This window comes from Onychostruthus taczanowskii, unplaced genomic scaffold (genome assembly GCF_017590055.1).
Source record: "Onychostruthus taczanowskii isolate IOZ18803 unplaced genomic scaffold, ASM1759005v1 scaffold17, whole genome shotgun sequence".
NCBI lineage: Eukaryota > Metazoa > Chordata > Aves > Passeriformes > Passeridae > Onychostruthus > Onychostruthus taczanowskii.
In genome coordinates, this window is record NW_024498906.1 from 1,864,740 (window position 1) to 2,008,918 (window position 144,179).

A 144,179-nucleotide genomic window follows, 5' to 3' on the forward strand; every position below is an offset into this window, starting at 1 on the left:
ACAATTTTTGCAGAGTTGTCCTACTCATGAGTTTTCTCCTTCCATACCAGGCCACAGTGTTGGTCTAATTGTTGGTTGTCTGGGATGGTTGAATTGCTGCCTTCACCTCAGGTAATGCAGTGCCAGTGGTGTCAGCAAGCGATGCTTTTGCTGCAGATGCACCGCTCAGATGCTTTTATTTTTACTTCCTAGCCTGCCCCAAGATACCTGCAAGCTAAAGTGAAAATGTCTTGTGGAAAACGAGTGTGCAAATGGACCCTCTTTTGTCAATTTTATTATCTTTTTTTTTGCCATGTAGCTGCAAGGTTGGGCAGAATTGCTTCTGCTCACAAAAAATATTTTGATTTCTACATGACATATTTTATGTACGTTATAGGGGAAAAAGAAAGATTGCGGTTTTGGATGAACAAAGTAGCAGCAAACGGAGGCTTTTCCTGAGACCATACTTTTTTTTTGCTCTCCTGTATGTAAGATCCTTTGCTGGCAGATGATGAAAGGGGCTCTAGCTTTTCTGACCACTTTGCATTTTCAGGGATGCCACTGACTCGCCTAATTAGAATGGAGTTGTGTCCATAATTGAAAGATGAGGTATATTTGAATGCAATGAATGGCTCTATATGTTCAGAGCAAGGAAGACCACACACATGAAATAAGAATAAGAAAAAATATGGAGATTGTTTCATTTTTGTGTTTTTCCTCAGGATGTTTAAGTAGCATTGCTTTACTTTCACTTTATTTTTCTGTAGGCCTTAGAAGTTATTTCATATCATATCTCATGTAATTTTCTGCCTTTTGCTTGTTTGATTTTAGTTTCTCCTTTTAAAGTTTAGATTGGAAGCTGCTCCTTGCTGTTTTTTCACCCTTTTGTTAGGATGAAGAAGAAAAACATGCTGTCATATTTCTAAATTCTCATGGATTCAATGAATAATTTTTTGGTTTGTCACACTTTTAATCATGTGTGTGCATTTCTGTAGGAAAAAAAGTCAAGGAATTCTAGAAATTGATGTCACAACAACACTAACAATACTTACAGAATCTCAGAATTACAGAATCACAGAATGGTTGGAGCTGTAAGGGACCAAAGTGGGGTCATCTGGTCCAATGCTCCTGCTAAGGCAACTTCACCTAGATCTGGCTGCACAGGATTGTGCCCAGGCAAGTTTCAAAGATGACCAGCGAAGGAGATGTTGCAGTGCTTTGTCACCTTCCAAGTAGAAGTCAAGGTAGACAACATCCACTGCTCTTCCCTCATCTACCTGGCCATTCGTGCCATACAAGGATGTCAGATTGGTCAAGCATGTTTTCCTCTTGATGAATTCACTTTTATAAGTTTTCCTCTAGACATTAATGTCAGTTGTAGAATGTACTTTCTTATAAAAAACCTGAAAACTAATGTTAACATTTAATTTAAATATGAGGTACATGGAAAGGTAATCTCTTCCCACTGAGAATATTTCGCGATTCTCTGATTCTGTAATGTACTAACACAGTAAAACAATGAATAAAATTATTTTCCCATCGAAAACATAAGCATAATTCAAATAAATACCTACAGGAGCAAAAATCAATCTGGCTCTTAAACTGTTATTTTTAAGTGGGACAGTTCATCTGGTCATAGAGGATTGCTGCATAGCATCCTTCAAATTAGGAGTTTTCAAAACAGCTTTCTGGTATAACACCATGCATTTAAAAGACATGTGAAGAACTTTAATTTACATAACCAAAATTTCCATGCTGGGAGGGACTTGGGACTGGGAAGACTGTGGGATCTCATCAATTCCACAGTAGCATCTACAAGGTTCATGCTTAGTCTTGCTTTTAACTCTCCGTATAGTTTGATGAATTCTTCACATAAGCTGCTCTGCATCCTATAAAACAGCTCATACAAGCTCATACTCATAGCTTTCAAAAGGCAAGGACCAATCAAATCTCATGGATGTTTTGTTTGACAAAGAACTGGGTAGACTTTAGATAGAAACCTCAGATTCTGGCCCAGAGAAGGCTCAAGTAAGTAATTCTTTATTGTTACTACTGCCAATTATTGAGCTTGTTAAACAAGCTGAAGGAGATTTCAGCTAAAGAAACAATATCTGGAAAATTAAAAAATATAGAAATAATAAGTAAACAGCAGTAAAAAAATTGGAAATTCTGACTTTTTGATTGATATGTGGTTTTTAAGGTGTTTAAAACCATTATCATTAATACTTTGTCTAACATAATATTATTCTTTTATTTATTTGATGATGTTTACAAAAATTGAAATAACTGGATTGAATGTTATTCCTTCATAAGGATGTGTTCAAATGGAGAGTCTAAAGGCTGAGGGAACATAAAGGGCACCAAAGCCATTTCTGTTTCGTTATCTGCATATGAAATACAATACAATTCAATATAAATACAATGCAATACAATAAAAGTGAAGAAACTATGGAAGGAAAATTCTTATTGCTTTATGCATAGTGTAATTTTGCAATAGAAAACAGAGTAAAGCCCAAGGTTTTGGTAAAGACCAAGTTTTCTAAGGTAATGTCTCAGATCAGACCCTGAGATAAGCTAAGTATTTGTTCCATCCATTGGTCCATCCATCCATCCATCCATCCATCCATCCATCCATCCATCCATCCCAGCAGATCTACCCATTTGTCCTGCTTTTTCTCTCACAGGTTAACCATTTATAACAGCAATATTCAAAACAGTACCTGGGCAGCAGCTGATCTGCATGCTTTATACTTGCCAGCAAAGCAAAAGAAATACAAAACCCAACACAAGTTCAGCGAAAGGTAGTTCAGCTTGACTTTTTAGCTGGAGGAGGAAGCTAATACTGGTGTTAATTACACGCCTTTAAAAATGCAAATCTTCATTACAGCTATTGTTGCCAATTCAAAGTCAGTTAGATTTACTGTCTGTCACAATTCCTATCTGCAACTGCCTCCATACAAAAGACTGCAATCAAGAACTTGCCAAAATTAAATAGATGCAGGCATTGACATGCTTATTATAGCATTTATGATGCATTAAGTGCCAGGTGGATGCATGGACTATGAGAGAATAAAAAATACAGAGCAATCCCAGTTTTATGAATTTGTATTGCTTTGTGAAACATATCTGGGGCTCTATTTTTCAGAGGCATTGAGATCACATACTTTCAAAAAAAACTTCTCTAGGGTGGAGGAGCAGGGTTTATTAAGGTTGAGAAATGTTGGTTCTTCTAGCACATCTGTAGCACATTTTTATGGTAAGGCAACTGAACTTCACTGTCTGAAAATTATAAAGTAGAATGTGGGCATTATCACTGGCAATTTTGTAATATTGAGACATGCACTGCTAACTTTTACCAGTCTTTAAATCACGCCAATAGAAATATGGTACACATGTAGCTTACCTGTAGTTGTATATTGTGTCAGTGGCTGAAGATGAACCTGAAAATGTGAGGAAAAATGTCAGTCACTTGAAATCAAGCTCAGTGTTATATCTGCAGGAGGCTTTCTGCACTGAGACAGTACTCTGTCAAGTGGAGTAGCAAATTAGGATTTTTCTTGTAGACTAGTCTCTCCCAAGATTTTCAAGCCCCTGGACAGCCACTGGCAAGGCCCATGTCTCAGGCTGCTACTCACACACAGACCTTCTCATCACTCTGAATTTTTTTTTGCTAGGGCAAGGCAGATGTGAGAAAGAGAGACCATAGCTGACAGAAGCCTTTTCTCTTGCACAAAATCAGTGTTGTACAAGAAGATTATCCAGACATTATAAGGACTTGCTGGGAATCCTTTAGTGTAGTTCCACACAGCTCTGCCCCTGATTTTGAACTCTTCTTGCCCAGAATGCAAGAGCTGCTTCTCCTTTCTCCTCTCAGCCTCATATGCCATGGCAAGAGATGCTCATCTGCCTTCCAGCCCACCATGTCTTGACGATAGCCTTGGGTGTCTGGACAGACTTCCCAGCAGCCTCAAAGCTGACAGATGAACGAGGGGTCCAACTGCATCAGTGAGAGCTGACCCTCGCTGATAGGAGCAGATTGGTGGCTGCATCTAAATAGGTCAGCAGTATGCTGATCAACCTTCACTCCTTAGGCTGAAATGCCAAACAACAACAACAACACAACCTCAAAACCAAAGAAATTGAAAAAGTGACTCATAGTGTTTCCAAGTGCCAGAATACTTGCAGTGATAAGAACTGGGGGGTTTGTGGTCAGGGCAAAGGATGGGAATGGGCCTGAGAGCAAAATTTGGAGCGACAGCTAAGCAAACCACAACAACCAGGAGTTGCTCAGATAAGCCGATTCAGAGAAAGTCCTGCTTCCCTGGCCTTGGAATGAAGACAGACCTAGTCCTACCTTACCTACCTGCCTATCAAATCAGACATGACTGCTGGGCTCCTGGGTTTTTCATACATGGAAAAGAGTCAATTAATTTCTAACCATGATTTTCTTTTAGACAGCAACAACAGCTTTTACAGAGATAGTGTGGGCTTGTCTCATGTCTGTTCTGGCTCCACCCATTTCAAAAAATGAGAAAAAAGCTGGCAAAAGCTGGCAAAGCTTGTAGTCAAAGGCTACAAGCACTGCTCTAGTCCTGATTGTCCTTCCCATGTGTACTCAGAAATCATCTGAGAAATTATCCTGAAAAAAAGGCCTGTGCTCAGATCATAAAGAAATGCAATAACCATTTTTGTCTTTAATGTTTTTGAGTGAGAACGGCCATGGTAGGGAGTTTCAATTGTTTCTTTGATATCTAGGAGAAAGTGTTTTCCTCAGGAGCTCCCCTTACCCCTCCTGCAGCCATGGCTGGGGCTGTCCCATAGTCTGTGCTGTCTCTGGTTCACCAAACTTTAAAGCTGTCTCAGGTCTTGGTCTGTCCATACAAGTGTTCCAGGAAGATGAGCTGTAGTCCAATCCTTATCTTCTTGCTAATATCCCTTCCAAGCTCTGTTTCTGTGTTCTAGTTCATCCTACTCAATCCCAACTGGTTTCTGTGAAAACACATCTTATGTATCTCTTTGTTGTTGGGTAATTCATGGCTTAGGGTTTCAGTATTTGCATAGAGTAGGTGAACCTGATTGTCAGTGTGGGAACTTTGGTTTTACATGTTTGGTTTGGCCAGGGATGGTGTAAGCTCAAGAGAGAACTGGGAAGATGATGGAGGAAATGAGACTTATAGGGCCAGCATGTGACAAAATGGCCCAAATGTATCAGGCAAGGGCTGAATATTTACATGGGAATGTGGCCCATGTCTCCTGACTCTGTGTGACCTTTGGGTGGAGACATCAAGTTAGTACTAGAAATCTACTGGAGATAGATGGAATGAATCGCAGTGGGACCTGTCTCCGTCTCTCTGGGTGCCTCCCAGTGAACCCCGGCCAGCCCCAGGTCGGCAAACAACGAGGGGGCAGCCCCGAAGTGACCGACAGCGGGGGGACACTCTGACGACTTTGACCAAAAGTTCTAGATAGAAGGGATGGGATGCTGAGTGACTGAGAGAGAGCCAGGGCGGGGATTTGGGGATGATCTCAACACAGGAGAATGGTTACAAAGGTAGAGGGAGGGAGTACAAAAAGGGGTACATCATCTGGGGAAAATAAGGGGATACAAAATCAAAACTATTACAAAGTATTACAAAGTATAAAAGCACACTGCAACAGGGAACCTATCTAAATTGCCTTTGACAGATACTTTAAAGTTGATGAGCCTGACCACTAACATTCAAATAGCTAAAATTGTATGAAACTATTCCTGCAGAAATATTTTAGAGTAAGTGTTGTGAGAATGCCAGGTGGGAATAACAGAGAGGATAAGTGCTATGAGCTGTATTAACTGATCAGAATCAGACTATGAGCTACTAATGAGAAGCTGCCTTGAAGCACAGTGCTTGGATTTGTCAATTGAAGTAATTGTAAGGAAAAAAGAGACGTATTTTATGCAGGTGTAAGTGATTTTGCCAAACTTTATCTGGAGTATTGTGTGCACTTCTGAGCATCAATGACTGAGGGAGAGGAGATTCAGGCTGGAACAGGTGCAGAGAATTGATTACAATAACAGAAAATATTTTGGACTGGAGAGCTTGCTCAGCTTAGAAAAGCAAAAGCTGAAAGAGGACGTGGTTACTGTCTGTGAATGCTAAACTGGTAAAACACCTGGAAGGGAAAGAGCAACTTGTGCTCGAGAACACTACTGGCACAGGAAGTAATAAGTTGTCTGTGAATAAAACTAAATTGAAAGCTAGGATGGTTTATAACTAGCAGAGCAATAAGGCTTTAGTTGCTTTGAAACTACAGTGGAGATAAGGGACAACAGAATCTACATAGTTTTAAACCAGAAGTTGGTCAGGTTATAAACAGGAAGATGCAGGTTGTTTGCCAATAATACCAGATAGGTAGAACTTGATGCACTGGGAACTCCCATCCAGTCCATTGCTTTATACTTGGGCAGATATAGCATAACAGAAAAAAATAAAGCTAAACTAAAATTGAAATATGAGTGGCTTTCTGTGGAAGGGTGAGTGATTATTTAGGACACAATATGCTCCTGTGAGTACTAGAATCAAATTCCTGCTGGCACCATTCAGGTACTTAGTCACGAGTGCCAACATGCAAACCTGATTAGATAAAGACAACTAGGGTAAGATAGGGAATAAGAAATAATGCTTTGTGAACAGAGATTATATTGCAGAGGTGACCTAGCAAACACGATTAACCTAGAACCTTGAAAGCAAAGGAATATGACATTAGGGAAAAAAATATTTTCTTTTCTACATTGTCCTTAAAACTCAAAATACTCAAGGACTGCAGAATTTCACTCTACTGCAGCAAAGGCAACAAAGAACCACACAACGTCTGAGCTCTGAAAGAAAACCTTACTGGTGGCTGATACATATGACAGGAATAAGAAATACTGGACTATATGGGCCAAATTGTCTGTTCCTAAATTTCTGTGACATTTATTCCTGAGAATTATTGGCATTTCTATCAATTTTCAGTATGTTCTTCATCCCACTGAATAAGGACCTCATTTTAGGATCTCTCATGTTAAAATTAGAGTTTCTGGTAATGGCAATCTGTATTGTGAACCTCAAGGATCAAAAAGAATGGCCAAGGAAGAATATAGATGGCAACAATTCAGCCAACACTCTGCACTTTTATTTTCTGGCCCTGCAGACTAAAACTTGCTTAAAACACATGTACCATACTCAGCAGCTCTGACAGAGCTGTTGTCTTTTTCTCCTGTAGAAAGAGAAGTCTTAAAATCTTTCAGATGAGAAAAGTCCCAAAAGTAACCCCTTTTTCATCATGTTTTACATTTTTTGATCTAAATTTCAACACTGAAGATTCCAGATGCTATAAAAACATTATTGAAGTGCAACATGATATTAAGGTCATGTTTCACTGGTGCAGACTGTACTGGTTTAGCCATCCAGCCTGGCAAACTGCTGCCAGTGCCAAACCAATATATATTTTTTTCCCCTATAATTATACCATTTTTATCCTTGGGTGAGATTTTTCAGACAAGCTATTGTTGTCGGGGATATAAGACTCCATTTATCTCTATGCTGCAAACTTTTCCCTGCCCCCACAATGCATTCAAATATATATTTGCTTTTACAAAACAATGGTTTCATAATCACATATTGAGCATAGTATAGTTGTGCTTAATAAAGTACTGAAGTACAGACATGGTCATTTTCTTAATTAACTCTAAAAAAAATCTCTGTACAATACTACTTTGTTTTTTCAACTGTCAGAATCCCCTTCTAAGACTCACATGCTGTATCACAATTTAAAAACAAGAAGTCTTTGACTGGAGCATGGTAAGACCTGTGGTTGTCATGCCAGAAAATAATTAAAAATGAAAACAAACTGGAAAGCTATATTTCACATGAAACAGTTACATCCGTGATTGATAAGCAGTAATTTGAGCTGATATTCCTGTTACTTCCAGAAAGGAGTTCAAAGTCCAGATTTTAAAAGAAATACCATTTTCATTGTATTAAGTATCGTTGTGATTGATGGTCAAGCAGTCACTTATTTAAGAATACAGGACCAGCTCACGTCTTCAAGGCAACTATTATGGAACAGTCTTATGAAGTTTAATAGTGTCTGTGGCTGTACAGACAGACAGCGCTCACCTGTGGCAGAAAGGTGCTTGCTCCTTGGGAACGGGCACAAGCCCCAAACCAGCAGCACCATCCTGCTGGCAGGCTCTCCTCTCAGAGTGATGGTTTGACAGAGCCATCATGATTGACTGAACCTGCTCCTCACAAGCAGGGAAGAGCCGGTGGCAGCTCTGGTCACACAGGGCAGCCCAGGATGCAGCAACACAAGATGCTGGATGTTGGTGAGCAGAGGACCTTGGTCTTTGGGGAAGAAAAGAGGGACTGGTTCAAGGTTTACCTGGCATGATCTCTTATGGAGCTGCTCTGAAGGGGAAGAGTGCCCAGGAAAGCTGGTTTCTGAAGGTGACTTACCGAGAGCTCAGGAATGAATCCCACTATGTGGGAAGACTGAACTTTTGGAGAAGGTCTGCATGGCTAAGTGGGGAGCTTCTCAATGAACTAGCTCATAAAAAGGAAGTGGAGAAGATGTAGAAAGAAGGACAGGCAGTATAGATGGAGCAGTGTTAGAAACTAAGTGTCAAAATTAGGAAGGCCAAAACCCAGCTGGAACTGAAACTACTGAGGAGCATAGACTCTGGGAATGTTCATTTCAAAGTAAATTCAGGACCCAGGGATGGATGGAGAAGAAGCGCTAGTTAAAATGGAGCAAAAATGGATTAAGTATTCAGTGACTTTTTTTGCCTCAGTATTCACAAGGAAAAGCTGATTTGGAACTGGCATGATATGGGATGGAGAAGGACAGCCCTTAGTGGGGGTAGATATCAAACAAGATAGAGACTTGAAAGAAGCTGGATGTACTCAACACCAGGGGATAAGGATTTATCTGAAGGTGCTGAAGAAGCTGGCCTGTGTAATTGTGGGATCAGTATATGGACAAAACATTTTAAATTTTTTTTTTTTTTTTTTTTAATAGCAAAGTTGCTATGAAGAAGAAAATGGAACAGGCATGTGAGCAATTTTAGATGTAGCTGAGCTATATTAGCTGTACTGGTTATTATAATGAAAGAAATTCCCACAACTGACAACTGAATGGGCCATGGGATTCAATTTTCATATCTCTTGTCCTACTTTTATGTTTATAAGACATTACATATAGAAGGTTTCATTAAGGCCTGGGATTTGGTGTTCAATGTTTCTGAAACAGAAATGAAAGAGTTGCTGAATTTATCACGGAGGGAAAAATCTATCACCAGGTGAAATGGTACTTTTAGAAGCTGGACTTGGTATGAGCTTTCACAGCTGGCCTAGGTGAGATAAGCTGGTACCCTGGTGAAATACTCATTTGCCATCTGGGGAGGAAATGATGTGAGGAAGTGAGCTCTTATGGACACTGGGCCAAGTCCCAAAGTTTCTGCTTAGATTTAGCTCAGCCAAATGGTTGTCCAACTCATGTGGATTCCTCTTCAGAACTTAGATATTCCCAAGGACTGCAAGTCGTAATCAAACTGATCCCTCCTCCTCAAAAGAATAAAAATAATAGAGAAAATAACAGAACATCCAGTTTGTGAGTTGTCACTTTTGAATCTTGATTTCCAGTCTGGCATCTGATCTGCCTAAGGCTCCTATCACACTCATCATGACTCATCCTTCTGTGTGTTCTGTAATACCCAGCCATCAGCGGTGCTATCCGTGCTTCCCAAGTACTGCCTTTCCTAGAGGGGTTGCAGCCTGGCAAAATGGCGGGGAGTAACCGTCCCCCTCACACTGCCACCTTTCTCCTAGAGGAATGACTGATCTGGGTGTCTCTTCTCTGCTAATTCCCCAGAAGGCATAGAAATATAAGCTTTTGGAGATCAAGAGCTCTCTCAAATTAACGTACATTAAGCCAGAGTGTTCAAAATTGAAGGTGAGCAGAAAGACAATGTGGTCAGATAATCCCTATCTCCTTCAGAAACCAATATAAATGTATAGTGAATCTAAGAAGGAAGAGAAAAAAGGAAGCTGAGGCTGGGAGTGAAAGATACCATAATGTCTCATTTTCCTTTTCATTTGCGTCATTAGGTTTGAATAGGAACTGAGCTGGACCCTAATTCAGCTATGCATATTTCAAAGAAAAATATTTCATTTGGGCCATAATTAGAAAAGTTGTAATTTAAACAGAGTAAAGAGGAGACAATATAAAAGAATATTTTCTTTTTAAAAAAATTCTATTTGATATTAATATTTAGGCATCTATTGACACACTAATAACTGCTTTAGGAAACAATTAAAGGAAAAACAGCTCCGTTGGAGCTAGGTGGCAATATAAAATAAATTACTTGATACACTGGAATAAGTAGAGAAATTGAGAGAAATGTTTTATTACCAGTTAAGAAACAGTGAAAGGGACTCATTTAAGATTGAATGCATAACATCAACATTACTGTTTTCCATCTTGCTGTGCTTACATGTTCTTTGAATATATTGCTTGTAATGAACATAGGGATGATAAAGTGTTTGTGTATATACTGAGATAAAGTCACTTTCACCTTGGCTATCTGCTGTACATTCTGAATGACTGTAATATCATTATTAAAGACCTTTGGTCTCCTAATATTTAAGTCTAAAATTTTCTTAGATCTTTTCTAGCGACATCATCCATGTTAACAAATTTTCAACCTGCTTCTTCAGATTCAGCACAGAGTGAGCACTGGCTTTGTTAGTCTGACCACACAGTTTCATAACCATTGAGCACTGGGGTTATTTGTCCTTATGCCTTTATTTGGCAGGGTATGAGCTAAGCAGTGGTTAAACATTTAATTTGAGCAACAGCTTAAAGTTATGTGAATTCTGCTGGACAAACATGCCCCTTCTTGGAGTTGTGCCTAGGGATGCCATGATTCATCACACATATTCAGGCACAAGAAAGAAAAGGCAAAGAGAGAAAGGGAGAAGTATTTCTGAGACAAACTCCTCTTCCTAAGACACTGAAAATGGCTCTGGACACCTGCAATGTGCAACCTTCAGATATCTAGAGATTAACTAGGCAGAACTTACTTAGCAACTTAGTTCCTTGAGAAGCCATGGGCTTGTTAAATAACAACCCATGGAATTTTTCTACATCAGGTTTAAAGTGCTGAAATTTGTGGGCAAAAATTAAAACCAAAATCAGACTAGGCCTCTTCTGACAGAAGGTTGTCCACTGACTGACAACCTTCCTCGCTTCTGGTTTATAACTCCTCCTGTATTTTTCCAAAAGTGGATCTTCCATGTTATTCTCTCCAGGTGTATAAGTCAGGGGCTCAGCATCTTCTTATGACATAATTTATTGCTTAGCTATCACTGACCTTGGGTATTCAGAGCTGAAAACTGGTTTGCCCTGGCCAAGAGCCAAGTGTTTCCTAGGGTGGCATGTGAAGTGGCTGGTCAGGCTTCACTGTTCCTGTTCACCCTGTGTTCCATGCAAAACTGGCCCTGTGTCCTCCCATAGGTTCTGTGTCAGCTGGGAGGGCAAACACAGGAAAGGAGGCAAAAGAGACCCATACTCAAATTGTTTTAAGCCTGGCCTCTGTATGCAGATGCCTGATGTGATTTAAAAGCCAAATAAAGACATTTCACTGAGGTCTGCAGTGGCCAGAGCTGGTTGTTGGGCTGCCATACCCCACACAACTTCCAGTCCTAGGCAATAAGCTGTGAAATCAGCTGAAACACAATGTGACTTATAGGAAATATTCACTATATAGGATGAGTAACTGTATATGGTAGAACTTCATAAGCTTACAAAAGCTGATCTTGGTTATGCAGAAAGAGAATGGCTGGGATCTGAAACGGAATCACTAAAAATACCACTTTCTCATCTGATTTATAAATTCCAGTTTTGGGCCGTACTTAGAGCTGTAATCAGTGTTTTGAAAGAAGTTAATCCCAGAGCATGAGGAGTGACTAATACTATTACTCTCCTTTTATATTGCTTGCACAGAGCTTCTCTTTCTGATTAGTAAGAGGAATTCTCTACCCAAAAGTCTCATCTACTTGCAGCCTCTGCTGCTCATAGTCAAGGATTACTTTCATTTAGGAAATTACTTGGATAATTTTCATAATCTGCTCAAAATTTTCCTTTCCTATCTCCTGTTTTTTTTTTTCTCTTGCTTATATTCTCTGTCTTGCACTTCACAGAGGGCTATCCAAAAAAGAGAGAGGTTGCTATGATCTTACCTCTTCTGCTGCAATGGTTTTAGAAGATTTAGTGTGGAGATAGTTTCAAAATTGCCCCACTTGTGAGCTTCCAGCTCCATTTTCCTTCTCTAAAGAAAGAGATAGCCTCTATTAAAGAGGCTATCACCTCTGTAGTCAGCAATTCAAAAGCAAATAGCAAAATCTCAGCTCTTCTGCTGCTCAGGAGTTTTGCATTGGTTTAAACAAAGTTAACAGTCAAAATGATGCACAGGCAGAAATCCTGTGTGATGCACATTCACACATCCAAAACCAGCTTGAGACACCAGTGATTCAGAAAAGGAGAAAGTCCTCCTTGTGCTGCTTCTTTCCAAGACATTACCTTGTCTGCTTTTAATTAGGTCCCTGTTGATTGCAAGGTAATGTTGTTACCAGTGGCTCAAAGCTTTAGCATTTGTTGTTGCTCTTCTACTTCCCAGTTTCAGAAGAGATCACTGCGTTGGGTCGGGACTTCCCTCCCAGATGGTTGTCTCAGTTTCCCAGTAAGTTGCTTTAGTCGTGTCGGGTCTAATAACACTTTCTCTTCCTAAAGACACTTTCACAGAAATCCTCTGGCCTTTGCGGTTCCTTTCTGGGGCTGTTGCAGCCTCTCAGGGGGAGGCAGCATATTTCAGAATGCAAGGGAGTAAAGCTCATCCCCAGAAATGTATCTCAACTCAGATACTAAGTTTCCCAATCCTGATAATTGTTCCTGGAATGGAATATTCCCATCTCTGACCTGTACTTAGTAATCACTGTGAGCTTAATCTTCACTTGCTCTTCATCAATTTTACATAATGAATTTGTTGGGAATTACAAAGGTTTGATGTAAAACATAATTAGCACAGGAGTATTTTTATAGATTTCAAAGAGCTTTTTATTATTTGATAGTTCTCATTCAGTAGGAGGTAGACAGTTCTGGCTCACAAATGGGTAACGTTATTTTGCTTTTCTTTCATAAGTAACACTTAACTACTGTTTCTAATAATATTGCAGCAAAACAGTTTCTAAATATGACAGAGTGTTGAAAACACTGATGTGCAGGGGAAGTTGCATAATTGAAAAAAATCTTCACTTCTTGTGCCCAACACTTTAATCCATCCATTCAAAGCCTAGAGGTTTCTTGGTCTTTCAGCTGCACTTATCTGATAAATGAGCTTTTAAAAATAGAGATAGCAGTAAATTCAAAAGGAGTTTCAAACCTCTAAGTACTGGGAGGGTGTAGATAAACTGAGCTTATATTACAAGCAGCTGCTGTGCTAACCGTCTGCAAAACAGAAAATAGGCCTGAAGTTGAATCATTTATTCAAATATCATAGTATTTGGTTATGGTGTAATCTGGTTCTCCATGTGTTATTCTACCCAACAAAACGTGGTTTCAGTTTAAGATCAGTGTCATTATCTTCTGGAAGGCATATGCTGTTACTGTGCCTGCTGACAGGCTGCACACGTGCTAGGAGCCGGCTGTGGCTTTGACAGCTGGTCCCAACTAATTGCCTCCAGCAAGATAAACATGGTCTGGATTTTGATCAACTACTTTTTAGGATAAGGGACCAATGGAAGGGAGCTCTGCACTGTGGGAATCCAGGAGACTAATGGGGAAAAGATGAACACTGTAAGGATATTGTTTCAAGACAAAAATACACGTATATTTTATGCTTATAAAGGTACGTTCTATACAAGCACTTTAGAACAATCTGTGATTTTACCTTTGCTGCATCCCACGAAGAGTATCTCCTTTCTTGCAGTGCCATTTTATTCAGTAATTGTCCCAAGTCATTAGACTTCCCACACAACAATTCACAGTCAGAAATGTAAGTGTGAAGGGAAATGCATTGCTTCAGTTTGTGGAAGACTATGTACCCCACTTCCACTTGGAAGGAAATACTGATCTGATTTATTTGCAACAACCCAAACAATCTATTTTTATTAATAAGCTTTCCACATGAACTTGTGTCTTGAAGAAAAATTTGCCTAATTGTTTATACTGCTGTTGCACAGGCACAGACTTGATGGATGCACCTCTCCCTTCTCATGCCAAACCCAAGTGTCAAGAGGAATAACATGAAGAATGATGAAATTCGTTTTGAGCTACATCTGGGTTTGTATTTTGTGACATACACTAAACTAATATTCTGTTAAGGCAAAGCAAAAAATTCACTTTTCACTATGGATTTGTTTCAGTCACATGCAAATTTCTGGCTGATGAGGCTGCTATGACTTTTCAACATCTATAATTCTTGTGAATTATCACAAGAAGCAACTTTGAGAAGGAGAAGCTCAGAGAAGCTAGCAAATTTAACTTCAATGTCACCTAAATTTGAGAGAATTAAGGCTCCTGGTTGCCAGCTATCTTGTGGTAGTTCCACTGTTAGCTGCCTTCTGTGAAAACCCAGAATGTTTTCTGCCCAAACCATGTGCTAAACTTCCCTAAGGACAGAGGTGTTAACAAGCAAGATGAAACATCCCTACTGTGGCACAGCACTGAAAGGGTGACACCAGGCACCAATGCCAAGTACGCAAATGCATTCATTGTACAATTACCCTGTTTGTGTGCCAGCTGCAGTAATTGGATAATTGGGTTCACAACTGTCTAACTACATTAGTAACTACTCATTGCTAAATTATATGTAAGCAATGTATAAAAAGCCCCAGTGTCTAAAAGCCTTTGTTGCAGAAACTTTCATTTCATGAAGGCTCATCCTAATTGAGAAAAGCCTGCCTATGCACCATGATCTATCTTTTTGTTCATTCCTTTTGAATCTGGACAGGTCTGAATCTAGGCAGGAAAACAAACACAACTGAAAAGGAAAAGAGGCAGTTGTGAACACAGGCTCTTGTTTTTCTCTCCTGCTGATTCTCAGAGCTTTTCAAGAAGTGCCATGGGAAATTAAATCATGAGGTTTTAAACATTCAGCCTTTAAATAAGCATTCTGACATGGTCTTTAACTGACAGGTTGTTACGACTTTTTTCTCCACTCATGGCCTTTTCACAACTTTCAGTTAATTTTTAAGGGATAAAAAATTACTTCAAAATATCCTGACCTGAAGCAGTTTTGGAGAGCCTTGGCAATTGCAAACCCATGAAAAGTCAAATTGCCCTAAATGGCCACTGCATGGAGAGTTAGCAGAGATTTACCAGCAGGACCATATTTTTCACCTGAGGGCTCTAAATGGAAGCAAATGAACTACTAGTTTAGTGCACAGCCAATTGTTTCTCACCTATAACCAGTAACCTGGATAACAGAGGAAAGGAAATGTAACAAATGATGCTGCCTAATGTTGATTGGAGTTTCAGAGATTTTAGAAGATTACAGACTGGTTTTGTACATTAATAAAAGAGCAGAATTACTCGATATGTAGGCAAATATGCTACATTCAGAATGATTCTTGGTGGTTCTGTAAAGGTAATGAATTTCTCATAAATCTATCCGAGTTCTCTGAAGGAGTGAACAGCCATGCTGGTATGGGAGATACAGCATGGTCTCATATGGTCTCCTTCGATTCCTGAAAGTCACTGGACAAGATCATTCACCAAAGGGTCTTAAAGAAGTTAAGACTGAGATGAGTTGGACAGTGCTGATGTGGATAGGAAAAAAATGAAAAGAAGTTACTTTTCTCAACAGAGGCAGCTTAACACTGTGGTCCCATAGGGGTATATCTGATGAGCCCTGCTCTTCATTACATTCACAAATGAATGGAATATGAAGTGACAAAGTTCAGTGACTGTTCTGAACTTTTCTTTGTGTTAAAACCAAAAGCTAGCAAACTTTGAAGAGCTGCTGTAGCACCTTGTGATACTGAGTAACACGGTAGGGTGGGGAAAGGGAACGTGAAAATGTAAAAAGAGTTTTCAAGAGGAATTCTAATTTAATATATTTGATTGCAGACTCTAAAGAAGCTATTATCAGCTAGTACAGAGATTCTGAAGTTATAATAGCAAATTATGCAGGAACATCAGCATAGTCCTGAATGGCAGCCAGTATGAAGCAAATTACTAGGGAAGGGAGGGAGAATGATGCATAAAACAATATTAAGCTACAGTATCTTAAAGGCTGTGGATATTTTTTAGCCTTCATATCAGTGTATGTGTATATATATATATATATATATATATATATATATATAGATACACACACATACATATATATTTATGTATTTATAAAAGAGTACAGTTGAATGACAAGGAAAACTGTGGGTAAAAAGGCTCAACACAAAAAAAATAAAAAATGGCAGGACTCTCACTTTGAAAAATGTTGACTCAGAGGAAATATGAAAGAGAGCTGTAAAATCATATATGGGATGAAGATCAATAAGGAAGGATAATTTTGCTCTTCTAAAATAAGAGGGAGCATCCAAGGAAATCACTAGGCAGCAGCTCAGCTGTAGAAACCAGACATGGGGATATATGAAGTACTAAAAATTAACTTTGATTGAAAAAGTGATTAAACAAATTCATGAACAAAAAAACCCCAAACCAAAGTAAAACATAAACTTCTATTTCATGCTGAGGTGAAGTAAGAGATATCTCATTAGCAGACTTTGGCAATGCCTCTCCCAGCAGTCCTTTGTGATGACTCTAACTTTTAACAAGTGTTGTACATTGGCAATACTTACCTTTTCTTTGGCACATAGTTGCTATGGAAATAAACAGTAACTTGGCACTGACCTCTCTGAGAAACTCCAGATCAGTGAGTGTCACAGACATTTCATTAATGAATTTAATCTTGCAACCTGCACACACAATTCTTGAGCTGACAGGATAATAGTTTTAGAGTAAATAATACATATCAAAACCAGTCACTGTGTATGGGAGGTTTTACCAGTTTCACTATTGTTGAAAAAAAGCAAGTGTCCCAAAAGGGAACGTAGAGAGAGAGAAAGAAAAAAAAAAAACAAAAAAAAAACAAAAACAAAAAAAAAACACACAAAAAAAAAAAAAAAAAAAAAAAAAAAAAAAAAAGAGAAAAAAAAAGTATGCAGCTTATTTGTAAAATAAAATCACTCCCAAATTTTCCAACTGATGATTCATGAAAGGACTTTTTCTTTTTTATTGTATGCAAGCAAGCAATTTTTTGTCTTCCTTGTTCTGGCTTTTGGATTTTATTTCTGTTTATTTTGAGTTTATATCATAATGCAGTGATATTCTTGATCCAGGTTTCAACAGTCCATTCCTACTTAGCATGTACTTGAAGTACTTAGAGAGGTTCCCTGATTTTTTTTTTTTTTTCAGAATATCTGGAACATTATCCTTGTTCTTTTTCATTCTGAGAGCCCTCAAAGAGTCACATTCACACACTTGTATTGGACGCACTGGCTCAGAGAAATGACAGCTTCCCTTCAGATTGCCATCTCAATGACTCAGCAAGCATCTTAAAGTGTTTAAAATGAGGATGGCACAACCCAAGGTCTGGAAATTTTGCAGACTGTGAAAGTTATTTAGTAAGTTTTAAAACTGGAAACAGGTATGTGATAGCACTGCAGAGTTACTGGTAGATGAAGTTGCTGACAATAAACCCTCAGCCCTGTGGGATTTTGTTTTCCTTGGGGGAATTATCTTTTTTTGTGGATATGCTGCTGAAGGTACTGAAATTCTGTCTAACAGCTCTGGCTTCTGTTCTGCAAGTGCCCTGACCACTCTGTCTGCAAGCCAGCTTGGTGGGTGAGAAAACCACATCTTGCAATGCCTAAAAGCTGGGGTCTTCAGGAGTCAAATACTTCTGTGTTCACCTCTTGAATACACAGCAAATATGTGCAGCTCCCCTTATCAGAGTTCCTGAGGAATCTACCATAGCTTTTGGAAAGTTTTATACACCCAGGGATGTGCTATAGTCACATACCCAGAAAAAGGAAATGAGAATGATAAAAATAAATGCCAAGGAAAGCAAGAGTTCCGTTTCAGATTGAGTTCACAACATATATGGTCACCAGTAGAATTTAAGAACCACCCATACGCAGCTGCAGACATTAAAGACAGTTAACACTAATAGAGAGATTAGAGGGCAAGGGATTAAAATGGCATCTTAAGAGGCCAGTTATGGCCTACCAAGACCGATGCTCCTTGCACCTGTTGCACCCCGAAGATAACTCATATTGCCATTGCTGTTAATGTTAAAGGCATAATGATTATAGTTCAGCATAAGTTGTACCCATGGTCTGGTGAGGAGCAGAGCATGGAATGGAGCCAGTGGTTGGCTGCTGGTGGTTTTGGTGCCCTGGTATGTATCTTCTGTCCTGAAGCCAGTCTTGGACTCCAGCCATCATGGAGATGGCCTAAAATGTCAAAGGAAGTGACCTGACACAAACTACGGCTTTAGGTCAAGCATGACCAAAGGGACCCAACACGTGCATTGGGGTTAGTGTGGGGTGCAGAGTGTTTGCTGCTCTTGGGATGCACTGGCACAGTCAGGCAGCACACTCCTTTTTGTGGCTCTGACTCCAGAACGTCCTCCCCTAGCGCTGTAGCTCCAAACAGTTTCACTTCAGGAAGCCAAGGTTGCGCAGATCAACTTTCGAAAGTAACTCAACAACAAAATATCTTACAGACTCAAACTCTTGTTTTTCTTTTGGTATCCTCATATTTTAAATGTAGAATTTAAAAGTCTTTTTAGTTCTAGGTCTGCGTGTGTGTGCCACTATTCTCAATTTGCTTAAAAATTGCACAGGAAATCATACAGCAAATAACGTAAATATGTCAGCAGCTTCAGGATCATGAAGCAGTATTTGCCAGGTTTGTTTAGCTTAGAATCAGAGTCAAGCAGCATGACTTCTTTTTGCACTTGATAATCTTGGAGAAACAGCCCTGCACAGCAATTAGGCTCATGTACTCAGGTCTCTATCTATGACTAGCATTAGATTCTGCTGAAAATCCATTATGAGCTGAGTTTTCTTCTAACTTTTAAATGCGGGAGAAGGAGTAATTCCTTTCTGGTTTTAATTCATCCAGGCAGCAGTAGTCTCAGCAACAGCAGAGCAGTTATCCAAACAGAAGATCAGTGTTGGCAGATGTCAGACTTGTGGCTTTCATGGATACCATCTCCTCCTATCTGAAGCATTCAGCATGGCACCATAGTGTTCTGTGCCTTGGTGGGGTGGAGTGGAAGTTACTTGGACTAAAAGCCTTTTAACAAAGTCTGTGACCTATAATATTTGTGTGTCATGTGCAATCTCTATGAAAAGCCAAATTAATGGTAAAGATTATTTGATGACACATAGTTAATAAGAGTATGTACAACTAAAATATAATTAGTAGTACATGGGACCAGATTTAGGAATATTGTAATAACCAGGAAATGCTTTAAACACTTGAGATAACTCAACCCAAGATAAGCCATTAATGCTTCACCTGTACATGAACAGGTCTCTAGGAGCTGATCATGATACACACAAGTAATTTTCCATCTCAATGAGGGAACTGGTAGAAGGAACCAGTAACTCAAAGAAGATCAACATGACAAGCAACCTTGAAGTATTAAAAGCAACAGCTTCCAGGTAAAGCCTGAGTACCTCATTTGTACTGAGGAAGGAGTTTTGAAAGAGTGTAGGAGAAGCTGGCATTTAGCTTTTGGGGTGCTGCTGAAGTAGTTGAATTGACTTACCAAGTTCTGACTTAGGAATCATAGATGAAGGACATGAAAATGGTCTTGAAGCAATCTGTTGGTGAGCAGCCTAAGCCAGGCGAGAACCTGTTTAATTACTGTGCTCTGCCTCCAGGAACTTCATCTCTAGTTTTGCAACAAAGACATCAACCTTTGGCTCTTCTAGAATAGCCTCTTCTATTACCATTTGGAAAGAGGCAAGTCCAGAGCAAAACCAGTGGGTTTGGTGTGTCCTCTTTTTCTGGAGGCAGTAAAGCCAAATTAGCCAGTATCCTCTTCCACTGAGATGTGTTTAGTGGAGACTTGTAAAAACAGTAGCACTGGTCTGGGCTGGGAAGGAATTTCAGTGCAGTGAAGAGTGGGTATTTGAAAGACACTTTTCAGTTCCAGGCAGGCTCTAACTCACCACCATGACATCTCTTTTGGATAGAAGGAATAATTACTTTTATCTAAGCATTCAATATTTCTGGTTTTCAATCACAGCCTGAATGCTGTGGGGATCTTTATACAAACTCTATTGCTAACAGTTTATGTGACACTTGCCTAACTGAAAGACCTCATTGATCTGTTAACAGATTATGATCATTGGACAAAGCTGCTGGATCCCTCAGGAAACTCCAGCTCTGTAGCTGTAGCAGAGACAGGCTCCTCTGTGTACAGGAGCTCATTGTCTCAAGGGGTTGGCCACAGGACCCGGGCTCTAACTCTTGACTCCTTCTCTGTAGTTTAAACATTTCCTTTCCCAGAAGAGCAATGGCAACGTGAGCTTCTGGCTTGTAGCTGAAACCCTCAGAAGCCACAAGACAAGATGCAGATATGCTTTGCAGAAAACTTACACTCCTGCTAGTACTGGACCTAAGATGAAACTTGAAGGCTTACAGAAAGCACAGGCTTATTCTCCCCTCGTGGGGCAGCTGAAGAGAGAGTCTTTCCCCATCCCACATAATGAGGTATGATTGCAACTTATTTTCCAGCTAGTATAAATTTCCACAGGAACAGATTGTGTATAATTGCGTGATCTTTCTCTTACTGTACAAATGTGGTTCCCAGAAATGGGTAGATGTAAATTTGTATGTGGTGGTGTTGCAAAATAAATTGCTCATTGCTTTTTAACTTTTGGTGGTTTATTTGTAAATAATTAAATTTTTTTTAGAATCATGTTGATAATTTAGTAGCAAAACTGTAATGTGGTTTGGCTTGTTACTGGCATCTCACTGCTTTTCTAAGAATGGCAACAGCCACAATCAATACCTTAAAGACGAAAACGTGGCCTGTCCTTTGGGTTATGTTCTATCAGTGATGTTACAGTTTCATACCTTTAAACCCCTCTGAATGCTTGATGGAGACGCTCAGTGGACACAGCTCACTGCTACAGTTCTTACTGTAGGTGAGATTCATTCACCCATCCTAAAATAAAGAAATAAAGAAATAAAGCTGATTAATGCTCAGCACAGCTCAGACAGTCCAACTGCAGTGGTTTAACAAAGTGAAGCTCTTGCTGTTCCCTGCAGACTCTATGTTCATGAATGTTTCAGCCTCGCTGAGGGCCAGTCCCTGCTTCAGAGGCATTTCATGAGTATGAATGGATGTGTGCTGAAATCCTCAGGGATTCCTCCCATCTTGGTGCCAGTGGCAAAATTTTAATGAGAGAGGACTCAATCCCAATATGGAGGAACTGGAGCTGTAGTGAATATTAGCTGCTCACAGGTTAACATGAGGGAGTTCTTTCCCACTGTTTAGATTACAGCACAGATTAGCCAAATGTATCAAAATGCTTTAGTTCTGCCTTAGTATAGAAATGGTTTTAGCTCAAAACCTCAGTGTTAATTTCCTTTTATGCAAGTTGAGACACGCTTGGCCCGGATGGCAGAAAAACTGCTGCAATTCAGTTACACTAAAGCTGAGGAGCAATAAAATGCCAAGCATTTCATAAGCCAGGAGACCACACACACACACTCTTCCTGCTCAGCAGAACAAAACCAGCAGAAAATGCCCTTTTTGCTCGTGCCCAGTGAAGCCTCCCAGGTGCAGGGAGAGCAGGGGCAGCCCATCAAGCTGCCAGCCCAGGGTTAGCATGACCTCCCTTAGTCTGGGTAAAATGCACCCCAGCTCCATGCCCGCAGCAGACCTGCCTCCCTGCCTGCACTCTAAGGGAACAGGGCACTTCACTTCTTATTGTACTAATTCCTGCTGCCCTCCTGGGCTCCCTCTTCTCTTGCTAGCCAAGTTACAGTGTTCTTTGTGGGCAGGCCCACAAAGTCTTGGAAAATTTGGCAAGTGACGGGAATAGAGCTTCCCATCAATCACTGCTGGCAGTCCTCCTTGTCCCCGTCACGTCCTACAGTGAAGCCAATAAACTGCAGCTAGGGACCATCACACTCACTGCAAAGTCACAGCAGTGTCATGGAAAGCCTCCCCCCACGTCAGGATTTTCTTAATTTGGTAAATTGAAGAGGGCATATAAGTTGTATACCAGCATTTGGGCTCTAATTACTTCTCCAGTGCCTTATGCCATGACATTAAATCACCCTAAGAAGCTGTTAAGTAGGACAGATATTTTTTTGTAGGTTCATTATAATGGTAAAGGCTGAAAAAGGAACAAAATCACTGTTTCTTATATATATGTTTCCTGTAACATTGTATGCATACTTGTGCAACCTTCTGATGTCTTGGCGTGGAAATTTCAAAGCTGTTTTACCTTAATTCCCTGGCAAGGAGATTTCAGAAGAGTTACAAAGGGAGAACTGCTTCTCTCAGGTCTCTTTCACTAGAGAAGGTCACACAGACCTCTTCTGCAGGTGTCACCATGTTGGTGATGGCATTTGTCAGAAATATACTCTAAAGTCATGGGGCCCCACTGTGGCATATGGACACTTGATTGGTGTAATTGTGACCCAGAAGTGAATTACATGTCAAATTCCATTCAACAGCTAGCTGGTCAAGTGAGGAAAAGAACAGTGCTTCTGGGTGGCAGTTTTATGTTCTTTTGTTCTAAAAGGAAAGCAGATGAAGATTTACATCAGCTTTTTGTTTGAGGAACCGTAACACAGTGGGAGTTACACTCCTCATTGTCAAGCCCATTTAATTTTGAGATGATAGAGGTAATCATGGGAAGCAATTTTCTCTTTGCAATATTGAGTTACTGTTATCTCATATCTGTGTAAATGCCTGCATCAAGCACCTTTTTGAGAAATGATCTGTCAGACAAAGTGTAGGAAATGCATGTGAAACAACTGTCACCAATCCTTTTGTAGATGTAACAATGCATTTTAGCTGTTAAAGCATAGGAAAGCCTGTTATCATGAAAGCAGAGATGAACGTAAGGTTTTATGGTCATGGGGATTAAAGTGCTTCCTGATGTGTAGCATTTGGCAAAGCTTCCTGGTTTTTTTCTCTCGAATAATTATTCATGAGGATATTTCTGGCATGTCACTCTTACTTTGGAAAATGCAAAGTAAGGTGTCCTCTGCTTAGTCCATTGTTGGGAATAATGCTCTCCATATGAAGTGATGAAGGTGGTCACTGAGTTTACCAGAAAATATGGGAATCCTGCAGAAAAGCTCACTTGCACTCATAAAGCTACGCATCCTCCCTTCCGACCCCACAGAGGAGTTTCAATGTTTCCTTTCCCTCCAATCTCTCTCTGTTTACAGGGATGGAAGAATGGTCCTGTGGTGCACCCCGTGCTCTGCTGAAGGTGAGTTCAAACACACCTGGATGGTGCAGGAAGTGAGCCAGGATGCAGCCCAGGCTGCTCCTGCAGGTGCCCACAGGACACCTCGTCAGGGCTGTGCTCTGCTTCTCTGGTGATGTTGTGCTCTACTCATCCTTGCAGCTACAGATTTCTTGGGATGTGTTTAGCCTACACAGGCACATAAATAAGTGGTCAAGGACTTATTAGAAACATGGCCAAGGACACTGAAGGTCCCAGCTGCCACCTCCGCTTCCTGCAGTCTTTGTCTTGAGACAAAATGTACTTATTAGTTTGTGAGAGGGTATACATTCTCTTGTTCTTACGTAAGTCACATTCCTCCTTCTGCCAAAGACAGCAATTGCATTAATGTCCAAAGCACTTGGACATAACAGGCACAATTAATGCCTGCTCTATCTCCTCTTTTATCAGAGCAGACAGAGCAAGGATAAATTTGGCCAGGAGTGAAACCTCCGCTCAGTGTTGTGCTCCTCATGCATGAATGTTATTGTAGCATTTAAGGAACAATCACTTGCTGACAGGCTTACTAGCAATTACAGGGCATATTTCATTAGTGCATCCACACAGGGCATTGGCCAGCTCTAACAGCTGCCAAGGGTTGCGCTTGTGAATGCCAAAGAAAGTTTCTTTTATTTGCCTGCCTGGGTACAGATGTTGGACCTGAATTACCTCTCAGCATGAGGTCCCTCATTGTTTCCCAAAATATCTCCAAGTCACTTAATTCCAGCAGATCACTGTACCTGACCTTTAGCTAGAACATCCCAACCTGCTTTTCCCAGTGGGAAACGAGGACTGTGTCCAAGCTGGCAGTGGGAAGGCAGTGCATGCACACAAGCACAGGGTGCCTGTTTACAAACAGGAAAAAATACAGTGTGAGGGTTGGGAGAACCACAGGAAGGATTATTTGAGCCTGTTTCTTATGTTCATTTGTCACTGGCTGGCTGAGCCATCCTCTGATGGTTCTCTAGGCTGAGTCAAATGGCTGCACCCAAAATGAGACTGTGTCTGAGTGGCTGGGCCCGGCCTAAGTGCCTGAGGACCTGTGGTTGGAGAGGCCCTTGTATGGGTTTCCCCTTTCTGGGTGCTTTGGTTCAACTCTTGGGGGCATGCAATCTTTGAAACAAAGACCTGGAACTTTGACAAAGCAGTTTTTGAACCTCTGTGCTTTTCTCTAGGGCTCTGTGGTTCCTGCTGCAGGCACAGCAGCACTAGCACGCCAGTTTCTTCCTCAGTTTCCTTGCTAAAGCCAGGGATCTTCAGGGCTCTTCAGTAAAGGTTTCTCCATGCCTGCAATCAGGCACAAGTGCATGCCCATTTGATGAGTCATTTTAACCTCCAGTGACTAACCCATCCAACCTTCAGGAGGGAAGGGAATTATAATAGTAATAACAGTTTGTGTTGCCACTGGAAGGTTTCAAAGTGCTTCCTAAGCAATTTTCCTTATCAGGGTTCCTCTGAGAAATGACAAACATGCAACTCATATTTCATGGCCATTTCTATCTATTATCTTTTTAAACTGCTTGTTGCTTTTTGTTGCTGAACACACAGAAACCTGAAACCCTCAGAATTCTGAAACCCTCCTGCAGAATCCCAGAACGGATCAGGTTGGAAGGGACCACAGTGGGGTCATCTGGTCCAACCTCCCAGCTCAAATAGGGCTATCCCAAAACACATGGCACAGGATTGTGTCCAGACAGCTCTGGAATGTCTCCAGTGGGGAAGACTCCACAACCTCTCTGGGCAATCTGTCCCAGTGTTCAGTCACTGCACAGGAACATTCTTCCCCATGGTCAGGTGGAACTTCTGTGCACCAGTTTCTGCCTCTTGTTTTATTGCTCAGCACCACTGACAAGAGCCTGGATCCATCCTCTTGACACGCCCCCTTCAGATACTTACAGACCTTGATGAAGTTCCCTCTCAGTTGTCTTTCCTCCCAATTCCTCATTTTCCCTGGCCATAATCAATTATCATTTCCAGTCTGGAAAATAATATGGTGAATTGCACTGTAGTGAAAGCAAAACAATGCATAAAATATCCATCTGTTTTTTTAACACAACCTGCCAGTTTAAAAAAAAAAACATGAATGGTTGCATGACTGCAAACTAATCAGCTGTGAGGGAAGGCAGAGGAGCCAATTCCACCTATTTAAACCCTTGGGTCTGCTCAGGTACACCTCCAACAGAAAATGAGAGACAGTTCAAGGAGGCAGATATTGCTGTAGGTTTAAATTTTATTAATATTAATTTGAATATTTCTTCAGTCAGTTTTTCTCCTGGCTCTTTAGCTGTTTTCCCCAGTGCCTTGTGTACAGTAAGAATGTATACAGGAGAGTCTAATTGAAAAGTTATACCAATCATAAATAGATTATTGATTGAATTAGGAGACATAGTGGACCGAACTAAAGCTGCTTGGCTGAATGCTTGGGTTTTGTTTCTATTCTGTAAATGCAGAAAAATGGCAAAATGACTGTTCTTCCCGTTCAGAACCTACTTTTCTTGCTGTAGATTGAGTCAGTAACCACTGAGGATTGCACTGAGATCTGTCTGGAGGAGATTTGTCTACTCAGCCCCTTTCTGTCTGTATTTTAACAGCTAATTTTCCTTGGTTGTATCTTCTATTAATTTTTATGAAAGTCACCCAAGTTGCAGAATACACATGAAACAACTTAACATTTTGCTTGCATTAGCAACTTAGTGTGAGTGAGGAATCCAAATTTAGCGAAGCTTGATTGGGATAAACACATGGTTACTGTTCCCTAACTCTTCCCCTGCCCACCAATCCCTAACAAATCAAATTCACAACAGCAAAGAGAACAAATCAACTGTCCATAGTGAAGTATTGTTTAATTAATGACTCAGATAGATTACAGGATACTTTATTTATATAACCATTGAGAAATAAATTTTACAGAAAGCACAGAAATAGTCTGAATTCTGTCTCAGACACTGTAAATGGTTCCTTTCATGGGAAGAAATTAAATAAAATGTGTACAGGTGTCCACATTAGGCAATCACACTCTTTTGTATATAAGAGATATAGATATATTCGCTTTCTTTATTACAGTTATAAAAAAATCCCTACTGTTAATGATGCAATATATGTGCATAGTGTTTGTATGAATATTTCAAGTGTAAGCTGTAGATTTTGCTAAATGTAGGACATATCCCAATGGCAGGGAGCAGTTTCTTCTCTTGAGGGACCATCTACCCATAAATATCTGTAAAATGGCTCTTGTCATTTTTATGGCTTTCATGTTATAAAAAGCTGAAAAAGCACACAGATAATAAGGAGGTATGGATGGCTAATTGATCTGACATTTTTTCCCCAGTAGTATTATCACATGATGTCAGACTTCCATAAAATGTGAGATGTTTTATACTACCTCAGTGATATACAGTTCAGCTGGATGAATTAGAAATTACTGATCCTATTGGGTCATCAGTTTCACCTGCATGCTAATGAAACTCAATCAAACCATTTTTCAGAATTACCAAAAGATGTCTAATGCAAGAAGTTTTTCAAAATTTATTTAGTATGCTTTTTGGACAATGATTTATAAGAATGACAGAATTGACTGTTAGAAATTAGACTTACATTAAATCGAAATATATTTTCTATGTCATATTAGCATGTAAAGTGTATTTCTATGTACTTGTAGCATATCTATTTTCTCTATCTGTAGTGTTCCACTCTATGTTCTCCACAAGTTTATTTTTGCTGCTTATTTTTCCTCTGTTTGACTGCCAGCCTGTCTATATGTCTGTTTTTCATCATATTAGTGGTGTTAACCTGAGCAACAAGGTACCTAAAATTTAATGCCATTTTTTACAACAACTTGATGACACCTGTAGAGTTGCTGTTGCCAACCTGGAGAGCAACATGCAGAGAATATTTGTCTGTTTTACTACTTCCTGGTTTTGCACTCTCAGACATTTTATCCCTTCTGCTAACACACACCAGACACTTTTATTACAGTTGCATTTTAGTGCTGGGATTTAGTTTCAGATGTTACTTTAGGTTTTGAGGGCAGAGCTCAGTGGGACACTCTAAGCTGCACAGTTGCTACAGCAATTTCTCTGTACAGCTATAAATAGGATTAAAATGCATCTAATTTAGTTGTGCCTTCTAGTTTAGCTTGCTGCTTTGCAGAGGAGGAGTTAGGAGCTACAGAAAAGGTGAAGCAGCATAATTGAAGTCCACACCTGATTCCCTTCAGCTAGCTTGCCCAGCTCATTACTGACACACATTCTGAGCTGCTGCTTTCTGCCAATCTCAGGCCCCCACTACTGACACTGACACATCTCATGTCAGAGCAGGGGGCTGCACTCGTCATTGCAGGAATAAAGAGAAAAAAACCTGTGGAAAATGGATGTAAGTGACTGTCCTCAGCAGCACAAATATACTCCTGACAAATACTGAGATATATAGGAACACCAGAAAAACAGTTTAAATCTAATCCTATAATTTGCCTTCCATGCCCCCATTGGATGAACCCCAAATTTGTCAGCTGTTAGCTGTCAGCTGATCAGTCACCTGGTATATTGGCAATAGAATCACTCCAACAGGGGATTTGTGGCATATTGCTAATGTTGAAATATTTTTATGATTGTATATCTGTGTCTATATAGTTCTATTCATCACTGGATTATCAAAGATGAAACGCAATAGAACAAGAGTGTCTAATACATCTTACTTGGCTTCTTCACTGATTCATTTTTAAAATATACCAGCCACTAGGAAAGTACATAAAACTTTCATAATAGCATCACATAGAGTTCAAATTTAAAAACTGACTGCAAGAGGATCTCTCTTCTCCTTAAAGCTATCCTGATCCTATTGTGTGACTCTGCAAAGTAATCAAACTGAGTTTATGTAAGTGCTCTCTTTTATGAGCAAAGCTCACCCATGCTGGAAACAATAGCAAAGTATTCATTAACTTTAATGGAAACAGGGTTTCCTGTTAAACAATATATAAATAAAACATTTTTTATTTGGTTTTGGTTTTTTTATGGACAAACTATTGAAATTATATGAATTGAGTTGGTCATATATACTACTGAATGGTCTATAAAAATAGATAGATACATACCTGTGCACATAGAGTGAAAATAATCACTGACACAAAGAAAATATTGTTGCATTACATTAGAAGCAGTGAATTCAATAAGAGGGTTCTCAATACACAAATAAATTCCTTAGAATAGACAGTCCCCAATGCTGTAGCATACATACAAATGAAGTCTACAAGATTTTAGTGCAGCTTTGCAGGTCTCCCTATGCAATTCTTGGCTTTTTTCCTTTGGGTACTGATTTACTTCCTGTGCTCTAGAATACATTATCTTTTTTTTCTGGAAGAAGAAAATTAGTTTTGCTGACTTTACTTAAACCCTTGTCATTGGATATTTCCCCTCCTAAAAAAAAAAGCACTACCACTTACAGACCACAAAAATATATTCAGTCAGCAATTTTACATGATGCTTCAGTTTTAAAGTTAACAATAATATAATTTCACCTGAACAGAAGTAGATTTCCTGAATCACTATGCATATATGCATTACTTGTAGCAAGTAAAGAAAATATTAGAGATACAGGTTTTGTGATGGAAAGCTGATTGTGATGAAAGGAACATCAGGACAAAATCTCTTAAATAAAGGAAAATGGTACAAGACTATGGGGCATGATATGCAAATGGAAATCCATGTCATATATGTGGTAAAAAGACAGAATTGTCATATTCTAGCCCATGATTCTTAAAGGATTCTGGTAGGATTATCCTCTGAAGATGCAATTTTTCCAGCTCATTGCCAAGTGCCATATTTTTTTCAGATGGGTTTGCATGACTCCATCACGTTGGAGCAGAGCTCAGGGTGTGATGCTTTGGTTCCTGACTGCGTCATGCTGCATAATTGGGTGAAAATAGTTCACACATTTGTCATGACGCAGTCCAGCATCTGTAGCTGCACAACATTCCCCACTTTTGTACTTTAAGTTTAGTGGCTCCATAAACAAATCCATATGACTTATAGTTATAATAAACTAATGCAATTCTTTTCCATAGCATGTATCTTCAGCATGGCCCAAGTACAGACTGCTCCTCTGGCTACTCTCCTCTGTGGAAATGGATTATGCATCCTCTGTGTTTGGTTATTCAGGTCTTTGCAGTTTTAGTTACCAGTTCCACCAGGACTAGCAAAAGGGGATCTTTCACCCAAGAAAAGTACATCAGTGGCAAATAATTAAGAAAACTCATATATGCAAATTAGATTTGAAATAATTTCACCTCTACTTTTAAGGTGTAGTATTTACTGCTGCACTGACAATTATCTTGATAATAGAAGAGGCATTTAGCTTATTTTGTTTTCTCTTTTTGTAAGGTCTAAGTGAGATTGTTCGTTCTAAAGTTTACTGTAGCTTTGCTGCAGCTCATTACTGTGATCCCTTTTCCTGAAAATTGCATCTTCTGAGTCTTTGCCTTAGAAAACCCTTTTTTCTCCACTAACTCCTCAGACTATGAGTATACTTCTTGATTTGAGTTACAGTAGTGTTCACATGCTGAATTTTTCTTCTGTATTTGGACTCTATAGAACAGTCATCAAAATTCCAAGAAAAGAAACTTTTTTTAAAAAAAACTTTTAAATGTTTATCCTCTTAAAATAAAAGAATGATTGCAATGCCTAGCATGGTCACAGTTTAAAATGTTGATGTCTAGCAATTCTCTTTTGAAGCTCTCCTACTGTATATACAAAAACATCCCATTGTTCTTGGGCTTTTGAGAAATACAACCGCTGCTGTAGCCTGTTGTGAAATTAATTCTAGAAATTTGTTTCCTGTTCAAAGGCTGGGTGCTTAAGACAGCAGGGGATGTAATTAAAAACCCTTTAAAAATTCATGGATATAATAAAGCTAACCAAGTAATTTCAGAAGTATGGTTTGTGTAATTGAGAAATAATGAAGTGATGCTTGCGGAGGTCCATGCTGGCATCTGCTCTGAAGAGCAATAGAGCATTTGCAAAGCTTAGAAAGACACAGAAATAGGAGGATCCTTGTATTAAGTCCATCTGATAATTTAACCAAAGTGCATTATGACTTGAAGGGGAGAGTAAAGAATGTTTCACCGGGCATGAAGGAATATAAAACTCACCCACACCCTTTCTTCTGAAAACAATAGCTCAACAGCTACAAGTGCTTGGCAAGTTAAGCCATGTAGGCAGTAGGAGGTACAGAGATTATGTAATTCTTCAACTATCTCCCATTTTCATTAAAATGGGTCAGCACAGCTTGTACATAGAGTCTACTACAGGCCATAGTTTCAATTTATCTCTAATTGCCTTGCCCTGCTATGCTCGGTACTGTGCTCCCACTGTTTTTTATAGACTTAGCTCCCCTTAAGAAAAAGATTGGGAGAGGTTTAATGGCTGTCAGGGTGGCTGAAAATAGTGCTAAAGAGAGTCAGATAAGAAATGGAAACTTGTTGTGAAGAATCAGCTGCTCCTGGACACATCCAAAGGAACTGCAGGCTGAGCAGATTGGTTTTTGGGAATGAGTGAATCATTAGTGTATGGTGGGGAGTGCTGATGGGTTGGTACAACTGCCTGCTTGGCTTTCATGGGCCAGAAGAGCACAGATTATGGGGCTGGCATTTTGCCGCATTTCTATTTTCTCAGGATATGTCATTTTCTGTTCTTTTCAAAGTCAAATTTAAATAGAAGGAGAAGCTACCTTAAAGCCATATTGCCCCCTGCATTTATATTCTAGTATTGCTCTGAGCACAGAGATGAAATAAAACAGGATCAGGCTCATTTTTTCTCTTCTTATCTCCCTTACTTTTTGTATTTCCCAAATAAGTGTTCACCTGTGAACCCCTTTTACAGAGTAATTTCCCAAGGCTTACAAACCAAATTTTAGTCAGCTGACTGTTTTACAAACCTCTTATGTAGTGTTTATTTAGTATGTATAAGGATTCCCTTCATGAAGTTATTTTCCTGCATTCTTTAAAGTCCTTTAAAAGTGTATCCATATGGCAGTTACTCCATTATCTGCCTCCTCCTGATTTTTTAAAAGGACTGGCTGTGTACAATAGCTATCCTCCTGAGATTTCAACTAACTTCTCAATTGCTTATTGACCTTTACCTTTGACATAGACATAATTTTTAAAGGAAATATACTGTTCAAGAATTTCATTCCTTCTGATTATGCCAGCTCTTTCAGAAATGAACAGCTGGTAAATTCGCTGAAGCAGACCTGTGTGGTGCCACATTAATGGAGTGCTTTCCTGGAGCAGAACAATACATTATAGCTTTAGCCACAAAGTGCAATCTAAAAATAATTCTACTCTGCTCCAAACATATGTATGGATTGATTATTTTTCTCCTTTAGAGGTGATTTAGGCTATTAAAATGTAGGATGAGTTCAAGAAAGGGAAATGTGATTAGACCAGATGCATTATATCTTTATCAGCTTCCGTCTTTCTTGTAAGTATTGTTAGTTTTAGCTTTGAAATGGATCACTTATCATTTGCATACTTAAGTACGACTTTACTTTTAGCAAACAGTTAATGCTGAAGTTTTAATGCGGAGGAGTGGAAATGAAAAACGTGATTGTCAGGTAACTTTGCTGAATTTTATTCAAGATAGAGCTGTGTTTAATTCTTAATGTTTAATTGTTCATTGTCTTTGGTATTGAAAATAAAACAGAGTTCACTCAGTCTGCATGACCTAATAAAATGCCTTTAGAACGTGAAGTTTAGTTCCATATTCTGTGCATAGCATGAACTCACAAAGAAACAAAAAGAAGTGGACAGGGTTCCTCCTGAGCTGCTGGACTTCACTAAAGACCAGCATATTCCTGGTAGTGAATCAGACTTTGGTGCTGTTGAGGGGAGGAGAGGGGGCATTGCAGGGTTCTGCTCTCCAGAGCACTGTCTCCCTTGCCAGTCAGTTTGTGAGGTGCCTCAGCCATGCTCCCCTCTGCCCAACCTCTGCCTTCCTGCACACACTTTTTCTGCAGTGTGTTTTTTCCATAAAGGACATGCTGTTAAACTCCTTTTCTGTCCACCTTTGGCAAAGCTTCTTAAATAACTGCTATTTCTTTGCCCTTGCCTCTTCCCAAGTACCCAAGATTGGCAGTGTCTTTGCTGGACTCCTGTCAGGTCCTGGAAGCAAAGGAGATTGTAATTACCTGCACGATCTGTGGAGCAAGAGCTACAGAAATCTGGCAACATTAACCGCATTTTTTTTCTTAAACTCAAAGCAGAAGAATACTGCTACTTGCACAGTGAATACTCGATGGTGGTGAATAGTTCTGTCACGTTGAAGAGTTTAAGAAGTATTTGGAGGGTGCTCTCAGGAACATGGTGTGACTCTTGGGGATGGTCCTGTGCAGGGCTAAGTGCTGGAGTTGATGATCCTTGTGGGGCACTTCCAACTCAGCATGTTCTGGGATTCTGGCATTCTGTGAATACTGAATACATATGGTAGTTTAAAAATACAGTACAGTCTATAATATAAGGGTTTTTAATGCTGCCCCACAACTTGAATCTTTAGTGTCTCTTACATTCCCTCAAAGACAGTCCTAACTCAGTTGATAAAGGTGTAAAAGGTGGATAATAGTTTTAGACAGCTGGCTAGAAAGCATCTAAATTATTGTATATGGGAGGGGTTTTGAAAATGACCAAAACCCCAAATGACTTGCAACTTCATTAGCATCAGTAACCAGAAAATAATAAAAAATTTGCATATGAATTGTCATAATTTAGTATTTCAAAGATGAGTTGGGCACTACAAAGGTGGCAATAAGGATGCTTCAGGCTTCTTGCAGTATGACTTCAAAATATTCTGTGGGTTTGAAGATTTTTTGATAACCACCAAAACTATAAACATGATTATACTATATTTAGGGATTGTGAAATAAATGTGAAATAATTCTTCAGGAGGGATAAGAGGGTGGTAGCAAACCAGGGAATGCAAATGGACTTTTTTCACCAACAGTGCTTCATGTCTGGGATAGACCCAGAGGCTATGTCTAAACCAGAGACCTGGAACCATTGACATACTTATGGGTCAACAAAGTACTGCAGCCAGCTCCAGAGGAGATACCAGTTGCTGGCAGCACTCCCACCCTTTTCCTGCTTCTGCAGAAAATGGGACAGATGATGCACAGTTTCTATAGCCCAGTGTTTAGATGCAGAGTGTGAATAAAATGGTGCCATTCCCAAGGATATCTCTAATTCCTGTAGTTTCATATAACTGCTGAGTTATACTCAGGGATTGAATAAAAATATGTCTGATTTATTGTCCTGGCTGGAAATCAATGGAAGATGATTGGCAGCAGAAATGTCCATTACTATTGGCATGGCATTCATACAAGGAAGCTTCTTGTGCTGCAGGTTTTCCATTTTGAAGAATGACAGAGGTGTTTCAGAAAGATGCTTCTGTACCAGTTGTATATTATTCAGAAAATAGAATTCAAAGGGAGAAAAAGAATCACCAGCTGTCACATTTGTCACTTGAATGGGAGGTTATCCCAAAGGAGACTGGCAACATGAGTTACTAACTCAGCTTCTCTGTTAGGGCTGTTTTTTGAGAAAGGTTATAAATGAAAAATTTGACTAAACTTTTTTTCTTTATGGATAAATGAGACTATTTTATAATGAAGTGCTGATAAGACTGGAAACTACAATGGATGCTTACGCCAAAACCATATTAGACATCAGTATTTTCTTCTATATGGAAGAGGAAGGAACTGATTTTTAAATTTTTTCCCTGCTGTCTGGGATGGGGATTCTGAACTTCTGTATGTTTAAAGAAGGATTTTAACAGACTAAGAATTATTTTACACAACTGGCAAACTGCACATGGTCACACCCCACATTTGGACATGCTTTGGGGAACTTCCTTTGCTCTATTAAATGCTAATTTCTGCATGCATGACAAGTGTAAGGGGCCAGTGAGCAAACTGAGGGGTTTCTGTGAGTTTTATGTTCCTAATCCTAGTTCTAATTGCGGATGGAATTTCCTGTGCAGTTCTCCATGTCCTGAAGTCAAATGCTTGCTTTCACTTTCACTAATTGCTCATGAAGTCACATATTCGATGAAATAATGACTACATGAAGGACACCCACATTTCCAAGGAGACTAGACAGCATTTCATAGCAAGTAAAATGTGCATATATTTGTTTTTCTTTCAAATAAGAATACTTGTGCTTCATGAAGTGTTTTTCAGCAGGGTGAAAATGCGGAGTGCCCACTGTCCCACCAGCATGGCGCCCCAGAAAGACAGGGCTGTATGAGGGGGACTGAGTCCACCACCATCTTTCACCTCACTTTGCTTTTCTGCTTGCCATTAAGCTCAGAGTTCAAGGGCTGGTGGTGCACCTGTTCTTCCTGCTGAGTGAACACAAGATGGCCCAAAAAAGGGGAATCTTTCAGCATAATGACATTATCAGGTAAGGTGATTTACTACTGGGGAATGAGCCCATTGCAGGTTTTCTGATCATGTTTCAAGGTTTTGCCTCTTTTCTCTGCAACCCTCCCAATAATAATGACGTAACATATTAAATTAAGTGGTAACAATCTATGAAGCTGTGGTTATCGTAAAGTATTTATGCTTCTGGAGTGTTGTAAACACGCAGTGCCCTAATTAACCATAGGTAGTCTACAATTATCCCGTGGTAATTGCCCTAATTTGAATTGGCTTATTATGGGAAATGGAATAGAATTTGTTTTCTGCTTGGTACTGAAAAATAGAGTTGGCAATTAAGTAAAAACAGCGGTCACTTCATTCAACTTCAAAAAATTAAATTGCCCTCTTAGAGCTTGTCACAGTTTACACAATTGGAGCAGTTTAACAAACAAAACCAATAATCATATACAGCTTCTAAAGAATACATACTTTCATAACCTTGTCTCTCTGTCAGCGTTGACTGATAGCTGTCATGCACAGAGGTCCATAAAAAAGCCCAAAGGGTTTCCACAGCACCCAGAGGCACACAGATAATTTGCTTTGTGAAGCAATTAGAGGTGTTAAGGGAGCAGTGAGAAAGCACATGCTTTCTTTTGCTCAGGGAATAGTTCAGCTGTTGGCATGGAGAGCAGAGTCTCTTGTTTAAGCACGATGAGCAATATTTCTGACCACTCCTCTCCTCCCTTGGCCACTGGGAAACCTTGCAAGTGTAAGACAGGGAGATCCCAGGCTGTTTGCAAGAGAGCAGCCCTACTCTTGTGGAGCTGTCACAGGCAACTGGATCTCTCCAATAGCCCAGGGAACTTGGCACTCCTTCCAAATGCTCATTCCCAGGCCCCTGCCCACAGGAGAGTGAAACACTCACATGCAGGACATGGCAGGTGTATCCAAATGCTCTTGGGCACCATCCTGAAGCAAAAGAGACTTGGGGTCTCTGGACTAGGCTGATTCCTGCTGGCCAAGGCCATGGCTGGACATGCTGCTCTGCTGCTGCTGCTTAGCTCAGTAAAGGTGGTGTTGCCCCCAAAATCCCATCTCTACCCCTTCTTCCTCACCAGACAGCCCTGATTCCTTACACACCAATGTTGGGAGCTGGGAAAAGCAGGAAGCAGGAATAGCCTTACCTGGAACTGCTGCTGGCAGAAGAGGATCTGTAACTGCAGCATGAGGATTGCAGCATGAGCCACTGTGAGGAATCTCCTGTTTCTAATTTTATTTTCCTATCTGTTCATAAATGTCATGAAAAATTAAAAAAGAAGTGTAGGGTGTTACAAAGTCCTGTCATACAAATGTATCTTCTAAGTCATAAATTAATGATTTGTTTTCTCCATCTGCTTTGCCTGATACAAACAGGAACAATCTGCTTTTGTTGAGAGTGGAAGTGCCTCTGCTGAAATGATCTCGTGGAAATAGGAAGATGCAAGAAGAAAATGTTCAAGTAGCCTGTAAAGCCTGCACACTGCTACAAACAGAAGGAAAGTTCACAAAAGGAAATAAGACTTGCAGGATAGTGATTGATCCATATCATAAGCTATCCTCATGTGGTATGTATGTATCTGTTTTCCACAATTAATGAAAACCCACCTTTTTTTTTTTCTTTTTTTCTTCTCTACTTCTAAAACATGACCTGCCTTTCTTTTTCTTATGTCTGTGACTTTGTGTTGTTGGGACTTAGTTCCATTATTTCCAGTGCTGGTTTTTTTTTTTTTAACAATTACATTAGCAGCCATCTCCAAAGAGTAGTTTTTCCAGTTATAAATTAGGTTAACTGTGAAAAGTAAGAAATGTAAGATGCTGAAGGTGTGCCTGAGCAGTATTACTACAGCACTTCGAAAAGGTAATATAAGCTAATGCTTTGGAGACAGTGAATAATGGCTTCAGAGTAAAGAAGGTAAGTACTGTACTTCTAGTTAAATGAATTTTTTCTTCATAGCAGGAAATGAGAAAAAAAAATCTAAATTTCTCTGTTTTCCAAATATCTTGAAGTTGGAGGCTAGCAACACTTTGTGGGTAGATGCTAGCTATTTGCCTGTGGTTATGCCTGGGACAAGGAGGTATTGCACAGCGAGGTTGTTGGTGAAGTTTTCTGCATTTGCATGGTAAATTTCGGGCGATCTTAGGGATAGAAGGTGGGGAAATACGTTGGTCTCATTGGGAGAATCAGCCCTGAGCTGTACCATGGTCTTTGCTTCTTCTCCAGCCTCTAACCAGGGTATGTTGGGACTTCACTTTGTGGGGCTGAGGCAAGTGGAGGCATAATAGAGCAGGTGAGATTATAGAAAACAGTATTTTTGCTTGTTATCTCAAATCAGGCTCTCAGGAGGAAGAAAGGGCAAATCTCTTTGCGAGGATAGTTTATGGAGTATATTGAAAAATGATGGCTGTCTTTCACAGAAATATTACAAAAATTGTATTTAAAAGTATGCACAAGCAAGTCAATTTTACCTGTTAATTTCTATCCCTTAGCTCATCCACATGTTCCCACCTCTTGTATTTTCCCTTATATAAAGCATCTTCATTCCAACAGTCTTCTCTGTGAAACTCTTCTTTCACTTCTAAGCATTTTCAGCAGAACTCAGCACAGTGTGACTCACATGTGACATCCTGCTCAGCCCCGCCAAGGGATGGAGACCCTGGCCAGGTTGCTTTGTTACCAAGGAGGACTGCAAAGTTATCACTCAAATCAACCCCCTTCCCCACCCTTCCTGTGTTGCCCGAGATGTTGATGATTTTATGGAAGAGCCAGTTCCCTTAGTCCTATTTTCAGGTTTGTGCTAGCAGCCCCTAAGAATTAACATTGAAGATGGAGGTGAAAGGACACCTGTCAAGGTGAAGGTCTGCACAGACAAAACAGAAATTTGGCTTTAAATGGAGTTTACTGTACTGTACAGTACTACCATAGGGACTGCAGACAGAGATTTTTTGAGCAATGCAGATTGTCACAAGAGCCCTAAATATGATCCTTTTCCTACTTGTTTATTTTTGAAGCACCTCAATTTTTTTAACTTAAGCAAGCATCAGTTGCATTTTACAAAGTTGGTCCCCTTCAGTATTGTATCTTATATACAGAGGAATATAATGGCAGAGGGAAACGACACACAGTATCTGGAAAGATTGCTTGAAAACCTCTGCAAACCAGAATGAGGTTTAAGTGAAGTGTCTAAATGAATGTAGCCTCCTTCAGGATTGCAAAGGGCATTGCCATCCAGAAATTTTGACACCACTTGTCTGCGAGCTAATTCTGATTCTAGAAGGGACCTGGCCCTCACAGCATGACTCTGCCTTGGTTCACCATCCTTCATAAGCAGCAGCAGTTTTATTTGCATTAAATGTCTCCTTGCTCCCGTGGCAATACCCTTCTCCATCACTCAGTGTAAGGACATTTTTATATGATACTGCATTGTGCTATACAAACATAACCTTTAAATGTAATGTAATTTTAAAAATAAATTTAACTGCTTAATAATTGCCAGAATGACATTTAGCTTTTGCTTTTTGTTTTGAAATATAAATACTTGTTTCAATTCCACAGTCCAGTAAGAAATACACTATTTTTAATGGGCTCAAACACACCATTAAACTATTTACATGTTGCCACAGTATCCCCATTTTTCTTTAAGTTATTCATTTGTTCCAGCACTCCTTTCTTTGGCAAGAAACTCACTTGCATAAGCTGTGACTGATTTTGAACTCAGTGATTTTTTGCTTCAGCAGAAAGAAGAGCTGAGTAAAAGAGGTTTTAGTTTAGAAATATTTCTTCTCCACCAGGAATTTGGGTGTCTATTAACTCCAGCAAGAATGGAGACTCTTAGCACTTGGCAGGATGGGCTTGCCACCTTATCCAGGTTCCAAGGATCTGTGCTGCTGCAGTCTCATTCCCACTTGTCCTCTGTTTCTCACCCTGTGCTTTTCTGACCTTTTTCTTTAAGTGAAGGCATTGGTTTTCTTGGAAGGATTTGCAAAACCTATCCCTCCCTCTGCCACAAATATCCTGTAAGATGCAATACAGGTAATTTCTTAGAAGTGTGCTTTTTCTTTTTAGTGGGCATGTAAAGTGCTGCTAATCATTAGTGGGTGTTTAAGGCAAATGAAAGCCAAGCTGATGAGTGAGTGATGCCTGGTAGGTAAATCCATTGATTCTCCCAGTTGCTGTTGTTCATTATGTTGCTTGCAGCGACTCCTTCCTTGCTTTGCCTCCATGGAGTCCTTGGGAAACAAGAAAAATATTTATTAAAATTGAAGTGCTCTTGAAAGCTCTCAGTGGTTCCTCTTGTAGGACGTGTTGAATGTAAGGACTGCGATGAGTGACTCACCTTGCTCAGTCTCACAGATACCAAACTGAAATGCACAGCTGGCTCTTTGGAGCTCTGTAACACTTCTGTTCACTGTGGTGGAGCCAGGATCCAAATGGAAAATTTAAATTCTGTGAGAGAGCCCACATGAAAACCTTGTGTGCCTGAAGTCAGGCTGAGTTGCGTGTCCAGATTCTCAGGGGACAGTTCTTTTATGCTTTCATTTTCAGGAGATTTTAGTCTTAAGGTGAACCTGATTCCAGACTTCAGACAACCTTTGCAAGGATACAACCCATGAGGCAGGAGGCTAGATTTGGATTTGATCCACTGTTGGCCAATAGCTCACTGTTGATGGGTGTTGAACACAGTCTGCTGGAGGCAACTCTGTCTCAAGAAGTCCCTATGCTCATGGTCAGTAGGAGCTATGAAGAAAAAAAAGGGAAACACAGCTCAAGGCCCATTACTTACAGCATTGTCCTGAGCCTCTGTTGCTGACAGCCTTCAGCACAGTCTCCTGGAGTAAATGGTTCTTTACTCTAATTCCGTGGGACTGCTCCTGTGTGCTTCCTCAGGTAAATGATTCAACTTCTGTGCACCTTCACTTCCAGATATAGAAAATGGGATAATGCCTCACCTTAACTCTGTGCATATGACAGGTAAATCAGGGTAGTCATCTAAAAATATTCAGGCATCTGAAGATGCAAACTACCACACAATAAGGTTTTCAAAATACCACAGGTTTCTAATTTCTCCTGGAGTGAATCACCTCAAACACTTGCTGCTTATATGGGGCTCAGCTCCCAAAGGCCGTGTGAAAGGAGTTTGCACAAAGCTTTGACCCTTCTTGCAAGCACGAATATGGGGTTTTTTTGTTTTGTTTTTCTTAAAAAATTAGACTACTTTTTTTCAAGTTTTTCACTGAAATGAAGATTTACATGCACAAGCGCAAATAACACCCTTTTTTCACCTGCCTACTGTTGCTCCATACAGCTAGCTGACTTTTCAAGGGGTTTAAAGATTAAAATATACATTAATTTGCACCTCTCCTTCTTTTGTCAAGTCTTGGTCACAAATGCAGCTTTATAAAGGCATCTGGTTGATATGATTCAGAACATATTTTACAAAACCACTAGGCTCTGTGGAGAGGTTTGATTTCTTTGTCAGCGGGAGTGACTGACAACCAAAACCCACATAATCTAAAAGGAGATTCGGAGACAGGATCTGACAGTCCATCAGGACAGACCTGCCGAGCTAGCAGAGCCCCGCGCAGGGATCGCGATGGGGCAGGCATTGATCAGGGGTGAAGGCTGTGATCAGCGCGCCAGACAATGCGCTGGGGCTGGCAGGGGAAGCCTGTGCCGTGGGAGAGGCTGCGAATCGCCTGCTGCCAGAGCAGCTGTGCCTGAGCGCTGCCCGTCCCCGGAGCCAGCCCGGCTGCGGTGCGGCGCCCCCGGCCCGGGCCCAGCGGGCGCAGCTGCTCGGCGGCCCTGCTGGTGGGCGTGAGGGGGAGCACAGGCATGGGTGCATTTGTCATCGTCTGCGCCTCTCGGCGGCTCTGGCACCACCTCAAGCAGATGTTTTTGGCCACTGCTCCAGTAGCTGAGCTGGGAAACAGCACCAAGTTTCGGCCCAGCAAGTCTCTCCGGGCTGTGCTGGTGAGTGTGGCCAAGTGCTGTGGAAGTGGATTCACAGGGCTGAGTCTTTGCTGCGGCCTTCATGCGGGACAGCTGCTCAGAAACCTGTGTTACCATAATCATGTTACCAGTGCCGAGTGCTGAATCGTGCACCTACCAAATCTGTCAGCAAAAAAATTTATAGGTAAAAAATAAGTCAGTACACCTCTTTAAAGTGTTGGCAGCATTTTATCAGGGTAAGTATTTGGATCTTGTAACTGTATGAGCTTTCCAAAATATTAATTTAATTGCACAGCCGCCTTCTTATCTAATTTGCCCCTAGCCAGATTTTAAAATGATTCAAACTTCAAAGACGATAGTAAACCCACATGCACAAAGACACTTGGAAAAACTATTTCTTTGAAATGTGATTACAAACTAGTGTTGATTCCTTGTGCTTTCCTTGCAGCATTAGCTCTTCTGTGGGCATGGAGTGCTCTTGTAATTTGTCAACCGCTACCACCATTTAGGATCAGTTAAGCTTTCTCACATTAATTAAAAACTGTAATTAAATAACCAAAAAGCCCTCACTGTGACTCAGTCTCAGAGTGTGCATCTGGCTCTTGTTTGAGATGGGGGAAAAAAAAGTGAAGTTATGTCAGAAATTTCCGGGATGTTTTCTTTTGATTACCTCCTAAAGGCACTCTGCTGAAATGGTAACGGCTGGGAAATAAAAGAGAGAGAAAGACATCTTTTATTGAGGTGGAAAAGACTGTGGCAAATCCTACTACTTATGTTGCATTTTGATCTCAGAGTGCAGTACAGGACTAAGAGATCAGGAACAGAAGCTGAAAAATAAATATTATTGTCAAATATCTTTTAATATTTAGCCCTGTAACATCTCAGTGAACTTTACTTGAAATTTACTCTTACTCTCCCATATTAACACAAAAGAGGAAGATGAGTGCTAAAGAAGCAGATTTACCCTTGGAAGTGGCTACTACTGTATTTAATAGCTACAATTTATGTATTTTAAAGGATTAGGGTATAGTTTCTGAGTATATTTGGGAAAGAAAGAAAGAACTCTGCATGAGGTTTATCATATTTCACAAGATCTGCCACCACTAATAACATTTTACCCCTTTTGTGTTGTTTTAGTGAGCATATGAAACGGGGAGGGTAGGATACCTCAATATCTGTCTCTTGATGGAGAGGACATACATGTTATAGTTAAAGCTTTCTAATGATTAAACTTCCTGATTGTAAAGGCAATACTTATTTCCTTGTAATTCCCCATCTAGATCTCATGAGAACTGTTAAAAAACATTTGTTGAGCAGTTGTCTCTAGAAGGAAGAGTGCACTAGTGAAATGTATTTCTTAAATAGATACAGATTTTGGTGGATTGCTGTTTGGAATTCTTTTTAAATAAAGATTTCAGAGTGAAAAAAATGTTAATTTCTAAATACACTTATTTTTCTACAAAAAAGGGTTCAAAATTATAGTTATTGAGCAGAAAATTTGGAGTTACACAAAGTAATTTTTTGAAGGTGGGAAGCATGTGTGATAACTGCTGGCTTTATAGCTGAATTTAGTTTAAAAGAAAAAAATATTATCTCTTCCAAGACAGAAATTCCCTTTTTATCAGCTCAAGATTGTTAATTCTATCATGGAAGATGGCAAAAGAGTAATTTCTTTGTTTGTTTGTTTGCTTTTTTTTATTCCTATGTTTAAGTGAAAAACGCATCTTAGGAGACTGTAATGTCACTTGTGAAATCATAGTCATAACACCACATTTGGGTCATCTAACCCATTGGGGCTGGAAATGAGTTGACAGATCAAGTAATCCAGCTCCTCATCTTCCACTGGACCAGAATGCTCTGAGCCCCATTCGCCCTGGCCTTGAACACTTCCAGCAACGGGACATCCACGCTTCTCTGGGCAGCCTGTGCCAGTGTCTCACCACCCTCATTGCAATGAGTCTCTTTCTAATACCTTATCTAAACCTGCCCTCTTTGAGTTCAAAACCATTGCTCCTTCTCCTGTCACTGCAGGCCTTGGTAAAATGTCCCTTTCCAGCTCTCTTGTAAGTCCAGTTTTATATATTGAAAGGCCACAATGAAGTCATCCTGGAACCTTCCCTTCTCCAGGCTGAACAGCCCCAGCTCTCTCAGCCTGTCCTTATGGGAGAGGTGCTCCAGCCCTCTGATCATCTTCATGACCCTCCTGTGGACTTCTGTGCAGCCTGAAGGAAATATATGTCCTGTGCTTTATCTGCTTCCCTCTTCCCATGCAGGTAAATCTTAAGAATTAGAGAAGGGGAAGACCCAAGAAACACTCCTCTGAAATGACAGAGGGACTTGTGTAAGCACAATCTGGACTGCTGTGAGGCTGCTGAATGTGATCTGTTAAAATTTCTATTGCTACCTTTCCATTAATTCTGAAGACAGTAATTGCAAGGTTGAATTTGTTCTAAGCTTGTCAGATGTAGCCGTTTGCCCGCCACTTCTAGCAGGAAGAAATGGCTATCTTGGACAGGAAGGCAAAAGCATGATCCAAAAGCAAAGGAGAGGATTTTGGTAGTATTATGAAGCACTTCTTCAGAATGTGTTTTGCAAGAGAATTATTTTAAGAATTGGGATTTCTGTTTCCAGTTATAAAAACCTTAAGAAGTTATTAGAAAATGCAAATCTGTGTACATCAGCTTCAGAGGCTAATTTCTGTGTGGCTAATTTATGTGTGTGTATGGGAAAAGGTGAGGTGCCTTATCCTTTCTATCTGTATTTTTCTGATGGGACAGTCCTTTCTGCAGGTTCTGGCCCCAGATCCAGCATGTTACTTAATAACCTGAAGATTCCTGGTGGCAGGAGCAAGAGTTAAAGCAAAAACATGCCAGAGGACCTGGATCCTAGTGACACTGCGGTGGCTTGAGAGGTGTCTGCTCAGTGCATGTCTCTGCTTCTGGAAAGGGAGGAGCAGGTGGGCCATGACGTGTCCTCAATGCATGGTTGAGGGTCAAGTTGAGAAACCTGGATCACACTGAAGTGAACAGCTACATCCAAATAATGCAGCACAGTGTTACACAGAGATCATGTTTGGCTTGTGCCAAAACAATTTCCATGTGAAAAGACATCTACTCTCCACAAGGTTGATTAGCTCAAGCACAACACGGGGCAACCTACACCACCAGAGCTATCTCTGTTTATGTTAATTGAGCTAAATCTATCTCTTATGCCTTATTACAGCATGTAGACATATCCTTTCATTTTTTGTGTATATATGATAGCATTCATTAAAACCACCCATGTCTGTCTCCTGGCAAAATTGAGCAGTTTCACATTTTACACATTTTAGATGAAGATCAGAATTCAGGCTGAAAGGAAGCCTGAATTCTGATTTTCTAATGAGGAGCCCATGCAGTCTGTGGACTGCTATGGACTCTTAAGTTTTTCTAGGCATATTTTCAGGTTTTTGATTGCTTGGCTCTCAAAATCCATGTACTAAATTGAAGCAGCTGACTGATATTTCAGTTGTTCAGTGTGTATCTGTGCTCACCAGCTTTGCAGCTAGACTGAGTATTTGCTAAAATCTCCTCATCTGTGTACTGGAAAATGCCTCTTCTGAGAATTGTTCAAAACACCTGGTCAGTCCATGGCCCAATTCTCTTTCTATTTGACATTTTACCAAGAAAATTGTAATTTTAAAGGCCAGTGCGGTATCTTTACAAACAATAGTTCTACTTTTCTCTCAGTGAACAATTAATAGCAGAGGGTTTCAGAAACATATTCTACAGTGGTATAAACCAACATTTCAGTAGACATGACAAAGAAAACAAAGAAAACTTGTCTCTTTCTCTGTAAGTTCTGTAAGAAATAAAATAAAAAGTTCTGTAAGAAAATAAAAGTTCTGTAAGAAAAGTTCTTAAGAAATAAAATATTTTTTTCTGTAAGAAATAAAATAAATATTCTGTAAGAAATAAAATAATTTTTTTCACTCTATAAAAAATTTCCTTGCAAGTAAGACCTCTTACATTTGATCCTCTCAAATATTTGTATGAAAAAAAAGAGTGTCAAATTTTTACCAGAGCTCTGCTTGAAGTTTATTTGGATAACTTGTTAAGTTTGCCTGTTGATGGCTGTGCTATGACTGACTGTCACTGATGTGGCTAAGCAGCCTCATTTTTGGACAGGGAGCTGTGTAGGGAGAGGTAGGGAGAGGACAGTTTGAGAGAGATTCAAAGATTAGATGTCTGCATTTCAGACAAGTGCATCTTGTCTGAAATGTGATATCAGACAAGTGCAAGACCCTTGAGAAGCAGTGGATAGTCTGTGTGATTCACATTAATCAGAGTAAACGAGACTGTGGTCTAGAAACACTTCAGGCTGTGTAGACAGAGGCATCTGCATTTGATAAGTACCAACCTTGGCAATCATGGCAGGAAAGTCACAATAAGACTTTGGTCACATTTTCACTACTGACAGGAAGCAGAAGGAGGGTTTATATAGGAAAAGGTATATTCTGTTTGTTGGTTGTGGTTAGATCTGTATTTGCAGAATGTGTGCTTGGAAGGTGTCAGATATTAATTAAGTACAGAGATTACAAAAGAAAACAATGCATGATGGTTATGCTTCCAGGGTCTGAATTTCAATGAAGGTTTGGGATGAGGCTTTGCCCCAGGCTTGCCACCTCAGTTTTGCAGAAGTGCAAAAGTCCAGTGTAGTTGATTAGCTTTTGTTTTTTGGCTCTTTTTTATTGTAGAACTGGGGAATGCCAAATGTTTTTATCACCCCTCTCCTCCTGAGTGCAGTCAAGTACCTGTGTGAGCTGAGTCTGAGGGGAGGTTGCCCTTACCAATGCATGGCTAAGGCAGGTGCAGGGAAAGGGAGACTCATCTGTAAAAGCTTCCCTTGGGTGTGGAAAGACTGGGGGAGCTACTTTGGCACTCAGGGCATAGTAATGGTTGCCTGCTTGCCAGTGCATGCTCCTTCTTGCCCCAGACCAAGAGCATTTGGCTCCTGGGCTGAGAAGGAGCGTGTAGAATTCTTCTGTTGGTTACTCTGTCCTGAAACTTCTAATGGAGTAATTTTGAGACCAGTTTGGTTTTTTATTAAAAAACCAACCAACCAACCAACCAACCAAAACCACATAAAAACCCCAAAACCCACACAAAACTCACAAAAAACCCTCCCCCCAAAACCCAACACTTTTCTCCAGTTTCTCAGAAAAACAGGAGATGATTTCATCTTATGATAATTGCTGAATTTATTTTTAAGGTGGGAGAGTGTCAAAAGCTGTAATCTTGCACTCCTCCTTTAATATATAACATCTTGATTGTAGTGGCCCAGAAAAATTAACAAGTATTCAAATAACCCTAACTAAAAAGGATGCGGGTCCACCATTTTCCAGACTGCATGACTCATTAAAGGGAAGGGTGAAGAGCACAGCAGAATGGCATTAATCACTCAGTTCTGCTACAGGAAGAAAAGCATTTGTGTGATACTTTATTTACAGCATACCATATGCAGAATTAGCTGATAGTCTCACAAAGACTCTAGAGATGATGATGACAAAGAAACATCCCACTTCTAAATTATTTTGCAAGGCTATTTAGTTCAATTTCATTTTAGACTTTGCATTTTCCTGACAATCATACACAAAAGATAGTAATATTTTTTCCTTTTTGATGAAAAAGAAAAGCTTAATTTCCTGTTTAATTGGCTTCTTCTCTCTTGGATTTTAGAATATGATAAAAACTCACATAAGTCTGAAAATACAATTTCATGACTAGATTTTGTAAGACCAAGAGAGGGAAAAAAACCCCAAACTTATTACAAGGCTGAAGGCATCTTTTTTAGAGTATTTGAATGAGTTTTCTTGAAGATGCTCTCAGAAAAGTCATATGGTATTAGCTGAGTTCTCATACCACAGGCAGCTGTGCTATTAGAAAAAGAAAAATGAATGGGTAAAGTAAAACACTGAATACTTAGACTCTCTGAAGAATACCCAGGATCAGAAAACAGAAAAGAAAAAGCAATCTGAATGGAGAAATGGACCAAAAGGGGTATCAGTAGCGTTGTTTCTGATGACAGGTGGCACTCGTGGTTTTGGTGTATAAATGTTATAAATTACCATTAAAGAAAATGTATCTGGCTCAGAATAAGATTACTGGTGACAGTCATTGTACCTCTCCAAGGATCTCAGAGAAGATGTTAGAGCCCTGGACTGTGTTGTGCAAAGGTTCATGTTGCACAGCACTGTTCATAAATGGGGCAGCAGACAGAGAAAATCTCAGATGTGGTTGATACTACAAAATCCAAATACAGAAGAAAAGAGACTTGGTGCACGAAGAAGTGACAAATTCAAAGTTGATGGTACAACTTTGTTGTATATGGAGCATCATATGCTATGGCAAACACCATAAACTGCAGAATGGGCTGGTATTTGAAAAAAATGTAATATGGTTTGATTATTGTTGTTGTTTTTGACTGGGGAGCTTCTACCAGGAACCAGCTGGGACTGATTACTGTGTGGACCAGGACACACTCAGCAGTGCAGAGCAGCCAGACCCAAACCTCTTGTGCAGCAGACCTCTGCCAGGCTTGGAGTGGCTGCTGCATTTCCTGTGGTAGAGAGCATAGGAGGGTTTCCAGTCTGAAACTGCTGTGTCTTGACTGGAGGGTGTTCAGATTTGTCCACACATCACCATTCTCACCTTCCACAAATCACTCCAAAGAGCTGTTTTAAGATCAGACAGGATTCTTTCGATGTGGTCCATGGGGTTTCTTTTGGTGTTCAACAAGCTTTTCAATTATTGTTAATTCAGGTGGGGAGGGCCTGTGATATCAACAGAAAATTTTTTATTACAGTTTTGATTACAATCATGGCCTTTTAGCTTCTAATGTGCTGCTTTGATTTAAAATTACCTCTCAAACATTTCTGAATTTGATGAAGTAAAAAAAATGCTCTTGGTTTTTACATAGTATTCAAAATTTGCAATACTGCAACACATGGTAAACATATAATTCATCCAGTGATATCAATAGAATGTTCTTATGCTTAGAGATGTACACATCTCCAAGACCTTAATTCTATATTGCCATAACTATGGAATAAGACATAGGTGTGAGCTGGGGCTGATTTCACTAGTAAGTTGAAAATATTTTACTTTGAGTGGTCAGGTTCAAAAATTAATAAAAAATTCACTCATCATCTTTCCTGGGAAACTTAACCAGTTTGAGCCCAGGCTTTGTGTTAAAACTTGATGGCATTTTTCCTCCTTATGGTGGATATATTTGAAAAAATCAACGCTAATGCCTTCCCTTGTAAGGTATTAATTGCCAGGATGAGCTAAACACAGTCAGCCGGTTGTTTCTGACCCACAGGAGACCCTCTGTCTTCACATCACTACCTACCTTTGCTGCCTGCAACTTTTTCTGTCATATCTTAGTACTCAGCAGTCAATTTAAACTCAGAAACTTTTTCTATATTTGTTTACCTTTGCAAAATTCTTCTATTGTTTCAGACCTGTACAAATATTTGTGTGCCTGAAATCTTGTTTTCTCAGTGACATAAACGGTCCTAAGAGATTGCTTGTCTTTGCAAATTGTGTCTTTTCAGCAAGAAAGCCTCTTTAACCAATTCATCTGAACTGATCTGTGTTTTGTAATGTCTTCCAAACTTACATATTTTTAACACAAAAAAAAATCTAGAGTGAATTCTATATGATCATGATAGGGTAACTTTTTTTCCCTGTCATACTGGATTATTGAAGCTCAGAAGTATGTGTGCTCAATACAGCTTATCTTACTTTAGAACTCATAAATTATTTTGGTCAATTTGATTTCTATTTCAAGAAGGTATTTTCAAGTTCATCTTGAGAAGACAATTGTTTTGTTAACAGAATTATTGACTGAAACCCAAGACACTGAATGAAGCATGATATGATAAAACTGACGTCTTGTAAACATTTCTCTGTCCCTGAACACAACCTTAATTAAATCAGAGCTGCAACACTAAAATACTCTATATACAGTAGGTTCATGCTATCTGTGAATTATAAAAACCAGAAAATCATGGATATCTTAATAAGGAGATCTGTTTTTATTTGGTCCCATTTTCTTATAGAAAGCTTCTCTGTCACATTTTCCCTGTTGCATTTTAAATTGCAATATTCCAGCTCTTTCAAGCTCTGTGAAATAAATCACAAGCCAAGAAGTCAAGTATCTGTATTTCCTTCATATTTCCTCTCACAGTCTGTGAGAGCACTCATATAGACTTCCTGCCTTGCCATGGGGAAGCATTTATATTTTGCCTTATTTATTCACGGTACAAACAGGTCTTAGGTAATGAAAACAAGGGCAGTGGGAAATAATGTCAACAAAAAGTACCCCAAAGGTTTACATAAACTGCCATCTGCACTTCTGTAACATGCAGATGTAACTGCTGGGAATAACAGAAATACCTGTCATTTCAGCTGTCAGCATACCTTGGCAATTTCACCGAGTTGCCCTTTGGGTGCTCCATTTGCTGCAGTTCTTTGACTGGTCTTGCCTTACTACCTTTCGCAGGCAAAGTTAATGGCTCTGATCATTCCTTTCTACTCACTTCACACATTCATTCTGACTCAACTTTTTCTCTGACTCACAATCTGTTTCTATTTCCATTACCATGAGTGCATGTGAAACATGCTGGGCTAATGCGGAATGGCACAGGCATCGCAATGCGTTATTCATACCTGTGTGAGTAACAGCCACTCACTCCTTGGAACATGTGTATTGACTCCAGAGCAGCTTCACTTCCTGCCTTCTCCCACTTATTCAATCCCTTGGTAAACCTTCTTCTGCAGTGCAGGGGATAAATCCTCTTGTTCTTGTGTCAGAATGGAACTGCCTCAACAAAACATGATTACACATTCAGCCAACTTTAAAAGAATTATCAAGAAAAGAGAAAAAAAAGAGGAAAAAAAAGTTTAGAAGTTCTGATGGACCTGCTATGCTCTTATTAAATCAAGATCAGTAGCTGACCTGTAGGTATTGCCACTGCTTCAAATATTGGGATTTTCTAGTGGAAAGCCCACTGTACATGCAAATTCTACTGGGTAGATTCTCCTCATGGATGTACCTTATTATGTGCTATGTAAGATGCAAAATTGCAGGGAAATTTTGAGCAAACAGTGTGAAACTCCTGACGTCTCTCCAAAGTCCACAAAACAAACAGAAACTATTAGCAGAAGGAATATCCTTTTCTATACTAACATCTGTGAGCAAAGGAAGCCAGGAAAGAGAAGAGATCTACAAAATAATCACAGCATTATCTATTACTTTAAACATGACATTAAGGTAACAAATTGCCTGGTTTTGGTTGGGTTTTTGGTGTTTTTTTTTTTTTTTTTTAGATTTTGTTTTTGTTTTGGGCTTGTTTTTTACTTTTTTAAATACTGAAACATTATTACATACAAATGTGAAAAACCTGGAGGTGTCAATTTATCAGAATACTCTACTAATCCTACTTTTAGACATAGATTAATAATTGACAATTTTCACCTTTAGATACCTTCTAACCGGTCGTGGACTCACTGATTACTATAGAACAGCAGAGATAAATTTTCTAGGAGCTCCTGCTGGCTATCCAGAAATGTGGCAACAGCTCTAGTTCAATTGCTTGATGGTTAAAGAATATTGGTAATATGTGCTGTGTAATCTACAATGTCAATACACATGAAGTAACTTCATTACATGCAGTAAGTCAGGTTCTTACCAGTGAAGACATCCAGGTGTAACAAAGAAATTCTGACATGCATAGAAGATATGATGTTCAGTCTGCCTTGCAAATGGCATAGTCTGTCTCTCAGAAACTTCTGATGGACAGGAAAGTAAATCTTAAAATGCAGTTTTAAATACCCAGTTAGTCAGAATTAGAGGAAAAACTGAAGCTGGGTGGCATAAGTGCAGAGGTTTTATTATTTCAATGTTTTTGCTCTGCACAATGTTGCCAGGGACAAACACATCATATGTTCTGAAGAGGCTTCCCTGTAGTCACTGCAGCATCATACTGAGCACAGGCTCCAAAAGCCTTGCTCCTAGGAGGATTGAGTCCATTTGGAAACGTTGGAGATGACACATCTGGTAAATAGGTGTGATGCTCTGGTTTTACAGCTCCAAGTGGGTGGATCACTGGGTGTCACTCTTGGGTATAGTGGTGGAGGCAGGGAAGGTAGGCCAAAAAGAACTTGATTGGGCCAGGGGGAAACCTCATTTATTCACTGTAACATTGAAAAAGTGATATCACAGAGCAAATATTATAGTAAAACATGATTTTGGCTTGCTTATTTCCACCCTCCCTTGTTTTACTGCAAAACACTTACTTTCTGGAAGTTTTGAATGTTTGATTTATTTGTTTGGGTTTTTTTTTTTTTTTTTTGCTTGGTTTAATGTATTTTTTCCTTAGCCACTATAGTGCTATAACAGCAATTAACATCCAGTGCAGTACAGTATTTTGTCTGGCTCAAAATTATTACTAAACAAGAATTGATCAGATTTTTTTCATCTTCAGTTTTCTCTAATAGCATGATCCTTCCCATTTGCCATTTGCTGAACTTACTCTCTTTACAATAGCAACACAATCTTTACACACAGAAATTTTTGTCTTGCGATTGCTGTTATTTTAAGCTGGCCATGCACTAATAACTGGTAGCAGCTTGGTTTTTCAGGAAATGTTTTAAAAAACAAGCATCAGTGAACATAGATGCAATTAGCATTTCACTACAACGAGCTCTTACCACCCTTCTGAGTACTTTTCTGCATTATCTGAACAACCTGGAGATCAAAGTTTGAAATTTGCTGTTTTTCATGCAGGATATTGCATTTTGTAGGAGAACAAGATATGAGTTGCTTATGCTGGTAACTAAAGACATATGAAGCACTTGGATACTCCAATTATCTTCTGACTCATTGAAATTTGTAAACTCTCTGTGGACCTCCTAAACACTCCAGTGAAAAGAGTAGAGGTTACAGATATCTGGGTAATTGAACTGAACTCAAATACTTCATCTGGTTTCAGCAAAATTTCTTGCATTTCTTACTCTGGAGTTCTGATTTCTTATTGTGAAATCAGCTTTCTGGGGAAAAAAAAAAATCAAAACCAAACCAACAACAACAAACCCCCACAACACCCAAAACCAACTGCAAGAACCAGATTAAACAAATTCTCCAAATTGCATTTTTTGCTATGTATTAAAGTTGGTATTTGAGTGCACAGAGCAAAATTAACTGGAGGGAAATGCCAGTGCATCTCCTCACACCCTTTCCTTGGGAAACCCCAGGGACCTCTGGTGTTGGCAGGTGTTGGCATCTGCTCTTCCACCCATGGTCTTGGTGACACTGGTCTTTGGCCACCCTCCATGTCACTGGCCTATGGCCTCTCCTTGTGCACACTCCTGAGGTCCAGGGCTGCTCCTGGGAGTTGCCAGTGCTCACCCTGTGGGGAACTTCCATCTCTGCTGCCTGGCATGAAGCTTTCAATCCCACCAGGACTGCTTGTTTACACATCCCTTTTAGGAGGCAGGTGCAAGAGACTGGCAGTCCTCCTGAGGGGTTTTTATGTAACATCTAGTGTGGGGTTTATACTCCTGCAATCTTCTTTGGGACTCTGGGGTACAGGGATCTTCATACAATAAGTGTGAACTGATGCTCTGTGCTCATGTGGAGTGAAACCTGTCTCCAGGCAGAAGCTCTGCTGGAGCTCTGGTAGTGGGAAGTGAGCTGTCTCCCAACATTAACCAGGATATTGGTAATTTCTCCCTGTTTCAATATTTTCTTTAATGTTGGGTAACATTAAATAGAGTGCAGAAGATACTTAAGTGGTGCAAGGGACTTTGCAGGTGAGTCTTGTAGCCAATTCTCAGAGGGAATCAATCACTGCTCTTTACTCAGCAATGATGACCAAGTTACAGTGACTGCAAGGGGTGTAAATTTAAACCCCAGTGTCCTCTTACTGCAGTTTCAATATCTTTATTCTTTCTGGCTTGAAGATGAAACTTCATATGGAGAAGTTCACTGAGAAATTCACGGTTTTAAAAGAGCATAAGTAATGCTATTTGCTATGAACTTGTTATTAAACTGTGACATCAGTATTTGGGAGGATACTGATTATAGAAGGACTCAGTGAGAAGTCATCTCAGTCAATGGAAAACAGCTCAGAAAATGAGCAGAAATTTCTTGTCTTTAAAACAAAACTCGAATCTGTGTCAGTTTATAAAGGTACAGAAAGGCTGCCAGTGGCAGAAGTTGTACATTGAAACAAAAAAATTCTGTGGAACTCTTCTCAAAAATGTTTGTTGTAGTACTGAAATTCCTAGCATGCTGGGAAGTGCTAAGGAAGATTGCTGGACATAGCTCAAGCCTTTGCAGGTAGATACTATCAGTCATTAAAGAAAAACATAGCTGCTTGGAAAGAAGAGAATGACTTTTTGATTGAAAATCAAAATTACAGTAGAAGCTTGCATGGCTTCCATCCCCCTTTGCTCAGCATTCATTGAGGTCATGCATTTATATATATGTTGCTTTAGAAACTAGAAACAGAGTATAAGGTACATTACAGCTTTTCTGCTCAAATGAACCAATTGAAAACTACATTTCATCTCCTGAAAACAGTTGTCTCACGCTATCATTGACTACATTTGGCAATAGGTTTTGAAAGATGCTCTCTGACTATCCTGTTATGTGGGTTCCTAAAGCTCAGAACATGTTTGTCACTACACATCTCTGTCTCAGGGACACAGTGGCTTGTTTCTCATAATTTTGCTTTTATTTGTTGCATTCTTAACCCTTCCAAAACAACAATTAATCAAGTGAAGAGAGAGTGAATTAGTCTTGGAATTAATTTATGGATAAGCATGTTCTTGAAAGCTCTTAAATTTCTCAGTGTAGTAGACTGACAAGAAAACACACAGAAGCAAGAAATCAGAGACCTGCCATAGTGCATCTCTGATTACAGTTGTAATCTCCTCATTTGAGAGAGCATGTGAGAGATGCATGATTTACAAATAGTACCCTTATAAACCTGACCAGTCCTTTAGACTATGGATTTCTGATTGTACAGCTCATGCATTCCAGTGAAGCATTTGTATTCCAGGTACACTGCTTCTTTTTAAAATTCTTCTAAATTCTTCTTCCCATTTCACTTCACCTCTGCCCATCTCACCTAAGGCAGCAGCAGTCATCATGGATGCATGTATTCCTCTACTACACTCTTTCTTTCATGGCACACATTCAGTCTCAGGAGATTTGCTTTCACTGCTTCTGTATTTTGAACAGCTTGAAAGAAGAGATGGCTGAAAGAAGGGTCAACAAGGTAGCTTTAAAATGATAAACAGACTGGTTGCTGGCATGCCCGAGCATTTTTGGGGCATATTTTATATTTTCTTCTCATTGGTGCTTCTTAATTTCATACAGAAGCTTGAAAGGACCTCTAGTATTAATGAAGATCATGTAGAGAATATATTTGGCAAAACTACAGTGTGATCATGCTGCATTTGTCATCTGAAGTAAAAACTGAGGTCAGAATTGGAATAAAGAGTATATGAATATTTTTGTATTTACAGAATAGCACATGTCAGTTTTCAGTGCAACTGCATCAAAATCACTGCTACTGCCTACGCTGACTATGTCAGACTGCATGGTCTTCTCTCTCTGCTAGGCTGGTAGGGTCCATGGAAAGCAACTGCCAGCCAATACAGAAAACTAAGAATTGCCTCCTAATTTTGATGACGATGTAGGCTTGGTACAAAATAATTGGCTTTGTCTATGCTGAAGTAGGAAAAAAGAAGAAATCAATACAAAAGATTATTGAAGTAGCAGGATAATTTGTCTGCTAATATTTGGTGTCAAGCACAGGAACTTTCACGGTGATTTTCAAAGGAGGAAGAGAACTATCAACCAGACAGTCATAAGAAGGAAGACTACTGAACTGGAAAAGAAAACAGTTTGAATGGAAAGGGTGTGAGTTGAGGCACAGGCTTTCCTCAATCTGTAGTCTGCAATGAATTTTCTGTAGAAATCACATCCAGATGGAAGGCCCAGTTTCTCATTAAGCAAAACCTTTAAAAAAATGAAGCAAAGAACAACTGCCCACTCTGGAGATGCTCTTGGTGAGCTCTTATTTTCAGATAAGAACATCACTACCCATACTCAGTTTACTGCCTGGTTTTGATATTTGAATGTTGGAGAACAAGAGCTGGAAAGAAATTATCCCTGGCTATGAAATCACATTAGCCTTAGCAATGTATTTGAAAGCTGTAAATGAAAATTTTCCTCTGACCAATGTAGAAAAGCCATTGCTCAAAATGTCTGACCAAAGTATTAGTATTTTTCAATGAACCTAGCTCAGAACTATAAATGTATCTTGCACATGACAAGGTAGACTGTTGAATAGTTTCACTTCTCTAGTAAAGAAGCAAGAAAAGGAGAGGTATTTCTCCTAGGATACACTCTAGCTATTTTGTCCAATCAAATATTTCCCAAGGCTTTTGAAAAATGGACAGAGGAGGATCATTGCTTTGCCTCAATTACAAATGCAACAGAGAACTGACTTCCTGAAGTGAAGGGAAGTCTCCAGGGTAGTTGTCTTGAAATCAGCTGCCAGACTCTTAAGATTCTAGTTTATAAGAGCCTGCCCATACAATGAGAAAGAATTCTGTGTTACTCTGATCATCTGATCTGTTACCAGCAGAGCTTAGGATGAATTCAGCAGTCTTGATGGGACTTGTACTAATGACAAGTATGAAAGAAGTATGCTATAGTCCAAATGTTTTGATTTTTTTTTAGTTGATAAGTAATCTCTCAAGAGTTCTGTTATTCATTAATGTGTTGTTCCCCAAACCAAACTTTCCTATGAATGTTTGTGTATTTTATAATGATTATACTGTCTATATTCTACCTTGACTACTATCTTGAGACTACAAAAGTGTTATGCCAATGAGACAGATCCTTTTTTAATATGTCAGCTTTTAAAGCGCACTAAAAAGCCAGAAGAATGCCAACAGAATTTTCAGCTTGTTGAGATTTGAAGTTCTCCTGGAATTGTACCCTCTCACTGACAGGCAGCTGCATTGTGTAGCCCTTGTTTGGAAGTTTCTCCAAGCTCTGTGCCAAATATGACACTGTGATTTAATTTTAAAGCCAGAAATGCAAATCTCAGTATGCAGACACTCAGATAACAGCAGAGTCCTCAGCAATCTGAGTCACTACGGCTATTTCCAAGAGTATAGAACACATATTTTGAAAAAGTGAACCTGTAGAACTGGGATGAAGAGCACAGGAAACCTCTCCATGTAGGCAGTGAGGATCCAGTCAATTCTCTCCCACAGCACTGGCTTCTCTCTCCCAGCTGCCACCTCTGCCTTGGCTTATTAACTTTCCTTTGAGGCTGTTGTGCAGGGATTTGGAAAGCAGTAGTACTTTCTTTCAGAAAAAAAAAAAATCTTTTGTGCCACCATGAAGACACCTTGTCTTTCCTCAGGGGCTTTGTGTTTGAAATAAGCAGAAGGGTTGGCAAAACCAGGGAATACTGTATTTGCTGCTGGGTAATTGCTTGGTTTCCTTAACAATCTTGGTCTGGGAGTCACCTGGATGGACAAATTATTGTGTCCATGCAGGGCTTGGTTTGAGGCAAAAGGAAACCTGGGAAGACAGAAGATAAAAGAATATGAGCTAAGGAAATTGGTGTCCTATTTATGATTGTGGTAAAAGAGGTCAGAATTTACCACATCTCCCACTTAAAGGAAAAGATTCTGCAGCATCACAGTGAGGGCCAGAAGCAACAAACAGGAAAAACACAGTAAATAAAAGCAGAATACGTGTTCTCAGCCATGTCTTACTTGTACTGCTATGGATATAATTACAGTAAACATGTTGATATGTATTGCAAATAGAACCTCATTACTGTGAAAGGAGACAGTGGGAAAAAAAATTAGTCAGAGGAGCCTAATACTGAAAAACAGAGCTAAAACCACCCCTACAGACTAACTGTAAAGGTGTAAGGGTAGATAAATTCTCCACAGTTCTTCAGTAAATGGAGGGAAAGTGTGTGTCAAAAATAATTAAACCAGCCAATATTTCACAGTCACAGTGTCTGAGTTACTCTTTTTTTTTCTGTATCTAAATTTCAAAGCAGCAGCCTCCTTTCCTTGCCTGCACAGCACGCTGCTTCCAGATGGGTGACTTATGTAAGTCTGTAAGAGACATCAAGTCGAGGTCTGAGGCATGCAGAGGAAACACAAGAAGAGAATGACCGAGAGAAGAGAGGAGAGGAAGTGTCAGGGTAGCCAAGAACATCGCTCTTGCTGCAATCCTCAGCCCCTCATTCCTTTCTGACCCCTATAAGGACTGACAGGGCTGGGATACAGGAAAGTTTGATGGACTCCATCAGTCACACATTTCTAACTGCTTAAGAAAAGTTTCTCTTCTTTCTATGCTAATATCACTGTAACAGTGCAACTCTTCTAGAATATGAGGTATCCTTAATCCTGTTTCTTATTTTCTTTCCTCGGATTCCTGCGCTTTTGTATCCTTTGTGATGTAAGACTCCAGAGTCCTCCCTCTGTTTCTATCTCCTACTCCTTTGTCTCTGTTGGAAGATTTCAGTGCAGGGATGGAAGAATGTAAATATACTGTTGCAAATGCAGCTTCTTATCTTCATTTTTCTCCCTTGCTCTAATGATGGTTATTACTGGGAGCTGCCCAGCTGTGGTACTTTTCTTGCCTTCTCCATTCAAGAAGGCAATAACGTGTGCACCTCCTGCATCTCTGTTTCCTACAGGATGCACAGTACTTTAATGCCTGTGATAGGAAATAAGGGAATCCTACAGAGTGACAATTTCCTTCAGTCTCCAGTTCCTTGCTGACATTTTATCAGTTCACAACAAGCAAAACTGGAACTTATCACTTACACTGAGAGAGACAAGAAAATACATTTTCTGCATCTTGAATCTTTCATTGAGCTCTATCCTGTCTGTCAATGTTTCTTTGATGTGCGGATATAAGCATTTGAAATTCCCTTGATCTCAAACAATGATAATACTCACTGTCTTAGCTATAGCAATAGAAATTCCTCTTTGCTGATACAAGGCAACACACATTTAGCAGATTACATGTTGGGACCTCTACAATACTTATAGCAACCATACTTTCCAAGATCTCAGTCTATGTCTCAGAATCCACACTCACTGTTTATGACTGTGATAAAACATATGCTTGTTCAAACAAGTTTATCCCATCTGTCTATTCAAGGTCTGCAGAGACACACTAGTTTGTGCAATTGCGGTATTACAGCATTATTTACCACTATTTATATGAAAATACTTATATTGTCAACACTTACTTTATGTACTTTGTCTAGATTTGCAAGACAATGAATCTTTGTACCCACTAAAATAATCTATTTGTCTATTTCCTGTGCCCCTGTCAATATAATCATCAACTTTTAATTCCCTTAATATGACACATTTTACTGGAATTCCAGTCACATGAAATGGAGTGTATAGTCAGGGGTGAGCTGCCAACTTTCTATAATTTACCTTTTGAGATAAATAAAAGCTTTGTCTTCCAAAACAATCAATCCTGTACCACTGGGCTTTGTCCCATCATCTGGCACCATCATCACTCTCTACCTTTGACATGAAATAATTTTGCATTTGCAAGTCAGTAAAAGGACAGGAGGAAATCTTTGTCTCAAATTCCTATATTTATTCTAGAGCAACTTGCCCAGATGAGGACAAGCACTCATCACTCATGTAACCAGTTCCTTTCAAATCAGTCTGACACCAAGGAAAACAAGAAGCTTTGGGAGGATGTCATAGGCTGCGGTCAGCAGTAATAGCAGCTTGCTTATTTATAGTACTTTTCATCCAGAAGAACTCTGAATGCAAACATGAAGGCAAAATTAAGAAAGTACAAAGTAAGAGCAAAGCATTGATTGAGTATTGGAGACGCCAGCCTGTGTCTAAGGAATGAGGGGCAGCACTAATTATAAACGTATTTGCTTTTATTGTCGTGTTTTAGAACTTTAATGGTCATCTAATGTATTTTTTATGAGATGAAGATACTTCTTTCAAAACCTCAGGAACATGTGCAACTGCTTTTAATTTCAGTGGGACTTGTAAAAGCTCATTAGCCTCTCAATTTGTCCTTCAAATGTATTTAATTAAATATATAAAGAAGATAACCAGAAAGCCTGAAGAGGCTGAGACACAGTAAGCACCAAACCATCTTTCCTGCTCTCTTTATCCTAGGAATAGTCATGAGCTGGTCAATTATCACTTTGAATTAAACTAATTGCACAACTTCCTGGGTTGAAGTGGGCTGCAGATCGTGTGTCCCACTTTGGCATCTCCTGTGCTGATCCTTTGCCTACACAGTAGTGGAACAGAAGCGGCACTGCCGCAGATATTTCAGTGTTAGCTCAGAACAGACAAATGGTAACAGAATGTTTGTGGCAGCTTCACGATTTCTTTGAACTACCTTTATCCCAGAACATGAAAATAACCCAAATTTTCAGCTGACAGACAAAGTACTAATCCATTCCGTGCCTCACATTTTACAGACGTTGCATAATTTTCTGGCACCCAGCCACAAAAATTCTCATTTGAAGGAATGCTTTGTGGAATGACAACATCCAGAAGTAGGGCTTGCAGGACTTGAAGTGACCAGCCTCTCTGGAGCCCCCTAACCTTGTCCCAACTAAACATGCTGGGAAAATTGTTATTTTATAGTCATGGAGAACTTATTAAGCTTTCTGTAATGGAAATGGAAACACAGTGTCCCTGCCCTAAATAACTCACTTCAGTTGCAATGCCATGAATGAGGATGGGTAACAAACCAGAATAGAACAAGGAGTTTTTGGGAGGAAGCACACACTAGCTTTGACAAAGTTATGCCTAAACTGAGGAAGTATAAAGCCATATTCAGAAGAACATCAGTCACTTACCAAAGGCCTTGCACAGCAGGGGACAGACAGAAGTAAAAGATTTTTAGGAAAACTGTAAAAGCAGATTTTTTTTCCCCCTCGCAAATTCCTTGGGAGCTTGAAATAAAAGTGGATCAATATGGAAACAGCATGACAGAATGGAGCAGCACACTGCCTTACACAGGATGTTCTGAGCACGGAGGAAACAGGCTGGTGGGGGAGCTGCAGCTGCAGGTATGTGCCAGGGTCTTGCTAGTGCTGCAGCAGGCCTGCCTGGGGAGGGCATTTACAGCTCCCAGGGTTTCCAGGAATATCAGGAAGAGGTGAAATGGCACAGCACGACAAAGAGGTCCTGGGGGTTATTAAAATGAGGTGCTGGAAGTGGTCACAAGACATAAGACATGAAGAACATTGGGGAGGGCAGAGAAAATAAAGATTTCACTGTAGCATGTCACTGATAACATGGCATCTTCCAACCTATTTGGGCATCTGGACCTAGCTGTCCAAACCTGCTCCTATTTTTCTTCATATACTTATTTTTGTTCTTGTGGAATTTGCTTTCATTCTCTTCTTTACCATCACCTTTAAAGTACCTTCAAAGTACTTCTGCAAGGATGTTTTCCTTCTGCATGTGCTGTGAGATAAGGATTTTTTTTCCTGATTTTTAATCTGCTGTCAGCAAGCCTCACCAGAAAAATTCTCTCTCAGTTCTTTACTTCACCTCTTAGTTTTATTCTTTTAATTTTATTGATATTATTTTTCTCTCAAGCTCACTGAAAACCATTTCCAGGAGACAATACAGAAAATTTAGCATTTTGTTTCATCAGGGATTTATTCAATGGATTCTGGTTTCCCTTTGCTGGGAAACAGCTGTTTCAGAAGACTGCTGCTTAATATGAAACAGTCAAGAAACACAAAAATAAAATAAAATAAATATTTGGAGTAAGTAAAATAAAAATATGCATCATATTCAGAATAGGTAGAAAGCTTCCTACTTGTTTGCCCCATGCATAGGGGAAAAATGCAGGAGTTATTTCCTGGGAGATCACCATGAACTGTGCAAGTAACAACACTGTTTTGTGCATTGTAAGGTAGCTTTCAGGATGGAAATACCAGACAGAAATAATTTTCTAAGAGTGCTGTGGTTGATGGTAGATAAACAGGAGACACTCAGAGCTGAACTAGCAATGAACTCTTCTACAGGATGGCAGGGTTGGCAAGATGTCAAAGCCCATTATCTCCTCTGGAAAAGCAGAGGGAGATACCAAAGCAGACAGACGCTCTCCTAATGCCTTGTCTAAACTACATTATTGATCTCTGTCAAGATCCTCTGCCTCCCTCTGTGTCTGGCCTGCATGAGGCAAAGCTGAAATGAGCAATCAAAACCACTCAAATTACAAGAAGAGCTGTATTGTTAAAAAAGCCATTTTTGGCTTTTTACCTTAGCTGTAACTGGGATAGAAATCTCCTGGGTTAGGCTTTGCAGCCCAGTGGGCAGATCATGAGTAGATCATTGAATGTGATAAATTCCTACATGTGCAGGCAAATTTTCAAAAGCTTGAACTGAGATGCCTTTGCTTTTGCTCAGCCCGAGGTTCCTATATCTAGACCCAGATTTTTTGCTTCTCTGAGCACTTGAGACTTCCACTGATCTCTCTCAGAGCCAGGAACCAGCAGTTGTTCTGAAAATCTAGCCTGAGGTGAAATTTGGACCTCCTGTAGTTGAAAGGAGTTTTCCAAGATTTCATCTGATGTAACTAATTCTGAACACTCAAGAACTAAGTGCTTAAAATGAGATGAATGCATTTCCTGCTAGACAAAATGGAGAAAACTTTTTGCTACTTCTGTAAACTGTATTACAATATCTGAAAAGCAGCATCTGTGTGATCAGGAAAAAAACCCCAGTATCACTGAAATCTTCAAAAACTCAAAAGAAGGATTCCTAAAAGTTGTCTTATATGCCTTTAATTTAGATTTCAGTTGCCTCCCTTGAAACAAGGAAAATGTTAACTTTTTTTGTTTTGAATTTACATAAATTAAAGTTGTTAATACTGACTGTGAAGCCTGGCCCTTGGGGCACATGGCACATTGTGGGCTGCCAAAAGGGCCAGGCCTCAGACTGCTGAAACAGCCTCTAACGAGGGAGAGTATTTATAATATATATTTTATTCTAGATATGACATATAAAATATACATAATGCCAAAATTCAAGTTTGTAACTGCATGTCTGTTAACTTCCTAAGATAAAAAATAATTATGGGGGAAGAAGAAGCTCTGTGAATAACTCTGGGAAGAAGAAGCCCTATGGAAAACACTTCTATGTAGCAGAGAGGAATCCATTTCAGACAAGCATAAGAGTGCTCCATTAGCATTTGTGCAGGTCCTAAGCAGTTACACAAGAATGCAGCTCAATGAGATTTTCTGAATGAGTAGATAAATAATAAGGCTCTTGAGACACATCATTTGCATTCAATAATAGCTAGAAAATGCCTTAATAAAAATGAGCAGTAGGAATATAGGGATGGTAGCCTGCTCACAAGACAGGATTCTGCATGTGGGGTTTCCACAGCTGCGTCCTAATTTAAGGGTCTAATTTAAGAAAAAATTAGTTATACCCCAGAATATCTGGTTTTTCTCCACTGACTATATGAGGTGAGCACCCATCTGGGACTTCCACACTGTACCACTGGGCACTTTACCTTCCTTCATACAGTAACAGTTTATTACAGCAATCATGATTTTTCTTTATACACCTCATTGTATTAGCTTAGCCTCCATACCCCTGTCATAGTTTTTTAAAGTTTTAGTTATTAGGCATTTGGTAGGGTTTTGCATTGAATTCCAATGCTTTCTATCTCTTTGCTCTGATGGTTTCTGGGAGTATATAAGTGATTTTGAAAAGTCTCTCCCATTAGTCATGTAGAAAAACATACAGGATGTCTGTGTTAAATATTAGATTAAAAATTAAGTAATTAGATTAATGATATTCTGTCCCTTTCATCATGGACTAGTCTTAAAAAATCCTTTGCTGTCTCCTCTCTTAGGTCAAGTTTTTTTTTTTGGGGAGAATAGCTGCTCTGTGCCATTCCTGGGCTGGCATTACTCACCAGTCTCTGGGCAAGAAGCCAAACACCATGTCCAGTGGTTTCTGTCTGGAGAGGATATGGGTCTTCCACATTCAGCTGCAGTGAAGAAGATTATAATAAAATAAAAAGAAAAGATTGTGTTGTTACCATCTTCAATATTTCTGTTTCTCCTGAGGTAAGCAGTAGTATTGTCTGTCTACTATACTTTATCTTATTGCTTCATTGCTCTTATCTCAGACAGCATTTAATCCAAGCTAGGGTCAGAAGATTGCCTTGTAGTCTAATTGGGGATAAAAGAAATAATTCTAATTTTAAAGCCTTTTTATAGGCTGCGTTTTGTGAATATTTCCTTGACAGAGGAACAAGTATTTTTATAAGCTATGTTTTCAGAGTAGTTCAGTTGCTTGAGGGTATTAGCCAGTGCAGTAACATTTTAAAGCTTTAGAACAAGATTCTCCCTGGATACTTGTGTCCTGGTGAATATTGCATAAAGGAAAAGGAATAAGATTTTTTTTCCTTTGTATTATTGTCTGTAAAACAGATCTCAGAGGTAACTTTACCAAGTGTCTCAGGATTATATTAGCTCCCTCAGTGGACTGTTGTGGGAACATTGCTTTTTTAGAAATGTGGCTTTTACCATTAACTTCTGAAGGGAACAAGCTGAAAGCTGCAAGTGAATGATGCCAGGAATGACTCTTGATGGCTGTGACAGGTGATTTGGAATGGAAAGGAGAGTAAGATGAGGCAGAGAAGCTGAAGCACACATATCCATTGTAAGCTTGTTCTTTCTGTAGAAGACGCGACGCTACAGAAATGATGCAATGATGCAAATCATGTTTCCAAAGAAAAAGCAGAAAACCAAAGCATTCTGATAATAACTGTTGTGACATTATGGTATTCTGGAGCCAGGATAATGCAGGAATGGGAGGCAGGGCATGTGAAATATGGCCTGTGCACAGCTATGCCCTCTCTGTTCTGGGAAGCCTGCGTCCAGCTGGAACAGCTCCTGGCTGCACGTGGGCCCCTTGCCACGTGGCACACAGGGCAAAGGGAGTTGCATTTTCCCTGTATGGGAAATCATGAAGATGCTGCCCTGTAGACTTCTGGTAAGCCCAGTCCTCCCCTATTCCACCTCTGAGGTCTTTAAAGAATGTGATTCTTGGATTTTTAGTCCATCAGAAAAATTATGTGGCTGCAGTTCAGTTGAGATCTGCGTGGGAAAAGCAGGATTCTTCTCACCTAATTTATGATGTCTCTGCCTCTGACGTAGATAATCTGCATCTGTTCCACTCACTGTAGACTCCCTTGGAGTCAATGAGGAGGAATAAACACTTTTAGGACATGAATCATCTGATGCATTTTAGACATTTACATTAGAGCTGGATCACTTCCACTGTAGCACTGCCTATTTCCTCTCTATTTGATTATAGAGAGAACTTGGCTCAGAAATAGATGTCACCATCTAAAGTTAGGTGGGATGGATCCCACACAGACAGCCTGTTGTAGATGTGCTAACTGAATGGGAGACTCAGGAGCATCTTTTCTTCATGGTGTTCTGAGAAGGAAGCCTAGAAAAGGACTGAGAAGGGGGCGATGACCATGTTCTAGAAAAATCTGCGTGTGGTGCAGAGAATAGAAAGTATGAGTGCTGGAAAGAAATGGAAAAGGGGACAAATACTGCATTGAGATGATTGCAGCTGATAACAAATTATTCAGAACAGTCTAATCTAAAGATTCTAAATCTTAACTTTAAAGATCTAAATCTTAACTTTGACTGCAGAAAGATGTGGCAGAATCTTTTAATACTGTGTAACTAGATAATAAAATGACAAATGAAAATTAATGCTCATAACTGCAAAGTAATGCAAATGGAATAAAAATAACTCAAACTATTCATACATATTAGCAGGCTCTAAATTAGCTATTACCAGTCAGGAAATAAATTTTGGAGTGACTGTGAACAGATTTCTGTAAACATCTGATCCATGCCCATGAGAGGTCAAAAGAACAGATGAAATAATATGAATTTTTAAGAAAGGGATGGAGTAAAACCAGGCAATGTTCTTATGTCACTGCATAAATTCACAGTGCTTCCACAGCTTAAAGGAGTGTACAGTCCTTCCCCAGCAGCCTCAAGGCAGGTATAAGAAAGCTGGAGGTGAGATAGAGAAGGGCTGCAAGGTGATCAAAGAAACACAAAAGCAAAGACAGACTTCAGCTTCCCAGTCTGAACAAGAGATGGATGAGAAGGTAATATTATAAAAGCCTGTAGCATTATAAATGGTTGAGGGGAGCTGAATTGGGAATTCTTACATGCAATTTTTTTGTCCTTGGGGTTGAGGAGATATCCAATGATATTATCAACAGTGAATTAAAGAAAAAAAAACAAACCCACAAAAGGAAGTATTTTTACAATATTCAAAATTAAGTCATAGCACTTTTATCAAGAAGAGGCCAAAAGGATTAAAAAGCAGATATTAGGTGATATAAAAACTACCAACTTTCAGAATATTAAACATTGTGGTCCAGTAAAAGTTCCCAAATATCAGCTCCTAAACAGCTAATTGCTGGAAAGCTGCATTTATTTTATCGCTGTACTTCTATTATATCATGGGATACCTCTGTTTCCTGAAATACTGGCTAATAAGTGCTGTTGAGTTCATGTTCTGGGCTAAAGTGGCATTTAACCTGATGCAGTGTGGCGGTTTTTGTGTTTCTAAGTGCAACAAGAGACTGAGAAATAGCCAAAAATAAACACGTTGGAGGAGGTCAGCACCATGGGGGATGTTTGTACCATGGGCTAGGAAGCCTGAGCTGAGTAGAGAACAGTTGTTGATTTCCTTGGATATAAGCCTGGCATAAGAGATGGTAAAGAACTCCACTGAAAGGCCACCAAGATGTAGCAACATAGATCTCTATCATGGGACAGCCATTTGACTTGGGGCAGCAGGTGCAATTTATTGTTCTTTTTAGTTCAACATTACTGTGGAGGCAGAGATCTTAGCCTTAGCTGAGGTGGGTTCTGGGTTAGCAGCCCTACTTGAGTGCCATATCAAAACTACTGTACTTGCTTGAAAGAGGCTGCACTTTGGGCACAAAGAGCCCAGAGCCACATGGACAGCTGGGGCTGTACTGCAAGGCAACTGGAGGATTGCTTCCCAAGGACTGCAGGATGGGCCTTTCCCTCTCCCTCCTCCCACAGTCACTATGCACAGTCCTGGACATTTAAAGGCTGAAGTAAATAAACAGACTCAGATGTATTCCTTTCCTAAAGTATAGTCTGTTAAAAACTAAGGTAAGAAACTCTAGAAACCTGAGGGCAGAAATGCAGTTTTCTTATCGGATAACTGGGTATCTTCAGGGGAGTTAGATCATAAGTGTAACTTTTCTCCCTGACTGTGACTGGAGACAGTGGAAAGGCTTCAGCTCTGACTGTGTCCTGAATTGCTTATTCCATAAATGTTGTTTACATTATAATGATATAATTAGGATGGCTTAATGATGTAATTAAAAAACCCCTCAATTTTTATTGTTTACATTTTTGTCTGCAGACATGGATTTTTCATTGCCTGGTATTAGCATGCAGAGTTGGAGCTAAGTCTTAACCTCTTGTTATTGCATTCAGGAAATCAATTTGTTTTGCTAAAATGAAATGGACATATGGTCTCAAGGAACTCCATTTGAGTGTGACTAGAGATACTCATGACTTCACCAAGGTGTCAAGAAGTGTTCTTACTGCCTGCATTCTTCTGAAGGGAATAAAGTAATTTAGGAATTGTCATATTGAGTCTACTGAATTGATGGCAGTATTCAGCAGGGTTTGGGATTGCACCCAAAGGGTCATTCTGTGTTGCACAGTAAGATGAAAAAAAAAAAAAGAGAAAATGCACCCTGATATTTAATCAAAATCCATTTATCTCTCAGAATCACATCTGCAGCTTCCAGTGATTATCATCCTACCCATCCTTCCCCTCACTCCATTAACATTTAACAGAGGAAGGATGGGTGTCCTTTCTGCATTATCTAGTACCTACAGCCCTGTTCACTTGATTCCTATTCCAAACCTTTCAAAACCTCTCTTCCTGGTGATGCTGCCAACCACATAGGCTTTTAAATTCCTGGTGAATTTGTGAGGACTGGCATAAACCAATTTGAATTTATAATTTCTTTCAAACTAGGGCAGATTTGGCTTGGCAGCCTGTGGGATGTGATAAACATGGAATTCCAGCAGCACTAAGTGTCGTTTCAAGAAGCAGACAAATAATGTAAAGCTAACCTTTTATTTCACAGCTTTGTTTATCACAATCAAATTATAATAATTGTAGGTATAGACTATAATGGAGCTCTGCTTACAGTGAATGAAAATCAAAGCCATGTAACATGGTAGTTTTTGCAACCCTAATCTAAGAAAAGTGACAGGTGCTCATGGAGTCTTACTTCTGCACTGCAGCTAGAGCCATGACACACATCATTGGAGCAGGAGTTGAGTGCAATCCATCATCTAGGCAGGAGTGGTGGGATGAAGGATATGGAATAAAAAGTGACAAACATCATTTGGGTGCAAAATCTTCGTGGGAACCAGTTTGTTGTCACTTCATCCCTTCCAGTGTACCATGAGCAAATCTGTATCTGTTATGCAAGCATTTTATCAGCAGAATCTTAGCATACAGTATACATCAAGAAAATGTTGAAAAAATAAGAACTTTTTATTGGAGAGATCAGGGGAGTTTGTTAGAAGCAACAGAGTTTTACAGCTGCCTTGCCAGACTTGATCTTGAGAAAAGTGAATTTCTACACTTAAGCCAAAACACTATGATGCCTGTCTTCTGCTCTTGATTCAACAATCTTTATATATAAAATATTCTGCTGTTGTCAGGATTTTCTTTTCAAGGCTGAAGTAACATTTGAGAAAGCTCAGAAACATCCCACTGAGTTCAGGAGGTATTTCACGGGCATTTCAGATGCTCAGGTTAATGCACCTAAAATCAGTTTCATTGTTTCCAAAAAGTGCTACATATAAGTACAACATTATAAATGCCCATAACTGTAAATTATTTTCATCTTTAATGGTTCAACAGTACTACTAACACAGATATTCTCTGATTCCTAAAAAATGCTTTCATGATCTATAGTCTGCTTTTAATGAAAACCTTGAGATTGCAGTCTATGATCTCCTTCCTTGTTTTCCAGTAGCTTTACTTTTCAAGAATGATATTGAATTAAACCTCTTATTTAGGTGCTTTTTCTTCTATTTTCCTTATGTGATATTTCTCTCAGTCTGTGTGATTTGGATGCTTTTCAGGTGTGATTTTAGTGTAGGCAATTTTTTTGAGAGAGCGTCAACACTGCATTCTACAGAGGATATGTACAGCATTTTCCAAGGTGCTTAGCTTCATATATAGATCAGAGTTGATGTGGTAAAAACTTTGAAGTCATTACTAGAACCCTCATCTCCTTCCACTTGCCTCCCAAGAAGTAATTTCATTTCATTCCATGGTTTCTCCTCCCTGACTGCCAGGCACAGAGCAAATGGTTAATGCTTTTAAAATAGGAAAGCTTAAACTGGCTGGACTTGAAGAGGTTGCAGCCTGGACAAATTCCTTTACCACCTGCCAGGTCAAATCAATACCCTCCTTTCCTTTAATATGGTTCAAACTAAAAAACAACCACCACCACCATAAACAGCACTCAAGGGTTTCACTTATCAAGAAAGGCATTTATATTATCCAGACACAGTATGTAGTGATTAACCCTCTGGACAGAAATTAGTAACTCCAGATGAAGGCATATTTTTTTCCTATGAGACATCTTTAAATGACATGTACTTCAAATTCACATTTTCCTTTGAATGGTACCTTCTGTCATTGATGACAATTCCTGTGTGTCCTGAGACACTCCTATCAGGGCTCCCTGCAGCTCCTGGGACATCCGACTTGCAGTTATCTAGGGAGGAGTGTTTGCTCTAAATACAAAGCAGAAATGCAGAAACTGACAGGAAAAAACCTCTGGGCACTTGCAGCCACCCTGTACCAAGACTGGCAGCACTGACAGTACTGCTGCATTACAGCCAGTTGCTCTGCCACTACCTGCAGCTGTCAGCTTCCAGGAAATGCCAAGTGTCATCATCTTGTACTTGGACCTTAAATACATAATGCCTCCCAGCACAATTCATAGCTAAACTGAACATAACTGCAGGGCTCCAGCCATGCTCTGTTCAACTCTGGTGGCTGATCCATTTTGCCAACTGGTTTGGATTTCACAGCAGAGTTGAAAAAAATATGAACCATAGTTAGTTAATTTTTGAGGCTGCTGTGTCTTCTTCTTGCCTAGACTGGGGCCTTTCTATTTGCAGACTATCAAAAAATAAGTAAAGTTCCAATTTGAGGGCCACTTTCTGCTGCATGTTTTATTAACACCAGCAATCAGGGGTTCACCTGGAACACAGACAAGTTAATTCAGTATGGCCAACTGCTTTACCTCCCCTTCTCATCATCTGAAGTGTCGAGAGTGAAATTTAGAAGTTCGTTATATAGAACACAACCCACTGTGTGGGCACATCAGTGTCTGCTGCTGCTACCTGCTGAATTAATTGCTTATCTAGGGAAAACTGGCAATCCTGTGGGACTTGTGCTTTTAGCACAGAAGGACCTGGTTTTGCTCCGTTCAGGCAATAGAGTTAGTGCCCTGGGAATTGTTACACAATTAGAGTTACACTTCAAAACAGACATTCTAATCCATTACAGAAAAGTGCCAAGGCATTCTGAAATCCTTATTTATGAATAGGTATTTTCTATCTCTGTATTGCCCAAATTGCAGTACGCAGTCCTAATTGGCCTGAGCTCTTCAAGAGAGACAGCTTTCTGAAAGCTTAATGCTTTCTGAAAATTGTAATGCTTCCTGAGAAAGGAAGAAGGACTCTACAGATGAAACTTGATGTACATTTCAGGAACTCAGCATGAAAGCAAGCAGGTTTTACCTGCCACCCACTCACTGTTCCCATGGCTAATTGCTTCAACATTACCTCCTCTCTCTTTTATTGCCCATGTAGGTGAGCAATGAGTTACGTAAGAGACCAGGTACAAAATAGCCACATTTTGGCTAGGTTATTTTTCAGACAGGACAGTTGTCTGTTAGAATTTGGGACAAAACCACTTGCATTGCACAATGATGAAGAGGGTGTGAAGAAAGAGGCCTGGGATTTTTTAAACTGCTATAACTGACACAGTTGAATGAGAAACTATGGCTGAAAATCAGTTCCATGTTTTTTCTCTCCTTCCCAGCAAATGAACATTGTGATTGTTTCTCTGCTCCAATCTCCCACAGAAGCAAACTGGAGAGCAGAGGACTCTAAAAAGGAAGTGATTCATCTCAGCTTCCTGTGAAGATCAATGTTTTTCTGGATGATCTTCTGCTTAGTGTGAGCTTTGTGTGCTGCAACTGCAGGACTGTCTAAGAGCTGCTCTAGCAAGGACACGCTGGTATCAGCAGTTATCAGTGGGGAACAGTATTTGATGGCAGGGTCATGTTCTGCCATCTGCTTGTTCATCTTTCCCATGTGGAAACCTGTGAAAATTAGTCCTTCTTGTTTCTGCTAGGAAACAGTTGGCCACAACTGTGGAGTGGACCACAGGAAAGATGGAGCTTGGATCTGGGGGGTGTTTTTGGTTAGTCTTAATTTTTTTTTTTTCCCCAGAAACCCCCATGCAAACACTGAAGGTATGTAATTGTTCACGACTCTTTTGCAAGGAAGTTGCTTCAGCCACCTTTGGAAGCAGCAGGTCAAATTAGGGAAATTTCTTCTTCAGACTGAAGAAATTTCAGGGTTTTTTAAGTATTGAGCACTCAAATTCAGGCAACATAAGAATAAGTGTGAAAGGCTTAAAAATACAGAAGATTTTCTAAGGGAGATTTGTTAAATGGTAACTGAGAGAGATTATCTTGTTTTAATGTTTATCTATTACCAGTGTAACTTCACATAATTCTACAGTTTTTTCTCTTGTTTTTGTTGTATCTGATTTGCATCTTTATGAAAGAGAGTGAGATCAAAGGAATGATGAAACCACTAAGAGTCACTTTGTCATTTATTCTTCTCACTGTCACTAAAGCAGGACAGTTTCATAATCAACACAGTTCTCTTTATGAGCTTTTCCTTTATCCAGGAAAGCATTAAAGGGCCAGCCCAAGTCTACTGCTGTTCAGGAGGACATGTCTTGGGCTGATGTATATTACTGAGCAGAGATCCCTTCCCTTCACTGTATTTCATTTTCTGTGCAGATGTTTATTATGTGGGTATTCTGGAGATATACCTATGGAAAGAATAATTCTATTGAGCAGGACATATAAACATGTAACTAATACACTTCTTGCAATATAGCTTTTATCTTGGCATTTTGTTGATGCTTGTTTAGCTAATTATTTTACTCATTGGTCACATCAAAGTTCCTGCTGAATTTACTTCAACAATTTCACAGAATCAGATTAGAGGAGTTTTTATTTTAAGAGTCAAATACAAAATATAATAAAAGGCAAAAATGAGAAAAAATGTCACTGTAGTACATTTAATTAAACATAATGTAAAAAAATAAGAAAGAAGGACATAGGTGAAGCAATTAATATACAAGTTACAGTTGAGAAAAAACAGCAGCCACATAAAGGAGAATAGTTTGATGGAATGGTAGTAAGGTTATTTGAGCTTTTTGTCAGTTTATGTGATACTTCATTCACTTGCAGTCAACCTTCCTTACATTTCTTAAATGGTTATACTTACATAAGATTGCAAAAAGAAAACTGCACTTATCTTATTAACTTTTTCAGCACAGTATAGGTAAACCAGCCACAAGATGGCAATACACCATGCTGTGAAAAGAATTACTACATTTTGTCTGATTTTAACCCCTCCACAAATGGCTGAAATGCGCTGCCTTTTTAGCTTTGGAAAATTTAATATGGACTTTGGGAAACTTAATGAGGAATAGTCACAAAGTCATAACTCTAAGAACATCCCCCCCCCCCCCCCCCCCCCCCCCCCCCCCCCCCCCCAACAAATTTCTCTCTTTTTTTTTCACTCTTCTGTTGTTTCTCTCCGTTACTATTGCTTGCAGGGAGCTATTGTTTGAAGGACTGAGAAAGCTATGGGACACAATATCCATTAGCATCCCTGCAGAAAGGGACAGGTCTGTGCTTTTGGAGGCCACAGACACTAAAGCTGATTGCTCCTGACAGTCAAAGCATGGCTCCATCAGTTGTGAGAAAGAAACAGATGCCTTTCTCCCCTGGAATAATAAAAACAGAGACAGCTTAATGTTATGAAAAGGATAGAAGTGTGAGGGTGCATTGTTCAAAGACATGTTCTTAGGGACTTCAAATGGAATGTTCTGCAGTAAACTTTAGATCATAATAGGAAAAGGTGGCAAAAAGACACTTGAAGGTTTTGTCTGACCATAAAATAGCACTGAGTCACTAGTATGAGGTATTTGCAAGGAAGGTTAATGTAATTACAGGAGTTAGCAGGTGAAGCCTCAGATGTTCTGGAAGGATGTGGCATTGCTGTTTGTTTGCATTCCATTTGCACCACAGTGATCTGGTATGTCAGGGCACAGCTGGCAGGGCAAGGAGACATTCTCCTCCTTTTCCCTGGAAATGTAAGTCAGCTTTCTGATGTGGTTGCAAGACAGGATGCCAGGAAGTTTCTGGCTGACGTTCTGCATTTGTAGAGTCAGGATTAAATTAATCACTAGATCTGAAGGCAGGAGGAAGTTTTCCCAGGTCAGAAGGTTAGGGATTGTTCAATGTGGTTTATGTTTTCCTGGGTAACAGAAGGGTGTCACGTACATCCTAAGGCAACCTTCGAATTTCATCATTTTCTTCTTGTGAAGTGTTGCAGGTGACTTTTGATCTTCTGCTACCGCCTTCAGCTTGTGTCATGTTGTGCAGAACAGGTAGATCTCTAGGCTGTCTTGAGTAAATGCTTGTTACACCATGCACTACAACAGAAGGGATCTGGACTAAAACATCTAAACATCTCTTTGTTATACGACCCAATAGCAGAACACTTCATCAGTCCTTGTCTCTAAATGCTTGGGTTAGAAAATGCTAAGGAATCACTGATGTAGCTTTAGATTTAGACATGAATAAGCAAAATATGGAACACAGAAACATTAAATCATTTTGGTTGAAAAATAAAATCATGGAGTTCAACCATTAATCAACAATGCCAAGTCCACCACAAAACCCCAAGTGCCACAACTACACATCTTTTCAAATACCTTCAGCAGGAGGACTCAACTACTTCCCTTGGAAGCCTGTTCCAGTGTTTGACAACTATTTCAGCAAAGAAGTTTTTCCTCACATGAAGTCTAATAAACCTACCCTGGTACAATTTTTAGGACATTTCCTATTGTCCTATCTCTTGTTGCTTATAAATGTATCTGAGAGACTGACCCTCACCTTGCTGCAACCACCTTAGTGGTTGAGAGCAATAGGGTCCGGCCCCCGCCCCTCCCAGACTCCTTTTCCACAGGTTAGACAACCCCAGCTCGCTCAGCCACTCCTCATAAGACTTGTGCTCCTGACTTTTCCCCAGTTTCATTGCCCTTGGAAATATTCCGGCACTTCAGTGTCAAAACACACTGTAGTGAGGGGCCCCAAAACTGACCTAGCCAGTGCTGAGTACGTGGAGACAATCACTGCCCTGGTCCCGATGGCCACACTACTGCTGATCCAGGCCAGGATGTTATTGGCCTTTGTGGTCAGCTGGGCACACCCTGGCTCATGTTCTGCTGCTGTCAACCAGCACTCCCAGGTCCTTTTCCCACCAGGCTGCTTTCCAGCCACTTTTCCCCAAGTCTGTAGTGATGCCTGGGGTTGTTGTGACCCAAGTACAGGACCTGGCACTTGGCCTTGCTGCGCCTCATACAATTGGCATCAGCCCATTAGTCCACGCTGTCCAGATCCCTCTGCAGAGCCTTTTAACCCTCCAGCAGATCAACACTCCCTGCCAGCTTGGGGTCATCTGCAAACTGACTGAGAGTGCCTCCAGTCCCCCCATGCAGATTCTCAACAAAAATATTGAACAGGCTCCAGTACTGAGCCTTGGGGAACACCACTTGTGACTGGCCACCAGTTGGGTTTCGCTCCATTGATCACCATTCTCTGGGCTTGGCCATCCAGCCAGGTTTTTACCCAGCAAAGAGCACACACATCCAGGCCATGAACAGCCAGTTCCTCCAGGGAAATGTGGTGGGAAATAGTGTCAAAGGCTTTACTGAAGTCTATGTAGACAACACACAGCCTTTCTCTCATCCACTAAAGGGGCCATCTTCCCACAGAAGAAGACCAAGTTAGACAACACATTTATTCCACTTCTGTCATTTTGAGTAGTTTATTCCCTATCCTGCTGGCTTTGAATTGCCATCCTGCTACTATGTTCTCAGACCGCCTGCTGCTCAAAAAGATCAAAATAAGCAATCTGTTGAATTGTTGACCATTTCTGATGACCTCCAGAAAGATCACATTTTATGCTTTTCTATCCTCTAAAGAAAATCTGACAAGGCAAACTGAAATCCTTCCTGCCTCTTGTAGACAACTGGGCTACAGTTTGTGACTGGAGTTTCAATTGCTAATAAAATCTTGACTACAACTCCCTGTATTTCATGTATGTTTAAAAATTTAACAAGGAATTATATGCATCAACCTAGGAATTTTTTCTTAGTTTGCTCTGCATGTTTCTATATTACATCCACTAAAGGGTTGATGCACACCCTAATTAACCACTTTGATTCTTTTTATTGTAAATTGCATTTCAGCTACTGTCTGCTCCTTGCTGATGAACACTCACAATGAAGATAAACGTTTTTCTTGGCGGAATGTCATTATTACAATGTGAAATAGATTGAGAGTAGTTCAATTAGTAGTCCAGTGTCTTCTTCTGAATACTGTTTATTCTGGGTACACCAGAACAAAGACATCATGATGCTCATGGAACTGTTTTATGAGACTATAATCCACACATGGAATACACTCAATCTGTAGGGTAATATATTGATTGTTCACATCTAAACTAAGAAGGACAGAGATGACTGGCATTTATAGGGTTTGTGTCTCTCAAGTACTAGATGGTTCCAGCTGAGTTTTTTACTTTGGCTCCAGGTTTTTGTTTTTTCTTACCATAATCACTAATCTGTAGCAATCTGTGTTGTAGTTGTTATCAAAGTTGCATTAACTTTTTATTCAAATTAATTTCATTGATGCCAGATTTGGAAGGAAAAAAAAGAGTAAATTCCACCTCTTTTTCCTCTCTTTCATGTGTCTGAATGTCCAGAAATGCCTTCACAACATCTATTATACAAGAAATGCATCGTGGTTAAAAGGGGAGAGAACACCCATAGAAAAAATGTCTGTCTACTGGTTTATAACAGCTCTTTACTATAGTCTGAGATGTGGAAGAGGTTATTAGAATGCTATGCGTGCTTCAGAATTTTCAGTGGCTCTTTTTCTCACTCAACAATCTTCTTTTTTTTCAGAAAAAGCCTGTTTGTGGGAAAGTTTTAGTTTCATTTTTTATGAGACATCTTTCTTAGTCTTCTGAAAAAAAATAAACAAATCAGTTTCTTTTTGACAACTAATTTTTCCTTTATAAAAAATGACCTTCATAATGATCAAAACAGAATCTCTTTGTCTAGACAGGATTTTTTGCATTTGCTTAACTTGTGAATGCATTTTAGATTTTTGACTTATGGTGATTTAATATGGGAAACTGAAAAATCTTAGGAATTTTCATAGAAGCAGAACTGGTTTTTTATGCAGCTTTACTGATTGTGTGTCTCTCTGATAATTTTCTTTTATTAGCTCCACAGTCTATCTCCTACATGTGGAAAAATATTTTCCTTCTATTCCTGTGCTCCTGGTCATAGGTCCTGTATCTTTCTGATTTAAAAGAAAAGGACTCCAAGAGGTATCAGTTTGGTTTCCTCCTTATTCATGGTCTCCTTGTTGATACTTTCAATTTGTTCCTTGCTGGATGTGGTATATGTCTCTATAGATTTTTGTGACCACTTCATTCTGTGTAAAATGATGGCTACATGCTGCTACTGGCACCTGCAGATGGGGAATTCTGACTGGATGCTGATTTTGCACACTTTATCTGAAATGCATAGGAATGTTATAAAGAGAAGTCTTAGATGCATGTTACTGCTGCAATGCATGTAAAACTTCAAGGGTTAAAAATCTGGCTGCAGTTATGTAGGAAGGAACAGAAAAAAACAGGAATCAGGGCCATTCTCAGTGAATTTAGCTAAAAACCATGAACAGCTGTTTTTCTAGGTGCTATACTATATCAAGGAACTTACGTGTTTTGTGGAGCTATTTTATGTTTGCTTGTTTGTTTCCCCCCCATTTATCCAAACAAAGTAATTTAGGAGTGACTCAAGGAAAATAGAATCACTTCTTTCCATCCAGTTAAAAACACAGGTACCAAATTTTTCAGCTCTAAGTGCACCACTGCTGTGCATTTAAATGGGTAAGTACACATTAAGATTACTGTAATCCTTTCAGCCAAACTTTTCCCATCTCTTTGTTCTCTCACTCTTTTCAGCCATATAGATTTTCCTGTTATCCTTCCTTTCCTTTTCTTTGCTCTGACTCATTGATTACACTTACTAATGGGTTTTTCTGTGTTTCAGTTTCTCCCTTGGTGAAATAAGGAACATCTATTTTTGCTGTTGTGTCAAGGTCATAGATTTATTAGGAATACTTCAGCTAGTCATTGATATGTTCCCATTAGGAGGCAGCTCCTTAAATCAAGCCACTGAGGTTCTACTTCTCTACAGTACTCTGAGGTACTGTAATTTGAGGTATTCAAGTATTGCTCATATTCTAAGCTATCTTGAAAGAAAGGGAAAATACTACCTTACATTAGAGTAGTAAAGTATTCCTGGGGAGAAGGTGGCTGGCTTGTTTGTAAATGGGATAAAATATGCAAAATTTAGAATATCTTGTGATAGTGATTTCTATCAGAAAGTAAAATGTAACAGTATCAGTTTTGTTTTTTTCTTAATGTGTGTGTTTCTGTGTGTGTGTGTGCATGCTTGCTCTGATTACTGCTTTCAGTAACTTATGAGAATTATAAAACCAATGGAGAAATAGGCACTGGATTTGGGTGCTTTAGTAAAAGCATTGCCAGCAGGTCGAGGGAGGTGATCCTTCCCTTCTATTCAGCTCTGGTGAGGCTGCATCTGGAGCGCTGTGTCCAGTTCTGGACTCCTCAGGACAAGAGGGACATGGACATCCTGGAGTGGAATCAATGGTTGATTAAGGAACTGGTGCATGTCTCTTCTAAGCAAAGGCTGAAGGAGCTGTGCCTGTTCAGCCTCGAGAAGAGATGACTGATATCAGAACTCAGCAGTGAATGTAAGAATATCGGGTTTGCATGGCCAGGTTCTGTAGCAGGGGGGCTACAGGTGGCTTCTGTGAGAAGATGCTGGAAGCTTCCTTCATGTCTGGCAGAAGCAATCCCTTGTGGCTCAAAGACAGACTGCTGGAAAAGTGCTGGGCCAATTAGAAATTATGGTAATACCTCTACGACAACATTCTTAAGAAGAAGAATTAAAAAATAATATTGTGCAGGTGTAATTGCAGAGCAGGGGAAGGACTTTTCTCCCTGAGCAGTGCTAGAAACAACATGTGATGAACTGACCTTAACACTCATTCCCTGTCTCTCTGAGTTGCTGCAGGGGAGGAGGTAGAGCTGGGAAGGAGGGAGAGGTGGGGGGAAGTTTTTTTTTAAGATCTTATTTTATTTCTCATCGTCCTGCTCTGATTTTGTTAGCAACAAATTCGTTTAATATCTCTAGTTCAAGCCTGTTTTGTCCATAATGGTATTTGGTGAGTGATCTTTCCCAGTCCTTATCTCAACTCATGAGCCCTTTGTTATATTTTCTCTCCCCTGTCTAGCTGTGGAGGGGAGTGAGAGAATGGCTTTGGTGAGTGTCTGGTACCCAGCCAGTGCCAGCCCACTACAACAAGTACCAGAAGGGAGCGTGTCAACAGGACAGAGCCAGAATCTTTTTGGTGGTGCCAAGCAATAGGACAAGAGGCAACAGGCAGAAACTGATGCACAGGAATATGAGGAAGAATTTCTTTCCCATGTAGGTGATCAAGCACAGGAACATATTTTCCAGAGAGAGTGTGAAGTCTCCCTCACTGGAACTACTCAAGAGCTATCTGGACATAACCCTGTGTCATGTGCTCTGGGATGACCCTGTTTGTGCAGGGAGGTTGGACCAGATGATTCACTGTGGTTCCCTCCAACCTGACCCAGTATGTGATTCTGTAATTGGTGCATGAGGTATAGAATAATGGTCGAGGTTGGAAGGCACAACTGGAAGTCATCTAGTTCAAGGTCTCTTTTCAGATAGGGTCACCTAGAGCTGTTGCCCATCCAAGTATGGGCAGGCTACATAGGTAGTGTGCACTCAGATGCTTGCTCCACGTATGGAATATGAGTCTGCTCTTGAGGGCAACCTTGGCAAAGCTCAAAAAGTCAATGCTGTTCAGGCCTAACCTTGAAGAATGAGCCAAAAACCTCAGCAGACATGCTATGAACTAAGCCTCATCCTCTCAAAAGCAGAGGGAGCTAATCTGGCATCTTAATTTATCATGACTATTTATGGTCCATGGCCATGATATGGCCGCCTTCCTGTACAAACAGAGAGAAAGAAATTCTCAGTTAACTCCTGCTTCATGAAACATTTGGACTTGCTCATTTGGCCAAAGCTATGTGGAGAATCTCTCAAGGAGAGTGTTCTTCCCCTCCTGTCTCCCTCCTGCAACTGCCTAAAGCCTTGAAGCACAGTGAGTGCCTCATCTCCTGTGTTAACTGCCTTCAGACTGCTTGTTAGACAGCACTATTCACAGCTGAGCCTGGCTGTTCACCAGGAAACTCATGTTATCCAAATTTCAGTTCAAAATAGAATGAATTAAAGGCATTTAATCTCAATTTCAGTCTTTGCTTGTTTTTCTCCAAGCTGCATAATTGAGCTGCCATTTCTAAATCATTGTTCCCAGCTTCTTGTCACTTAACATCTCCAGCATTTCAAGCAGATTAATCTTGAATCCTTTATTGTGTAATCACATTTCAACTAGAAATAGCAGCAAATCCTAGACATTCTGAATCTTTGCATCATATGTAGCAAGAGGTATCACTGCAAAGTAAAAATCAAGCAAGGATGTGTGTAGTGCTCCCTTGCACTGAGTGGATAAAGAGGGGAAGGAGTCTCCTCTGCACACGCAGAGAAGTGGGACAGCACACTGTTAACAATCTGCTCTGTGTGGCACTGGCTGGGTTTCCTTCTGGGAGCTTAAGGGGACTTCCAGATCTCTAACTTTATCAAAGTCGATACCTTACTTCATGTTATTAAATATATATAACTCTATATGTTATTAAAATTAATCTCATTTGCATGGGAGGCTATATTAGTGCAGAAATAGCAGAAATAGGATTAGTTATGGTAAAATTGTGAAACAGCAAGGAGGAATGTGGGAGAAACAGGTACTGTGATCCCCACCAACAGGTACAAAACACGTTACGTCAGTATCAAACAGTGGACTTTATTTCCTTTTATAGCTTCAGTTTAATTTTTTCTTTAACTGTTCTTCCACTGTCTCCTATCTCTTGTTGCAAACAGGGCTGTTGAAAAAAACCCAAAACCCAACAACCCAGTATGACAAGGACAGTTTAACAGTAGACCTGTATTACTTGGGAACTGTGCTGAAGTCACGAAGGTGCAGAGACTCAAGAGGCTTAGAATCATCCCACAGGATCACTGCATTTAAGGTATGAAAAGCACCTGGCAAAAAATGGGATAAAAGGCTGAATTTTATGATTTGTCTTCTTTGAGCAGGGGGAACTATCTGTTGATAGTCCCATATGTGTAAGATAGTATGTATCAACCACTTGCAAAAACAGCAAGGTCAGGTAAAAGGCACACATGCTCCCCCTTAGCTGTGAATCCTTAAAGCCAACACTGAAAATTCAAAATCCCTTTGGTTTAGAAAGCATTTTGACAAGATTGTGTTCCTATCTTTTGTGCAATGCGGCCTGTGAAGAAATCAGTTCAGGAGTGAAAAGGCACACCAAGCTGGCTTCTGATGGAAAATATATGAGGAAGTTATGTGGAACTGAATAGAGGACCTGGAAATTCAGTTCACTGTTGTGATGGAATGGGAACATTCTCTAGGAGGAGGTGATTATCTCTAAAATGAGATTTGGGGGTTAGGATGGTAAAGAACTATGGGGATTTAGAAGAGTTTCAGTTTCAGGTTGATGAGGGTTTGGATTTCATCTGTGTAAGGAAATGGTACCTAGAAAAAGACTGTCTGTGGGGTTTTCTCTTCCCTGTCCGCCCTTGCAATCTTCCCTGCGGGACTGACAATCTCTGCCTCCTATTGTCACAACCTCCCTGCACACACGGTCACCTGTGCCCTCCCCATCCCAGCTGTCCCTGCAGACGCTCGCTTTTACCCCGTCATTGTCCACATCATTCCCTGCTCAGCCTCCCACAAGTTCTCACCACAAACGGGGCGGGGGTGGGAGAAAAAAAAAGACGTATGAAAGGAGAATGGCAGCAACGCGCGCTGGAGATAAGGGCTGAGTCCTTCGGCAGCACTGCCGAGAAAGGCACCGTACACCGTACTGCATCTGGCTCTGCTGCTGGCACCAGCCCTTCTGCAGCGGCCCGGGCGCTCGGAGTGCGGGACGGGCAGCGGACCTGGGATCTATGGCGGCGCTCGGCGGCCTTTTCTGCACAAGGCGGCGCGGACTGCCCACAACCTCCGCCCGGGGCCTCCCCCCAGCCCCAGCCGCCCTCAGCGCCAAGAGCCGGACCCGCTGGCAGGTGGCGCTGCCCGTGCCGGCTGGCGGGCGCGGCCGCCATTTGTCCGTTTAGTTTCGTCGCACCGTGAAAAGGTGAGGGAGAGAAAAAGGCTATAGATGGAGTTGAGAAAATGAAAGTTCAAAACAAACAGGGTGGCAATGAGAACAGCGCCAGGAAGTTCCTCCCTCTTCTTCGTAACGCCCCCCGCCCGTCTTCCGCAGAATGTAGAGTCGCAGCACGTTAAGGATTGGAAGGGGCCTCAGAGACCAACGCCCGACGTCGTCCCAACGCCCCTGCCCTGGCAGGGACACTTCCCACCAGAGCAGGTTGCTCAAGGCCTTATCCAGCCTGGCCTTGAACACTGCCAGGGCTGGGGCACCCACAGCTTCTCTGGGCAGCCTGTTCCATTATCTCACCACCCTCACACTAAAGAATTTGTTCGTAATATGTAACTGAAATTTCCCCTCTTTCAGTTTGTTCTCACTAACCCTTGTAATTCCAAGACATCACTATCACAGCAGTTCCTGACAAGAACTTTATGTCATTTGTGGGTGTTTATCTGTGTTAGGACTGGTTTCAACTGGGAATATGCTTTCACAATGCCAAGGAAGCAGAAAACAAGTCCCGTGACGTTGGCCTGGGTGCTCAATAAAACTGTAGTGGATTCAGTGTGCAGATGAGCTTGTGGAAGGGGCCCTGCCAGAGCTGCCCACCTCCACTGGCCTTGGATTAATCTGGGGATGCTTTAATGTGTATTTTGCTGGTGCTTGGACTGCTTGGTGCTGAGCTTTCCAGCTGGCACCAGCTGTGTGCCAGACTGGACTTGGTGTGTTCTTACACTGACATTTTGAGACTTCATCTGGAAGCTGGTCTGAGGAAGCTGAGTTCTGCCACTGATAGTGCTGCAGTCAGATTCTACTGACTCTGACTGGAAACTAGCAAGGAGTTCAGGTTACCACCCCAAGGCTTTGCAGCAGGTAACCTGCTGATATCTGTTTGTCTGTTGGTTTCCCTGTCCTCTCAGAACTGGAGTTCAGCCATGTTGTCCTTGTCAAACACTAATAGTGTTTGTGACATTTCTACTGGTTTTTCATAACTTTTCAGCAGACCTGAAATTGGCTAACCGTGTTAGATAAGAGGAAAAAAAGAGATTTATGTTTTCCTGGTTCTGCATAAAAATCTTTAAAATGTCAGCCAGCTTGGTAAGGAGAGTGAGACTTTTCACTTTAAGAGATAAACTTTCAGAGTAAAGGTTTGTTTCTATGACACAGCTAAAAGGGAATTAACAGTAGGGAATTAATCTTTTAAGAGTAGCCCAAAGTATCAGGAGGGAGGGAATTTAAATAAGGGTAACATTTTAATTGGCTCTAATTTTCCAGAGTTTCATCTGTTTTGCATAAATCTGACTAGAAAATAGCTGCTCTAAAACGACTTGTGTTTCATGTGTATACACTATTCCATGTGCTTGAATAATATGTTTAAAAGGACACAACATGAGAAAAATAAAATGGCCAGATTTACCAATATAGATTTCAGCAAAGTCAGATAAGTGATTTCTGTTTTCAGCTGTCTGTAAAAACATGTGGTAATCTGCATTACTTTTTCTTTTGTGTTTTAGCTTATTCTTCATATGACAGTTCAAAAAATACAGTATTAGCAAAAGGGAAAAAAAAGCTGGCTGTTATGGCTACATTATAAAATTATTAATAAGGATCCTTAAACATAAACTTGGTAAGATTACTTTAGACTTCTCAGCTGACAGTGATTATAGTAAATTACAGTATTGACCATGGAGTTTAGAGGATGCCCACCTTTCTGCAGGCCTAAAGCTGTCTGAGGAAAGATGCAAGAATTTAGCTCCAATGCATGATCAGCTCTTACACAATCAGAAATACATTTTTTACCATGGTAGAGGTTGTGGTCTTAGAATTAAAAAATTTATGCAGCTTCAGGATGCTCCTTTCATCCCATTCAGGTGAGCCTGCCTTACAATGCTATGTCCTAGACTCAAATGGGGAATTTCAGCTCGGTTTTCAGGAGCAGCTGCAACAAGAAGGCATCTTTTTAGCTGCAGTGCAGCACAGGTGTACATTAACTCTAAAGTCCCATGGTGGCAATAAGATCATTAGCAAATTGACTCATGTAGTTTCAAGACTTTCTTCCCATTTTTACCCACTGAAAAATGCTCCTGTTTGAAAAGTCTTTCCCTGTCACTAGAGGACACTATTGAACAGAAAATGATGCACTTGAGCAGTCAGGTGAGACATTGCCTGTTCCCAAGTGCCAGAAACTCGGAGAGAAATTCAGTTTTCAGCACTGATTTTAACTCAACTTCTCAGGTTTTTTTTTTTTTTTTTTTTTTTTTTTTTTTTTTTTTTTTTTTTTTTTTTTTTTTTTTTTTTTTTCCTACCTGTACTGTCACTTTACTATCCTTACTCTTCTCCTCTGGGAAAAACCCACTGGAATCATGTCAGCGAAGTATCAGACCTGTTTCACTGTTTCCCTCACTGTTTCATGCACTTAAACTATGGTATGTCAGGCTGAAGTAACAGTGGTTGTGCCTAAAGACATGGAGTAAACAGAGTACTGGGTAAAGGGAATTTCCTCCATGAATATGAGGATGGCTCTCTTGTTTTATTTGTGAATGTTACTGCTGTCTTTCTTCAATCCTGTTTCTTATCCTTCATTTCAAGATCCAGAGAAAATTAGCAAGAGGCTTTCAAAGTTTCATCTTGAAAAAAACTTGTGTCTTTCCTATGGAAAAAAACAACAACATTTAGCATATGACAAATAGCAGACACAAGAAATGTCTGTCTAAACAGAATGAGAGCTGCTGAGTAAAAGTCTGAAGAAACTGAGTTTTGACATATTTACAGCAGACTACTCCATCCCACTAGTATTAGCTTGCAGTATGAAACACCTTTATTTTGGAAACCATTTTGTGGTTTGATGTAACTGTCTGCTTATAGAATCTGGGAAAAATTCCACATGCTACACCCTGCAGACCTTTTCTAAGAAATGTAATAATGTTTCCTCATATAGGGAGGAAGAGATGTGATGACCTAAGGCATGTATTGTTGAAAACAAGGATGTGGTTTTTCCACTACTGTCCATCTGGTGTCTTTCATAACGCAGTGTTAATATAACTAAGTTTGTAGAAGACCAGAAGCAAAAGCAACTGCTTCAGGAGCTGCAATAATGAAAACCTTTAACCAGTTTTGTTCTGAACACAGTAAGATTTTAATAGATGGCTGATAGCCAACACTCAGCAGTGTCAAAAAAAGCAAACAGATGATGAAAATAAATAGATGGAGAAAAATGTTTATGCTGAGTTCAAAACATTGAGACTGAAGAAGACGTAGATCAAAAGACTACAGAGAGCTGCACAAGCCTATGCTTTGAAAATCATCTTGCAAACCACTTGTAAAAAAATACATTTTGTAGTAATCTGGCTTTCAGTAAAAAGATGGAATAAATTACTTTGCCTATATTTTGGTAGTTTAAAAACTGTATGCTATATATGCAACAGACTTTTGGAAGTGACTGCTTATGCACAAGCACTGATTTTCCTGGAGAGTTATGGGTTAATTGTTTGTTGAGTGAGGTGGAGTGCCTAGAAAAGGTTTTTGATTCCTTCTTCAATCACAGGACTGGCTAGTTTCTATGTCCTTTTCCTCTCCTTACAGAGAGAGGCCCTGTAGAGTAACAGTCTTGTGAAGCATGTATTAGCTTCAAAACTTACAAAGCAGCTCAAACCCACAGCAAATTGAAATACTGTGTGAGCTGGCACAGGCAGGCCACAGGAAGAAACACAAAACCATGTATGACAACCAGGGAATTCCCAAGCAGCACCTGGCCAGAGGGACACAGGCAAGGATGCACTATGGATCGCTGTCCATGCTGGAAGGTGGATTCCTGGATTCCTGAAGGTATAATTTACCACTGTGCTTTGGTCTTTCCCACACCAAGGCTGGAATCTCAAGCAAGTTTGACTGGGTGCCTCTGGGTCTATCACAGGTCTGTGTTACCCAAACACAGATATTCTTGTGTCCAACACGCAAGACCAAAGAACAATTAGTATGATATATGTGGTTTTGGCACCCCAGCTGCAAGTTCTTGAGTGTATTTAGAATCCTCCTCAGTAATCTTCCATTATTTTCCTATAAATACTGAAACTGAGGCTAAGGAGGAGAGTGTAGCTGGATGTTCCCAGAGTATGTTGTGACTCCATGTTGTGGCCTGCACAGCTGCCGGGGGAGAGGACAGTCTGTGCAAAGGTGCTCAGGTCTGCTCAGTTCTACACTGCAAAGCATGGTGAGAATCTGCTCAAGTATAGTTTTTTCTCTTGGCCCAGTTATGTATTGGGCTAAGAGGATCCTGAAACCTCCCAGCTGGTATTTGTAGGGTAATTTACTGAAAATTGGTATCCAGACCCTTTAGCTTCCCAACAGATCTCAGCTGGCTAATTTGTTTGAACTTCTTCTTCTGTTTTTCTTAGTAGTGTCTGAATTTAGGGTTCAGAGAAAGAAAGTAAAAAATAACTGAGAGGAAAAAATAGGAGTACAAAATCAGGGAGTTCATAAGACCCTTTATAAGTCAGCCACTGGATTACAGAAATGCCACAAGTGCATGGTATATTACCTGCGTCTCTTTCTCACTTTATATACAAGGTTGTTCAAACAATAAACTACAGTGCCTGATTCTCTCTGTATATAAGCACTATATATAAGAGTGCTCTGGTTTGACCTGTGCATTTTCTGTGCTTCTTTTGCTCAGTTTAGTGGGTGAAATCTGGGCAATGTCCCACTGAATAATACATGTGTCTTTTAATAGCATTCATGTGTTGCTTTGTGTAGGCACTGCCAGAAGCCAGTGCTGATGCAAGGCCTGCACACTTGTGACACTGAGTAGAGACAAGTATGTGGGACTGCTGTATGCAAGGCTTTGTTAAACCTCTTGTGTGAAGTTGTTCTGGTTTAGGGCAAATTTGGGAGGAAACCTCTGAAGGCGTCCCTCTAGAAAGCAAATTGAAGCAGCCCCTCTCCCTACCAATTCAGGAGACATAAACCTCCTTCGAGAGAAGTGGAAAAAGCTATTTAACAAGCAGAGTACTCACAAACATGAAAAAATGAATAATATTATACAATGGAACCTCTCATTGTTCTGAAGAGATGGAAAATTCAGAAGGTCCTTCTGTGCATTGGAGAGATTCCTTTTCGTGGCTCTGTCCTCGGCTTTCTCTCGGTCTCTCCGGGGCTCGGGTCCGGTGTCCCGGCCGCAGTGCAGCTTGGGGGACCCCGGACAATAGTCCTGGTGTTCCTGGGCTGAACAACAGCTGAACAGTTCCAAACACCTTCTGGCCTCAGCTAACTAAAAGAATCTAACTAAGAGCAAAGGAGAGCTCTCTCCTGCTGTCTGTGCTGCAGACAACACACCAAGAGAGAGCTGAAGCTCTTATCTCTATGTTTGAGAATACAGCCACGAAAAATTCCACCACTTTTCCTTCTCCCCCACTTCACCCTCAGACCTAGTTTTAAAAGCACAAAACTTATTTCTGGACCAAACAGATGAATGGGGGTACAATTCAGCATCATAAAGTCACCCCAGGACAGAAGTGCATATGACACAGCCTTTTATGGAGTCAGCAATTAGAGAATAACCTCTTCTGTGCCTTCATTTAGATGAGCAGCTAACATGTGTGTTTATCAAACGCTGCCAAAATAGCAACAAAATAAGGTATTGAGGTCATCAGTGTGTTTGGTTTCTATCTATTTTACAGGCACTGGAATTAATTTTCATAGCTGGTGTCAGTTGCATATTTCCTTTCCAGGCTCTTCACTTCTGAGTTTGGTCGGGGTTTTTTGTTTGTTTGTTTTGTTCTTTTCTTTTTGTTATTGCTGTTATTTGATTGTGTGTTTTTAAAATTTTCTTACTCTTGGGTCATAATTTATTTGTTAGAAGAGTGTTTGGAGATGTTTATGTTTTCTTCTCTTGAAATACCCCTGCCTTGTAATGACATTAGCTGCAGAGAGGTGTTAACCTTTGGTTAACAGCTAAATATTTTCAAAAGGCATGCTCTTCTGTAATCTCAAAGCCGTGCCAGCTCATTTAATTGTGCAGTAGACCCCATCCCTCACTTGTGCTTGTATATGAGAAAAGAAGGAGAGGGATCATCCTCTATTACAGATTTAGCAGCGGGATGAGGAGCAGAGAGGAGAAAAACTTAGATGCCAGATTTATATAACTGGATGCATGCCACTGCAGTCTCTGCAGCACAGGCCACATGCCAGATCTCTTTCGTAGCCTCGTAAGGCAATTGATTAAAAAATCAAGTTAGCTACTGTATGATTCTAAACTTATCTTCTTGCTGTCTCCTTTTTATCTAATTTTCTTCCTTCCAGAAGATGCTGCTACAGCTACTCATTGCATTGCTGACTGTGAAAGTTACAAAACAGTGGGGTTTTTTGTTAGTTGGAGCAATATGACAGTAAAGAATATCTGCCTAGGACATACTGTCCTGATAAAAATTCCATACAGTTACTGCAGGTTGTGTCCTCGCACTTGTATTTCCTGACTGGTGTTTAGTGAGGCTCTGTCCTGATCTGAATGGCTGGTAGAGCAGGTGAGATGCCCATGTGGTTGTGCAGCACCACAGGCAGTGCTGTTGAAAGAACTGAAATTCTCCTAGCCTTTTGGTAGTGCCATGTCTGATGTAACTGGAGTAGTTGACCAGTTCTCCAGAACTCTGAGGTGGATTTGCTTAAAACCCTTTCTTACATTGAACTCTCAAGGTTGCACAAGACTTTAAATTAAAGAGACGTGAGATTTTATGAGAGTATACATTAGAATACTTAGCATATTTTTTCCTTAAATAATGAAAGCTGAAGGTGACTAGAGATGGAATGAAGACCCATAATTGCATCTCCTTCTGTCACTGTCAGTGCAGTTATATTCTTTTTTCCTTCATGTTTCAGACAGCTCAGTGGCTTCCTGGATTGCAGCAACTCTGTGAAGTCCTCTGATCCATGGAAAGTTTTTCTCCCATTACTTCAGAGCTTGGAGCATCAGCTCCCCTGCTTTTCCCAACAGTCTCTTTTCTTGTGCTGCAGGCCCTCAGTTCTTTGCTGAGCCTCTTCTCCTGCTGTAGCACCTTGTAGACTCTGGAGTTTTCTCACACTTACAGTTTGGTGACAAGGTAATAGCATAGACATGGTAATAAGTGGAAATATGTTAAAATGGATTAATTCTGGATAAAAATTATCTGAATTTTTGAAGAACACCCACTCTGAAATGAAATGAGGTCACTCCTGACTGGTGATAGCTCCCATGGTTACATTAAATCTTCTTCGTCTTACACAGGAAGTCTTAGCATTCTTCCAGGTCAATATCCCAAAATCTGTGGTAGATGGCCCCCACAAGTCCCATGACAAGATTTTTTTAACCTTACTCTTTCTGTGTAGGAGTATTTACGAGTAATTTTTATGATTATTTGATTTTCATTTCCTCTCCATTTGAAACTTCTCCTGATGCTTTTCTTCAGCTAGAGGAAGTTGTCCATCATTTTTCCATTCTTCTCTGTGGTTATAGTTACTCCTGCTGCGTAGCTCAATGCTTGCTATGAAATGTTAACTAAGAGTGACATTTTTAGTGGTTGCATGTGGCCCACCTACTGCTGTTTTGAGTCCCTAAATCTGTTGCAGAAAAGTCTTGGTATTGATTGGAACAATACTAAGAAGAAATTTATTGCTGATGGGAAAACTTACAATAGGGCTTTTTTTAAAAATGTGTTTTTTACAGGGAAGAAAATGGCAAACCCAAAATTCTTTTCAGAAAGGGTATGCATTTCAAACATGGACTTGTAAACACAATAAAATATAATTTATTCTTTAATCTTGATATTCTGAACACAGGAGTTTTCAAATGTGTTTCTGGGGCAGTAAACTCAATCTTCTGTCTTGTCCTTGGGAAAAATAATTTGTGTTGCCAAATACAGTTTTCAAATTCTCCCAAATGAAAATTTCTATTATTGAAATTGAGCATTGAGGTTGAATTTGAGGAATAGAAAACCAGAATGGAAATTTACCAGCTGATCAATAACCACTGGACTGGATTTGCTGGTACAGATATTCAAAAGTTGCCTGGACACAAGCGCACCATGTACTGTAGGGAACCCTGCTTGAGCAGGGAGGTTGGACCAGATGATTTCCAGTGATCCCTCCCGACATTACCCATTATGTGCTTCTGTGAATTCTATGAATTCTTCATTCATGACTTCAGCATTTCTGTGGCAGTACAAGCGAGATAACTTCTTATTTTTTCTGTTCTTTATAGAGGAGATGGTTGACCAGTCTAAAATTCACCCTGGAATTGGTACTCAGTTGGGGATCTTGTGTTGGCCCACTCAAGGAATAAATCATCATGCCAACTTGGAGATGTAAGGCCAAATTTTAATGTAACAGTATTCTTAAAAAAATGCTGAGACAAAAACTTACTATAAAACCAGACCATGATATGGGTTCTGTATTTATCTGAACCCCCCAAAGTTACCCACATATTCTTTCACATTTCTTAAGGGAACTTTCATGTTAAAAATAATCTCAAAGTTTAATGAGCTTGAGAAAAATGTGATTATGAATATTTCAGCATTACCTGAATCTTGTTCTCTAACTGAAAATAGAGAATAATGACTTAGAAGTTGTTTCAAATATACCAAAGTATACTGTTTCACATAGCTGCATCCTTTCAGTGATTTATTTAAAATTAGCAATGATCAGTCTGAAATAGATAAGCCTTTTGAGGGAATTTATAGTTTTTGTTTTGTTTGCAGAGTACATTTGCCAGCCTTCCTTTAGACCATCTTTAATTGTTTGGTGTTTTTTTTTTTTTAACAGCTTATAATATAAAATCAGAGAACAAAAATCATTTTTGTATGTAACTTAATGTATTTTGCATTTTATTTTTCACTTGCATGTTGAAATTGCAGAAGTGTTCAGTGTCACAAAACAGTTCAAAGTTAATGCCAAATATAAGAACCTCAAATTATTTTCCTAAGCACTGATTAAAAAAAAAAAAAGTCTGACTGTCAAAGGTGATGAGCACCAGTTATAGCAGATAACTGGTCATCCACTGATTTTGTCATCCATATTATTTAAGACACTCCATGAAGGAGGACCTGCAGTAGCAGGTGTGGATTGGTCTTGTGGAGAGGTCTGGGTCTTTGCCTTCAGTTCTCAGGTAGAACCCATCAGCACTCTCCATCTGTGGCTCATGAATTGGCTGAAGCTTAGCTTGCAATGAACTTCTTAACCTTTTACCTTCAAAAGTCCTATTTGAGGATTTTTATAAACAGTTTTAGGGTTGTGTGATTTAGCTTGTATCTGTACCATGCCCTGTCACTTAATTTTGTTAAGATGGACAGTGCTGTCAGAAATCTTGTGACTCAGATTTGGAGATTGATCTCACCTAGAGCTTCTGTTTGGCTGCTAAGTAATAACCTGTCTCTCATTTGAGATGGAGGTTTTGATCAGTTCCTTTCGTTCTGTTCCTTTCTGCATCTACACGCACACATATATATACTTAAGCTAACCCCAGTAATTATCTCTCTTGGCTGATTATTTTGGACGTGATGATGTGAGAGTCATAAGCATTCATTTCTGTAGCGTTATCCTACTCCACCTCCTCACCATGTGTTGAATTGCTATGGTATTTTTGTTCGTCTCTTGTCTAGTCCTCTCCAGCCTTCTCTTTTCTCAACATGGATTTACAAGCTCATAAGAACTGAACCTTTGTTATTTTCTCCTTTCTGCCTCCCCTTTTTTTTCTTCTCTCTTCTAACTGAATGTGTGTTAGTGAAATCAGGGAAGAAGAAAATTGGGCTGCTTGCTTTGCGTTGGTGTTTACTATGAGTCATAACAACAGCTTGGTGCTCTTGAAAACTTTTGTGGTGGGAGAATAAACAGCATGGATGCAGTAAGAGAAACGACAGAATGTACTGTACATGCAGTTCTCTGACTCAAGGACATAATTGTGGATGATGGGAATGCATTTTGATAGAGGTTTGCACTTACTCATGCCATGGATATATAAAATTTCTGCTAAGGAAGCAAATCTGATTGCTCAAAGTTTGCCCTGGTTGCATTGAAACTGGACTTACTGGGAAGGATTTTGGCAGCAGCTGACTTTTCATGGAGCTACCTAAAATAGGCTTGGTGTGAGAACTGAGTTTATGATGATAATTTTGACACTGACAACACTCAGAAGTTTAACATGAGATGACGTATTCATCATACCGCTCTCTAGTTATCTGCCTGGAGCTACCCACATTCAGAGTTTAAGAACTATTTCATTCTTATGCCTGGAATTACCTTGTTCCCAGACTGCTGACAATTTCTTGCAGTGATGTTAGAGACAAGGGTTTGTTCTCCATTGGTACAGAACTGAGTATATATTAGGATCCTAAATGACTAGTCACACACCACATGAAATGTATACTGAATTGATTTCTAGTTGAACAATCAGCTATAAAACACTCTATCCCCTAGTAAGTGACTGAAACAAACAGTAAAAGATGGAACTCAGCCCTGTGCTGAAAGTCTGTTTATCATGGTGATAAACAAGACTTAAGATCACTTTACTGATGCAAAGTCTGGACAATAATTTTTTGACTTCTCTGTGTTCAGAGAACTTAATGCTGTTACAGGCAGCTTCCAAGATTGGTTCCAATTCCAACATTTGTTGCAGAACACTGGGAAAACAATGAATACTTAGACATAATGTTAGGCTGTTAGGGTAATGAACTTAATAGAGTACATGTGAACTGGGACAAGAGAAAAATATCAGAATAAAGTAGAAGGATACAGCCCAGTGATTTAAATTCATAGTGTCCTTTAAAATTTTTTAAACTATTTGAACAAAAATTGCCCACATGCAGTAGGAAAAAAACCTGCTCACTAGACAAAGAGTTCCAATGTTCAGCTCTGCTGGATTATTTGCTAGCTCCCCAAGCCATACCATTTTACTGACCGTAATTTTACAAGTGAATAATGGTGTTGGTTGCTGGTCAATCTCAGCTGTCCTCCTTATCTACCAGTGGATGGACTAGACTATAAAGGAATAAGATGAGGGCTACAGTTGTCATTAAAAAAATCCTTTCAAATTGATGGCCATGCAACTCTGTCTTCATACAGAAAACATTCACCAGGAATACCAAGGAGCTGTTGCTTTTATAAAATAATAATGTTCATGCATTGGAGAACTGCAAAATTCCACAATTTTCACAGAGTACATGAGAAATGGCTGCCTGGCTTATCATGATATTCATGCTGCTTATGGATGCAAAAGGCAAATAACGACACCAATTTGCCTTCTGAAAAATATATAGCAAATGATTTGAATCACTACCAGCAGAATTGTTATGGGTACTTGGCATTGCCAGTTATAAGCAAGAAGTAGGCTGGAGTATTGGCCTAGAACATGCTGTATTAGAATCTGTTTTCATTAGTAAAACTAAAGAGAGAGAGAAATATAAATGTCATTGACCAATTAAAACTCAGTGGGCTGTTTATATTTCATACCTGGGCATCACTTCAGAAAAAAAGTAAAGTAGTCTGAGAGCTGAGATAAGTATAGTATCAAGTTCTGAGAATAAAGGCAATTATATGAATGCCAGAGTCACACCTGAGTGTGACTGCTGTGAACTGCTTATAGCTGCTGGGCGGAATCAGGGTGCATGCAAGGTCAGTGACTGTGCTGAACCTGCTTTTAGATGTTTCAGTGTTGGCTAAACTTTAAACAGAAGAAAATAAATGTAAAAGCATGACTTCTGTCAAAATGGTTCACGTCCTGTGAACAGAAGATATCACATAGTTTCTTGACTCAGGAGAAAGATTGGTCTGGGGATAAATTTTTAGACAGTGGTAAACTGTATTCTACCAAAAATCTGAAGTTTCAGTTTAGATTCACAGGTGTTTAGCAGCAGGAGGGATCATGTACCTTTGCCTTTTCCATGATCCGGGATGCAAAACCTCATGCAAGTCCAGCATCAAGGCTGTGGTTTTTTATTTCATGATAAAGAATGTCTTAATTTACATAAAGTGGATAGTTCCAGGCATCTCTAGTAACCTGTCCTCAGAAGATATTTGCCCTTATAATTGCAGTGGTATGCTTTGTTTTTAGTCCAGATTTCTCTAATATTCATTATGCTGAGATTTCTGTGAAAAGTATCTTTCTAATGGTGGTGTCTCTATACTCTGATCAAGGGGGCTAATTAAACATTCTCTTGGATAGATTAAGTCACTTAGTCATAGTCACATATTTTATGAACATGTGTAGTTCTTGCAGTTTTTCCTAAGGCACTTCCAATTCTTCACTTGCAATGTGGACACCTATATTTGTCACAGCCTTGCATTTCAGTCTTCAGTTCAGTCAGTAATTTAGCCATGAACCCCAGCATCCTTCTAAATTTGAGATTAGAGTCCTCCATCCATTTTGTGCATCAGCATATGTTCTTTTTCATTAGATTTGTGTTTGGCTGTATTCAAATTGATGTTATGTAAATGAAACTATGTCACCAAATAGTTTCACCATTCAATCTGATCTGTTGCCACAATTAATTTGCACTCTGTTGCCCTTTTGTAATCTACAAATGTTGGACTCCTGGGTTATTCATGAAGAGAAGGGTTTGCATGAGGACTCATGATCAATTTAGAAGTAACCCCTGCCAGTCTTGGCAAAAAAATGGTCACAGCAGAGCAGTCTGACATTTATAGTTATTGTTGAAACCATCTATCAACCAATCCTCAATCTGTTTAGTTTATTCCTTTATTATGTGACAAAACTAAATTGTTTATCACAATGTTTTTATCACAAAGTTTTATTAACATTCTTGCCATTAACTGAAGCACAAATTAACCAAATACGTAGTCCCATCAACATTTAGGACCTATTTTCCATAAAACAGTGATTATCATTATATTGTGGCTGTATTCTGAATCATTCTCTTTACTGCTTTCCCTATGATGATAGTGCACTAATTGATATGCAGTTAACCAGGTTATTGTCTTTATCATTTTTATATTGCTAGCTTACATTTAGGTTTTTTTTCTCCAATAATTGGAATAATTACTATTTTTAGTAACAAATATTTTCATTGTAGTACATAAAAACCAATAAAAGATGACAATTGTGCCAGGCAGTGAAGAAATATGAAACAGCACAAAATCTTTTTCTGGTAATGCCGTGCAGGATGGGTTCTTCTTGTTATGCTGTTGTTTAAAGATAATTGCACATTAATGGGAATGTAAATCAGGAGAAAGCAAGACAAAATGATCCTCTTCCAGGTGACTGTTTCCTTAATTCTCAGGTTTTTAATGTTTGTAGTGCTGGTTTGGTCACATCCTGCCTCAGATCATCAGCCACGTGATTTGAAACATTCCAAAATTGGTGGTCTGGAATTGGTCTAATAGATTTATGTATTTGTATGCCAAATAAAGTATAAAATAAAGTAATCGCTGAGGATTGGAACAATTACTGTAGGCTGCTAACCATATGTGAGAACAAAGTGCGTGACTTTCATATGATTAGAATGAATCAGAGGTAGCCCACTCTGTATTGCAGTGACACTTCTATTTAATGAATTCATAAAATGAGTATTTGGAGTGCTTTAGATGGTATTAACCATAGATCTTTTAGATTGAGAGTTGTTTCTGTTTACATCATCTTATTTAATGTGTAGTGTTTGGTTTGTACCTTCAGATTCTTACTGATTGCTGCATTTGAATGAGGCCATAAAGGAAAAAAAAAGCAAGATACAGGTGCTTTCCAAGTATATGGATGTCAAATGGAGATGAAGTCACTAAAAGTGGCATTTCATTATATCCACTGGCTTACAACATAAGAATCTAAATATAGAAATAATTAAAGGCTTGCTTGTAATTTCATAATCATAACTGCCAAGGTTCCTCTAGTGTCTAATGGGATTTAGATCAGACCCTTATTGTCGTCAGTCACTGTTAATTGATATAAAAAAAAATTGTTAAGGAATTAGGAGATTTGGGCTTTTGCCATTTTTAATTCTGTGAATTTTTTTACTATTGTTGTATAAGGTATATTTTAAAGCCCTGTGTTGTATAAGCCCCGTGTCTCATAATGCAGCAAACATCTGCCAGAGTTTGGAGGACAAAGTGTTTTGCAAATAGACTGGTCTAGGAATTAATAAACATGCAGAAATTTATTGGATTTCTAAGTATTAAATGAGCTGCATTTTTTTTCCTTTTATAAAAAGCAAGCACAGTTTATTTTCATAAAAGCAAGTAATTGGTATGTAGCAACCCACCTCCTCATGAATAGTAGTTTTAAAAAAAGACCTGCCTGTCAAAAAAGAGGTCTCAAACCTCTCTTTGTTCCCTGCTAAATAAAAAAATCTGTTTTTAGCTATCCAACCAATATAATCTTAATTTAATGTTTAGCTTGGGCCTAATACTCTGTGTACATTTGTATAGGGAAAACTACCCCAGCTCATGTGTTGCCCAGGTCTTGACATTTTTTTTCAGATCAGTAGTTAGAAGAGTCTGGACTGAATTTATTCCTATCTTTGTGTTCAAGGAATTAGGTGGCAAGTAGGGGATAAATGATACATATGTATCATTTATAAACCAGCTGGAAGTCAGTGAGGTGTCGCCCTTGTTTTCAGCTGGAGCAGCCCTGGCAAGCGTTTTGCAGTGCACAGTCCCTGTGCAGGAATGCAGCACTGGATAATCTGTCTCCACTTGTGTGAAGAAGCATTAATCACTTGGCTCACATTTCATATGTTCCCAAGGTTAATATGGAATACATCCCTGTTGGGTCCACATGTTCTATGTTTTATGTCTTTATGAGGAACATAATTGCAGCAGACAAGTGTTTGGTTAATCACACTGATTTCTGTGTGTGCAGTTTGCACCTTTATAAAGAAATAGTGCTTGGAAATGCATCCCTTAGGTGATGGGAGTCAGAGGGAATCTGTCTTCGGAAGAGGAATAAGGCTATGGGGACATAGGAGGGGGAAGATAGGAGGAAGACTGGTCTTTTGGGTAACCTTTATATCAATTACACACACTGGCAATCCATGCTGGTAAATGTTTAGTTTTTCACAGATAGCTTGTTGGAGATACATGTGAAAATGTGATGTTTTTAAATACAACCTTGCATTGAAAGCACTCTACAAAGTTTGGAGGATAAAGGTAGAGGGTGAGGAAACATAAGACTGCTACACCATTCCGGTCTCATTTAACAATTTATAGCAAGAGTAATAGGTCTTAAATATCCTGAGTTTTTTTTCAGGTGCCTAATCCACTAGATGCCATTTATTTAATAAATAGTGGTATTAATAATAATTATTTAATAAAGTAGTCTTGACACATTTAATATGGACTGATTTATCAGCTTCTTCTGTTGTCCTTTTGTGTCTGACACATTTACTCATGCTTATTCTGAGTGTGAATTTTTCGGCTTCAGACCAAGCTGGATATTGCTGAAGTAAGTACTTGAGAAAGGTCTCTCTATATTTGTATTGTGGACATTGGACAGCTCTGAGTCTTGTCAGCATATTTAATGTACTCACTTCTAGGTTAAGAAATGAACTGTGTTTGAAGGATAGTTCTAGGTGTAATTTTCAAAGTTGGTCTGACAGCAAATTTTTCTGCTTAAATTTTTTTTTACCTCTGTCTGGCCTCATATAGTGATGAATCAAGTGATGTGTCAGATTATTTCCCAATGGATAGTTTAAACTGAGAAGGATTTGCCTAAAATAATCAGCATCCTAATTTTTTTTTTTTTTTTTCTTTTTGTGCAAGTTATGGTATAGAAGTGTGTCTACAGGAAGCAATTAACAGAAATTGGATATACCATTCTTGCCAAGATGAAATGAGAAACAGCATAGATTGTTTGTGGAAGATACTCCTTTGGAAATCATAATTCCATAATGTTCTTGTTGAGCAGGAAGATTGCCTGTAATCTTGCTTGAAATGTGCTTGTAAATTTTATCCATTGGTAGCAAAGGCATCCCAGTGTTAATGGCAAGAGAAAGCAGCTGGACAGTGAAACAATGGCTGCCAAGAACACAGTAGAAGGCACTTCAGACTGTGCCTGAAAGAATTAAAACAAAAAATAAATGTAGTGTGGGAGGAAGATATTAAACTCACTGAGGAAGCAGTGGCTTAAGTCTTCACCCAAAGAAAACAGCCTTTTTTATTCTCCTCGAGGTCTGTGGGGTCAATCTGTGTCTTTGCTTGTCAGTGTATAGTTCTTACAGTTTGCATGTCTATGAATAAAATATTTTGGAGTCCCTGTGTGAAAACTGTTGCCTGGGGTAGGTATAGTGGAATTTCAGGGAGAGACATTATAAGGATTGCTGATGTTTATATCCATTGGGCCTTTAGATAAACTTCAAAGATAACATATGGAACATTGGTTTTCGAATTCAACAGATACAGATGTACTCTTAACGCCTGGGTTTAGTAGCAGCTTCCCAGGAGGGAATAATCTCTCTGATGTCTGGTTCACTTGGAGGCTTAAGGAAAGAAATTTCTTGTTTCAAACTTCACAGAAGCAGACATGAATTAAGGAATTTTTTGACCCAAAGCACTCTCCATCCAACCTGTTTTATGATGTATATTAATCAAAGTAGCTCAGGGATCCCCATCTTTTAACAGTGATTTAAAAATACAGAAATCACCATTTGTAGAAAACTCTGTATCTAGAAATCTGTGTAGAAAAAAATTTTTTTTCAGTGCTGGAAAAAATAATCTAATCATACTGACCTTTGATTGAATTATTTTCTACCCTGCAACTAGTAACAGTATTCGCAAACTACACTTGTATCTCATAGTATGAAAAATTATTATTATTATTAACAGTACAGCCAGAGTCTGGTTATCAGTGTCATCTGTTGAATTTTTGGGGAAAAAGCCTTGCTTTATTTGTAGATTGATATATTTCAAGGCTGATTAGATCTCCAAAGTGTAAGGCCAAAAAATAAAATTATGTTTAAAGCTATGTGTTATTTCCAAGCCCCATTTGGAAATTAAAGAGATAAAATTGTCTAGTATTTCGGGTAGTTCCTGAATTATATATAATGTACTCTGAGTACAGTAGTGCACTACAGTGCTTAGAGCTGATGGCTATTTTGTCTGGAGTATTTAATTTTAAATGCAGACCTAAAGGATAAGGAAAGAAGAAAAAGCTAAGAAAAGCAAAGAGAAAAAAAAATGAAGCAAATTTTGCATCAGATAAAATTTGTTTTTCCAGTAATTATTTAGATAGGTCTGTAGTTAGGCTTTGTCTTTTCTGTCTCAAAAGGAAAGTAGCATGTAAGCAAGAAGTTTCACTTCAGGGAGAGTTAATTATTGAACTGATTAATATGACTGTCTGGATACCAGGTAGCCACCAAAGCTGCCCTGTCACTCCCCTCCTCAACTGGACAGAGAAGAGGAAATATAATGAAAAACTTGTGAGTTGAGACAAGGATGGGGAGAGATCACTCACCAGTTACAGTCATGGACAAAACAGATTCAACTTGAAAAAATTAATCAGTTGAATTTATTACCAATGAGAAAATAAAAACAAATCTTAAAAACACCTTCCTTCCACCTCTCCCTTTTCTTGTGCTCAACTTTACTCTTGATTTCTCTGCCTCCTCCTCTACAGACTTAGAGGGCTGGGGAATTTGGACTTGGTCAGTTCATCACATGTCTCTGCTGTTCCTTTCTCCTCAGAGGAAGAAGTCCTCGCTCTTCCCCTGCTCTGTCATGGAGTCTCTTCAATAGGAGACAGTCCAACATCAACTATCTAACGTGAGTTCTTCCCATGGCCTGCAGTTCTTCACAAACTGCTCCAGCATAGGTCCTTTCCATGGGGGCAGTCCTTCAGGAGCAGGCTCCTCCATTGTGGATCCCCCATGGGGTAACAGGTCCTGCCAACAAACCTGCTCCAGTGTGAGCTTTTCTCTCCATGGGGCCATGATTCTGCCCTGCTCCAGCATGACCTATGAAGTCACAGCCTCCTTTGGACATCCCAGCATGGGGTCTTCCACACAAGGGAGGTTCATATTGGCTGCAGTGTGGAACTCCATGGGCTGCAGTGGCACATCCTTCCTCACCATGGTCTTCACCACAGAGTGCAGGGGAAGCTCATCTCTGGCACCTGGAGCCCCTCCTGCCCCTCCTGCACGGACCTTGGTGTCTGCAGGGCTGTCACTCTCATGTGTTCTCATTCCTCTCTTCTGGGGTTGCAGTTGCTCCTGTGCAGTGACTTTCTTCCCTTCTTCACCCAGTTATCCCAGAGGTGTTGGCACTATTGCTGATGGGCTCAATCTTGGCCAGCAGTGGGTCCATCTTGGAGCCAGCTTGGATTGGGTCTGTGGGACATGGAGGAAGCTTCCAGCAGATTCTCACAGAAGCCACCCCTGCAGTCCCACTGCTATCAAAACGTGGCCAAGAAAACCCAACAGAGCAACCAGTCATTGGACTGAGGCCACAGCTTCCAGCATAAGCTGAAACTTGGATCTTTGGGCACAATAAAATAAAGAGTGCCAGAGGGGAAAAAAACCACCATAGCTCTGAAAGATGTACCACCTTCTTTCAAGTCATATAAATCAAAGAAACTGCAGTCATGTTGCTCTGGAAAACACTGCCATTGCCCTATTCTTTGGATCCTTTGTAGGTGTATTTTACTGTCAAAGTTATCCATAGGCCAAAGCATTCAGGTTGATCTAGATTGAAGGTACTTTGTTGTTCTTTGTACATAGATAACAGCGAGGATAAATGTGGTATGAGAATAGCTGCAAAGGAAATTGGGGCTCATTCAGTGTGTCTTTGGCACTTTATGGCATGCACTCGAAGCTTTTTGAATTTTAACTCCTGTCATCTTAACATAGCCTGTAATTATTCCTCAGGGTATGTCAATTATTCAAAGCTTTTTTAAAGCATCTAATAAGCCATCATTGACAATTTTATGATTTGAGTTCTATCAGCATTAAAGTTACTGATTTTTTCCTCTTCAATGAATATTTCCCAATAACTTGATGAGTTAATTTATTATTTGTATACTTGTGCTTTACTAGAAAAAATATTATCTACAAAACCGTACATAAATTTGGTACACATTAAACTGAAAATTAGACAAGTTGTGCTTCTTTATTTTGGCTTAAGTGCCATTGTTTGTATTCTTGAGGTAGTGGAAGGCACTGTGTTGCAATTTAATATGATCACAAGCTGCAAATTATTGATTAGAAATGTTTTACTGCATTGAAAGCTTATTCTTAAGACAGATACACTTGGTGGCATGTGGATATTGTTGAGTAAGTAGCACTCTGCTACACTCTTGCAGAGCAATGGCTGCTCTGTTTCCTATAACTGGAATTGGGAAAACCCCCTTATGGGAGAGCTAAAATTGCTTACAGGTGTATGTGCTTGTGTACTATACATCACATGTTTTGCATGAACTCTCTCCTCCTCTCCATTCCCTAAAGTAGGTCTTTGAACTTTCATCAGCCTAGGACAGAACTAGTGATAGTCGAAATGTGTGGGCTTGGCTGATGGGCACTGGTAAATGTGGTGAAGAATCATATAACTCTGCTAAGAGCTCTCGGAGGAAATCCAGGCATCTTGTCCCTTTTGGATTATTTTATCGCCTGTGCTGGGGTGGCCAGTGAGGGGTGCTGCTGGTTGAGACCCAGTGGTGACTCACTTTCCACTCACTTTTCTTTGCTATTCTTATTCTCATAAAAATGCCAAATCTTGTGATACCTGTTGTTCATCAGAAGATGTTTTGAAAATAGCTGTCTTCATTTCTGGAAAGTGTGTAAAGTATTATCCTTCATTCCCTTCTTTCCTGCCTTCCTGAAATGGAATAAATGAAAATCTAGAGGCTGTGACAGTAGAAAAAAAGGTTTGATTTTGAAAATACCATGTAATGCTGTGCTGGTGTGTCAGTAACTGACTGGTGGCACTTTCTCCTTTTTGAGCTGACAGGAGGGTATGAAACTGGTGGTGGCAGGGTTTAAGCAGCACAGAAGTTGGAGTATCTGCAGGAATAATTCTGTGTCCTGGGATGGACTTAGTTGGCCAAGTCATTTAATATTGTTTTAGTGCTTTGGGACACCAGTGACTACCTGTAGGAACTGTGAGAACTGTTTCCAAGCAAGCACAGTCCTTGTACAAACCTACAGCACTGTTCTTGTGAAAGGAGATTGAAAGAGATGGACTTTCAGCGCAGTGGTCACTGAGGAAGGGAGGAGGAGGAGGAACTGCTTGGGAGCAGGCTTAAAAAGAAAGATGTAGATCAGAAAGAAGGAGCTTAAAAAGAATGGTGTAGATCAGAAATAAGTAGCTTATAAGAGGAAAGAGAAAACATTTGGAAGGCTCCCTTACGAAGAAATTACATCTAGAATAGGAAAAGCAAGGAGCAAAACAATGCATCTGAGGTTTAAAATTTCCATTGTAGCTTTTAGAGCAGTGTTTAGTTGTCTCCAGACCAAAGCATCCTTTCAATCATAATAATTTCCTAAGCAAGAAGCCAGTGAGGTAGATAAGCATCACCTGTAATGTTACTTGTGCTGACAAAGAGACAGAAACTTTCATGTATTTCTAATTTTCTGGAACTATAGCAGAGCTGATCTAAGAATTACAAAGGGAAAAAAAAAAAACTTCCCCCCACCTTTGCCTGCAGAGATCAAATCTAAGTTGTAATCAGCAACACAGTTTCCTCTGTTTGTGAAAATTTAACTGTCCATCCATTTAAGTTTTATTTTTCTTGTGGGGAAGATCAATAGCTGAATAATTGATTGGCTGACTAATTGAACAGCTGAATTATTGAAGATTTTAAATCTGGATTTCATGATGTGAGATTATTAGAGACCAGGGCAGGTGCCAGGGGAAATTTTAAGGAAATGAATTAAAGTAGCAAAGGTAGAGTAATTCAAGACCCTTTACTGAAGTTAAGGGTATGCCTGTCAATTTTTGTTCTGTCTATCCTCAGCTTGTCCTTTCCATAAGTAATAAACCTTTTCTCTCCAGACTCTGGGGTCCCAGCTTTCCAGTAAGTCATACTGCCAGCACTTCTCAGCAAACACAAATTTACACAATGTCAGGATTTAATTCAAAATTATGAAATGTGTCATGGCCTGATTTTGCAAAACTTTGCTTTTTTTTTTTTACCCAACTGAATATTTCCTGAAATAAACAGGATTGGAATAGAAGCAGACTGCTCCTGCTGTTGGTTGGAGAAGCTCTAAGTGTAGTGTTACCATACTTTTGTCACTTTCATTTTCCTAACCATTGAATTAGTTATATATGTCAAAGTTAGTATCTTGGTGTTTGGCTATGTTTTTAAGATCCAGCCTGCTGTTAGGAGCATCCCAAGACTTGGAATGGACATACTGGCATTTTTGTCTTAAACAATTTCGTCGAATCATCAGGTTGAAACAGATTTTTAAGATCACGAAGACCAATCTGACTTGGCATTTTTGTGACTGTCTTAAACAATTTCGTAGAATCATCAGGTTGAAACAGATTTTTAAGATCACGAAGACCAATCTTAAAAGTTTGTACCCAAAGGTCTGACCAGCATTCTCGGCTGGTATGCACACTTGTGAATCATAGCAGAGGGTGAAAGCAAGGGCCTATGGCTGAAAGCATATGGTTATTTCTTCTCAGGAATATTTATGCAAGATTTTCAAAATTCTCTCATGAGCATACATTAATGACTCTGACTTACCCATATGAATTGGAGGAAAACTTTATGGTTTCCCATGTATTTAAGTCAGCTTGTGCTTTCTACTATAAAAGCAATGTTTTATTTGAGAAGTCTCAAAGTTGTCAGTTTATAGCTCATCTCTGATGATAATCAGAGAGATTTTTCTGTTTTAAAGCTTATTATTTCTGGCTTATTTCAGAAAATATTTGTAGCTAGAGAAAATAATAGAATATTGCAGCAGAAATGCTCTACTACAAACACCACAAAGGTGTTAAACCCAAAACCCCTGAATTTCAAGCAAATTCTTGAAATTTCCTGCAGTAGGCAGGAAATGCTGTATTTATGTTGTATCAAACAGTGCATCAAGAAAGGGCAGACTCATGGGAGGTCAGTTGTTATTTAATTGTTTAAAATTCCATACTTTTTTTTTCTTCAGTTTAACAACTTTAAGGTTCCTGGAACATACATATTTACAGTACCTTGCAAAAAATACTGTTTAAAATTGCCTTGTTTGTGCTGTGGTCACAAAGGGCAGACAGAAATTCTCAAATGAGAATTCAGGAGACAAAGCTATGGTACAAAGGTAATACAAAGTGATGAACTTGCAAAGGAATGCAGTTTTCCTGTTTTTAGCTAGTGGTGTAGGCACTTCTGTGCTTATTAGTAACAGGTTATTAACAAGTTTTTGAATTAAAGTAAGGGGAAAAAAGAATAATTTTATAAAATCCACTTATCTATTGTGCTGGTTGCCCATCTAGGGGCTGTCTAGTTAGAGGTTTAGAGTCTAAAGGAAGAGTAATTGAGAACTGAATTGTGTTGACAAATGTAGCAGGGAGCCATAGTTTATTCTGGCATGGCCTTAAATGGAAATTTAGTTATATTAGATAAGGGATCACAAAATCCCTGTTTAATATCATGTAAGGTAATCTAACATTTTATCAAATGTATAGTAGCTTTCAACGTAGAAATGTTGCTGTGTTGACTGTGTTTTAAAGCTTACTGTTCTTTGGACTAAAGACTTGTATTTCTTTCTCCTTCTCAGAGTCTGGAGTGCTGGGTGTCAGTGAGTGATGAAGGAAAGGAGAGGGGTGTTCTCCTGTGTCGGGGTCCGCTGTTATGCGTCTCTGCCCCGACACGGGGAAAGGTGGTTCTGGGCGGCCGCGGTTGCGAAGGATGAGTCTGGCCTCTTAGATTTTCGGTCTTCAGTTCTGTTTATTATCTCTTATCTACAAAGTTTTCTCTCTGCCCAGCCGAGGTCCGCTCAGCAGGACAGTCGAGTGCACTCTCCCCCGCCCACAGGGCGGCTGTGTCTTTTATAGTAAAAATTACGTGTGACATATTTACCTTCATTTCCCAATACTATTCATCCTTATAGACAAGTATACCTTCACCATGAACCAATCCCCAAGTGCCAACATCACCACACAAAATGGAAGACATGAAGAAGAAAGAAGAACACAGGACCACGCCCTGAATCCTCCATCTTGCCTTCATGACCCCCCTGTACCTAATTTTCTAAAATTTATATTTCCTTCCATAAATGTACCATTCACACCCAAGAAGCTCTCATTTCCTCTTTCACAGGTTCTTCTCCTTTTGATGGATCGAAATCCAACCACCAAACCCTTTTGGCAGCATTCCAGGGTTTCCGAGCCCCCCAGGGGCTCCCCTGGTGTCTCTGCACATCCACAGTGGTGTGCTGAGATCCCACACTCCTGAGTGCTCTGGTGTATCCTGATTTTTGAGTAGTGTGGGATAGCACTTGTCTGTAATCTTGTGGATCTCCAGCTGCATGTGTATTTATTATGCAGGACATGCTGTAAATCAAGAGTGTTCCACAATCCTGCTCTGAAAACAGAGGAGAAAATGTCCTCTGGGAAATGACATGAAAAGGACACTTTTAAGCTAGAAGTGGAAGCTTTGTGGGGCTCTTTTCCTTACCCTGTATTGATATGGTGCACAGCACAGCAAGCAAATGGTGATGCTGCTGCTCATGACAGCAAAAACCCAAGAGTGAATTGAAGCTGGAATTTGTGCTCACTCTTTCTGTCACAGTGTGTTCTTGAACAGCCAGCTGCTTTCCTAGAGGAGTTATATATGAAGTATAGTGGATTCCAGCTTATCTTTTCTTTGGTTTTCTCCCTTATCAGCCCTCTAGAAGGCATCTCAAAAGCTGCACAAACACTTAACAAACACTGATATTTTAACAGAAAGTTTGAATTGCACAGTGCTATGACTTCCTTTGCAGTTTCTGTTTGGGAAAATCATTGGCTTGCCTCCATGGAATATTGAACAAACAAAGTAAAATAAGAGTGAAAGATGAGAAATCATTTCTTTGTGCTAACCTATGCTAGGGCTGCCCTTACTGTACAGGAGACACATTTTTTAAAAAGCATGTTATTTAATTCAAATTGTGCAATTCAGTTTGGCTTTTCAGGCATTTCAGAGCAGAAGAAGGGCATTCATTGTAGAAAGAAGAACAAAACAAATTACTTTGTTGAATTTCTATATTTCCCAGCTAGAAAACTGTTCTGAAGGTAAAACTCTCAAAGGTGACTTAAGTGAATATGTTATTTATCTTGTATATATTTATCTTCTCGCTATAGAACTCTCACTATCTCTGGTTTTAATAAAAAGAATAGAACATTAAATAGTTGCAATGCCTTTCATGGCTAATGAATGAAGGAGGGTCTGATAATAAGCTATGCATAGGTTTATGTTTCATTCCAATACTGGTTGAATAGTCCTTTAAGTAAGTAGGTCATGCCAAATTAAATATGGAAGCCTTATCTTGTATTAAGATAACTCCATTCATAAACTTAAAAACCAAAAGCTGTTGGTGAAGCCCACGCTATTGGTATGAAGGATGCAATTTGTAAGATCTGCTTCCTTAGTAATGGTTTTCTTGCTTTTTAAAATTGCAGTTGGTCCCACACCCTTACATAGGAAAAAAAAATTAGACATCACAGACACCCATTAATTCCCATGTATCGTAAGACTTCACAGTTCCTATTTTATCTGTGTTGTTGTAGATCCTGAGACATAAATGAGTGTTAGGATTTTCATCAGCAGAAATCATTAAAAACTCTTTAATTTAGGATTTCAGAGAACAGCATTCCTTCTGCTCATCTCCACACAGACACTTCTCAAAGCCTTTTTCTAGAATGTATGAAAATAGACCAAAAACCATTCTTGTATGTGCTCAGTCATGGGTAAAAATTCTGTCCTTTGTCACTGGCCTCAAATTAAAAGAGCTGATCTTTGCCATAGAGCTGTCCAGGGGGCAAGAATTCAATCTAAATGACTTTCAAGAGTTTGTATTTTGTTTTAATTTCAATGCATGTTGTAATTAGTGCATAACTAAAGCCCTCAAAGTGCTGTGTAAGAACAGAATTCTGATTTTGCATTTTGGTTTAAAGCCAGGACCATTTAATGGAGTAATTCCTTCATTTAATGGAGGATTGTTTCTTACATTTCACTAGTTGCTCTCTCTTGGTCCACACTGGATTCAAACCCCTTTCCTAATGACACTTTCATATGCCTGTAAAGCAAATAATTTTCAACAAGGCCACCAAATAGTTCTGCTCTTTACAATCCAGGCCCTTGGAACAGGATGAATTGTTATCTTGAAAAAATAAGTTCATGGAGATGAGAAGAATTTTGGATTATTTTGCTGTGTTTTTAAGATGCAGAAGAAATTATTTTCAGAACCCTCCATAATGAAAAATAGATGTGTTTCTGAGAGGATAAATACTCCTCATTAAGGTGGAACATGTGTGGAGAATAAAAGTTACAGAATAAAAGAAGGGTGAGAAAGAACTGGATGAAAACTACTTTGTTACTGCTACTTTGAATGCTCAGTTTCTAGAAACTTTCCAGAAGTGCTAATTAATCTTTAAATGCAAGTCCAAGTACAGGTTTGTTACTTGGAACATATAATTATCTGTATTACTAGTGTACCTAATTGGCAACTAATAATTTGTAATATGTATAGGTAGATCATTTAGTTAAAATATATTACCTCTCAGATTTGCAGTGAAAAAGCTTTGACATTCTGCTGTGCAAATCCAGGGCTATGTTACAGAATAATATATTTGGATTAGAAACAATGCTTTTTCAGTAGTTTTATAAGGATTTAAAAAAACAATTAAAGTATGTTTCCATATTTCACGGAGGGCCCATGTAAAGGTAATTTAGTTACGGAAGAGGGTGTCCCAGAATTATTTGTTGAATCAGGCACAAAAATATTTATTACATCTTAATATCTACCTGAGAGCATCTCCCACCTGGTGTAGAATTATTACTTACTAAGTATTCTTCATGGTTTTGCTCATTGTTTAAATGTCACAGGATTCCCCCACTCCTTTGGTGTGACAAAGCTTTAATTCTGCAGGCAGAGCTGTGAGTGGGAATCTAGTAAAAACAGAGTTATGCTAGTTTTGAACAAGATGGCTCAGGCACTGGTAGCTGTCTGACTATAGCTTAGAGGAAGGTAAGTACCAGGGGAGCCAGGTTGTGCCTTGTGCTGCCACAGGAGTTCACATCTGGAATGCTGCTGTAGGGCTGTTGCAGAGCTAAGGGCAAGAGGTCCCTATCTGGGGCTGTCTGCACTTCTTGATTGTCACAACAGGGATTACAGCCGGGTTCTGTAGTTTAGGAACTGATAGTTTGGGCTAAACTTTGACTAACCTAGCTTGAAGAATTCCATTTAGCCTTCCTCTGTATGTTGTAATCCTTTGAGCACACCAGTTTTATCCACACTGTGCCCAGATATTGGGAATTCAGTGAATTTTTCAGGTACATGAGAAACTGTGGTAAGGTTTTTATTTTCAGTGTTATTGTCTGCAAATCAGAGGATTGAGCAGGATCTCTGGGACAGTCCTGACTATGGGTAAAGACATTTCCCTTTCACAGTCAAGGAAGGAAGGAGGAAATGAGTGCCATGAGGAAATGCAAAGCAAATTAGATGTGGTGCTTAAAACTGCTTAGACACCAGTAACTGGAGTGATATATTTGTGCTTATTTTTGTGTGCTTAATCCACAAGGCATGGGATGCTGTAATTAAATTGTGACTACCATTGACAGAGGACTTGCATTCTCTTTCTGTGTCGCTCTTAAGAGAAAGGCTTTCTATTCTTAGTATTCAAGAATGCTGCAGTTTTTTTTCTAACATCTAATAGCTACATCCCAGTTTTCTTCTTAAAGTTAAAAGTTCCCCTTGGCTTTCCTTACAGTCTTTTCTGTCTCTGGAGAGACACTGCCTGTGCTGCAGCCTTTGGACAGAAGTGATATTGTTATGTTTACTTAACACTTGGCCTATTGTCAAAGAGGATGATTGTCTCTCTGCAGCACATGCTGGGATGGAGTGCCCGGGTCACACCAAGAGCAGAGTAATACATGTTAAGATGGTCTGGTGAAGTGGGTATACACATACATATATAGGCAACAATGGGGATCTGTGTGAGAGGAGTATTCAAGAATGAATCACTTAAGAGAAAGCGATTTATCCTGGCTCCACTGAACAGAGGACTCTTTATGACTCCTGCTTCCCTAAAGCTACTCCTGCAACACTTCCCTTGAAAAAGTGCAGTGAATTGATAGCATCTGTCAGAATGAATCAGCAGGTATAGTCAGATGTTCCCTGAACGGCTTGTGCATTAGAAATCATAGTAACAAGAGAGCTTGGTTGAAGGTCCCTAGCTCACATAGGAGGTCTTTTCTGTGCTGTGTCCCTTACTGGGAATAAAAAAAAATGAACAGTATCATGCTAAAGGTAAAGTTGAAATGGTAGCTCTGTTAGTCAGAGCCATATGTACTACCCACAGAAGTGTCTATTAACATTGCTGGCACTCAGAGTGATCAAGGGTGACACAGATTTTCACGCTCTGCAGTACTTTGCAATTTTTCTGAGAACAAGATCTTCTGGGGTGCAGTCCTCAGGTTAGGCTAAGATGTGTGTCAGAAAGCTTTTAAAATTTTTTTGTGGAATGGTATCTTTTCAAATAGTATTGGAAAAGATCTTCTCTACTGACATCAGCCTTCTGTGGTGCTTGGTGACAGGACTTGAGGGAATGGCCTGAAGTTATGTCAGGGGAGGTTTAGTTTGGATATTACTAAGAGGTTCTTCACCCAGAGGGTGGTTGGACACTGGAACAGGCCCTACGGCAAAATGGTCACAGCACCAAGTCTGACAGAGTTCGAGAAGGGTTTGGACAATGCTGTCAGGCACATGGCATGATAATCAGGGATGTCTTGTGCAGGGCTAAGAGTTGGACTCTATGATCCTTGTAAGTCCCTTCCAACTCAGCATTTTCTGGGATTCCGGGATTCTGTGATGTTGCCACAAAAAGTGCCAGTGTGAAAATATGTGTCCATGCACATATTTTCTACTAAATTATGCTTATTTAGTGTCCTAACTACTACTAAAAATGGAGTTCATTTAAGTAGATAAAATTATCCTTTGTGCTTTGCTCTTGAATTTCTTCTTTAACTTTGTAACTTTATAAATAAATTTCATGTCTCAGATTATCTTTCAGACATCAAGTGGTGTGAATTCATTGTACTTAACCTTGGACATCTATAACATTAAACTTTGCCTTGAGCTAAATCACTCTGAGCTGTCTGCAGTCAGTGCCAATGAGCAGGCAGTTTGAGGGCAGGGTTCTGGTCGTTTATTACATATCCATCTTGTGTTGAAGGGAATTGTGTTCCAGAAATTCCTCTCTCCATAGGATGAAAGAAGATTAGATTATTCCTTCAGATACAAATATCTAATCCTGGTCACATCAGTGCTGTCTCTGTGAACTCACACCTTAACATGCCTAGTACATATGCCTATAGGTAGTTTTATGACTGGATTTATATCCATGTTATGGGTTGGAAGTATTTAGTTAGCTTGGCCCAGTTACACTTCACAAGATACCAGTTCACTTCCCAAAGTAGAAGGGAAATCCACTTGAGGTTTCTCACATTTATTTAGCTGAAGTTTATGTGCTTTCAAGAGGAGGAAACATTTCCATGGATGTAATTTGTATCCAGGAAGGGTGCCCTGAACTTCGTGTGCTGTATGGCATACATACAGCTCATAGACAAACCATATAACAAGATCTGTAAGCTTCATAGCTAAAAACTGATTAATTTCCCATCACACTGCTGTTCACAGTGTATTGGCTCTCCTTCACACTGTGGGGACACTGTGTGGAATTGCACTGTTGTTTCTGTTGGCCCTGCTCCTTTCCTCCAAGAAGCCAGGTCTTGAAGGATTAACAAAGAGCTTTTATCCTAAAACTAGAGCAGATTTTTAATGTGCATCTTTGTCATTAAATATTGATCAAATCCAATGATGTCTTTAAAAACAAAACAAAAGTAAACAAAATTATTTCTCAAAATAATCTGTCAAGGAAGAGCTGACAGATCTAACTGATCCTCATCAGAATGAAGTGTCAGCATATGTTTAGTGAAGGATGATAGTTTTTGTTTGGAGATAGAAAGTATAATCTCTAAATTTAAACTACAGAAACTGAAGGAGGAAAGATGACTAAATGAAACTATTTTCGAGCTAGAAAAACTTTATTGTTACCTGAAATACTATGCAATGTTATCACATTTATTTTTTTTCATGTTAGCTTTGTTGGTTTGGAAAACACAATTAATGATATGTACTATTTTACATTTTTGTTAAAATTCTGATCACATGAGCTGTAGATTACTTGTTCCTCAGTGTCTATGATTTTTAGTCTCATCCACTTTTCATTGAAATAGGTGGTATTATAAGGAAACAGAATTTTATTGCAGTTGTTTTATTTTCTGTAAATTTGGTAGAAGTAGAAAGCTGCTCTTTATGGATACAGAGAACAGTGAATCTTTCGTCTTCAGTTGAAGCTTGAAGAACCTGAAGATACTCAGTTCCTCTTCAAATTAGGTTAAAGGTAAATAACTTTCTTTTTATTCATAAAGTGTATGAATCTGAATTTGTTAGTTGTCCTTAATCCATACCTCTTCCAACCCAAAGTGTAAATGGCAATACAGACAAGTTCTGGTTTGGACCATCTTACCTAGAACTATTTCCTCATTTTATTTGTCTTCTTATTGCACTTTGAAAGATGTATTTGGGTAAACAATTTTCCAGTTCCAGAAAGAGGCCGTCCTGAGCTCCCCTCAATAGTGAAGAACACCATCTCTCTTTTTGCGTGCTGGAAATCAAAAGCTTGAATATGCAGATGGTTTGCCTATAGGAGTTCCTTCTGGGTTGAAGCCTGACATACACAATCTTCATAAAATAAGCCTCTGCCTTGTCTATTATTGTATAACAGCCAACAGATGGGGGGGGGGGGGGGGGGGGGGGGGGGAAATGAAAAATAAAAGAAGAAAATGATTAGGACAGAAAAATAATAGATCTGGATAATTTTCTGATATCCTGTCAGTGAGTTGTCTCATATACAGAATAGATTATTAATAAATCTGCTCAAAGTAAATGCATTGTGAAAATCTAGTAATTTACAATTATTAGGTATTTCATATACAAAGATAACAGCATATTTCACTGAAGACAATGAGGATATATTACAAAGTCTTATAGCAAAGATTAATTCTAGTTGTTATTCTAAAGGATATATTTCACCTGTTGCTATCTCCTTTCTTCTATGTGAATTAGAGTGTCTTTTAAATATGATAATGCCTGGTTTTATTATTCCTGTGTTTTCCTTAGAAAGCTGTAGCTGAGATCTTGTGATAGTGGAAACACAAAATTAGTCTGCTTCTTTTTTTTTCCCATTAAAAAAAAACCTTAATTTTTTATAATAGAAGTTTTTAAAGACAAAGTTATAAAAACTGCAATTATGCAGTAGTATGAATCAAGAGAGTATTTGGCTGAGGTCTCCCCCTCTTCTGGTTGACAGTGTCATTAGAACTAGATAAGTGGCTGTATCTTTAAAATAACTTTTAGGGCTTGAGATATTTTTTTCAGATAATGTGTAGTGGCTTGGTTGAAAATGTAGTGATGGGATTAATTAGGCAGTTGACAAAACTCTACAAATGTATAGCCCAAAGCTGCCTTCTGACTTTTTATGCTTCTGTTGTAAGAGACCCTGTTGCATTATGCTAGATATAACATTTTAAGTTGTATTGAGTATTCATTTTGGTAGTTTTTAAGAAATATTGATCACCCATAATTTTGTGTGAGGGTTGCAGCTCCTGTAATTGTGGGAGTGCAGCATGTTCTCAGAAAGGAAACTCACTGAAGAAAGGAAACAAGCTGTTCTCTACCAGAAAACTGCACAGCATGTTGAAACCTCATGCAAACACAAGTTAACTGCAAATTGAGGGACAAATAGGCTTGGCAGCCTGTCCCTAAAGTGTCATTCAGAGAAAAAAATAAACTTCACATGGAGTACATTTGAAGGGGGTTGGGAGATTATTTGAGATTTCATGTCAAGTATATTTGTTTCTACAAAATGGAAAACTTCATGCTGCATTTCTTTATTTTTTTTTGTCAATGGGTTGAAATGTTCTTGAACTGCTCCAGGTAGCACTGAACATAAAGTTTTCCTTCTCCTTCATTTTACTTAACAAGAAGTAGGATCCACACATCATACCTGTGGTTTTCTTCAACTGACCTGAAGGCAGAGCAACTACTTAAGAAGAAATTAGTGTTCAAAGAGCCATTAATCAGCTCTGGCTGTTATCTTGTATATCTGCCACTCAGTCATGTCTGTGCCAGGCATCTACCTGACCAACCCAGGACACAGGAATAGTCTAGAAAATGTTATTTTTTTATTCTTGTAGTTAACCTTATGTGGTGGGTTGCTATGCACCAAGTTGCTCTAGCAATCATTATCTTCTGTAGCTCCCCTCTGCTACCAAAACTTTGCCGTGTAAACCAATATGCATTAACTTTCATTCCATCCATGTTGATGCTGTCCACAGTCTATGGGAAAATGCCTGTAAGAATATCTGGCAGATATCAAGATAGAGCAAAAGCATCATACTTTAAGTGCTGTGCATGTGGAATGTGGTATTATACAACCGCTATGCTTAGCTGGTGTTTAAAAAGCAGTGTACCGCAAAAATGCAAAAATAAATCTATTAGTGTGCATGTTGTAATGAAACCAGCAACACCTTTAAAATTAAGAATACAATAAATTCAGACAAAGTCCAGGTAAATAAATAGAAAAAAATACCTACTGCAAAAATATAAAACCAACCAACTAACGAAAACCCAAAACAAAATCCAACAGATAGAAGTAACAAAGGGAATTTTACTTTGCATTTTTAGGAATCAGAGCTGACTGCTGTAGGGTGATTTCAGCACACAGCTAGTAAAAGGCAACTAGTTATTAACCGTACCTTTTTGTTGCAAAGGAGCTGGCTATGGGGCTTTGCAGGAAAGAAGGGTAGACTCTCACCTTGTCCTTCCACTTTCCTTTGAAAGCTGTAAACTTCCCACCTCATATCGTGTTCCACCTCTTAGGAGATATCATCCATCTTGCATTTCAGCCAAAAGTCTCAGCACTGCTCACTGTCCTGTAGTCTTCCATTTGTGACACTTGGTGGTTTTCGTTTTGTAGAACTGACAGTGGAAATTAGGAGCCATGCAGGTCACTGGAGGCCTTGCTCAACGGTGACCCTTGGTTTCATCAGTTTCTCATCTAACAAAAGCTGGGGGCCAGGACTTGTTCATATTCTCATATTCTACTTAAACATTTTTTAAGCACTCGCTCAATAATTGCTGTGATTACTGATAGACCTGACTTGATATTTAGACTGAGGAATGCAAACAAAATATGTAGCCTATGAACTACTAAAAACATATTAATTTACTTGAACAGCAAACACACCTGGTTCTTCCTCAGATCCTCAGATCCCTGTAGTTCATCATTTTGGGACAGCAGAAAAATTTTGTTTTGGGTAGATGAAGTCCTAAAAATCTGCTTGAATATGCAATAAAAGGCTAGACTGTAGTTCATCATTTGGGACTGACAGAGCAGTGTCCAACAGAAAAATTTTGTTTTGGGTATATGAAGTCCTAAAAATCTGCTTGAATATGCAATAAAAGGCTAGAGAAGGAAGAGTGACTCAAAACTGTTTCTAAAAAATATTCTTCTTCTGTAATGAAAATTCATTGAATATCCTGATATCTGAACTGCTTTCCACTAGTGTCCCAATAGACCATGGTCTTTCAAATGAAGTTTAAAAAGTGAAGTAGAAACTATTTTACTTTTCTGAACTAAGAAGCTGTGTTTGATGGAGTGATAACAGTGGACTTCCAGTGGGGTAAGTAAAGTGGTGGTGTCCAGTGGCAAGCATTTGTTCCAGCTTCCTGTAATTATTAGTACTGAATCAGTTGTCTTCTCCATGCATGATCAAGTTTATTAATTTGAGGTTCCTTTTCAAACATGATTGTATTTCATTCAATTTCAGTATTAACTTTGAGATTTATACCTGTCAGTTTGTACCAACAGTTATATGGATTATGTAATGTTGTGATTTCCAGATTAAAATGGTAGGAATCTTTGTTAGTTAATGTTTAACATTGTACTACATTTACATTTGATGAATTTCAAAGAATATTTTCAGCTTCAAAAATACATTTTTGAAAAGGCAAATATTTTCTCCAATAAGTTTTTGGTGTCCAGAGTTTAAATGTCCTGATTTAGAGCAGCACAGTTTTTATTTTTGGAAGTGGAGTTATATTTAAATAAAAATGATCTGTCTTCTATAGAAGCACGAAGACATAGTCAGTTTTCCATTCGTATGACATCTGAAGTGATTTAGTCAAGTGCATTTTTCATTTTAACAATACTGAATAGGGAAGAGAGTGAGGTTATTTGTCTTGCAAAAAAAAAAGAAAAAAAAAAAAGAGAGGACTGTCTTTCAAATATCTTGTAGTTTTATGAAGAAGACTTTTTATCTTATCAGGTCACATCCCTTTTCTGAAAACCTGAATAAACTTTACATAGTCACAAAATTTGAAGTAAGATGGAGAATCATGGGTGCAATTTATTCCACTCTTCCACATTTTTAAAAACAGTTTGTTTTACCCTATTTTAAAAAGTTTATTTTGTCTGTGTTCTATACAATGAGGTAATTTGTGTTAAAAATAAATATTTTTGCTATTGGACATCAACCATCACAGTCCAAAGTTGCTGGCCTTATCTGTGAGCTGCAAACATACCTTTTATAGTCAACCACAACTATTTTCTTACAAGCTGTTTTTCAGAAACCTCCTTTTATCTCTTGGAAAACCATCCTATTCTTCTCTGAAAGCATAATACCTCTCCAAATGCCTTAACTTTTTTCATTAACAGATTGATCTCCTACTGTAAAAAAGCTACTCACACAGTGAACTATATTGATTCATTAAATTGGTAATGTGAGTGCAATTGACAAACTAGAGATGTGGAAAATTGCAGGGAAAGAAAGGAGAATGTTATACTTTCTCTCCGTGGTTAACTGTTCACCTTTGATAGCAAACAGGTCAAACATCTGTTCAATAACCTTTCTTCAAAGAATCTTTCTTAGAGAAGCCAGGCTGATGCAAATAGTCCCTTACCTTTGAGCTCTCCTACTAGGTTTGGATCAGACCTAATGTCCAGGGTGATGCAGAACAGGGAGAATGAAATAAATTCCTTCTACTATGCACTAAAAAAGTAAAAGGAGAAAAAACTCAGTGGGTAACCAGACATATTTTAACAATCTCCCACACCAGACATACATATTTTCATCTCTACCCTTCACAATCCAAATGCCTTCTCTCTCAGTAATGCAACAGGTATCTTAGTCCAGCATAAGTGGGCTACACAGCTGCATGCTTACAATCCTTCTGTGCTTTCCAAATTCCTTTTAAAGAGTGGAGGAACAGGTGCCACTGATGCCAAGGGCAGCAATGCCTTGCCCTGTCTTAAGATGGAGCTTGGTTAATTTACAGCTGAGATTATACGGCACAGTTGTTGTAACAGCCAGAGAGAGGCAGATAACAATTTCACACTAGTTATCTGTGATCTTTGAGAAATCTGTCTGAAGGTGGTTTCAGAGAGTGGTGACTGTTAGCACAGATTTTTTGTCTCATCCTTGTTGCTGCCCTATAGTTACACCTATAGAAGGAAATAATATGGTGAAGGTAGTGTTAGTGAAGCCAAAGCAAAATATCTTTATTTGAAAAATACCTGAAGTTTTTAGCCAAACTCTTTGAAAAGACACTTTGTACCAGAAGAGGAGAGATGGTGATTGTTAGAACTTCTGTCTTTGTGATTTTTCACCCAAAAGAAGACCCTGAAAAGTGTGTTTTACTTAATTCAAAGCATCAGCATTGGATCCGTGGTATGACAAGTCAGAGAAATGATGTTTGTAAATTTTTTTCATTTTAACACAAATTATTACAGATACACATTTCCCTGTAGTTATGTGGTATGGCTTTTAGGTGAGAATGGTTTATCCCATTGTCAGTTCCTAGAGATTACATTAAAGTGGTTTCATGGAGGACACATGGATCAGGAGGGAACCCTGAATTTCTAAATACAATTTTCTAGAAGTTTCAAGTTCCTCAAAACCCAGTCTAGGTGACAGTTCATCTCCAAAAAGCTGCACTTTAAATAAAGCTGCCTGGCTTTTGGCTCCTCTTGTATAGCTTATAAATATTGATTTGATATGAAGAACAGAAAACCCATTGCAAACTTAAGCATCTTAAAAAAGAAGAGTAATACCAACTGAATAAAAGATTGTTTTTTCCTTAACCTCTTGCTAAAAAAATATGCAAGGCAAATATGCAAATATCTAAATGTGCAAGGGCAGTATATGAACTGTGTAAGTAATATATGGCCTTTAATTTTGTGAAGAAATTATTTTATATTGAGGGATTAGCATATACATTTGATGGCATTTTATAAGAAAGAAAACAAGTGATGCCCTTTCTCTGAGTAATTTTATTTATTAATAAATTCCTGTCATGCTCTTGTTGGTTGGTATATTTGGAATTTATATGGATTATACACAGAGGAAATCCAAGGCAACCAGCCATAATTTTGATGTGACCTTGACTTGTCTTGTGCTAGTAAAATGGTAGTAAAAATGATTGAAAGGATGGGCAAGAAGTAGGACTATGGAATCTATATCCAAATGATTTACTGCTACATACACTGTAAATATCTCCAGAATCCATGCTTTCATTTACCTGTAAATGGAGGTGTATTCTTCAGTTCTAGACACCGTAGCCCTTCCAAGGAAATCGCAAAGAAAGGTGGAAGGCAATGAGAATGTGGTAGGTAGCTGTCTTGTCTGAGCTGAAGGAGACTGCTTTTGTTGTGGACAATTTCACTTACACCAGTCATGAGCTGGGCTATACCAGCTTGCAAGGGAATGGTGCTTACCACTCTCAAATCTGGAATATTTTTTGCTACTCTCAAGTGGGTAAACAAAAAAACCTCAAGGAATTCAAAATAATCAGTTTAAGAAAAAGTGTGACCTTGACTTGTTGGGTTGAAGTTGTTCATGTGTGCACAAGGGTTACTCTTGTACTTCCCTTTTTTCCACAGACAGTGCCATGGTGAGAACACTGAAGAACATGAAGGCCCTGGGGATACAATGGGAATGTGACCTAGATTAATATAACGAAAGTTAATGTTTTAGCTTTGTGATCACTCTGTACTGGTGTCATACACTCTAATTCTCTAGGAATTACTAGAAGAAATTTTCAGGTTTTATCAGAAACCTGTCTTTTGAAAAAGAAGAATTTTAAGATTTTTTTTAAACTGTACTGTTTCCCAGTGCAAAGTATTCATCAAAATACAGAGTCTGTGCATAGATCAGCTTTTGGCACCTACAGTACTGCAGTTTCTGTAGCCAGAGAAATCAAAAGCTCTAGCTTTTTGCTCTCACTATCCCACGCAGCCAGTAATGATGATCACAAATAGGAATATTTCTCAGAGTATCATCTCTCTGATAATATGACCAGTAAGCTTGCAGGTGAAAAACCCATCCATTTTCTTATCCTTTCACATGCTGAGACAGTAGCAATTGCTGATTTGAAACAGAAATTAATGTCACAATATACTCATGCAAAAATAAGTGGCTCTGCTCAAGAATTTTGTATTCCCTATTTTCAGTATGGGCAGTGTTTTGCAAAATGTAGCAGGTTTCAGAATGGAAGAAACTTTCCGGAATCTCTTGTAGCTGTAAACTGACATGTTGAATTTGTTACTCAGAGTGAATGGCAACTGATATAAGATAACCAAGCAAATAATATTAACAGTTTTTTTAAAGATTTGACCCTAAGAATACTTCCTGTCTTTGACTGCAGCCTCATGTGATTTGAGCTCATCAGTTTTATATTACAGCCCTAATTTTCATAGACACTGACTCTTCTGAGCTTTTGAAATATGCACACTTCTGAGCAGTAAAAGCCTCAGACCTAGGCTGCATTTTCAAGTCATCACTTCTCCTGAACAGGAACAGAAAATTACTTCCACATAATTTTTAATGTAACTTTATGTAATTTTACTAGAAATTTGATAATATTGGTGGAAAGCCTGAATGGATTAGTATTAACAGTCTAATAAGAATGGTGAGTAAGTTAAAAAAATTAACTCTCTGACAATTGTGGTGAACTAGATTTTATTTTTCTCAGTGCTAGTTAGAGAATAAGAAAGTCAAGGTAAAGTGTCTTACAAAACGGTACATGAAAGCAGCATTGTGCTTGCTGCAGGTTGTAGTTCATACTATGATCTTATTTAAATTGTTGCATGAGTAGTTCATACTTTTCAATATTCTCTCTTTAATGTACCTGGCTGTATATAGGAATTTCCTCCATGTAGTTACATCCAGGCCTCTAGCATACACAGAGGGAAACGATAATATTTAGGAGGTCTTTCCCATAACCATTTCAGGCAGCCGGCCTATTTGCTGGGGGTCTGGGGAGCTTGGAATTGCTGAATCTGTCGTAACCTGAGTGGAAACCTAGCAATGCAAAGTTTAATTAAATTAAAACTACGCTAAAAAAAAACAAACCCAAAACCAACAAGAACAAAAAACCAAAACCAACCAACCAACCAACCAAAAGCAAGGCAAGAGAAAGAGAGAGCAAATGTGTTGTTGTGTATCTTAGTCATTGTTCGCAGTGGTTTCAGATCTCTCAATGTCTCAGTGATCAGGATGCCCACCACAGAGTACAAGATGTGCCCAAAGCACACTGACCAATCTGTACAGATGTTCTGCACTCACTTTTGCACAGCTGTGGGCTACTCTGTGTGAGGGCCAGTGCACTCCGGAGTCAGGCTGCGTTCTACAGTGCAATTGGACTTTATACACGTGTGGGTTTTAGGCTGAAAAAGAAGCTTTGGTTCTTTGATTTTTCTTTTTAGGACTGTCTAGTGAAGGAATTAATGCAATTTTTTTCAACATTGCAATGAAAAGTGATGATTTTTCCCATGGAATTTTGTGAAGCAGAATCATTCCTAACAGCTTCATGATGGGAGACCTCAAGTAAACCTGTGAACCGTAAGGGGATCAGCGGGTTCATCCTGAGCAATGTGGCAGTCAGAGCTGAGAGGTGTAAAAGCTAGTGACTGGCTTTTTAGGGTGCTTAAAAACTTTGTGGAGCTTTACATAGGGTTGGAATGGTAAACCCAGTATTGTGACCTACAACATAAACAATTATTTAGCAACTGCTTTAGTTTCTCTTGGGGTAGTTTTTCCCCACTCTCTGTCCTGACCTGTTCTGTACTGTTGTTAGGTACTCTTAAGTGCTTCTTATGTTTCAGCCCAGTGGGGAACTGGGGACGTGATAATTGCAGAACAGTGGAGGTGGCTAATAAAACCATAGTTCCAAAATCAGCCCTGCTTTTGCTAGCTTATTATTTTTTCAGGAATTCTTCCTTTGGGATAAAAATCTGTTGAGTCAGAAAGGGATAAGGATAAGTGATGCAGGTTTAGATACTAAATGAGTGTGTTCACGGGATATTACCTACCAAAGAAGTAACTCCCTCCCTAATTCGTGGTTTAGCAAGATGTCATGCCTGTCTTTTTTGTTTAGCTGGAGTGAGGTGCACAAATGCAAAAAATATTTAGGATTCAATATGGACAAATGCCCCTGACATTAACAGTGTGAAATAATAAAATTAATACCTTACAAAAATGTCTATTTTTAAAATTATTGCAGAATCTTCAGAATTTCTCTTTTACATGAGTTTAATTCTTAAAGGTAGGTGTCATTGAGCACTGAGAGAATCATAAATACAAATTAAAATGCTTCATATAAATGCCTGCAATTTCTGCATACAAACCAGTATCTTGATGTTATTAGCCCTACCAAAGGGCTAATGCTGAAGATGTCTTGGACTTGTTGTTATGAAGAATCATGGCCAAGTTAATAGGAATAAGAAGCAGCCAGCTAGATACGAAAAAGATCTTAAAAAATGGGGGCCCTTCCTTTCACTGTCGACAAGAGAAGGCCAGACAGCAGCTGAAAAGAAAAGCACTTAAAAGGGAAAAATCAAAGAGAAAGGTAATTTCTATAAGTTACAAAAAATGAGATGAAAAGATGTGAATTTATATTAAAAATTATTATAAAAGTTTCTTGAAAAATCACACACCAAATTACTTCCACTATAATTTGGAAAGAGAATTTATATTTTGGTAGCACTGAAAATGAAGGACTGCTCATCTTGGGAGAGTTTACAGCTTTGATTTTTGTATGTCTTGGATGCTGAGAAATTATAGCTCAGGAAATTATGGGCCTCAGGCCACTCAGTAATACTCTTGGCAGCCAGCTAAAACATGGTTACAAACACCTGTGTGTAGAGCAGCCACTGCCACAAATTGGTTTGAGTGGGGTCCCACTGGTGACAAGGTGTGTGTGTATCTTGACGTCTTGTATTAAAATTCTTAGTAGCTGTGCTTGTATAACTGGAGGAAAGTACAGCTGTTTTAATTCATAAATATGGCTGAAACTCCCTGGCATTTTTTTGTGTAGACAGGTTGGTTTTGATTGTGAAAGACTCAAAGACTTTGCAGAAAGACTAAACAATGAGCCAGGAAAACATTGTAGAGCATTTGCTGGTAATCCCAGGGGAATCCTGGAGGGCTTAGACATAGAGCCACCAGACAGACACAAGTCAATGGGAAAGACTGATCTGAAAAGACCCATATAGCAGGTGCTCTGTATGGATACACACTAGTGCATTAAACTATTTTAATAATTAATGGTGACCATAAAGCCCAATATGGCCCTATCACAGCAGAAAAAAAGTAATTACAGAAAAAAGTATTTATAAAGGTTCTGCAGCAGAATATTGATTCATTTATTTCATGTACAATTTGGGCATTTTCCTTGAGAACCATTTTATGTGGATGTATTTCAAAATAGAGTAATGTTTATACTTTTGCCCACCATAGGATTTATAAATTACTTAGCTTTTCATACCAACAAAATCCAGTACTGCAAGAGAACAAGGATTTAAAATGAGAATGGATGATAAAAAGGTGCAAAGACCTCAAAAAACTGACGTTTGATGAAAATGCCAGATAGAGTTTATGGTCATTGCTTAACCTTACCCCTGACCAGTCTGCATGGTCTGCATGCCCCGTGCTGCTTCCCCTGGCCCAGTCCTATTAATTGAACAAACAAATTTTTGAATTTGGGATAAAAAAAAAATTCTTCTAAGTGCCTATCCTTTTTCCCCCTCTGTGTCATTTGCAGACATGCTTCTTAGTACCTGTCAATATATATTCTTTCTTTCCTTATGAGTGAAGTCTAGAAATTAACTTTGAAGTCCCTGGAATAGTGTCTGCAGATCATTATCTATGTACGTCCCATTTAGTTTAATTGAGCTCCATTTACTTAAATATGTTGTCTTGAAAACCATTTTCCAGAACAGTCCTCAGAGTATCTTGGAAAGAATTCCATATTTGGAAAAAATCAGTTCAGTGTTCCTAAACCTCTGCCTGTGGGAAGTTAACATGATCTTTAATCATTTTACAGGCATTCTCTCCACTACTTTTAATACATTTTTAGGGAGCTCATTTTGTTAAGAGCATCCCAGCACTCATAATGAGTATGAGTAATACTCTAGTTTGTTTGCCTCAAACTGGAACAGAGTTAAAACACAGTCTGCTTCAAGGAGCCAGCTGGTTTTGCATTCTCTTTAAACAAAGAGAGAGAATAAAGGTTGTTCTGCCTAGGAACTGTGTGCACTGTAGCCTTCACTGTGTACACAGTTCATGAACATTCCTGAGCTCACACTGACCTAAGCAAACCCTGGTTCTGCCAGAATGACAGGGACTGGCTGCAGATTCCCAAGGAGGGGAGGCTGTGAGTTAATACTGTGCTGACCCCATGACAGTGACCACACCTCACTAAGATCTAAGAGGGGAGCTTGGAATTGTCCCCTGGAGATGTTGGCATGGTTGTGACCATGCAAGATTCCATTCACAGTTTGTGTTGTGGGTTTAAATGGAGTTTCAGGATGTAGATCCAGAGCTATCTTCTACCCTTGATGAAACCTTCAGTGCTTGTATCTTCAAAGAGGTGAATAAGGCCAGTCCAACCTCTCTTTTCAGTACAGAAGTAAACTGTTTGTAAGAGGAATACCTTATGTCACAACAGAAAATGAAAAGAAAGAAAGAAGCTGCATGAAACTGCATCTGTTTCTTGGATGGGCCCAGAGGCATTTCTTTTAGAGAGGCAAGTTCTCCCCAGGGATTTTGCTGGGAACATCTTGAAATGTAGCGTGGTGCTGCACTCCTTCCCACTTCCACTTCCCACTTCCATGCCTTCCTTTGCATGGAAAACAAAGCATGAGATAAAGAACAAAATGGCCAATGTGCAGTCAGCCCTACTCCCACCATGAGATAACCAAAGTGTATGAGTTGCCCCTAAAAACTGGGAAGCAGACCTTTGTCTAGTAATGTAGACTATCTTAGTGGTACAGAACATAGCAACAGATTCCTTTGGTTTCCTTTGTCACTGATGTGAAAAACAGGCAGGTTTGAGGAGCTCCTGTGAAATACCCTTTTGGAGCTGCCTGTCTCTTTCAGTGGGTATAAAAGGAGTTCAGGCAGTTCAACTCTCATTGTAGTAACCAAAGTCTGATAGAATGATCTGAGGCCAGAGAGTCCTTCAGAAGGGCCTGAGCAAGGGCTCTGTCATTTGAGTGTCTCAGGAATCTGAGGACTCAAAGTGATGCACAAAGTCTAGATCCTGGGAAAGATCCCAGCATACATGAGAATTAAGAAGAATGGTTCACTCATTAGTTTTTTGAACAGAAGAGAGAAAGGGAAACAGAGGCAGTCCACACTGAAATTGCATGTAAATTCTATTTTCTAGTGACTAAATAAATTCTAGTGACTAAATAATCTTCTACCTTGCTAGTGGTGTGATGCTATGCAATCTTTTGTGATCTAAGGTTTCAGCCAGAGAGGGCAGGAAATTAATCAATTCTAGCATATAAGTGTCAGTAATTGTTTTTCCTAATATGAATTTGAAATGAAATGTATATTGCAAAGAATGTTTCAGTTCTGGGAAAGATCAATCCACTCCCGAGGCCCCTATCCTTGTTAATAAGTTACTTCCTTGCAAATAGAAACTCAGTGATCCTTAAAATATCCAGAGGCTTGTATTTTAAAAACATTTATGCTGCTGCAGGCAAGGTGATTGCAGCCATTAGTTCCTCTTTATGTCAGAGGAAGATCTGGCATCAAAACCCCAGAGGATTCCTAAACTGTCTCACCAATGCCTTAAAAACGGAAAGTCCTTATTGCATTCACAGTAGGAAAATCACTAAAGTGAGAAACTTCCCCTTCACTAGTGTCTCTGATGAACTGGAAAAATCAAAGCAATTGTAAATGAGAAATACTGCCTAGTTTTCTTATTAAGTGTTTTTTACCCTGCATGTTTGGTTCAGGTTTCATATATTCTCCCTAGTAGCCATGAAGAATGAACTGGGAGACTGCTAAACTGGGATCACACAACTTTATGGTTACTTATTTAGTAATCTGATGTTTTATGTGGTGTCAAAGATGTTTATAAAATAGATGTCTATCCTTTCTGAAGCACAGCCAACCTTTTCAAACCAAACAGATGTGCTACTAGTACTAACCACAATTATTAAATAGTAATTGTATTGCCTTAATCTTTAGTAATGTCTAAAACAAAAATTGTCAGAAAAACTACTGCAAATAAAAATTCTCGTATACCTAAATAGTCTTTAAAGCTGAAGTTACAACACAGAAAGCAATACCCCCAGCTAATCCACACTAAAGGTAGCAAAAAGATGGACAGCAGCTTTTTTGCTAATTTGTTCTAGCCTATTTAAGCTAACACAATGGATAAGGTCATTCAGGCAAATTCAGAACCTGTCATCTGCTTTACCTGTCTGAAAGTAACTCTTGAGAGAAAACCTCATCAGAGAGGTGGAAGAGAATTGAAATTAGCATGAAATACAGCATGTGTTGCTCACCGCTCCTGATGTTTGTCTAAGAACCAACATGCAGGAAAATTGCTAAAGCTGGAGAAGTTGGTAAAGAATAAGAATTCTTCCTTTGCAAAGAAGAATGTGTTTCAGAGCAACTCCAGTTCAATGACCTTCTGGTGAATTTGGAGGGGAATTCTGGATAGCTCTGAGGTTCTTGTTGAATCTGCCTGGATCTTGAAGAACTGGATAACTGGATTTTCCCAGCCCTGTATCTCTGGGGGCTGTTCATGTGGCAGGAGAATGCAGAGGCTGAAGATCCCATACACTTACAGCAATGTGTGTTGCAGGTGGTGATGAAACTGACTGCCAAAACTGTTTGCTATTTAACATTACTGGCTTTAACAGATTTTAAGTGTTTTCTTCCAGAAGTGCAGTGAGAGACTAGGATGATGAGGCTATACCTCTGTTTTCTGTTCTGCTTTGCCTCCCTCCTCCCCTGTCTCTCTACAGACTTTATTACTTAGAGAAGGCAGTGTCTTTCTTTTTGACCCTTCTGGTTCTCTTCTAGTTTATTAGAGTCATGAGCTGCCCCTCTAGCTGATGGATGTTGGTAATAGGGGTTATAAGTGGCTGGAGAAAGTGTCAAGAGCCACGGATGGGGAGGAGGTAGGTGGCGGTGGTAGAGAAGACAACAACAGCTGCTTTTTAGTGATTCTTCATTCTGGTGGAGAATCCCTTCTCCTCTAGGAGAGGGACATCTTGCCACTGAATTACACATGGAAATATTTAACTAAACTGTGAAATTTATTTCTTTATTTCTTTTTTTTTGTTTGTTTGAAAAAATTCCTCAGGGAGAATATACTTTGTGTCCCCACTTTTTGTGAAACAAAAATACGAATGAGCCAGGTTCCTTTTGTCCAAAGATGATCCAAAGCTCTTAAGTATTAAGCATCGTAGAGCAAACTTTAACAAAGGTTGCCTTATCCTTACTTACAATGGGTTTTCATTCCTTGTCTCAGTTTTATGTGGGAATGAGTGAAGACTGTGCCAAATATATTTAGTTTTTAAATAACCCAATAGAGTTGTGCTTAGGACATGATTAAAGAAGGTATGTCATCTGAACTGAGCATGTGTGTTAGTAGAAATGACAAACTGTTACTTAGGGCTTCAGACAGAGTTATTGATGCCAGGCTGAGCAGGTGTATTGATGAGGAAAGTTCCATCTCAATAAATATGTAAATGTGTGTGTGTAGTTGAAGAAGATGGGCAGAGACAGTCTCTGAGCTAATGGATGGTTGATTTTTACAGACAACAGTTCCAACTCAAGCATAACATTTCCCTTTTGTCTAGAATGCTGGAGCTTGCGTGCTCTGACCTTTACCTGTTATGACTGTGCATCTCCCACTGGTGTTGGTGGGAAGAAACACTGTTCATGGTCTCTGTCAGTGTGTTTGCACTGCAGAGACAGCCAAGATAGCTGTAATTAAGACAGAGTAGCAGCAGCAGTCTAGCTGTGGTCATAAAGAAACCCCAAGCCTTTGTGGGAATAGTGCTTCCACCAGGCTGTCTTGCTCGTTTAGAAATAGCTGTAAGGCTTTGCTCCAGCAATGCTTCCTACCCCATGACCTAAAGATGCTCCTTGAGACATAGACTGTGCTCCATGAAATGACTGGAGTTGCTTTATTTTCTTCACATAAAAGTTCATTTCTTTTCAAAGCAGTGATAAAAATTAAAAAGGAATGAATGAACACTCATATTTTGCTCTATTTTTTGCTTACTTATAAAGGAACAATTGCAACAATGTAGTGAGTTGTAGTGGCACAAAATGGGCAGTGATTTCTCAGGTAAAAGGAGGCTGAGAAACTGTTCAAATCCATGCTGTTCTATTGCAAATGGCTTGTATCATATATCCCCCCCAGAAGGAAAATGTATTTTGATGCCTAGCTATGAGAGAGGAGGAATGACTGCCTAGTGCAAAACACCTCTTTGCACAGTTTATAACATGGAAAGGCACTACTTGGAAAACTTTTCAGAGGTTCTATTTTTGTGTTAAGGACAATGCAAATATAAATGCAGAGTGGCAGGTTAGAGCAGGAACAACAACACTTTGTGAGCCATTTCTGGCTGTCCTTAGTTCTCTTATCATTCTCCACTGAGCTGTCACCTCCTGCGGCATTGAACTATCATTTCAGGAACTTCTGATTTGGTGGAAGGGTAGCCTTTCCTTTGAAGGAGAGTAGGATTTATTTCTACTTTATTCAGTAGTTCAGAAAAGACCACAGAAAATTGCTGCTTGCCTCAATCTAATTTGCTTCCAGGGCTTTTCCCCTTAGCTATTTTTTAATGGGGTGTGTGATTAGTGGGGAAGCAAAGTTGACTTACATTTACAGATTGCATCATCTCTGCTGAATACCAGGAATCCCCAAGGCTCTGGCACTGCTCTCAGTAAAACAGCAGGCTTTTCTGAATGGCTTGCATTTCTCCTGCCATTAATTCTCCTTTGGCTTTTTCCGCTTGTCACTTTCCCCTTGCTCGTCTAGTAAACTAAACTAACCTTATTTACCTCCCTCAGGTTTTTAGATTTTTTTCCCTGCGATTAGTCATCTGTCAAGAGAAAAGTGAAGCAGGTTTACAGTATTGCCAGTGCAAAGGTTGCTCACATGAAAAAGAAAGACCTAGCTTCCAGGTTCATTGACAGAATTACGGAAATTTGCCTGTTGAGTAGATGACTTGCAAAGCTTTTTGCTGTATTGCTCTCTCTTTGCACCTTCTCTCTTGGCCTTAATCTGAGTATATCTTCTGCTGCTGTATTGTGTGGGTTATTGCTGCTAATTGCAAAATATGTCACAGATTAAATCCAGAACACAGTGATATTTGGGCACACTTGTGCAGATCCTGAAGAAGTATAAGCAGTCTAAGCAGCTTAGTGCTTTTAATTTTAAAACAGTAAATGGAATTTCTATTTGTTGTTTATCCATTACAAAATTTTAAAGGCAGAGAAGTTCTCCACTGAATGTAAAGTAGTCAATTATTTGAGACTAAAATATAAGATTTTCCGTGGTGGATTAAGCTATTTTGTCATTATCTGTAGTATCCTGGTACTGTCTGTGACAAGTAGCAGAAAAGAAGGAACATGACTTCTTTTAGAGTAACATTTTAAAGAAACTTTATGGTGGCTTGCACAAAACAATCTTGGCCCATGCTTGGGGCTTCCAGGTATTATAATAACAGCAGCTTTTAAGGATAACAAGATTTGTTTTTTATTGCTAAAATTCCAATGTATGAAAAATTTCCCCTTTGTCACTATCAATGCCATTAATAATACAGCCAGTCTGGAGTTACTGTCATTACCATCTATATCTTTGGATAGAGGTTATAAAGGTTATGGTGGTAGGCTGAATGACTTCTGCTTACATTTGGCACACAACAAAGTCACTCACTATACAGCTGATAAGAAAGCTTAGTCCAAATCAGAGTATTTGAGTGCCTAATAACTGCCATGTATCCTTTATGATGTTAAAAATAGGTTAATGCAGGTCATGTTTTATACACCTGGCAAAGAGTCCCCGCCCTTACTGTGTTCAGGCTTTCCATTCTCTCCCTGATTCTACCCCCAGGAGTAGGAAGGAGCTGTTGGAAATGTCCTGCAGAGCCTCATGGCCTTATGGAGGATCTGGGCCCTGTAAAGCCACACATATGGGTATTTTTTGTGTCTTCTCTTTTGACTTTTTTTTTTCCCCTGCATATTCTTCAAGAGAGATTCAGTGGGTTTCCTCTGCACAATCTTGTTAGCTAAAAGTCTGGAACGGAAGGTCTTGAGGAAGCATTTTTTCAAGACACTGGCAATGAAAAAGTCATGGGTGACCAGCAATACTGTGTTCACAATCTTAGCTGGAGGGGTAGACATGACCACAAATGGATGATGGGAAGGATGAGTGACAGGAAGAGATTCTGCAGGGCACAGGACCTCAGCAGAGCATCTACCTCTTTGTATAGGCTTCATTTTCCACCTTTTAACCTCTTTGCTGCTATTACATGCTTGAAGACAGCTGGCCCATCCCTGTAAATTTGCTTGTTGGCTCCTAATCCTGGGAAAGCACTGTTGATTTTTAAATAAATACAAGTTACTACTATTTGAATAACTTTTTAGTTCATATGTAAAACTTTTAGTGTACTGTGCAAGCTATTCTATCACTTCATAATTAATTAAAGTTGTCAGATTCCATGCCTTAAAATGAGAAACCTATGCTGCACAATGTCAGTGTAATAAATCACATAATATTTTGTGCCAAAGTTTCTACTTTGACTATATTCCTCTGTCTTCTGATGTGCAGGATGGAATGTCAGTTTGGAATAAGGAGATAGCACAAAATATATGGGAATTGGAGGAGGTGATGGGTCCAAAAGCATGACAGCATTCTATTTCTGTACCTACTGAAAAAGGACGTAAGCAAACCAACCCCAAAGTCCTTAGTGTTTGAAGGGAGAACGCCACAATTTGCACAGCTTGGCAAACTTTTACTGCCCTAGTGATTCTCAGGGGAGGCACCACCAAATGCAGAAGGAAATAAGAAGCCCACAGCAGGTGCTGGAGTCCTATGTACTGCTCTCTTGCTGAGGTTGGTGAGTTGTGGGACGGCAACTGAGATTTCCTGCAGGATGGTTCTACTTCTGGCTGCAGCTGGCAATGTCGTAGTGCCAAAGATAATAGAAGATTTAATCTAGAGGGCACGATGGTTGCAAAAGTGTCCCTGAATAAATTGATATGGAAAAAGGTTCTAACCATTATGGTGTAAGGTTCTGGAGCAGGTCTCAAGGAGAGGCATTGAGGAAAGGGAAAGAGGATATCAGTGGTTCTGAGAGGGGTGTTGCTGCTGTTAGATGGATTCCAGTGGGTATTTACAACCTGGTTTGCAAGGGACAGAGCTCTGAGGCAGGGGCTCAAGTCCCAAGCTGTCTCTCATGTTCTTACTAGGTTTTGTTGTTGTTGTTGTTGTGGTTTTGTTTTTTTTTTTTTTTTTGACTCTGACCCCTTCCCAGTCAGGATCGAAAATAATGATCAGTACATTCTAATTTTTAACACGGCAAGAATTGTGCAGGAGCCTTGGTCTTAGACATCCAATGGTGTAACACCAGAATTCCAAGACACCTTAATCAGCCCATTTTACTGTCTGACCCTGAATCATGATGTTCAGTTCTGTTTAATAAATGTTGGAACAGCACCACTTCCTTTCTGTCTGCTTACCCAGCTTTCCTGAGAGGCAGGAAGAACAGGTTTAACTGACCAAAAAAGTGTCTGACATTAATTGTGATAAAATGTGACTTTCTGAAACTGCCCTTCAGATCATGTAGAAATGCAAAATTATCTGGTTCTGGCTGCTCTGGAGACTCAAGTAAATATTCCTCTACTTAAGATGGGATGTTAACAGCATCTGAAAAATTCAGGAGGAAAAACACTGCAGTTTTGGCCATGATTTCATATGCTTTGACTTTCTGAAATACTTATTTTTCAGTTGTAGAACTAAAACACACCTGTATTCTTTGTCTCTTCTCAGAAAACTAGATGTTCCAATCATTTAAATCAACTTTGTGTAAGTCAGGGAGACTTTAGTGGCATACAGGATGGCCTTCAAATGCTGTTTTTCAGATAAAGAGCAAGACTCCTATCAACTCACTAAAAGTCAGTACTTAACAATAGTTTTTTCGGAACCCCAATGAAAGATGCCTACTGTGTCTAAAAAATGGGTTATTTTAGCTCTAAATTGCCACTTACCTCCTACTCAGTATTCTGACACTTGGGACTATTTCTGCTCCATCCTTGAAAGCTTTCCCAGTACATATTATCAAGCTGAAACTCATAAGCAAAGTCCTGTCCTTGCATGACTTTTTCCTCTAATTTAAATAAATTTTTAATAAGCCAAAAAAAAAAAAAAAACCCACCAAAAAACCAAAAAAAAACCAAACAAACAAAAAAACCCAAAAAACAAACAAACAAAAAAACTACCAAAACCAAGCACAAACCAATTAAAAAAAAAAATTCCTCTTTCCTGATGAAGATCTATGTAGCTAGCTCCAGCATGAGTCAACAGATTTCTCAGCTGATAACTTGTCTATTAGATTTTTCTGTCCCCACCTTTGTTATGCATGAAGTATAAGTGATCTATGTGGGAAGATTAAACATTTTCTTTTCAATTTATGCCATTTCATAGGGTAAGCCAGGTCATCTTAATACCAGGTACTTTATAAAGTCAAACTGCCTTAATGCATGTACATCTGTCAGCATTATGGTAAATCAATTTGTTGTTCAGGCAATGTGCCATATAATATCTTTTAAAAAATCTCTAGGTTTCTGCCCTTACCTAGACTTTTCTCCTCCAGTTTAAAACTTGATTTTACCTTTCACCTCTTGGTGACCTTCCAGGCAGAGTTTCCAGAGCCCTAATTGTGTCAACTCTTTAGGTCTGGTGCCTCAAGCCAAAGAAAATGTTAATATTTCCCATATAAGAACAGAGATGGGAGGATTGTACACATCAGAGCAAAACCACATTTTATTTGTTGTGTAGTATGCCCATTTGTTTTTAAGGGTCCCTGTAGCTGACTACTCTGCTATCCGGATTAAAACCTTTACTGTGGCTCTGAATTCTGAGAAGCTTAGACATATGTGAAGAATTTAATTTACAATCATATTAAAAAACTTAAAAACTAATGATTTTTTGGAAGTGCTGTTTAGTTTGCTCTTAGACAGTGCTGCTATTCTACAGCAGAAAACAGAAGAAGACTGTCTGAGTTTAACAGAAGAGAAAAGGTCTTCCCAAAAACCCCTCAATATTAGAACATGAAGAAAATATTTTGAAATAGCTATACCGCTATTTTTCATGCTGCCCTCTCAAAATATGAGTTAAATAGTCTTGTGTGCATTAATATGCAGTCTCAGCCTGATACAACTGGGGAGAGATGAAGAGGAGTGAACAGTCCTTATCCTGGCATTACAGAATTAAAGACATCTTCTTAGCCTTAGATAAAAATAGATACCGTTAGGTAATGTTTGGGAATTTCTTTTTTTCAGATTGGACTTCCAGTAGAGTTTAAGAAAGATAGGGAGCCACCTCTCACTGAAAATCAGTGTGAACTGACACCACCATACTTTTTAACATCTTCTGAAAAGCCCAGCATGCAATATTCCCTTCCCTTCCCTTCCCTTCCCTTCCCTTCCCTTCCCTTCACTTCTTTTTATTGTTTCATTCAGAAAGTCAAAATAATTATTGCCTTCATTCTACTACACCCTCCTACTTCTTTTGAAGAGACTGATTTGTAGTCATGGAAGTGCTACGTTTTTGTGAGTTGTGTTCTCTTGGTGTGCAAATGTGTGGAAAGGATGGAAGATCATTTGGGAGGATGTATGACTTGTTTTCTAACAGTTGTTGCAGTTTCCTTTCTCAAAACTCTTTGCTTGGGCTGCCCTTTCTTACTGTGTGTTTATCATTCAAATTAAATTTTAAACCAACCACTAAAATAAAGATTCTGAAGAAATGTGCTGAAGTTTAACATAATTTCTTTCTTGATGCTTAAATAACACAACTGAGGAAACCACCCAGGAAGCATCTGTATTTGATTGAGAGACTGGGGTTTTTTTCTGATCCCCATCTTTCATTTCAAGGAGAAGAAGTCTCCCTATAAGCAGACTACAAGAGCCAATATTCCTTATAGTAGAGACAGACAACTTCATATATTTTGATAATTCAGGTTTCTTAGCTGACCGCTAATTTCCTCTCCCACACTCCATCTAAATAAAGAACGAAAAGAAAATTAAATTAATGGAATCCCTCTCTTATTGGAAGGCCATTGTAAAGCTCCCATTGCCTTTATCTGGGTTAAGACACTTCTGGAAGTAGTTTTTAGTATTTACTCTGTTTATGATGTTTTCAAGCAAGTGAATATAACAGTCCTTATAAACATCCCACAAGACTGGGAAATTATCTGGGAGCAATCTGATCCAAGAGAGGCAAGTGTTGATGATCCAACCCTACCAGAAGTAGATTCTGAGAGGGCTTTTTAACCCATATTTATTCTGCTTTGCAGCCTGTTGTGAGCAATAGTTGTATTAATAGTAATTTGTCTCTTAAAAAATATGAGTTCAATTGAAACAATGATATATGACAGCTAACAACATGTACAAAGGTTTATGGTACTCTGCTATAGTCACCTACTCTTATATGGCATGGGAGTCTGGTTTCCTCTGCCACGAGATGATGGCATTAGGACCAGCCATGTGATGTGACTTGGGGTTCAGTAGAGCAATCTTCCTTAACGGCGCTACTGCCTTGTTCTTTGCAGATCCTTCTGCTACAGTCTAGTGGGGGTTTGGAGGGAAGGTCTGAATAATGCTTAGTCACAAGGTGATGTCCCGGTCCTGCAGCAAAGATGTTTGGCAAGTAAAGAGGGCTGCTGTGGGTGACACATTCTGGAGATCAGGCTCTGAGAATAAAACACTGAATCCTGTTGTAGCCTAAAAATATCCAGCCAGTGCCTGTAGTTGTTATTTCCCAAGGGCCCTGGCGATACTTGCCCTCTATGAGCAGGGTTCAAATTAACAAAAAATGAACACAGGTAGTGAAAAAATTCTAGTGTGGGTGGAAACTATAGTGTACCTTTTGGAGTCATATTGAATTTTTTTCTTAATTAACAGAAGAATAGTATGAGTAGTATGTTAGTTTCAGGGACCAACAAATTGATTTTCTGGAAGAATAAAATATGCTTTCTGCTTTAAACAACTGAATCCTCACTAAAGAGGTAAGAGGCTTGTTGCAGAGAACTGGAATTGTGGCATGTGCTTTGCTGTGCTCATAAAGTCAAACCAGAAAAAGGGAGCTGATTCTATTAATACGGCTCTTAAGCATTGAATGAACCAAAAGTCTGTGTATGCTTCACATGCTGCTCTTCATGGCCAGAAGGAGAGTAAGCAGTAGACGTCAGGGAGTTCAGTCAGTAATTCCTCTGGGATAGTGAAACTCATTTAGCTTAAAAAGAGAAAGGGAGTTCCAGGCACGACAGTTTCTGACAGTCCCACTCGTGTTTGTTACTTCAAGAACACTTCATGTTGAACTTTCAATAGCAGCTAATTCAGTGCTGAATCAGTCTCTAAAGCCTTCGGAGGAGTTGTGCCTTTGGAAAGAAAGAATCTGAGGAGAGAAGAATCCTGAAAAATGAAATGAAGGAGGATGGAATTGTCAGTGTCTAGGCCCTGACAGAATAAAAATTTCCCTATGTGTTTCACAGTCTGAAATGAAGTAGACGAAAATGTCTCATTTTCTTGAAAACTCCTTACAGTGAATCCCAACTATGTGCTTAAGACTTACTGTTCTCACTGGAAATGAAGCATCAGAAACGTAAAAAAATCTACTTGCATAGAAGTGCTCTAATTTGTCCCTTTCTTCATCTCCATAGCTCCACTCTTGCAACGACATTGACGCAGGAGTCAGTTCTGTCCAGCAGTATTTTGAGCTATCTGCTTTCATATGGCTGGTTCCGCTTCACTTATTTTGACTCCTCTGAATTCCATCTGAGTTCCAAATTTGTATTTGGCTCTGCCTACCCAAGTGCATGTCTAGACATGTGAGTGTGCTCTGCTAATGACGCGTTCCTTCCCTTGATGATGATGTAATTTTCCCCATCAATCCTAGTTTTGGTGAAGAATTTAGTAATAGCGATCATCCAGATGAAACATCAATAACATCTGCTCACCCTCTTTTTTTTTCCTAGGCTTGTTTCTCTTTGAAAGGACCATCTGTTTCAGAGTACTTGCACTCTTCTGAAACGCCCCTTTTCCTTTTGCTTTTTTGTCTCATAGTTTTATTCCTGTCTTTCCATCAAGCTCTGTAAAACTCTACCTTCTTCTCATTCTGATAACTGTCTATAAGATTTGGATCTTTCCAACATGTCATGTTCTCATGACTCTGTTGTACCTTAATTTTCTTTCAGTGCCCTGCCTCTGTTTAGACCTTCTTCCTTTGCTCCCAGAAACTCTTAAGTGACCATAATGATTTGGTCTAACTGTGACACTTATGAAGTTACTGTGCTGACAGATTTTCCTGTAGTAAAATAGAAACTATATATGCTGTTTCATTCAGTGTACTAAGTGTTGTCTCTTTTTCCCAACTCCATCTTAAACTAAACATATCTTTGTCTAAACACTACTACTAAATGAATTAGTGCCATTCCATATGGCACAGAGGCTTTTTGGAAAAAAAATACAAAAAATAATCTCTTCTTCACAAATATTTTCAGAACTGCCAAAATGACTATTGAAATTTACTAGACATATTCTCCTAACATAGCCTTGGTTAAGCCAAAGCATGATGTTTAAAATATTTGAATTTATCAGGAAGTTTGCTTTTCCTTCTAAAGACTGTGTGTTAAAAGCTCTTGTTTACCTGTTAATCTCTTGTTGGAGAGAAAATCATGTATTATGTTTCAAATTTCATGTTGGTTTTCCTCATCAGAGATAAAATGGTCTTCATACCAAAACAGTATGCTTTGGAAATCAGGATGGCTCACTCTCAGTGTAGCCTGAAACATGCTTTGTGATCTTTGGCTTGCCGTGCACTGGATACAAAAATAATACTGTCTTCAGACACCAATTGCCCAAAAGTTCATTTTGTAAACACTTTTAGTTTCTACAGTGGAAAATGCTCCATGAAGTTTACAGTTAATGGTGTCCAACACAAAGAAAAGATACTGTAAATCTTCCTCATGCTTTTTTCAACTGTTCTTGTGGATAATGTCCTCGTTACATCCCAGTGCAAAATCCTGTCTGGATTTCTCATGTTCATTTTAACTGGAATAAATGCCATGAGTTTAGTCACACAGAGGAAGTATTCACAATGTTCTTGAGGCAATTCTTTCAGATGATTAGCTTAGGAGACTGGTCTCCTTAAGCTCCCTCTGTCAGTGGAGTGGGACGTTCCTCCAGATGACAACTGACAGCAGGAGCTTAACAAATGTGTCAGTAGCTGTATCTGTACTGGTAAAAAGGAGGGGGTAGAAAGGATTGCACCCACGTTCTTTTGGCAGATTTTGTTCTAGGTCCAACTAGGTCCCTTTCCATAGTGCTGAGCATGTCTGGATTTTCTTCTGGCCAGCATACAATGGCTAGATGGTCTTAAGATATATGAATTCTTTTCCTCCAGTTCAAATTGCCTTAAATACTCTGATAGGCTGTGCTACAAAATATTATGCATGCTCTCCAGACAGTGGCCCCTAGCTGGAATGAAACAGCACTAGATTGCAAATTGGAGACGCCTAGTAAGCTCACTTCAGAACAAGCCTGGGAGCAAAACACAATACATGAAATTAGAAGGAACAGAACAACAGAGTAAAGAAGTAAACACCAGAAGTGGACTTTCTGTAGTGTGGGTGTTCATTTTTTTCTGGTTGTTTGTTTGTTTGTTTTTCAGGGAAAAGCAACTGAATTAAGCTCTGATCTTCTCACTGTTGCTAAGCAATGACCAAGTCACCAACATCCCTGGCTCTTTACTTTGGTTCTTCAGTGGAGCACTGAAAACCAGACCAGCTCTGAAGTACACTGTTGCCCCATATTGGGTGAAATTATTAATGTGGAAAAATTGTGAAATAGGGAGGAAGACAGATGGAAACATTACAGAATTCTTTTTATGTAGTTAAACCAAGGTTTTGTTTTCTGACTGGCAGCTCCCCTCTCTCTGGACTCTTGGCTCTGTCTTACCTCTCTTCCCATCTGTCCATGTCCTGATTTCCCTTGGGAAATGCCAAGTCTGAGCCCAAGACTAGGCTGAGACTTGAAACTCTTTAGCATTTCCGGGCAGCCATGTGCAGTCATATAGGTGGGAATAGAATCTCCGTGGGTTAACATCTGCCTACTAGAAAATGAATAATCTCCTTTATTCTTCATCTTCCTCATGCATCCTACCCAGAAGAGGTGCTCTGTTATGCAATGCCAGTAATTGCATGATGCTGCAGGGAAGGCTTTATATCAAATAACACAGAGGAAAAAGCATCTGCCAGTAAATAAGAACAGTTTTGAGCATGATTATGATTATAATGACCTAAATCCTAAAAATCCAGCACTATAGCTCCTGAACTAGAACCATCATAGAGAGTACTCCATTTTCCTAGGCAGGAAATGAAAATGATTCTTGCCATGGAGAACTTACAATGAAAGTATGAGATAGAAGACAACAAGACGTTATTGCACATAGATAGGGAACATACGTGCTAAAAACAAAGAGGGGTGTTTCAATGTATTTCTTTCTGCTCTTCCCTTTCAGTCAAGCACAACATTGGCAGTGGAAGGGTGAAGCAGTTCCACATTAAGGTTACTCCAGTGGTTTTGGGTTCCTTTAGCTGTGTTATTTTTATGCTTACAAAAAAGACTATAACAGGAACTCTGTTGTCCTCTATAGTGTAACTTTGCAATCAGTAACCGGAGAAGGGAAAAAGTAGGTATAGAAAAGACAATGAGGCCTAATCACTTTTGGGAACCCAGGCAGTTTTTTAATAGTGGTTCTCTAGCTTCTTGACTCTTCAATGTTCCAATTTTTAATGGTGGTCTACTTAATGCTTATGTTTAAATGACATCTTTCAGGGAAGTTTTGTCAATATTTTTGAAGTAGTACTGATATAATAAAGTTTTGAATTGTCAAAAAAAAAAAAAAAAGAACATGAGCAAAGGATGGCATAAACAGGAATAATTTCAAAGGAAAAAAAAAAGGATGTGCCTCTATGGGGATAATAATAGGCTGATGGAAGAACAGATAATGGTGGTTTAGAGAGGTTCCTCTGAAGGCTCAATCTGTTGCATGTTAGATCCAGCTGCCCATTGCCCAGGGGCCTCTTATAGCTGTTGAGAATTACTGGGACACAAGAATGCTTCAGCCCATGCCCTACTTACACAGTCTTGCTTTGAAGGCTGCCAGAAATCTGTTGGCGAAAACATTCTTTAACCCCCAAAAATACCCTTCAAAAAGAGTTTTTTTTTTTTTTTTTTTTTTTTGAAGGAGACAACCTCCCCAGCTGCCTTGCATTGCTATTTTGGTTTCTTGGTACCATTTGCTGAACAACTGTGTATGCTGCTATTCCTGTCCCCTTGTGAGTAGAGTTTTACCAGGGCCACTGAGGGGGCTGGAGTTCTCTTGGCCAGGTATTTGATGTAGGAGCACCTTCACGGTTCCTCATCCCCTCAGGTTTGTGGCTTTTCCAGGTTGTTTCCTGCTTGGTTTCAACCTTCTGCTCTAGGCAGGAGGCAGCAGATTAACTGCTTTGTGACAGATGGTCCTCCTTGAGGTGAGTCCTTCGTAGCTCTGCAGTATTGCAAGCTCTCTGGGATCAGGGAAAGGGACACTGTTTAATACAGTAGAGTATCACCATTTACTCTTTAGGATCTTTCTTAAGATCTGTGAAAACAAGACAAAGGAGAAAGGCATTAGGGAGAAAGGCAGATGCTGAAAGGAAAAGCAGAAAAGAAGGGAGAGTATTCTTCTATCTGTAGAGCAGGTGTGACCCCCTGTCACTGCTCTCCACAAATAATGAAACAGTGAGTTGGGTCAAAGGGAAGGTAAGGTGGTCTTACCTAGTATGGACACAAATTTTGCTGTGGGTAAAAAGGTTTGTAGTAAGAAGTTATTACTATATATATATATATTAAAATATACACTGGTTCAATAATTACATGTTTGCCAATAACTCTGGAGCCATCAGAGCATCCTCTTACAGCAGCTGACAGGAGCATTATTCTTTCTGAATGTAGGTATAATAGTTGTTTTCAACAGATATAGTATAAATCCCCATGCTCAAATGTAGCTATACTTTACTTGTTTTACTTAGTTCTGAGGAAAAGGGCATTTTCATAATCTACTAGAAAAAGTATTTGTGAAAAATCAACTGCTTTTGTACACAACAGATTAGTTTTATGGGCATGCAACATGGAACCTCCTTAGCATAACCCACTGTTTTCTGCCCACATGCCAATACTCCCAGGTTTTCAGTTCTTTACACTCTGTGGCACTCCAGTTTCTGTGAGAGTTAACTGCTCTCTTTATTACTTCTTCCGCTGTCAGCAGTATGGTGCTGAAATAAGTCTTAAAGAATCTTCCTTTGTATTGAATGTTAAGAATAACTTACTTCAGATGGCAGGTTGAATAGGCAAGAAATAAAACAAAAAATTAGTAAATGTTCCTCCCCATATAATTTTATTCGAGTCCTTGCATGACTGAATTTAATAATAGAACTGTTACTGACTTCAGCTGGGAAGGGTTTGTACCTGGTCTGGAATGTATTGGAAGAATAAGCCTGGAAATTGTGATGGATGCACTCGACTCCTAAACCAAACTAGTGGTGGTTTGGTTCATTCTCCAAGGAAGTAAAGGCCTGGGCCCTAAATGGGCCAACAATTCCTTTTGTTCCAATCTGTTCTCTCAAAAGCCACAAAGAGGCAGAACAGCCCAGTGAACATCAGTGCACATGAGGCTGGAACACCAACCATGTGATTTACACATGACCAGAGTGTGGGCTTTCCAAGAGTCATTTCTCAAGGGGCAAAGAAAGTTGTGGGTACAAGGCATCTCATGCATACCTTTCCCATGGCATTTAATTTGACTATGAGTCAACCACTTCATCCCCATAACTATGTCAGCCTAAAGGAGCCACCTTTGAGCTCTCCCTGCTAAGCAACCTGGCTGCATGGCAGTGAGCCCTCCTTGAGCTGGGAAACCTCTCAAGGTTGCTCCTTGTGACCAAGACACTTCTTTGGTAAGTGACTGCTGTCATGCATAGCCTCACATTAAAGAGCACTAAGATTTTGTCCTGAGAACTTTGATCTTCATTTTTGGTAAGTTTGGCTCTGCCTCAGTACTTTTGAGTCATTGTATCCTTTGTTCAGTACCATAACAGAGTGAAGCTTGCCATCAAATGTTGGTAAGTCGCAGTTTTATAACATCACATTTCAATAAAACCAGCTTTGCTGACATCTTTGACACTAGTTCTTTAAGCAATATGAATTGCCTATTTGCAGCAAACTGGCATAGTCAGAAAGATCTTGAATCAGGACTCAGAAGAGAAACACACAATATTCTTAGAATGTTTTCTTCAGAGAAAAATGAAGTTTAGGGATCAGAGCTTCATTGTCGGCCTATGTGTTTATCTGTAAGCAATGGACATTTTCTGGTATCTCACTTCAAGTGTTCTTTACAGAATTGTTATGGATATATCTAATTATATGTAATAATACATAATCAATATTATGAAATATCATCTGAACTAAATATAGGATACTTTAAAAACCACTAATCACTCCAGAGAATACACTTTTTATGAGTTTTCACTTTCAATTTGAGATACCACAGCAACCATGCTGTTTAGTTGGAGATTGGAAGGATGTTTCTAGTCTTCTTTTGTATGTTTCCATTATACATGTATTTTCTTGTGCTAATTTTTGTTCAGAACAAATGTTAATCCTTTTCCAAAATGCTGAAGAACTTTTTATTTTGTGCTTTATGCCTTTCCTTACAATAGTGTTCTCATATGGGTAAGAAGGGCAATTATGGAACTGGTTTTTATGTTTTGTAATTTTCTTTTGCAAGTTATTTCACTTGAGATGAGCACTTTGTAGATCAAAAGAGACTGCAAGGCTGTGCATGATGCTTGCACAGCAAATCACAGACTTTTTGCCTGTCTTTCAGCTCAGAATGTTTTGTTCAACACCACACTACTTTGTTTTTAAATAAGGCCTTAACCTGAGAGAAATATCCCAACTAACCTTAATTCATTCTTTCTCTTTTCATTCACAGATCCCTTTTCTTGCATTTGCTCTTTGTCCTTGATGTCTATTAAATCTCTGAAACTAAGGTGAAAGGTTCTTCTTACAGCTGAGCAGCACATCATCTCAGCCTTGTCTATCCCTATGGCCTTTTTCAAAATTGTTTTTTTTTTCTGCACTGAAAAATTTTAAACCACTGTCTTTCTGACAGTTTCAAGTTTTAAGCTGAAATATGCTCGGGCAGGACTTGAATTATGATTTAGTTTTGCATTACAAATTCATTGCTTGTGGATGCTTGTCATGTTGTAATGCATCTCCACACAGATGACGGGATTCAACTCTTGCCTGTTTTCATTGGCTTCCAGTGGTTGACTGAGCAATGCTTTTTTTGTTTTCAGGAAGGGCACGTGAAATGTGCAGAACAGAAACGAAACACATTGCACTGTAATTCACTGGAGTATTATGTGCCCTTCATGCAATTTGTGTGACAGCCACTACCTTCTCTCTGCTGTTGGAATCTTTGCCTCTCTGCTATTCCCTTGTGTATTTCTTACTTTTGTTCATGAAATGCCAAATTTATTTGCCACTGCAAAACATTGTATATTCTTGCTAACTGAGATATTCTTTTTTTTTTTTTTTCCTTCCTTCCTCCCAACCTGATCAGGACACAAGTTTGTTCTACAATACAGTCTCCAGTGATAAGTCTCATTCAATTTTAAGTGTTTTATATAAAAGAGCTATGCTTCAGAGACTATTTAATGGTATTTGAAAGCCAGATTGTGGCTTGAATTTTGTATATTTTTAAATCATGCAACCTACCTGAATCTTGTTTCCAAGAATACAGAATGTTAGTTATTGTATTCAGAGGTACAAAAGAAGTGTCAGTGAGCTTTCTGCTTTGCACCACCTCAGATCCCAGAGCAAAGGTGGAAGTGCAGAGTAGTTACTGCAGAACAGGCCATCAGTAAAAAAAGCGTGCTGGCAAAGAGATGAGTGTGACTTCTTTTACTCCATGTGGCTTCTCTGATGCTCTTGGTCATTTTTTCTGTTTCTTTACTGTTCAAACTGATAGCTGTGGTGACAGGTAGAAGAGGTCACTATCTATTTATCAACTAAGTATCATCCTCTGAATTCTGCAGAAAATGTTTCCTCTTTCTAGTTATACATTTTCATCAAAGCTGGGCCATTTGCTGAATAATCAAAGGCCTTGCTTGCCTGTCATAGATTAATCTGGGAATGAAACTACTACAATATTTTGTAGTAAAGCAGTCAGGTTGTAAAATACTGTGTAACTGTGAAGTAGAAGTTAGTGCAATTTTGTCCTTTCCATTAAGATTTTGCCAGTGTCTGTGGATGGACTGTAAGCTGAGCTGTATTGTCATAGTTCCTGCAACAACACAAGATCTCAGCTAGACTTTATTTGTGATATGCTAGAAGCCAAAGTTGACTAAACTTTGTAGGTTTCTTGATCATGATAAATGAGACTAAAATAAAATATGGTATAAATTATATACAAATGATATATTATAAACTATATATGCTATTGGTCTGAAAGGGGCAATAGTGTGCTCACTGAATCTCATCTGACTATTCCTTCAACTTTTCCAAATTCCTGTGGACAGGGAAAAAATAGGACTCACAACTTGTGTTCTGCCTGGGGACACCCTTTGTTGATTTGCCTCATCATAAAACTTCCCTGTCTTGTTCTCATTGTTGTTTACTTATGTGAAAAAAAATAGTGTTTGTTTTTATTTACCTATTACAAGGTTATTCTGCATTTAAAGTTTCATTTGCCATATGTAGTGTCAGCTTCCCTATTTTTTAGAGATTTAGCAAGTTCATAGTCAAATATTTTAGTATAAATTTATGTTTATGACTATGAATACTTGACACTGGTGAGATTTCAAACAAGTCTGCAGTTAAACTGAATTTCTTCATATTTCTCCATTACTTTTTTCCTTCTACTGCAGGTGGTTCTTGTGTAGTTAAGGTCTCTTAAAGGCTGTTTAGTAATTTGTGTTTCTTTTGCCACTAATAACTTCACAGAGCAGCAGATAAATTAATTCTTTCTGGGTGGAATGAGAAGGCAGAGTCCTGATTATTGACATTCTGGGTGTGAATGTAATGAAGTGTCAAGGAAAAAATAGGTTTGTGGTGTTTCTTCTCAAGTTGGATGTATTCAGTTCAAGAATAGCTTCTTCCGGAATGAAACAAAATTGTCGATGAGGCTTTCATAAAAAATTAAAATTTGACTCACCTGGTAGTTTCTATATAAAAGATCAACAAGCTTCTTCATATAAAGAAACTGTGTTTGGAACTCATTTGTAAGAAAGAAATAGTGTAGCTGTGTTTTTATTGCTTTGTTTCTTCATCCCGCTTAGGCATAACTAAGTCAGTATGCAAACATCTCTCTTCTGTCTTTAAATACAATTAGTGAAACCTTGTTTATCATCAGCCCAAGTTACTGCCCAGAACTTCCTTGAGAAGTAAGAGATTTATTTTAAGACACTTTGAAAAATGATCTGTCTACGAGAATTGTGACAGAAAAGTTTGATGACATTCAGTTGCTGTTTCTGAGCCTGTTTGACTCATGAGAGACCATTTGACTAAGGAGAACAAGCATTCAACAGAGGGTTTGTTCTTTATAGTGAGATTATGACATGCTTGTTATCATAGCTCTTTTCCATCTGGCTTCCTATCATTAGACAAAGCATGTTGTCTGATTAATTTGTTTTTTAGGGTTTTGAGAAGTTCTAAAAACTAATTGTTCATAACAGAGTCAAGAAGCCATAATAGCTAACTCTAAAGATATAATGCAGCATAAACAAGCAGAATATCACACTGCTGATGATATGATGATCACACTGACCTGTTTACTGTTTATTGTGTACTTGCTTCTTCTTGAGATGATAACAGAACTGCTATTCAGTTCAAAGGAGCAGGTTCAGCATCTGTATAAACAGCAAACAAACCATCTGTGATAATGAAGTCCTGTTGCCTTTGTATGTTAATACCAAAATCCAGAAGAGCTGTGTCTGCTCCTCTTGTTTGGTTGGTTGGGAAGCCATGCTGTGGTCACAGAAAACTGCTGGGATGAAAGCCCTGGCAGCAACTAGAGAAATGTGAACAATGTGGATGCTACATCACAGCCTTTTTGTGCTTGCTGACATTAATCAGCCCCCAGATGTATAGGAATAGCAGATGGACGTACTGTGGCTGTGTGCTTTGTACATAGCTCAGGATAATTCTGCTCTGGCAGATATTGCTCAGTAAAGAGGATGTTCTGTAAGCTGTGTCTATAAAGTTTCGGTCTAGTTCCATACGTTTTTTAAAATTTTTAAATAAAAAACTCAATAAAAATATGAAATTTGACATTTTAATGTAGTGGTATTCCTACACTCAGTTTTATTGGCTATGCCAAATGTTTTGTGCTAGCATGCCCTGATGTTGTCAAGCCTTCAATTATATTGCATCTACAACACAGATGAACATTTTTTCCATCCTCTTTTCTTTTTATAGAAAATATTAGAAATTAGTTCTGTATTTTGCTTGATGAGGGATAAACTGCTTTCATCCAATGAACTGTGAACATCCAATTTAAATCCCTAAAAAAATTAAACTCTAATCAGTACAGTGACCTAAGTATATGATAATGTCCAGAACCCAAGAGAGAGTAAATTTTTCATTTGTGCTGTAAAGGCAACTTTTTCTAGGACCATCTTAAATAAATACACCGCAATAAAGAAGGACAGTTAAAATTAAATTAAGCCAAGGCAATTGATTACTAGAAAGCTATCTGATAAAACTCATGATAGGTATAAAGTACAAAACCAATAAAACTTGGATTCTGGCACAGCATGTGGTCCTTCTTACTGAAATGATAAGCTGAAAGGTGTCTTTTTGAGTTTGCCTTCAAACTTAAGAAGAGAGCTAATAAGATGAAAAAAGGTCAGGATTTTTGGGAGACAAGCAGCAGCCAATTTTTAGAATATGATTGTAGTAGTAATTCCACCAAATCCAATAAAACTATTGTTGGAGGAAGGTAGGCTTAAATGGAGGTAAAGATGACCATTAAAACTGAACCTCAAACCTTCATACAAAGAGTATTGAAATCAGTGAGAAGACTCATGTTTTCTATTTTGATTCTTTCTCTCTTTTGATATACAGTTCTTCTCACAGCTATTCTTTTTTCTTAAAACACACAACTCATTACTTATCACAATGTACCAGTCTTGATAATTATTTTCAAGCTACTCTATTCATGATCTTGTGCATGCCTGGATCTTGACAGTCTTGAGATCCAAATCAAAATTGTAGCAAAATTACACACTTTTTAGAAAAGGCATTTAATACTCCCTATGTCTACAAACGCAGACTTCTCACAGCAGTTTCTAGTGACTGGGACATGTGGACACCAACGAAAACTGAACATCATAC